The following is a 138,712-nucleotide window of genomic DNA, read 5'->3' as shown; positions in this document are numbered from 1 at the left end:
AAGCAGTGCTTGAAAGCAGATGGGCTTTCTTGTAGGATTATGAAAGGAACATTTCTCTTCCTAGTGATGAATACATCCCTGGATCAGTCCAAATAAAATCTGCAATTATAGATTGCTACAAATGGGAGTCCATAAAGAGCCTTCCTTAATTTCCTCCAGAATAGTAATGCTCTTATATTCTTTAAAGAATCATAGAATGCTTTGTGTTGGAAGAGACCTTTGAAGATCACCTAGTCAAACTCCACTGCCATGGGCAGGAATATCTTTCACTAGACACTGGAATAGGTTTCCCACAGAAGTTGTGGATGCCCCATCCCTGGAGGTGTTCAAGGCCAAATTGCAAGCAACCTGGTCTAGTAGAAGGTGGGAACTGGGGGATGGAACTGGATTATCTTTAAGGTCCCTACCAAACCAAACCATTCTGAGATTCTGTGAACAGGATATGTTCATATGCTCTACATACACTGTGGAAGAGGTTTCACTTTGGTTAATTTAAGGGTTATGAAACAAATGACGCCTAGATTGGCCCACCCATCTCTCATCTCCAAATGCAGCATTGTCAATAGAAAGGTTTTTGTTGGCCCCCTTCTTCTGTTTAATACATTTAAGTACTGCACTCTACATATGAAGAATAGTAATGTGACCAGAAAGCATTCAAAAACATATGTTTAAATGAAATGTGTTGACAACTGCTGAAGTAAAGTTTTTGTTAAGTCTCAAGAGTTTAGCCATGACAAGCAGTATTAACGAATTGAATTAATTAAAAAGCATTTCAAGATGAAACAGGGCCTATTCTATGTAAAATGCTCTATACATTAGACAAGCATTATGGAAATCACTGCTTTGTGCTACACTGTAATGCAGCCATTTATAAAAGCTTCTCAAGATCCATGGATAGCAGTAATTTGGGTTTAGCGTGCCTTTGAAATTCATTGAATACAGCATGTGCTATTTAAAAGCATGAAATCTGGATGGTTCCGCTGCTATCAATGTTCATTTGGCTTGGAGGGGGAAACAGGAGCTCAGTGTTACTGGAATGAGCGAGTGGGCCTGGGAACAGGGTGGGACGATGGAGGACCAGGGGAGCACTGGTGGAAGCTGGTGCTGACATCTTTAGGGAGCAGGCTGTCTGGCAGCAACTCAGGGTCCTGAGCTAGACAGAAATGGAAGTTGTGTAACTAAGAGTCATTTCTCATTTCTGCTGTTCCACTCCTCTCTGCTGTAAACTCCTCTCCTTCATGGACCAGGCTTGTTCTTCAACATATCTTCTCCTGTTCACGTTGGTTTTATGTCCTCTCCAGGAGTAATTCAATCAACTGTGACCAATGGCATTACAAAATACCTGTATTACACATCATGAATCACTACGACGGGCGGAATAGTCATTTGAGTGTGTGCGATACTGTTTGTTTGAGCATCTGGCCCTGGCCTGGCCATGAGAAACCAAGTGTGAGTAGGGTAGTGCAGGAGCAGAGAGATGGGTGGCAGCCTGGAGCAAAGAGAAATTCTGCCTCACCAGGCCCAAATCAATCATAAAATAAGATTCTTGGCAAGAAGCTTATCTCAGTGGGAAATGTCTATCTGTTTGCACACAAGGAGAATTCTTACTTGGGTTGAGTTAGGATTGTGACGTGGATTTGGATGAGTAGTGTAACAGCACCCACACACAACACATTAAAATAATATATCTTTAAAATATTATTAAGTATCTAACATATTCATAATAAAAATATGAAGGGTGAAACATGAGAAATTGTGGAAAATAATATGACTTCATACATGCATACTGAAGTTGGTTTCATTTTATGTGTCTTAAGTTTTGGATTTTAACAGATTATTTCCAGTAGATGCACCTTTAGCTATCTGTTTTATAATTCGTCTGGATCTTAATAAAGGCATTTACATCCTTCAAGGAGAACTAGCCAAAAAACTGTTGGTAGACTTGAAATGTTGTAATATATTAATACCATTCAATCAAGAATATGGTTACTCAGTAGAGAAGAAAAAAAAAGGTTAGGTTCCTCAAGCAATGTGGACAGATATTTAAAGGATGGTAAATTTTGCTACCTAGCTACTGAACATACATCTAAAAATTTGTTTGAGACATTGCTTGGAATATCAGTGAATCTGACAGGCAGCCTCATTGGTTAGCACAAGGGGTAATTCATTTGGCCCTTAGCGTGCTGGGAAAAGAGCTTCCAAAATTGCATCCCAAAGTGCTTTGGGAGATTCACCCCATAAGCAGGTAGGAATCTGCTCTGTAGAAAAAATAAGAGAACTTGTTCTACTACTTCACTATAACGTGCAATATGTTTCCACTTGTCACAGGTAACATTTGCATTTAGTATCTGCATATAGAGAACTTCTAAGCTTGCTTATACCTGCCAAACAGGCCCAGGTAGCATTTGTGCCTGACCAAAAGTAGTCTTTCCCCACTGGCTGGATGCTGTGCTGCCTGGAGAGCAGTATCTGCCAAAATGTGGTCATGTATTTTCTATTTCCCTTCAGTTTCTTCTTGCCAACTAGACTCCAAGAAGGACCACAAAGCCTTTTCTATGCAATCATGCTATTTTTAAGGGCTGAAGTAGCCTGGTTTTCTGTCTAGAGTGCCTGGCGCACTCTCTGTTGGGCAGGGTGGCCAGATGAAACCACGAGTATGCAGCACATGTGGAGTCATGGAAGTAAAGGTCTAGGATGCTGAGCAAAAGTTGACTGCTGCTGACTGATGGTTTACAGTGAAGTGTCCTATAGTGGTGGTGGTGTTGAAGACCTGTGTTTGGAAAAGCCATGCACTGTAAAACTGTCCATGGGACATATGGCTCAACTGAGCCTGGGATCGCAGAAGACACAGATGTCTTAACCAGCTGCTTGCATAGACAAATGGTCATCTCATGATGACCCTAGAAATTACTTGAAGATATAAAGCTCAAGACAAATGCTGACTCTTTCCATTACCAATAATATTTGTTAATTTTTAAATGATCAGTCTGCATAGAGATGCATATTCGTTCATTGTTGCTTTTCCCCTTATCAAACAGTTAGCTTTGACTGTGATTCAGCTCAGTTCTGTGCTGTTGGACCATCATGTGTAAGTCAAAATATCCAACTGTTTCCTAATCAAATTTTTACAGCATTTTACAGTAACTTGCTCTGTGCACAGGTGGGAAAGTAAATAAAATAGGTGAGGAAGACACTTGTGGGAGAAACAGCAGTAAAAAGGGCAGACTGGCATGGTGATAATGGAATAAGAAATACCTCTTCTAACCTTTCATTATAGAGAACAATAAACATCTCTAACCAAGACAAGATCAGCTGTAATCAGATAGAAGGGAAGAAAATTGGTGTTCAACTCTCTTTTTACTGCCAGAACCTCAGAATGGAATTGCAGAAGCCCTGAGACATTTAGTCAGACATGATGCCCTGTATTTCATTTACAGTTTTAAGAGTAGCAGAAGGAGTCTCGTGATTGGAAAATTATTTTCTCTGAATCTTGCAAAGGATGGCTGGCTTTGAAACAGTTTCTAAAGCACAAATTGGGGAACAATCTCATAATGCACTTCTTTTTTTCAGTTACAGTTGAGAATAGCATCTGTAGTGGTTAAATGAACATGAGTATTAATCAATTCAAATGATGTAACTTACCCAGACTATGTAACAATTACTATTTGAATTATGTTTTGCAAGTAGTGATATAGTTGGACTTCATCCCAAAATCCTGGCAGGAACCTGTATCTAATCCCAAGTGAAGTAATTTTGTATTCTCAGTTCAGCATGCAGTAGAATGGTAATCAGAATTGTGGTAGCATCACTGAACTGCTTATAAGGCACTGGAATTTAATGAGTGTTAAATAAAAACAAAATAAATCCTTGTAGTCTTCTCCAAGGAAAAATTACTCTATTTAATGAGGCAGAAGGTAGCACTTCAAAACCCAGGGAACCACCCAACTTTGCATGCTTGAGAGAGGGCAAGTGGGTCCTCTAGACAGACACAGCCTCTCTCACACACATCCTTGTGAGAAGAGGGAAGGCCAAGTGCTTGCTGAAATACAGGCAGGAAGGGTCTGCTCAGGGGCTTTTCTGATCTTTAACTTCATGATGCTACTGTATGCTTCTTCAAAGGAGCAAATAAGCAGCCTTGCCACACAAACTTGAAGGTAAAGCATAGCAGAGTTACCAGTTCTAAATAGTTTGCAATCTCACAATAATACAACAAAAGTCTAGTCAACAGCCCTCAAAACAGGATGAAGATATTCATCAAATATGATGAGGCGCCTATTAATTAGTGTTGTTAAGTGGTAGTTACACTTTTGTTACTATTACCATTTTGAGATTTAACTAACAAACCTAATGGGGCTACTTCTCTAAGATGTTAATTAGATATGGCAATTCCACTTACCCATACGGCCTGAGCACACAACCATCACACATCAATATTTAATTTAATTACTGATGTTGTGGTGCAAGTCACATCTGATTTAACAGATAAATATGCTTAATTAATAATGAGATAAAACACATACAGTATGTCACCTATTGTCATTTGAGCTTTGTTAGGTATAGTTAAAAAAGACACACACGAACATGTGAGAGGCCATGACATGGCGCTCTGTGTCTCTGCATGATCTTTGTCCTTCAAGTTACCTGAGCTCACACTGCTTTGTAAATACGACAAAGAAATCTGGAAGTTTCCAGGACACCAGTCTCCATAAAGACACACTTGTGTCTTGAGTAATTCATAATTTACTTCATTTATTGTTGCATAATTTAAAAAGTGAACATTCATCTTGGATTATACGTAGCATCTATAGAAATTCATTTTATCAGGTTTGATCACAGTATTCTAATTTGTGTTGATATGTCCTGATGCCGAGGCCAGGTGTGCAAGAAGTCATTCTACCGCAGCATGCTTTGGAAGCCAACCTTCTTCCCATTGGCACTGGACATCCTCTATTCAGAGCTTCCTACAAGAGGCTGTTAAGAACAGTGTACATGATTGTTGTACTACAAGGTAGAGTTCTAGAAAAATATATGCAGAAAGGTTGCTTACCACTTTGTAAAGCCTATGGGGAGAAAAGGACAGACAGCCAGGCCTTGTGGCTGGTTATGATGATTGACCATATTAAAGCAGCTTCCAGATGGGACAGATCCCTTTTTCGTAAGGGACTTTATAACCTGGACTGCCAGTCTTAGCACCAAAGACTTACAGTTAAATTCAAAACAAATGAATAAACAGGTACCACACAATGAGTCTACCAGATTTGCTGAAATAAAGGAAACTACTCCTGTTAACTTTTTATGGAAGATGAAAGCCTTAGAGGGTCCTCCTCTTGTTTGCAGTGCAGTTTGTAAGCCTGTGTTTCCAGGGGTTCACAAGCTAGCATTAGAAGTTTGTGTGGGTTGAAACTTGCTATGCAAGGTCTTTGCCTGGGGGCCATTTGGTTTGATGTGTTTGACAAAATTTTAAGAGCTCCTAAGTTAAGTGTGCCAAACAAATAGTTTCCTAGAGGCTGAGAAGGTTTTTGAAATTTCCTTCAGGGAAAATTCCCAGTTGGCAGAAAAACCTATGAAAGCAAAAGCAACTCGCAACATTTTTACCTACTGAAACACATATTGCTCTCAGATCCATCTGCGGTCTTATTTTCTATGTTGTATATAACTATTCTCGTATTAATGTTGAGAGTAATAGTACAATGGGAACCTATTGGGCCATCAGGAATGATTAATGAAGGAGATCATCTCAGGATGGTCTGAGAACTCCTTTCAGAAACACAAAGAGCCAACCAACAAATCAAGTCTAGGAAAGCCTTCAGCTGTCCAAGCCTGTCTTAAAACCCATTCATCCAGAAGAAAACACATGGGAGAATGAGAGGGGAAGACTAATGCACAAATCACCAGCGTGTTACTGCTAACAGGCAGAGAGAGTTGGAAGTGCCAATGCTTGCAAGTGAGGGAGACTCTTCTTCAAGGATTATAAAATAGGATTGCTGGTTTTTTCAGCTCCATAACCCAGTATTGTACGTGGTCACCATGGCTGGCACTGTGACCTATTGGTATGATGGATGTATTGCAGATTTTCCAAAGGGTGTGACTGAGATGTGGAATTCAGCTATGCTGAGCTCACACCTTGTGTGAGCTGCCAGAAGTGGGAGAGGCATTCTGGGACCTGTTCCCTTTAATTACACTCCCTGATCTTGACAAGCAAATGCATCCAGAATCAGAGAATGGGGGATGGAGAAATTTGTGGAACCCATAGCTCCACCAGCCAAGCCTAACACTGAGAAGCGTTGTGTTAGGAACACTTTCTTCATGAGACCAGCAGCCTGGATGAGTAGCCAAGAAATGTACGAGAGATGAGAACTAATCCTCTTTGAGAAGAACCTGTAATTTTCCCCCAGGAGAAAAATAGTGCTACAGCTGGAAGGACGGGTAAGAGCAGCACTGCCTCCAGCTCTGTCTGAGCATACTGCAAATCTACAGCTTGCGCGGGAATGCTGGGACCGAACATCACCATAACGTACAGGGCAGTGTGTGCTCATCTGGAGAGTGCAGGGATAACAGCATAACTCAAGGGATTGGCTTTCAGAGAACATGTAACACAGGTTATCCCAATATCGTGGGTATGCCCTGGACAGAGACAGGCTGTGGCAGTTGTTACCAGGATCAGTAGTTAAAATGGAGGTGTAGCATAAAATGAAGCTCTTTTAATGGAGTTGCACAGGTTGAGGCTTTAGCAGTTATATTGATATGTACTTAGCAGTTATATTCATATGTGAGGCACAGGAGTCCTGCTTCACCTTCCTTACAGGGTTTCTTTGGTAAATATTAATTTCTTCCAGTTTTATATTGTCATAAGGAAGTTTTCTAGGTTCTCCTGTGGCTGTGTGTGCCATGAAGTATACCCATGAGCTGAGTGGTTTAGAAAACTGGCTGCCCCTTCATTGAGCCAAAGTTATATAGGAAAGTTTTATTGTTTGTCTCTTCTTTCCTCTTCTTCCTTCCAAATTCAAACCTCTCCTCACTGGGGAACAGCTGAGCACTACTTGGCCCAGACTAATGATTCCAGTGAGCACATTTAATGCTTGTAGCACTTACATGAATGAAATTCCCCCGTCCCTCTTTCTGTGGAACACTCCTCCTGTGCAGGGCCTATGGCTGTCCTTATGGCACAGCAGCAGCAGCTACTTAGCACAGGCAGCTGAAATACTTCTCACCTGCCCATCCTGCCTGACTCTCCCAGGCTGGCTGTTGACTCTGGGAGATGAACGCAATCCTCCATCTTTCCTTGCCATTTGCATGCTTTCTAGAGGCTTGCTTTTGTATTAAAGTGACTGGATCCAGTCTCAGGATTCGGAAGGGCAGCATGTCACTAGTGGTTGCTAGAAGCAATTACTGCAAATTAAGATATACACTCAGATGACATCCAGCAAAATAGGCTGAAGCAGATTAAAGATTAAAACAGTCATTTGACAAGGAAATAATAGTCACCCTGTCCTTTCAGTACCTAACTGTTTTTGTCTGCTGCACTTTAGAGTACTGCCTGATATTCTCCCTGTTCTGATCATTTATACTTGGACATGTTTTTGAGAAGCCACAGCTTATTTAGTCCCCCTTTCCTGTGAATAAGTAGTTTAAAAATGTTTCTTCCAATGTTTGTTATTTTGCACTTGTCTATACTAGTTAGGTAATGGAGCTCTGTTGCAGAAGACTCACATCTGGATATGACAATCAGAACCAGATGTTCACACCCTAGGCCAGACACAGCTGTTTCTCTGGAGCTGGCAAGGGACGTAGAACAAGTAAATGCAGAGACAGCAAGCCTGAAAAAAATCTAAGGTAATCAGGCTGAATATGCCTGGAGTTTTAGGCCATCTGGAAGATTGCCAGAAGGCTATTTATTTTGATGTCTACACCTGCTGAATGGGAATGCTTTGTGTGAACTGAAAGCTCGAAGTAATACTGTCTCTCTCCCTTTTTCAGCACTCCACTCCCTCTAGGCAGTGTTGCTTGCTTGATAAATTGTGCTCTACAACTTAAGTTTGTTTTAAAAGAAAACACAAAAATAAAAACAAAGAAAACAAAACAAAAAAAAACCCAGCAAATCAAACCAAACCAACAAACAAAAACCCCAAAACAAACAAAACCAAATCTAAAATGTATTTCCTGGCTATCGATGAGGGTAGAAGAAAAGCTCTGCAGCACTGGAGAACAGAAAGGGAACACATATTGTTACAGACTGCCCCTTGGAGAGTTGTAGGCAGTGTAATGTGCTTAGATGTCTTGTGAACCACTGGAATGATTTTCCTTGCTCTATTTATAGCGAATTGGGAGAAAAATTCCCACAAGCTTTTTTCCCCTACTGTTATGTGCACACTTGCCTTTCTGTGGTCAGTGTAACAGGTTGATCCCATGATGCCCCATCTGGCTCAGCCCTGCTGGCTGCAATGCTCTCCTCACCTGCCTTTCTGTCAACATGAAAGCTGCTAGGGCTTCCATTCTACAAAAAGTTTTGGTGTTGATGGTGGTAGCACATTCCTACAGTTATGAACATTTGATTACGATAATTTCTCAGGTTCAGGAGAGGATTTTTGGACAAACAAACCCAAGAGGATCAGAGAGAGAAGGACCACTATCTTAAAGTTGATGACAGGGTAGAGATCTTTCATAAGATGCTGGCTTTCCCAAGCCTCTGTGCTGCTGTAAGGAAATGAGAACATCTCACAGGTGAGAAAGCAGTTACCTTAGGGAGTGATGTTTACTGCTGCAATAGTAAGCTTCTAAACACACAAAAATCTGTCTTCTCTTGTGTTTGGTTTTTACCAGTACTTTCCTGGTAATTGTACTGATGCATTCAGTATAATTCTCTGAGAAACCCTGTACTCTCACACTCTCCACAGCCATTAGCAACATAGATTTTGCCACCCTCCCCAGTGTGTGCTGAGCAGTAACCCTGCTGTAGCTGATGTGCAGTGTATGCAGCTGCACTGGTGATGATTGTGCCCACCGCTGTCAGTACCATTCTTGGTTCTCAGATGTGCAGCAGACAAGCATGTCCTTTTTTGCTCATGCATGTGGCAGTTCTTCAAATGTTATTACTGGTATGTAACAGGTTGGTGGGGATAGAGTTAATTTTCTTCACAGTAGCTCATATGGTGCTGCCTTTTGCACTGAGATGAAAATAGTGCTGATAACACACTGATGTTTTAGTTATTGCCAAACATTGCTTACACAGCAGCAAGGCCTTTTCTGCCTCTCAGACTGCTCCTTCTTCACGAGGAGGATGGGGGTGGGGGTGGATGAGAAGCTGAGAGGGGGACACAGAAGACTCCAGCTGACCAAAGAAATATTCCACAGCATATGACGTCATGCTCACAACAAAAGCTATGGGGAAGAAGGAAGAAGCAGGGGGGACATGCAGGGCAATGGTGTTTGTGTTCTCAATTCACTGTTAGGTGTGCCAGAGCCCTGCTGTCTTGGGGATCACAAACACCTACCTCACCCATGGGAAGTCAGGAATGAATTCCTTGTTTTGTTTGTACACACAGCTTTTGCTTTACCTCTTAAACTGTCTTTATCTCAATATATGAGTTTTCACACTTTTACTCTTCTGATTGTCTCCCCTATTTCGCTATAGGGAAGTGGGTGAGGGGCTGCGTGGTGCTGAGCTGCCTGTCAAGGCTGAACCATAGCTTGTCGCAAAGCCGGTGAGCAATTCAGTTGGCTGTCTGTAAATGCACAATAGTTCTCCCTCAATTTCCGCTTTGCAGAAGGATACAGTGGACATCCTAAAAGCCTTTCAGAATATTTGCTTCTTAACCTGACCCGATAACTCTTAGCACAGAATATTCTGAGTTAGAAGGGTCCCACAATGTGTTATGCTATGATGCTTTGCCAGAGGAAGAAGTTACAGTTTTTCTTTGATAATTTGTTTGGTTTCCATTAGCAGAGACGTGAACGTACAGAGAGTACTCGAGCTGATACCTTTGAAGGACATGATATTTTAAAACAAATAAAAGATCTACTATGTGTTATAAGCAATAATCAATAATTAAAAGCCTTGTTAAAACATTGCTGAAGAGTACTTCCGAAGAAAAGCAGTTATACTGCATTTCATGCTTAATTCAATGTCAATTAGCTGATTGTTAACTTCCCTCCAGCTAAATCTTGTTCAGCACAGAGAAGAGAAATCAAAAGCATTCTGGCTTTAACAAGCCTAGTGTTTCAATCATTCATCTCTGCCCGCAGGCTCAAAATCAATGTCAACAGACGTTTCATTGCAATGTTATCAGCCATTTCTGCATGTCACTGTTTTCTTGGCTGCCCTGGTTGTCCCTGAAAACCATCTGTGGGAATCAGAATTCATCTTGAGCAGAAAACCAAACAGACCACATTTGCTCTTACCTAAGTCCTGGTAGGTTCCCTTTCACCAAGATAACACAGTGGATGCTGTCCACCCGAACTTCCCAAACGGCTCAGAGCGCTCCTGTGCCCTGGAAGAGCAGCGGGGGTCGGGGTAGCCCTTCAGCACCGCAGACAGCACTGGGAGCAGCCCTGCCCTGCCCTGCCACGCCCTGCCCTGCCACGCCCTGCCCTGCCCTGCGGCTCCCTGCCCTGCCATGCCCTGCCTGGCACAGGGCCGGCTCTGCAAAGCAGTTCCCCTCCTCAGCCTTCCTCCTCCTCCTCAACCCTCCTAGGCCTCAGCCACCAGCCCAGTAGCCAACTTTGCATGCACTGGAACAGCTTTAAGGGTGTCAATGTCCTTTGAAATATGCAGAGATTGAGGGGCTTTCAGGCACAAAAGATTTTCTACTTACATACACTTGAATTGCCTCTAGAAATTTGTGTCAAAAAATAACAAGTCAACACCTAAAATTTATAAGGCATCACAGACATTCCCATTTGCTTCACAATGATGTCACTAATTGTGAAATTCACTTCTGTGAAAAGTGTCAAGAACAAGAGCTGGGATGAAGTCTGAATTTGAATGCTAGTGGTGTTTGGGTCTTGTCTAGCTTCTACAGAACTTGTATTGATAACAGGCTGCTTTCTACCTGAAACCAGGGTGTCTGATTGCTGCATTTACGCTGCAAGCAATGTAGTGTGGCATGTTACACTCAGAAACAACATGGGAGTGATATTTCATATTTCTTTGCTGTTTCCAGACCTGGTCCATGGTGCTTCAGGTTCACACTTTTGAAAGAACTGATTCACTTTTGGGGTCTGTGGCTTTCTGCCTACTTGCTTCAGGAACAGGGGGCACCAGTGCAGTGCCTGGTGAGAAAAGTGGACTCACCATCATTACCCTTAACAGACAAATTTGTTCTTCAGCTTGGACAAATGACTTTGTTAAATGATGTGATCTAAATGTCCTCACCAAGATTAAGAGAAACTTGGCATCTGTCCAGGCAGCATTTGGTCACTGTTGCTACCAAGGTAAATAGGAGCCAAGCCAACAAAATTAAGGTTATTTCCCCAGCTCAGAGGTATTTGCAAACACTGGCACAATGTCCACAGATCAGATAGAAGTTGTGGAAGTTCAATAACTTTAATAATGATGAGGAGGCCCATTCTATTGCTCTCAGTTATGTCATGTTGTTGTGGAAGCATCTACAGACAGGCAAAATAAAAAACAGGTTTAGACAAGCTCACACAGTTTACCACTTGTGTCTGAAGAGCTGATCTTCTAAAGGTTTCAAGCATATTTGCTTCAATGGCTAACACTGAATTTCTGATCCCATTTTCGCATTTTTGCTGCAGGTTTTATGACTACTTTTGTGATATTTCTTTTTCAACAGAAGTGGTTTTTCTCTTCATGAAACACTGATATTCAGTAGATCATTTTACAAACATTCCTTCTCTGGAATGGTGTGACACTTGATAGTTTTTCTCATATTTGTTTTCCAGTGCAGCATCTCAGTTCAAATTGTGACTGCATGTTCTTTGTCAGGAGCTGCTTCTGGTGTTAATAGAATTGTGCAGAGCCAAGCACAATTCCAAGGATGGGAAATGGATGCTGGGACTGACAAGTGTCACCAGAACATCAGCAATACTGATGAAGTTACACAAATTCAGTTGTCAGCATTCCATTTCTTCTTGATTGTGTCTCAGAAACAGCTAAAATCAGGGCTTTTTTCAAGAACTTGTGCTAAGAAAAAGTTTGAAGTGAACACCAAACTAGTCTAAAAATCAAAAATGTCTTGCTGTCATCAGTGCAGCCAGCAGTATGCTCTGAACTTGGTACTGCATGGGCACATATCTGTGGGCACACATCTCTGCCTTCATGCAGAGATATCAATATGAATATTTGTTTTTCTGGTATGAAAAAGACAGAACCAGTCCCTTGTGGAGAGGCATTCATGTGTTGCTGACAAGAGCCATCCTCTCTTTTCAGGTTCTAAGAAGTACTGCTTTCACAATGCAGGAAGGTGAGCCTTGGCTCCTAGGATCTTCTTCTCCTTTTTAACCTAAATTAGCTGAGAATAAAGAAAAAAAAACATTTTGGGAAAAATTCGGGGGGGGGGGGGGGGAAGAGGAGGAAAAAAATCATCTGAAAAAACACAAACTTTTAAAAATAAAATAATATTCTCCTATTTAGATTTTTCAATTTCAGAGACTTTTAGGCTACAAAAAAGTGTCCTTTCATATTAAGAAAATTGCCTTCACTTCCCTGCAATGAAGAAAGTTCTGTTCCTAATGATGGGAGAAGTTGAGTGTAGCTGCTGAGTAGCTGGAGTGGGGATCCGACTATCAGTGCGTCACCAGCTAAATGTGATTTGAGATGCAGTTTGCTTTTCTATATCTCAGATCTCAGGGCTAAACCACAAACTGTACATGACACAACTAAATTAATATTTAAAAATAATTACTTGCAGCCTGAAGGTAAACAGAAAAAGGGTAAATAATTGATAGCACTGGGACTGCCACACTGTAACTCTGCTGAGCGTTTATGATGTGCTGTGAAGGTTCAAAGGGATTGCTCATCTACTGCCTCTGAAGGAGGGTTTTTGCTAATCATTCCAGGGCTTGTTTTGTCAGCCAGCAATGTTTTCAGAGTTTGAAGCACCAGAATAGAATGCCAGCTTAATTTAGGTGAATCTGTAGTTTAATTTACTAACTTTCATTGCAAGATTTGCATTGTAAATGATAAGGTGATTTTCATATATATATTTATTTATTTATTATTTAGTTACTTATTTTTAAATCCCATGAACATCTAAAGGGAAATTTCATGTGGTCTGCTGCCAAGAACGTAGAATAACTTGCATTTAAGGAGTTCTTACATAACATGCCACCCTATGACAATACCTGTCTGCAAAGCCTGGTGATGCCTGAATAGTTGCTAGCTCTTCACTTTTCAGTTGCAAATATCCCTCCTTTTAGAGCCCAACATGGGAATAACCAGTGTTCAAAGTGACAGATGCCCATAAATAAAGGTGAGCAATTTCAAATTGATTAATTTTCCAAAACTTCTTGCACTGATTATTATTATATGTGCTGCCTCCACACAGGACTTCACTGTTTTCTGGTGTTAAAGCAAAGGATAAGCAAATACACAGGCAATATGTGTGAGGAGTCAATAGCTGCAGGTCTGCTGCATAGTTAAATACAGTGCCATACACCTCTGTGGGGAAGGGATCAAAACTTCAAAAAGAGAACAAAACTGTCTGTCAGCAATGCCAGCTGGACTGGGTGAGCCAACAACTCCCAAAGTGTTATTTGCAGTAGATATCTTTGTGCTGGGGATGAAATGTCTTTGTGCCCACTCAGACCTTCAGCAACTCCTCTAGCACTTTGTACTTCCTCACACTTTACTTTCATGGCTTGAAAATGCAATCTAATCTTTTGTTTAGATTTGGAAAAAAAAATCCATAGTAAGGTGTCCAAGCATGAGGGTCATTTAAAGGCACGCTAATTCTTATACTCCACTGAAGAGTAGCGAGGCTTTCAGTGAAATCTGGGAGAGTTTTTCCTGCTGATAGGCATCTGGAAGTGAACAGTAAGAATGACTAAATAGAAAACATGAAAACATGGAATCTTTGACACTGAAGATATGTCAAAAGAATGTTGTCTATTGTTCAAGAATACCTCAGTCCTGTCTCTCTTCCAGTCCTGTTAGTCCAGGTCTAAACAACTGAGAGACAAAGAAGTTGAGCATGGTGTCTCGAGCAGAACATGCAGGTCTGTGTATATTGCATCCAAGCTCAGTGTTTATAGGAGGAAAGTGAGGTTGCCAGTTTTCATACTTTAAAACTGCTATGGCAGCATTTGGATGTCCTAGCTCCACAGGTCCTCACTTACCTGAGAATCTCCATTCTCACTGATAAAAATAGTACTGTTTCTAGTCCTCATGGTTTCGGAAGAGGACCTAAAATTAGTGTGGCTGTCTACAGAAGATGACATATTGCTGATATGCTTTCATTCCATCACTGCAGGGACAGGGAACTCCTGCTTTTTCATCCTTGGGGTTCCAATGGAGGGAAAGGCAAAACAGAAAAAGAATAATAAAAAAATCCTACTCTGAACTCCATTCCAACATTCAGGTCACCACCCTTCTCCTTTCTTCCCCACACCCAAGACCACACACTTGCACTTGCACCTCCAGGCACACACGTCTGCCTGCCAATGCAGGAGGTTACAATCTCATTGCAGTTCTGGTTATCTTTCAAAGAAAAATGTCCTAAAAGAAACCCCAAAAGCTTGGTGGTGCAGCCCCACCCCCTGCCATGGAGCATGGCCACACTGGCTGCTCACAAGCTATGGAGAGAAGGGCTTTCTTCTCCTTGGGAAAGTGGCTAATGGCTTTTATAGGAAGCAGCAGCTGAAGGCAAGTCATTGCTGTTAAAGCATTTGATGCTCTAAGGGAATGGGAGGCATTGAGACAGACTGGGGCATTTCTAGCCAGTACAAAATCACTGGGGAATTTCAGGGTTTTTTCTCTGAAGTTATGTTACCTGCAGGAGTGTTTCATGATACCCAGGCCTTTGTTGTATTACCAGCTTGAGTAATAGGAAAACGGGTATTCTTTCTGGAACACTGATGTCTTCACTCCGTTTTGCAGGACTAGTAACATTATTTTAGTTTAAAAATCTCTGGGTATATCTGCTTGGCTGAACCCTGCACTGGTTTATCTTTCATAAGGGATAAACTGGCATTTCTACAAACAGTGGATGGTATTGCTAATGTGAATTTTGTTTGACTATGAGGTTTCTGCCAAGGTAGTAACTTGGTGTATTATGAGGTTAGACCTGTAGAAAGAACAATAGAGAAAATAACTACTGAGCACTGATTGAATCAAAAACTAAAAGTTTTCACATTAAAAGGAACTTGCCTTGGAAACATTTGGTCTTTAAGAGATGTGTGCCAGAAGTCCCAGTGAAGCTTCCCAGAGAATGCAGTAATACATGCAAAAAAGAGATTTTGCTAGTGAAATACCCCACTTGTGAACTGTTCATGGGTATAAAAAAAATGGATCTGAGGTCTTGCCACCTGAGTTCCCTTCCTCTCCCTCAGCAGGTTATCAGCACGAAAACAGGAAATGAATTGGACACCATTAATAAAACATGAAGCTTTCGTGTTCAAGTTCTGTGCTCTGTCATTCAAGTGTAGAAGACACTGTGTGAGAAGGAAACAGAAGAGTCACATCCACAAGTTCATTTACTCTTTTTAACTACACAGCAAACTTTGGCTTAGACTTGGAACTAAACCATTCTTTTCTCCCCCTGAATTTATGTAAAAGCTTTTAAACCCTCACACACAAATCCTGAGGGACTGTTACTGAACTGCGAGTAGTCTTTCAGAACATAAAACATTTTCCTAATAGATTTCAGCAATAATTGCATATTACCAATACTGGTGTTTTTGTTTTTTTTTTACTCAGAAGTGTCTTTCACTGTAATGTAACATTTTGGACCTTGTTTTCCTGCATTTTCTTTTGGAGCTGTTTGCATAGCACAAATTTTCTTCACTGGAATAGATGTGCTTTTTTGCCAGTCACTTATGTTTGTGATTTTAGCAACATCCCAACCCTTGCTTTCTTTTGGGGGTTCATTTGCTAGAGGAGAATTTATGATTCAACCGTCTCATAAAACTGTTGTTTTTCACCAAAGGAAAATTATTAGCCTCAAAGAACAGAGACCTGTATGATGTAGACTGAAAGACACCCCCACCCCTCTACCACCAGCACTGCCACCTTTTCTGTCTCTACTTTAAAATCATCTCATGAAAGCTTATGGTCCTAGCAGCAGTCCAAGGACAAGAGCTTACAAACTTGTTAGGAAAAAGTCATGGGAACAAAAGTAGAAGACCCGGTTCAGCCAGACAAAGAGGCCTTCTGCAGCTGTAATAAAGGCTTGGTTTGCTCTATGGGGGAGTTTAATTGCAAAATATTTAGCATAGGTGAATCATAAGAAGCCTAACTATAGGAAGAGGTTAACCACAGATGTAAGAAAGATTCATCTGAGGCTACAATAAACAAGTTTTTGGTGGGAAGGAACCAGAAGACTCTCCTCAGCTGTGGACAGACCCACTCCCGAAACTCAAAGGTCAAGTTGGGAGTCCAAAGCAGGAATTCTTCTCCTGGCCTTAGATAGTTCTTTTAGGAACTAACTAATTACAAAGTCAGGTGGAAAGATAAGATGTTTATTGCTAGCGGGAATTTTTATCAGGCTGCTGTGGCTGGGACCACCTGGTCATCTCCCATAGGAGGTAGTGCTTCACAGTAAGGCCTACCCCAACTATAAGTGTAACCTGGAGATTATTAGAACTTCCATATTTTTTAACAAACTACTATATTCTCACTGCTAAATAAATATGGAAACACTGCTTCCTAAGTCCTGTCAGGAACAAGAGGCTCTGGCCTCAGAGATTTTATGCCAGGTCCAAATTCCTTCATTTACTTCTGTGTAGTCTCCAAAATAACCTGTTTGCCAGATGTGCCTCTTGCTTAATTCCTGCAATGCAGAAGTAAGACCTCAAACTGGGGGGAGAAATCTGGGCAGTGAGACAATCCATAATCAGCAAACTTACAAATTCCGTGTTACAGTTCAACTAAACATTCAATTAAACATTTTTCTTGGCTGCCGTCTACAAGTTTGATGGTAGGAAATTGGATTTGACTCATTAAAATACAAAGGGGCAGCTTGGCACATTCTCAGCCAAAATCGTTAGTCCACTAACAGAGTAGAATTAGGTTTTCATTCAAGTTTTTGTTGCCATTTGGTTTACTTGCTTTTGTTGTCTGGCTCCATCCATAACAAGTGCAGCCAAGCTCTAATTCTAAACTGTTTGAAGTTATTCAGTCTCAGGAAAGATAGGCCAGGCACTTCATTGAAAAACATTCAAAGTATAAGTGAGACGACTCCTAATTGTGCAGAAGCTTCTTTAGTAACATTTCTATTTCATCACAAATTTTGTTACTTGGGGTTTAGGTCATACAATTTGTTTTTCTACATTATTTCATCCATCCTATTCAGGAACTACCTTCTGTTTGAAGTTTGAGGTCACTGGAAATAGACATTATAAACATCTGTGATCAGTGAAGAATAATGCAGCTGAAGGCTGGCTGTTTGGGATCAGCTGAGTGGAAGTCTGAGTGATCATGATCAATTGAGTGGAAGTCTAACTGGATGTGTTCATGGAGGGGTGCCTTGATATGATTGAGGGAATGTGAGACAACCCATGATTTATGGAGAGTAATCAGTACTGGATCTGGAACAGGAGTCACTTAGCTTAGATTAAAATACAACAGCACCTGATGCTTGCTGCATATACATTTTTTTCCTGGAAAAAATCAGTCACCCATCCAGAATGTTTTCTAAATAACACATCTCTTCTCTTTTTTAAATATTAGTATGTTAAATGTCCAAACGATTCTTCCTGAAAATAATGCCTTGATTACATGACCAGAGCCCACTCATTTTCCCAGTGGAGGCACTGAGTACCCACAGCTGTTTAGAAGCCACCAGCAGAGACTAACTAGGGAGGGCTGGGATGGACTGCTGGGTCCTGCCAGAGCCTCCGAGCAAGGCTCTTTGCTGCAGTCATTCATGGCAACTTGCATCTGACTTCCATGTAAGTATTTTCTGTGACTGCGTTTTTAGTCCTCTCCCATAAGAGTCTCAGTCATTTTTGATAGCTTTTTTTTTATCCTCGCATCTAGCCTAAACTTTCCCTTCTCTAGCTCCAGGTCAGTGCTTCTCATGCTGGTGTCTTGTACCGTTCCCTCTCCTCATCCTGCTGCACATTCACTTAACTGCAGGGTAATTAGGGATGGATCCTGTCCCTCAAGTCTTTGTTTCTCCAGACTGTAGCTTAAATTCTACCCTCCTGCAGCAAAAGCAACTGCGATATTCAGGTTTGGTCCTTCTGGGTCTACACTTGCTGTTGTATCTAGTTCTCAGCACAAAGTTCTTTGATATTAAAATGTTGTAATGGCAGGAGACCCTGGTTAAGCAAAACCAGAACCAGCCTTCCCTCCCTCCCTCAGGGGTTTCAGGTTATTAACAGAGCTTTGCTCAGCTGAGCAACAGGGTTCCATCAGGTCTCTTCCCGCATTCCTGTCTTGCAGCTTCACAATTCTCATACTATTTTAAAAAGCAGGAACAAAGCAGCTCATATGATCCCAGCAGATCCTCAACCTGTCACGGACACTGATCTTTTGACATTATAGGCTCAAAATATCCTGCTGTCCATCTCTGCCCCCCAAGAGGAACGTGTCTGTGAACTAGATCCTCTGTGGAGTCACTTTGCACCCCACTAGTGGCATGGCACTGTGACTGTGAGACTGGACCCTGCCTACCAGCCCCCCTTCTCTGTCTCTGGGACTTCTTTGCTCAAAGTTACCTGCTTTAAGCTCATTATGCAGCATTATATCAACTGTTTTATTGCAATAAAAATGAATTCTATCATCTGCAAAGTCAGTGTCTCAAGTGAAGACGTCTTTTGGACTTGTGAGGCATAACCTGCCTCTGTTACACGGTGGATGTTAGACCTTATTCCCAAGTGTTTCACACTGTTTACTCCACTGTGGCATGTGGAATTGATACCAGGGTGAATGGTTTGCAATCTCTTACTTCTCCCTTTCTTGGTCATTCTCACAAGGAATGAGGTTGCTTTATGTGCTCATTGCAAACCCTCCAAAACTTGTGCAGGAGTGTTCCTTGTGCTGGGAATCCTGCCAGAGCTTCATCCCTGTCTTGTGCTCTTCTTCTTGGTATGTGCACTGCTCAAGTTACGTCAACAAAAGGCACTAGATCTGTGACACATCTCAGCCCTGTAGCAGGGACGGGAAGTGGCATTAGAGCCAGACAAAGAGTTTGGTGCTTTAGAATTAGGTCTTGGTTTAAGATCTTTTCATTTGAAGGCCTCTGGCATTTTACAAGCCCTCCTCTGAGTTTTCCATCCTCTTTCAAGGTGCTGTAATAAACCTCCTTTTCAGCTGGCTCAGCTTGTAATCTGTGGTGGGTCTCTTGCACTGTGCACAGGTGTTCCCTGAGACATGGACTGAGTATCACCTGGCTTACCTGGTTCCCCTGGCAGAGGGGCTGCTGGCCTGTGCTGAGAGGATCTGGCAGCAGTGCCTGAAGGCCTGAAAATTTCATGTCCCAGATGCCACCTGCCACACACCCTGCTCTGCAGGAGTTGTGCAGCACCAAGCCTTTGTGCCCAGTAAGCCGACTGGGTGGCCAGGTTGAGGAGTGCATAGACTTGATGCAGTCCAAGACTTCCACAGCTGCAGCTGCAGCTGCAGTATAACCTAGAGAGGAAATCCAGGAGCCTGCATCTCCCTGCTCCACTTACAGCCTGGCCTGAGATGCCATCCTGGGGCCAGAGCCACGGGGTAACAGTGCCAGCACCAGGGAGAGGGCTGGGATCCGCTTTTTCTGTGTACCTCAGGAGTAGTTCACCACAGCCACGTATGTCCAGATCCTATTCAGTGGCATCTGGGCCCAGCACCAGTCTGTGCTGAGGATGGTCTCTGCTGGGTGGCTCTTCTTGCTGGGGGTACCAGGGGCTCAGCAGGGCCCCCAGTCCTCGGGCAGAGTCTGCAGAGTGAAGCAGTGATCAGAGCTCCTTAAAAATGTCTCCCTTGGAGAGCTTCTACCTGCTGCAACAAAGAAGGTGCCCAACCACAGGAGAAGATGTCATTGCTTGTGTCTTGGTTTACCATATCTAGGACAGTGGCCTGAAAGGTAGTTACTTGGGCATAATTTCTGACATGAACTTGAGATATCTGGAACTGAAGGTCAGACTTCAGCATCTTCCAGACAATCCCAGTGGCAGAAAGCATCTGAGGAATCCCGCACTCACACCCAATTTTCAAGGCTAGCATTTCTCCCAGCATACACAGCCCTGCCCAGGAGGCTAGCAGAGCTACATTATCTGGAGTTTGAATCTGGACATGAGGAGGCAGGTGCTGGGGAAAACAGGCAGGCACATGAGCAGTCAAAGGCAAGAGCAAGCATTTCAGGTCTGCACACTCAGCACACAGCACCCCATCCAAGCTGGGCTGGGAATGTTGAAGAAGGGAAACAGGGAACACCAAGAATTTGTTGCAGGGCTTCTGCCAGACTGAGCACAAGGCAACACCAGTGTCCATATTGGAGACAGGCATATGAGAGATGGGGAAGAGAACTTCTAACAGTGAGATTCAAGGATCGAGAGGAAAAATACAGGGAAAAAACAAAGCATATTGGGCTGCAATTCTTGAGGCTGTGATGAGAGACCCTCTACCCTCACAGTGGCAGACAAGGGAGCAGTACCCCATACAGGGTGTCCCTGTGGGTGGCTGGCTGCAGCCGGTGCCTGAAGAGCAGGACTGGGACTGGCACCCCCTGGGGCCTCTGCTTGTGTATGAGTATTCCTCTACCAGATGGAGACTCAGCAAGGAGAAAGCTGATGGAATTTAAGTGGAGGATCTAAGGGCTGACCTGTGCTGGAAAGGGGCTCAGGCCATGGCCAGGAAATGTCAGGTGCACAGCAGGGGAGGTGGTTACTGTGCTGGGAGGTACTGCCAGCACAAATCTCTTAATAGCCTTTCAGTCTCAGCAAGGCCTTAAAATCAATCAGAGGATTAAATAAGCAAAGCTCATTTTGTGATACATGATCCAGCTTTGTGCAATTGGATCTAACGTTTCTCAGGCTCTCCTGGGTGATGGGGCTCACTCGTGTGCCACCCACAGTCGTGGGTCCGTGAAGGAATGGCAGCAGCTGGTGGGGAGCAGGGGAGACCTGACCAGGGCAGCTGGAGTGGGGTCCCACCAGCATGGCATAACCTGCTCAGGAGCAGGGATGCCAGAGCATAGCAGCGCAGCAGGGCTTGTGCCAGCCCGTCACTTCCCTCCCACCAGTGTCTCCTTTTAACTCAGTATTCTCCCTGCAGAAGCTCTCCAGAGGCACCTTGAGCCACCATCTCCTTCTCATGAGCTACCTTCTTTGTATGGCTTCTGTGACACTTTTTTCTGTTGTGCTGTCCCTTTTCTCTTACTGTGGTGGCTCCCTGGCTTCAGGGCTGACCCTTCTCCTGCCATGTGCACTGGTAAGCATCATCCACAGTTTTTAAGCTGGCACCAGTGAGGGAAATGACAAGTCTCCCTTAAACACAAACTCCAGCTGCTGGCAGATCAATACTTTAATTCATTTGATGAAAACAGCGGCAATCCACCCAGCTGACACCTGGTAGCATCTGTTCCCAGCCAGGTGTAGGGCTGTTTGAACAGCTTCTGACAAAGCAGTTTCCTTTCTCTCAAGCTGAAAGTTACTGCTAGTAACAACGTGTGTGTGAGAGTTTGGCCAGGCCCAGACAGGGCCTGCATCCCCCAAACATACCGTGGCTGCACAGCACTAGCTGATCTGGATGTCGCAACTGTACTTGCTAAGCAGTCATAATGCCAAAGTGATGTGAGGAATCCTGAAATATCCCCTCCAGAACACGGCAGTCTTGGTCTTCTGGCAAAATTTTCCTCTGCCCTTTTTTTCCAGACATTTCTGCAATCTGTGGACAGGTTGGTTTGGTCTTGGTGCAACATAACGCGAAGTGATCCCTGGCTGCCAGGTTATCCTGCTCCCCATAACCGTGCTGACTGCAGAGCCTCACAGCTGCAGCCTGTCAGCCACTGGGAGCTCATCTATGCAAATCTGCTACAAGAAAATGAGGTCTATAAATAATGGACACCTTGGGCCAGCACATCGGTAGAGGTAATCTACTGCCTTGCCCGAAATGTATCCGGCTATATTTCATGCTTCCATGTGAAAGTTACAAGGAATGAAAAGTACCCAGGACAAAACCCAACCTGTACTCACCTTCTGACCTAAAAAAAAAGAGTGGAGGCAAAACGTTCCTTACCTGAAACTGGAACTAGTAAGCCAGGAAGCCATCCCTTGGACTCTGTGCCGAGGGGTGCTGCAAGAAACACCTCTGCTGCTTCTGCCTCCTTTGCAGCGCCTGCCCACCTCCCCACTTGGTTGTTCAGAAGAATGTGAGAAAGCTTATTGACACCATTTGCCCAGCAAAGGGCTAGTTTAGATCTTAACAAAACCCAAACTGTTCCTCAGTTTTACTACCTTTAAATCTTTCCAAATGGAATTCATTTGCCCCACAGCAGTCTCAACTCTTTGGAAGGCACTTCCATCCTGACTGCTGCTTTGGGTCGCCCAGTAGTCTTGTGAACACAGGCCACAGAAGTCCAGTTAAATTATTCAACTCTTTTTCTCTTCTAGTTGATGAAGAATTTATATACCTGGAAAATATTCAGAAATGTGAATCAAGGCTGATATGGGGTATCAAACAGCTTCTATAGGAGGCACAGGTCCGTAGACTGTGATTCCTCAGTGTGGGAAGATGTGACTGTGGGACAAAATGTGAGCAGTCTCTGGAATCATGAATAGCATGAAGAAGTCATCCAGACGTGACTTGTTCCCTGCTTCTGGTTCTTCAAACAGAAGAAGGTGGCTCTTTGGACAGTGTGCCATTTATCTGCATAAATCTTTGCTGCAGAATGTTGAGCGTGCTGCAGGTTTACACTAAAAAAAAAAAAATAACCTGGACAAAGTTGTAAAAGGGAAAAAAAAGCTAAAGGCTATTGAATAACAAACCTCACTTCTGTCATGGGAGATATCTCTCTGCAAACTGTCAGGCCCTGGGAAAGTGTTCTGTAGAGGCATTGGTGTGAGCTTTGGCTGTCCTGACAGTCCTCCCTATGCCTCTGCTGCTGGACAGGATATCTTTGCTCTCACCTCCTATAGGCATTTGATGTTATGTTCCTATGCCTCTCCTCCTCCATGATTTCTACCCACATCACCTTTTTCTAAAACTCACAGATTTAGTGTTACAATTAAATTCTGCACTGAATATATTTTTGCTTTGAAAAGTGTCCAGACAATTCTTTCTGTAAGTGCCTTCTGGCTACCCACAGAGCATTCTAAAAAGGATGAGCCTTTAGATAGGCTGACAAGTCATATAAATAGTAAATACGTGGTTCTGAGAATTGAATTTTTCCTGGGAAGCCTGAATCTCTATTTCTGTGATGGGTTGGTTATCAAATAGATTATTTACATCTTATTAGGTAGTTCCATCTGTTGATAGAAAAATGTTCTATTGCATAATGTTTCTTTTGCTCCTGCTTAATTTCTCACTATTGCCAGAAATACTTTTGGACCCCCAGAACAGTCTGTTTAAATAGTCAGCTCAGAGCCAGTGGCACTTTGGGGTGCTCAGTATGGTGGGTGAGCTTTGGTGGGTCCCTTGGCAGGAGCCTCTGCCCATGGGCCACTGTCAGCAGCACTGACTGCACACCTCAAGGACATCCTCTGTCGTAGAGCTCCTGCCTCTTCTGAGAGTGGTTTATTCCAAGCTTGGATGCAAATCTCAGCTCTTCTTTTTCAGTATATGTAGGTTTGTTCACTTTTTGTCAAGCTTGACCAAAGGACAAAATCTGCGTTCCTGCAGTTTCCTGAGGTTGCTTTGCAGTGCAGTTGCCTGCAGATGTTTGACCTTGCAGACACCAGAGGAAAAGGATGGTGTCTGCAAACCCAAGTGCACTCCCATCTTGCTCTTCCCATGTTCCACTTGTCCATCTGCACGTGAGCTGCTCTGCTTCTGGAGGGTGAACTGGAAAACAGCAGTGCCAATAGCAATCATTTGTTGATAGAATTTCACATCGCTAAAGAGCTCTGAGAACTTTAATTACTCGCAAGTACCCCAGGGTGCACTGTTGCTAGCAGTCACTGGGAATAGACTATCCTTACATCTACAACAGAGAACCTGGAAACTGTGTTCACAGGCAAGTAGAACAGATATCTGAATGTGCAAAATGAGGGGAGAGTGTTGACATGAATGAAAAGAGGAGGGAAATATTGCACTCACTGCCTGACTCTTAATCCTTAAACTGTCTTACTATAGTATTGTGAAAGCAAGGAGGAATAAACCTAATACCACAGCTTCTTGCCATCAAGAAGCTATGTATTAATACAGTACTGCTAACGTAATTAACCAAATCAGGCTTAGTCCAGTGCTGAAAGGGATTTCTTCCCCCCAGGGATAAGCAGATGTTTCAATCTAATTATACAAGTTATTTAATCAGAACCAGAGGTCGGGTATGTAATGAAAATAGTACCTAGCGTGGAGGGGAGCAGTTGCAGCTCTTGAAGCAGTGCAAGCAGAGGGGATTCCACACCAGTGCAATTTTTGATGTTCTGCCTTATTACTATACATAACTTTAGGATCTCAGGACAGGAATTTGAAAGAAAAAAATTACTTGTGAAAAGAACACATTCTAGCAAAAGTCTGTTTCACTGCCTAGTATGGAAAGGAAATTCTCCTATAAATGTCATGAGTGCGCCACCCACCCACAGTGCTGACACAGGAACAAACAGCTGTTTTGTCTGAGGTAGCTGATGGCTCTGTGTTACCGTTCTGTGAGCCTTGCCTCACCCAGATAAGAACTGTGACAGGTGCCTAAACCTGCCCATAGTCCAATGTAGCTGACAGTGGGAGTGCAGTTGTGAACTGGGCAGCCTTGCAGGAAGGTGCTCACTGTGTTCTCACGAACAGGCAGAGCCCCTGAACAGATGATTCTTAGGATATACAGGTGTCTAAAAAGCAAGTGGAGTATCATTCCCACTTGGGAAGCCTGTGTTGTTATCACCAGCACCGATGGAAAGCAAGTCTTCTGTGTTGCTGTAAAGAATTTTGTTGATAAGCTTGTAAGAAATATTGACCCAAAAAAAGTGGGACTGGGGAAGAAAGTGTTCAAAACAGTAGTCAGAGTGAAGAGATGACACATCATTGCACCACGACTGGAGAGAAAGACCAGATCCTGAGGGCCTGTTGACTGCAATGGGAGTTTGATGGCCCACAGTGCAGTTAAACAAAATACAAGAAATACAAGTTGTGGCACAGATCACAGCTCAGATGAGACAGTCCTGTAACCAGTCTGAGAAGTGCTGGGCCCTCGCCAATGAGCTATTTGCAACACACGGCAACAAAGCGAAATTTGACTTTGAACTCTGCTATCCTAAATCCAGAAGACCAGTTGCATTTTCATATGCTGTATAAATAATATCATTTCTTTTATCATCTTGTACATGTTCCACACCAAATACGCAAGCAATCTGCTTGTGAATAAAAAACTGCTGCTTGTGCAGAGTAGGGGGAATTATGGCCTCAGAACCCATGCAAAGGCATGTCTTCAGTGTCACACCAGGTGATGGCATTTAACTTGTTCTTGTAACAAAGCAGGACCCACTCCTGCCTTGTCAACTATGCAGTCTAGTGGGATACAGACAACCTGCATTCAGTCTTCTGATTCTCTGAAACACAAATAATTTATGTAAAGGAGATTGAGGAACAGTTCTTTTCTGAGACTTGCCTGCTTGCCAGCCTTGCGGAGCTGTGACAGTCTCTGCTTGTGAAGATTTCTCTTCTAGAAGAAAAACTGTAAGTGTGATACCTGTCATTTCAGACGTGACGATCTCTCTTCGAAAATTCAATTAACGAAAGTCCATTTAGCTTGAAAGGTGAATGGCTCAGGGTTTTCTTTACAGGGAGCAGCAGAATGAAAGTTTGGGATCAGACAAGGGAACAAGGATTTGATAGTAACTACAGAGTATGGCCACTGGGTGCATTGTTGCTGGGACCATCAGAAATCATTCTCTGACGACAATGCATCTCCCTAAGGCAGGTACTGATGGGGAAGATGAGCTGTGTTTGGAGGCCCCGCCCTCCTGTCAGTGGCACTGAGTGTGGCCAAGCTCCAGGTTGAAAGCAGACATGGAATTAATGTCTCCTCCCATCCAAGTCTGTGGAGAGCTTTTTACAGGCGTCAGTGGCAACAGGATCAGAGTAGAGTCTTAAGGCTCTTCCCCTGAAGCTTAGAGGAGTTTAATGGAAAAAAAAAAATCTAAGTTATAATTAATTGGCTTCTGCGTCTCCTGCAGGAAAGAGTTAATGAAGGCAAAGCTTGTCTGGCCAAGGGGCTGGTACGGCTCCAGTAGAGCTGTGACTCACAGATGGAACATCCTGCCAAAGCACTAAACAGGCTCCCCATCCTCAGTTCCTCCTGTCCCAACAGCAGTAGTGTGAATTGGTTCAGCTGGTCCCTGTCTAGAAAGGTTTCCCCCTACAGCACCTGCTCTTCCCACTCAGTTCAATGCTGTTTGTTGGCACAAGAAAACATTGTCTGCCAGGTATGACCTTACACATCCCGCTGTGTTATGGTGTTTCAATGGTGCGGACCCCTCATAAGTGCTCCTTATGAGACTGAAGGAAGTACAGGTTAATAGAACTATTTAAATGATTAAGGAAATTGCCAAAGAGAGGGCAGAAACCCAAAGGTTGCTGGGAAGCAACACACAAGGGGAAGTTAATGGGTGAGTTGGTCAAAGATGAGCCTCGAAACTGATCAAGTTTGATATTTTCATCACTGAGCTTGGCTCAAAAAGAGATGAAGAAATAAAAATTTTTGATGGCATTGTCATTACAAAGCAGCATATGGTTAGTGAGACGCTGTCCCAGGCACGATCCTCTACACCAGTTGCTCATGACTTCCCTTTCTCTGGAGAGAAAGGGATCAGCAGCATTACCTCTCTGCAGCTGAGTTCCAGGTCCCTGTTCCCGGTGTGAGAAGAGCCGGGCACATGGGGTACTCAGTGTGCTGGGGTGCAGGCAGGACAAGCAGAGTAGTCTGAAGGCTGGTGCCTGATTCCTGTTCTCCAGAAGCACATAATCACCTGAGAAGTGAATTTCATTAAAATGGATTTTTTCCTTCCTTCTGAACTCGCCCTGTGCCTCAGTTAACACAAAAGGACTGATGACATGTCACCAAAAGTGTAAGAATTATGACACAGTGGCAGTGCAGGCAGAAGATAGGAAGGACTCTTGGTTTTGATATTGAGCTGAATTATATCACTTTGAATTCATACTAGCAAAGCATAAATATATGGATTACCACTAGTATAGCAGATCAAAGCATGAGGTGGAAAGTTTAAACAAAGCATAATTTACAGTAACAATGAAATTACAGGGATTCATCCCTTCATCTCCCAACCCTTGCACTTTAGCCTTGCCACAAAGAAAATTTCTCCCTATTCTTCTGCATCTGTACATTTCTCAAAACATCCCAGTTTGAGAAACCTGGGAAGCATGGCCTGCCAATATGGAACGATCAGTTCTGTAACCGTGCATCATTAGACTAATCAAAGTGCAGTGGGGTGAATAAAGGAACACACGTCCTACACCAAATATGATTGGAAAATGTAAAAATGAACCATTCTTTGTGCAATTCCCCTTCCTCAGCAATCGCTCTGCTGGCAATCTGCAGAGCTGCTGCTCCCCAGCAGCGACTGAGAGGGACAAGCACGAGAGAGTTCCTGAGTCTGACCAGCTGTGGGTGTGGTGATTCCTGAGATCCCGTTACTGCACTCCAGTAAAATAACAGCTGCTTCCTTCTCCAGGTTTGAGATGATATTAGATTGACAAGATCAGGTGACACCACAGCCACAGAAACCTTTATCTGCCAAATGCATAATATTTCTTGCTGAACCCCAGCCAAACTCACCCCCAAGTCTTATCAGTTCTAAACTGAGTACTTATTCATGTAGTGGTTTTGTGTAAAATGTAAAGATCCTCATTAAATGGAAACCTTAACCCCAAAGTTTTATCATTAAGGTGGAACTGAGCTGGGAACACACAGAGTGAAATTACTGATCTTCTGTGTTATTTTGGGAAGAAATGTTCAACGGCTTGGGCAGCTGGTGCAGGCTGGGGCTCAGCCCTCCTGTTACCCCTGACCTCACTTGGGGAGTGAGTCTGGGTTTAAGGTGAGAAGTCTTTCTGCAAAGCGAGGAGAGAGTTCCCCGGGCTGAGGAGAACAAAGCTCTTTGGAGGGAGGTGGGAAGGGAGTGCCTCAGCCCCTGCCAGCAGAGGGAGAAGGGGACACTGGACCCTGCCCGACCCCTGCAATCCAGGGAAATCCCATTTCTGCACAGTGCCTGCAGCACCACTGCAGCTGGACGGCAACACGGAACCTTTGGGATACAATGAGTTTTGTGCACACGAAACTCCATAGAACTTGAATGTTGGCATTCACTGAGGGTGAATACCAACATTTCTGTACTTCTGTGTTCTCATTTATATTATAAATGCTAATCAAAAAGTTTGAAGCAAAAGACACACACAGAGAATTCAGAATGCATAGGCAGCAAAGCCATTTCTCTGAGGCTGGAAATGAATTCTTCAGTATTTTCCCTTTCTTACTTTACTGAATCCAACATATATTTTACCCAACCACCAGAACTGCAAAACTGGGGCTTCACTGTAGCATTTTCATATAATAATCAAATCATAGAATCAACCAGTTTGGAAAAGAGCTCTGAGATCATCAAGTCCAACCTTTTTGTTCCTAAACAAGGGGTCGTTGCAAAGACAGGGTAAAATTAAAGAAGGTAAGAAATCAGTATCCAAAATTTGCACTTCTGGATAATCAGCTTTTCAGAGACAGCTTGTTTTCCACAGTGAAAAACAACTATTTTTAATTCAAAACCTTCAGCAATATTAACATGCTTGTTGCAGATCCATACCATGTTGTACTTTGACAGCAAAATGCCACATCCATCACATGAGAATATCAGCAACTGTCCAGTCATCTTGAGTATGAATAAAATGCACAACCCACCGGTTCTGTGTTGGTTCACCTGCTTTCTAAAGCTGCTATGTACACCTCAAAGCATGAGTACAGACTGCTTGTTTCATTATGGTACTTACTGGACATACAGGATGAACCAATATTGTATTTGTGAAAAAAGGCCAAGAGAGCTGGGAGGGACATGATGCAGAGAGACCCTGCAGTACCACGCACGTGCTCAGAATCATGTGGAGTCACTTGTAGAGATGAGCATCTGCATGTGTTCATGTCTGTGCACATGCACAAACCCTGTTGGAGGTGGAGGAGGGTGAGGGGAGCTGGTGGGCTACCCCTGCTTCCTCCTGAGTGTGTTAATCCTAAAGGCTGTAGTGCGTGTTGGTGGATGTGTGTGTACATTTTACTTCCCTTTGTTTTGTTTGGTACTGTTAATCCCCTGGGGTGTATCTCTGCACTGAAGAACTTTAGAGCTGATATAGCTTTTTAAAGTGGGGATTATGTAAATGCATATTATGGGGCTTTCATAATAGGGATTATTTGTCAAATACATTTGAGTGCTTCCTTTGGAGCCATTAAGGTCTGTTGTGTAAACAGGAATTTAGTAACTGCCTAATCTAAATTTCATTGATTCAATAAAAGATCACAACAGCATTTTTTGATTCATTTTGGTCTTGTGAGAAGATCTTTCTTCACAATTTTCAAATAATTACAGGACTTTATATGACTAAAGCTAATCATAGTGAGCATATGTTGCACATCTGTATTTACTATTCTCCATGATTTATTCTCTAGTTCTCTTCCTCTCTAGTTTTATGGTTAAATTCACTGCTGTCCCAGCCACTAACTTGTTAACTGTCACTCACTAAATTAAGAGTTCTACAAGTTTAGATGAGCAAAGCAAAAATAAGATTTTGCCAAAAGGTATAGCCATCCAAAAAGTCGTAAAAATTCTGTGCTCTAGTCCTAGATGAAGGACATTTAGTCAAAATGAAAAAAATTCTGGGAAATGCTGCCTCTCCTCAGGGCAGCTTCACACTTACAGGCAAAGTCTACTCTGAGAAAAATTGATTCTTGGCCTCCCTTCAGCTGACAGGTAATGCTGGTGTCTCTCCTTGCTGCAGAAATGGTGCAGACCTCCTGATCCAATGTTTGATCCAGTTGTTTCAACTGGTGTCTGAGACAGGCCTGGACACAAGCAGAAGCTGGTTCACTCAGTGTAGGAGAACCCAGACGTGATGCAGTTTCTCCGTGACTGGATGTCCTGATATGGCATGGTCCAGAGTCACAGACCACTCCCAAGGAACAGCAAACTCCTGTTCCCTGGTCAGGGGAACAGCAGTAGAACAGCACTGCATTGCCAGTAGCCCCCTCACAGCAGCTCAGGCTCCACTCTTCCCCATGCCAAGCTTCCTCCTTATTCCAGTCCTCCCACCAGCCTCAGATCCAGCTGCATTAGGCAGGTTTTGATGCTGTCACAGTCACACAGAGAATGAATCATATTGAACATTGCCCATGGGGTTGTTTATTCCTTGAAGAGAGAATGGACCGCATGCCAATATCCCCGGTAAGGCATAATGAAGGAACTAGCTTTTGCTAGGAAACCCGGATGCCCTCCCTCAGGGATTTGCTGGATGACACAGCTTTGAAAAAGCTATGTAAAAATAAAAATACATACAATAAAAAAAAGGAAAGACACTTTCAATATACTGTAATCCTGGCAGGGTATTTCAAGCTGCACAACTCTTCAGTTCCAGACCTCAGCAGAGACAGGGACACCAGGAACACCAATATGCATATCCAGCTTGTGAAGTCAGTGCTTATACAGGCATCTTAATCCTTTCTGTCTTCTTCACTTAGGGTCAGCCCCCTCCTTTGCTTTTACCTCCTTCATGCTGTTTAATAAAAGAAAGAACTTTGCCACCTGGCTTTCACTTCTGGAGCTGAGAGTTGCAGAGGAAGGTGTTAAATGGGAATGTCTCATCTTCCTCTGCTGTTTGCTGTTCCCAGTCTTTAAATTCTACTTTTATTAAGCAGAACAAGCCCAGAGCACAATCTATACAAAATGCCTTGGTTTACAAAGATCATTTGATCAAGTATAAACCACACTACTGTGTAAATGGTCTGTGATGGAGACCTCAGTTATCACACACAATGTGTTTTCTCCTTCAGTGACTTCTGAAATACATAAAACAGATAAAAGTTTGAAACACAATCCAGTCTTCAACTTTTGGAAATTGTTCATTCTATTAATGATTTACTGATTTACACATAGGTTATTTTGCATAAAGTTTGAGCTGGACATATTTATTCATTGTGATTCCCTTAAAACGGATATAAATATCAAAAGCAATTGGCTACCAAAAATTTGAATATTATAGCACTGCATCATGGAGAGTTGACATGAGTGATTCTAGGTCAGAAAAAATATACAGAAAATGCTTAACCAAGTATGATATTTTACAGCATGTCACTGAATCATCTGAAAGGGTTATATTCATTACAAACGTATGCACTGTGTACAAATGATTGCTTAGGAAAAAAAGAAAGATAACATTATTCTCCTAATGAAATATGCTCCATGATCTATGGAAGCTACCTCTCCTGCGAAGTCCACCCTCTTTCTAGGGCTGTATACCTGAAAAGAGACACTGGGTTCAGTGAAAGGAACCAATTACACATCATTCCACAGTCAAAAATGCACATGTTCAATCCTAAACTTGCCCCCAAGGACAGCGTAAAGCCCAGCCTGCCAGCAGTAAGGTATATGGCTCTTGTAGCTGGTCTTTCTGTGATTCAGCAACACAAGATCCAGCAGCTCCCCAGGCCCTTGATGGGATGCTGAACCCTTGCCATGGGCCAGCACAGATCCTGCAGCTGATCTGGTTTGGGCCTCGGCTGCCGAAGAGCAGGAGTGGTTCCTGCTGGGCTGGGTGTTGCCACCCACCCACTTCAAGCCTGGAGGAGGAGATGAACTTTTCCAGCCCTGTGTGTTCCCACCCAACCAGCCACTCCAGGAGCTGGGTGAACCAGGAGAGGGGTCGGTGTACACCAAATCAGCAATCACAGAGTGGGTGTGGGCAGCACCTTCACCCCACAGCACCAGGGGCTTGATTCACCGGCACCTGGAGGGCAGTGCAGGTAGAGGTAGGCCCTGTGCTGCACACAAGCTAGTGTGGGGTGTTGCAGCATCCTGCTTGGTCCCCCTAAGTCCAGAATCCAACACTGGCTCTTCTGTCTGCTCTCCCCATGGTCCCAGCAGGGTTGAAGTCTCCTGAGTCCAAACTGGTGCTTTGGTGCACCGAAAGGACAAGTACCTCCAACACAGAGGGAAGGGATGGGACACACCTTCTCACAAAAAACCTTTCAGGAGGCTGCAGTTACTGTCCTTAACACCGCTGAGCCACTCTGCCCAGGCAGCAAGGGCGGAGGGTATCTGCATGTGGCCATTGACATGTTAGACTCGTACACATATTGATCTGATGGTTCATTGTTCACCCAAGACCTTGGCAAAGGTCACTGTCTCTGCTCCCATTTTACAAATGGAGCACAGAGAGGAAGATTAATTTTTAGAAGTGATTAATGTTCCTAGTGCCCACCCTGATTCACTTTGGGCTTCAAGCCCCAGACGAAATCTGGAGCTGGCTTAATTAAGGCATCCCTTGCCTCTCTCTCAGCACTGCCAGACACGTCTGTTGCTTGTTGTCATTGTCTTTTTCCATTAATTCCTCCACCCTTTATCCTATGCCAACCCCCAAACCAGCTCAGAGACTTGCCTCTGAGGCAACATCCAAGACCCACATTTCCCTTGATGCCCAAACAGTCTCAAACCCTCATTTCTTGGCCCTCGGTGCTCTACCCTAAGAAGCGTTTGAAGGAGCTCCCACCTTCCAAGGGTCTAAGTTTACCAGAAGGTTCAATCAGGGCTTTTAATGTCCCAAGTTGTTCTTGATTACTACTGCGTCGAGCGGTTAAGCACCCGTGACCTCCCCGCACACCGGCTGCGGAAGGGCCACGGCGCTCCCTCCTCGCATCACCCGGAGCCCCCCGGGCCGAGGGTCCCACGATCCCCCCCCCGGGCGAGGCGCTCGCGCGCGGCCCACGCGGCCGCTCGGCATGAATGAACCGCCCTCCGCCAATCGGCGGCCGCTGCGCCGCGGGGCTGCCCCGCCGAGCGCCCCCGCCGGCCGGTGCCGCCGGCCAATGGCGGCGCGGAGCGCGGGGCAGTGCCCAATGGCGACGCGGCGCGGGCCACCCGCGGCGGCAGGCGGGCCAATGGGGCAGCGGGGGCGGGGCCGGCGAGCGGCGGCCCCGCGCCCCGGCGCGCGGCTCTAAAGCGCGGCGGTAAAGCCGGCGGGTGCACTCGCTATGGCTGCCGCCGCACAGTACCTGCCGCGCTCTGCCGCGCTCATGCACCCCGACGGCGACCGCCTGCACCAGGGCACCACGTACCGCGAGGTGCAGAAGATGATGCACCACGAGTACCTGCAGGGGCTGGCCCCCGCCGCCGGGCACGCCGTCGGGCTGGCGCACCACCAGTGGCTGCCCAGCGCCGGCACGGATTGGGGCAGCGGTGGGGGCGGCGGGGGTGCGCACCTCCCGCCCGCCGAGCACGCCAAGGGTGGCCCGCCAGGGCCCCGAGAAGAGCTGTCCGCCGCCGCCTTCCACCACCGCCCGCATCTGGTGCCGCAGCCGGCGGCGGGCGGCGCGGCGGGCGGGTGGGCGCAGGGCGGCGCGCACCACCTGCCGCCTATGTCCCCGCCGTCGGGGCAGCCGCTGCTCTACGCGCAGCCCTACGCGGGTCTCAACGGGATGCTGGGCCCGCCGGCTCCCGCGCTGCACCACGGGCTGCGCGACCCTCTGGGCGCCGAGGAGGCCGGCGGGCACGAACTGGCGGCATCACCGCCGCCGCTGGGGCCGCCCGAACCGTCGGACGAGGACGCGCCCAGCTCCGACGACCTGGAGCAGTTCGCCAAGCAGTTCAAGCAGCGGCGGATCAAGCTGGGCTTCACGCAGGCCGACGTGGGGCTGGCGCTGGGCACCCTGTACGGGAACGTCTTCTCGCAGACGACGATCTGCCGGTTCGAGGCGCTGCAGCTGAGCTTCAAGAACATGTGCAAGCTGAAGCCGCTGCTCAACAAGTGGCTGGAGGAGACGGACTCCAGCACGGGCAGCCCCACCAACCTGGACAAGATCGCGGCGCAGGGCCGAAAGCGCAAGAAGCGGACGTCCATCGAGGTGGGCGTCAAGGGCGCCCTGGAGAACCACTTCCTCAAGTGCCCCAAGCCCTCGGCGCACGAGATCACCTCCCTGGCGGACTCCCTCCAGCTGGAGAAAGAGGTGGTGCGGGTCTGGTTCTGCAACCGGCGGCAGAAGGAGAAGCGGATGACGCCGGCCGGGGTCCCGCACCCCCCGATGGAGGACGTTTACGCACAGGCGGACACGTCGCCGCTGCACCACGCGCTGCCCGGTGCCGTGCAGTGACTGCCCGGGCCCCCGCGGCCCCGACGGCGGCTCGGCGGGCGGCGGGGGACGCGCTTTAATTTATTCTCAGACTGGCCCGGCCGCCCGCTCCGCGCTCTATTTATTCACCCGCCGGAGCCGCCGCGGCCGCCGCAGCAGTAGCCAAAGGTTTGCGATCTCTAATTTATTCCCCTCCTCGCGCGGCCAGGGGGACCCTTCGACACCATTTCCCGGCCCGTCTCTATTTATTTCTAACCGTGCGCGGAGCTCGCACCCTCCCGTTGGTGGGTTCGGTCCGGTCCCATCCCCTTGGGTTTCGGTTTTTGTTTGTATCTCTATTGCAAAACCAATGTAGACTGCGAGGGTACGTTTCTATTTATGTTATAGTAAATATTTTATTACTTACATAAACCATTTACCCAGGAACCGGTCTCGTGTCGTCTTTGCAGGCTGCGCGCCCGGCCGGGAGCGGGGCGGCCGCCGGGGCCGGTGGCGTTGCCTTCGCGGGGTCCCCCTGAGCCCCCCGTGCCGCCCGCCGAGCCCCGTTCCCGAGGTCCCCGGTGCCCCGGTTCACACCAGTGGCGCTCGGCGGGGTTTGCCCTCCCGGTAAAGGGCTTTGCGGAGCCGCTGCCCTGCGCGGATGCGCTGGTGCCCTGGTGCCCTGCCCCGCGCACCTTCCGCGGTGTTTTAGAGATCCGAACGTAACTTTCCACAATTTGAGCAGAAAACAGCCCGCAAGTAACTTTCGTCCTGCGTGTCGCAGAGGTAATACATGCACACCGGTGTTGCTAAGTAGATTCCACTCAAACCGCACTCTCGGCTTGTCTGATGTCAACAGCTTTCCCTTCCATGGTTTCATGCCCAAATATTTTGTGGTTATGCCAAGAAAGGCTGAAAATTTAGTTTTTACATTCTGAGTTCCTGGAAGAATGATCCTGCATCTCTACTTTAAACCTTCTCTTGCAGCATCAAGAAAAATTGCATATGTGGATTGTGTTTGACTTTGCAGGTTCCTGGATTCCTCCGATGTTGTGTCTGTTGGGAGAACTTTTGAAATATGGGCCCATACAGAGCTCTTGCACTGATGAAATACTTCATCGAAATCTGATAGTAAAGGACCTAATTCTTTCTTTTTAGTTGGCAGAGAATTTACCAATGTTCTCAGACACCTGGCACTTGATAGATTCCCCACTTAACTGAGTACAAAATATGTGCTGTGAAAACAGCAGCTTTTAAAGGGATTTTCTAGCAAAAGCACTGCATCCTGAATAACAATTCATGTATACTTTTTTAATAGATATAAAAATTTATAACATCTCAAATGTGACTTACTCTTAAAAATTTATACTTAAAAATTCTTGTCTTCATTGTGGTTTGATTTTCTTGCGTTTTGTGCCTCGGGTGAGTGTGAATCTTGTCTAAGCAATGATGCATTTGCCATTGATAATGTTATAACTTACTGCATTCTCAGTGTCTCTTAAAATGTAGGTATTCTACATCAGCTAATATAGGACTATCAAATTCTCATTCAAAATTTATAGTAAACTGATTTTTGAGATTTTAAAATAAAGTCACTTTAAGCACTTCTTTCATCAAGTACTCTGTAAAGGAATGTTTCACTTTATGGTACAAACAAGCTAGCAAATGCTGCAGGTTAGATGTTAATAACTTCCCTTGTCATGCAGAGCATAATAGGAAATCTCACTTAGAGGATTCAGTGTGTAGTGTGTGTTTTGTTAGCTTTTGTTCCAGACAGCTTCCTTTTTTGTAATGAGACTGGTTTTTGTAGAGGAGTACAGAATTTTAGGGTTGTTGTAGAGATCCTGAGTTCAAGAAGTTTTGCTGTTTTTACTGAATATTTGCTAATTTCCAAATAGCTGAGCAGATATAGTAGCTTAGATGATACATTGCAGTAAAAAAGTAAAGGAGGCTGATGATTCAAGGATTTGAGACAATGTATCATGACAGCATTTAAATTAATTTCCAACTCTGAAAATTTGTCTTTAGCTGTTCTGTTTTGTGTTCCCCACACATGTACCGTTGTGTTTAGTGTTTGGTCATGCTGTAACTGCAGCCTTTGCTTAAGAATTTCTGTGTGACAGCCAGGCTTTAAGGGAAGAAGAAACAAAATCATAAATTAACAACAGAGGGGTTTTTGTTTGGTTGTTTCTTAAAGAAAACAAACTCTTGTTTGCATTGAATGGTTAATTGTGCTGCTTTTCTATAGTAAGAGTCATTTCAGTAGCCTCTTCAGTCTGAACTAACCTGAATGGCAAACAGGATTTATATCGATACTCAGAAGGGAAGGGTCAGTTTTCACATTGTGTTCTCCTAATGGATGAGATGTGCTGTGAGTGCTGGGGAGGATGAGCACCCTTGGGTTGTTCGGTGTGTCAGATTGTATAAGGCACTGGCAGCCCCACTGCATTATCTCTTTCGTGCTGTTGAGCAGCAAAAATAAAATACCCTGTATATCTCATTTTTGCAGTGCCTCAGTGCTCAGCTGTTCTAAAAATCAAATGCCCCAAAGGTTTGCCTCTCTTAGAATAACTTGTTAGTTTTCCTGGTCAGGGATTAAATAGCAATTACTGGAGGGAGACTTTTTTTTTTCCCTAGTGATTGTTTCTCACTAAGGTGAAAGTGTGAGCTCATACTACTACATCAGTACTAAAGCACAGGGAAGGTAGGACTGTGGTGTTGGTACATGAAAGAAAAGCAGATGTACAAATACTTAACAGTGCTCAAACATAGTCAACAGTAAATATAGAAAATAGGAAGTGTAGATAAGGAAAAGGAGTTAAGTGTGTTGCCATTGTGAGAGGGGTTTAGCTCTGTGCTGATGGGAAATCCTTGCACTAATCCAGGAGCGCTCTGCTGCTGAGCAGTGCCTGGCCCCACCAGATGCTCTTCAGAGTAGCTTTTGCTCTTGCATTCAGGCTGTGCTTGGTCCCATAGTGGCACTGAGCTCTACCGATTGCGCTTGGGGCAGGTGCTCCACCAGTTGTCATCCATCAGCAGGAGCTGGAGTGACCTGCTTGCCTTGCCCACAGTCCAGAGGGGCTGGTGCCTGGCTGTTCACCCAGACCCCACATCTCAGGCTGGTGAGGAGAGCTGAGGTGATGAGCAAGGGGTCTCTGGCCAGGTGGGACAGTTGGCACCAGGCAAACGCATCCCTGGTGTGGGCTTAGCCCTTCTGAGCTCACAGGAGGGCATAAGCCGTGTTGTGCTACCCTTGCCTGGGCAAAGAGCCTGCCCGTGTGCCCAGGTGGGAGGGCAGCTGCACTTCCCAAATACTGTCATCTTATAAATTGGTTATTGGCAATTTTAGGACACTGCTGTTTTCTGTATGACAGACAATATTCAGCAGGGTACCACTTTTTCCCTTTTATTTTTAAAATGGTGGATGTTTGCTGCTCAGCTTTCCTACATGCTTAGGAGAAGATTGTGGTGTTCCCGTATCCAATTCTTTCCAAATTTCTTCTCTTAGACTATTATTGCTGCCACTTGCGAGGGCGAGGATTGCTTGCTGTATAACAACTGCAGAAGTTACTACAGCACAGCAGTTTGCCTGATGAAACAGTCACTCATAATTAGTGATGCCATGTTCATCTTACACTTTCCACTGAATTTGGTCTCTTCTGCCTGCTGCCCAGCCGGAGCCTGATCCCATCACAGTTCCACGATGTGACTGTCCCCTAATGAGCTAAAGCAGCAGCTGAAATGCTATGATCTCTCTACATGAAAATTTGGTGCATCAGTATTAACACCATGGAGTCTTGTTTCCAATTCTGCCTACCCCTGCTTGCACCCTCTCCCAGAAGGAGAGATTTCAGCTCTGTCTGGTTAAGCAAATCTTTTAATTCTATGCTAATGTTGTTTCATGTATTTTACTTTTATGCTAATTCTACCATTGGTCAGTCAGAGCTGGATGAGCCCCAGGACAGCTCAGAGCTACCATTTCACAGGTACTGGATGCAGGTTTGGATCCTGCCCCAGGGCAGAAGTCCACAACTCTGGAAGTGCTCCTCCTTAGCTGCCTTGTATTTTTCTTACAGTTGAGTTGTTTGAAATGAGGACGTCGTGGCTGGTGACTCGGAGCTGGTACTTGTGTGTGCTGAGGACAGGTGCGTGGCTCCCGTGGGCTGCTTCCCTGTGTCCGATGGGAGCAGATCAACCCCAGGCAGGGGCAGGAGCAAGCTGAGGTGGGGTGGGAGGTGTTCTGGTTTTAAAAGGCTACTAAATATCCACAAATGACAGTGTCTGGTCTCACTAAGATTAATATTGCTGCTCTAGGAGACCTGGCCCAACATACCTTCCTGAAATGGGAAGCTCCAGAGAAAGATTTTCTTCAGGCGTACACCAGCAAGTATAATGTCAGCTCTGAGCAGCAGCATCCCTGTTTTACATGTATGTGCCTATAGAGGAAACGCACAGAGAAGTAGCCTGTTAAAGTCTCTCATGTGAAACCCCACCGTGCATTGCTGAGCTGATTTATGGGTGTTCAGCTTCGCTCCCACTTGTGATTTGTTATGAGTGTAAGGTGTGCATGTGTGCACACACAGCACTAGAGATACGGCCAGCTGCACTTCCTCAGTATTCTCCTGTGTTCTTCAAGGAAGCTCTGCCCATGGAAGTTCCCCCCGTTTCAGTTTGAACTAACAAGACACAGCATCCATGCTGTGCATGGGCATTATGAGGTTGCAGAGGCAGCAGTGTCAAAACATATGATGCTATACACAAGATCTAATGTGCGTGTTAGATCAGACCTCGTGAATATTTCATGTTCCTTGATATCACATTATTTTTGGTGTTGGGCAGATCAGGTGTTATTTCTTGTAAGCCTCGCAAAGGTGTTCTGGTTGCATGGGTACCCTGGCTCATACACTGCTGAGAGTCCTTGCTGCAAAGAAGAGTGCTGTTCATGCCAAACTTTAAAAATATTTCTTTATTTTCCTCTTCCCCACCTTTCTTCTCGAGCATTCTGCCTGATCAAGGCGTCTGTGCAGCACCACCAGCACCCAGGACCCAGGCCCTGTTTCCTCCTGGACATTGGCTTCTCTCTGCTCCACAGGGGCAATCTGCTTTTTATCACTCTGCCAGATTCTCTAGGGCCAAAATGCTCAGCAGTCACTGCAGCCACAGAACAGTATTTCCTCCAGAATGTGTCCAAGCTGGCTCTTCTGTCAGCGTGTTTAAGGAAAGGGGATGGCTAACTGAAGCCACTCGGCTGTCTCAGGAGCTGCACTCCAAACAGCTGCGTCCTTCAAAGTAAGTGAATGAACAAGTGCACAAAAATCTTCTTGCAAATGTCACGTATATGCACAAGAGTTGCCAAGTCCTCTGTGGAAATGCCTGCTCTGCACTGGGGCATCTGTAGAAAATATGAAAGAGCCAATGGACAAATAGGCATCTTTTCGTTTCACTGTCGTTTGTTGGGTTTGTTCGGGGTTTTCTTTTCTTTGGAAATTTGTCCTGTGTTTTTCATTACCAGGATCTTGCTGTGTAGTAGTACCTATCACTCACACTAAAGGCTGTGCAACTTTGAGATTATGCTGGATTATAAATCTGTAGCGAGACAAAATGCTGGGAAACTAATTTACACATTTGCAGGACTGGTTCTAAAGAATCAGGCCATTACATCAGGTATTTACATCACATCTTTATGTTTTGGGGGATTTTTTTAGTATATAATAAGTTTTAAATTGGAGTTTTTTTCAGTCATGTTTAAAGCTAACCTAGTGACAGACAAAATAAAACAGCAGAAGGGTAGGCAGAGAAGGAGCTGCAGTACGTGAGGGCAATTATCAGATGCGCTACAATGGAGACTTTCCTCTAAAATGCTGTTGAAGCTTCTGGATTTTACTCCCAGGTCCCCTGTTTGTTTTCTTGAGGTCTGTGAGAAATGTTTTGGATTTTTTTCCCCCAGTGTTTTTACTTCTTTTGAAGTGATGTCATAAATCTTTCCTTAACTTACAAGGGTTAATTTATATGGATTGCTGAGGGACTTCATCAATAAGAGCTGCAGCAGTGTGAGATGCTGTTTGTGCACACAGTGAGGGATGAAGAGGGATTTCTCAGTGTCTCTGGTGAAAAGAGCATTCCCGTGTGCTGGACTCAGTGGTGTGGTGTGGGTAGACCTGTGCTGCAGGGACTGAGAGCTGCTTCCCTGCTCCCCCCTTTCACTGCTCTGTGTATGGGTATGTTCCTAGTCTGGGAAAAGAGCTCCTGACTCTGCTACCCAGGGCTGTTGAGAGCAGGAGAGGCTGCTCTATGTGTTGAGGATAGGTGCTGTGGAAGGGCATCACCCACTGCTGGAGCTCTCTCTGGGAGCCGTAGATCTCCGATGAGCGCAGACGAGCCATCTCTGCAGCTCCTGGCAGACTCGCAGCAGCATGGGATTATTTTTATGCACATGGCCTGTGGTGTGGATCTGGCAGAGCTGTCTGGAGGGAGCACTGACATGGTGAGATGGCTGGATATTGGCCCCTGCCCTCATCCCTACCAGATGGAGGTCCGGGTGCAACTCTGAATTTCTCTTCTTCAGGACCAAGGTCCATGTCCCTTATACCTTTGTGTCCTCTGCAGAGCTGGGAGTGCCAGGAGCTCGTGAATACTCAGCATTCAGTTTTCATCATATCTTTTCCAATGCCTTTATAGGGGCTCAGGTGTCAGAGCATTTGGGAGTAAATGTATGAAAATTGCTGCCAAACCTGACTTCACTCTTGCTTCTCTTGCCACCCCCCCACGGTGCTCCCATTGATGAGTCCGGGCCTGTGCTGTAGGGTCACAGGATGAGACAAGCAGTTGGGCTTAGGGAGTGACTTGGACCTGACAGCTAAAAACTGCCTGTCCAGAGCACCGTGCAGTTCTGCACCTTCTGCCTGGGGTGGGAGCTGGCTCTACTGCCAGAAGGGCTCTCTCCTTCCCCAACCCTGGCTCGAGGAGCAACCTTGCAGGCTAGCCCAGCCTTGCAGGTGTTGGGGACAGGAGCAGGTCAGTGTCATTAAGAGGGAGAGAATTGAATCGATACCTGGAGTGTTTGATATTCTGCCTAGTGGAACACTTGTTATGTCTTTAATTACTATTTCTAAAAGCACTATGGAATGGAAAGCAAAAGGCAGAAATAAATAGCAAGGGGTGACCAATTGGGCATGAAACCCTTGTTATTGATCACCTTTAACCCCTGCTTAAACTAATGACAGAGCTACCATTTAACCGTCCCCAGGCACAAAGTGCATCAGTTGTACAAGTGCCACATAAATCATGCTGGGCTGTGGTGCACCACGAATGGCCCCTGGGGACAGCTTGCCCATGGGGAGGGCAGGGTGCCCCTGCGGCTGCAGGGGGGCACCACCAGGACTGTGCTGTGCTGCTGGGGCATCCCCTGAAGGTGTGCTCAGGTGAGCTGCTGCTCCTTGAACTGGTGTTTCACACAAAAAGACTCCCAAGAGCAAAGCTGCATCACAGCTCTGAGGGCAGCACAGGACTGTACAAATTACAGTATTTCCCCTCCATGTCTCCTTCCCCATGGAGCTAAAAGGGGATTTATGCTATTAAAGGTTCCCTTGATGCCTGCTCCTGAGCTCCGAGTACCCCGGCTGAGGCAGTGCCACTGACATTGGGTGAGTTTGCAGAAGGGCAGACAGGACTGAACAACGAACAACGAACCCATCTCAGCAAGTGTTCGAAGCAGCAGGGATTAGGGAAGGAGTAACACAGGCACAGAAATGATCACCTTTTCCAATATGCCTTCAACAGGCTTCCTGACTCATCAGCCATGCTGAAATTGCCCATTCTGGTTGTTAATAGGGGTAAAAAAAAAATGTAAAAATCAAGATGTATAGTGGGCAGCAGAGTGATGTCAGCACAGCCTTTCGAGATAATAGCAATAATATTCATTAACATTCAATCTACAAATTATCCCTTGAAACCTCCCAGCCTGGAGATTTGCCAGTTTTGACACACAACGATGTTGTCTGATATGTTTCCAGCATGGCAGCATTTCCAGGGCTGTGCTGGACATATGGCATCACAGAGCCATCAGCTGTACGTCCTACCATGTGCAGGGCAAGGGTTGTGCCTGCCTTTTCATGGGAATGTTTGTTTATCTTTAAAACAGGATGCTGCTTCTGCAAATGCAGTTCCCCAAAGAATTAAGAAGTGATCTTTGTCTTGATGTTCCCTACTCTTCATTTTGGTGAAAGCAGAGGGCTTTTGGGGAAGCTTTCAAAAAGCTGTGTCCAGAGCTGTTTAGGAAATACTGAGCCCTGGGGAGGGAAGTGAGGGGAAAACCTCGGTGTTTTGGAGGAGTCTCACTGAGCAGTGTGTTTGTCTGTTTACTCCTCTTAGAGTGCTCTCAGGATCACTCCTGTGTCTGCAGGAACAAGGGAAAGGTCCCATCTCATCTGCTGGTAACCAGGCTGCATGATGCTGAGCACATACTCGGCCTGCACCTGGTATGGCTGTGCATGTCCCTGGAGGATTTTCTCAGGAGACCCTGAATTAATACACACTTTGCCTTTGTGCTGCCATTTGGAGGGTTTCTACTGAAACCTTAAAAATCATTTGGGTGTCCTCATCCATCAGCTATTGGAAACATTATTGATAACACAATCGTTCCTCCTCTGGTCATTCTGGGGTTTTTTCTGCAGATCCTGTAATTTGTTACTGCTGCTCTCCTGGAATGTTTAGAGATTATGGGAACCTCTCCGGGTGCAGCACAGGAGCATTGCAAAGGCAGCCAAGGGAGGGGAGTCCTCTGCATCCCTCACCACCCACACCTGCAGCTGCAGCATGTGCCCACAGCTGAGGGACAGTCTGACACAGCCCTTGGGAGACTGGGCAGGCTCGATGTCTCCTCAAGTTCTGATCAAGACTGGGGCTCTGGTCTGTGCCAGGGTGCCCCCACTCTGGAGTGTCACTATTTTGGGTCTCTGAAGCACCTTGTCCCCTCAGCTCTGGGTACTGCATGGAGACCTGAATGATATGGGGTACCCCAGGCATGTCTGCTGACCCTAGCGACAGGGCTGCTGTGGGAGAAGCATGAGCCAGCAGAACTCCAGCTGTCATTGCCCCCATGATCTCCAGGGATGAGGGCTCCATCTCTGCCCTGGGCAGCCTGTGCCAAGGCTTATATTGATACACGCAGTGATGCTGCTTCTCCATGAAGGAATAAGCCATAGGTGCCATTAGCTTTAGGGTGGTAGTTTGCTTCCACTCTCTAGGGGGTCCTAAGACCCGGGAATCTGAGAGCAGAGGGACAGTGAGTGCTGTTCCTCAGAACCCTCACTGGGCCCTGCTCCTGCCACAAAAGATTCACACGGACGCTTGTGGTGGCCACAGGGGACACCAGTGGCTGCTGGTCTGGCAGAGGGAGCATCTCAGTGTACAATAAAATCATCTTCCATGTCAATCCAGAGGGGCAAAGCTCCCCACTGACAGCAGCTGCACTAAGAGTTTGGCATGGATTTGCATAGATGAAATGATTTCTCCTGCCATTCATTCAGTCTTTCTGTCTGCCAGCTTCCCTGCTCCTCTCTGGAATCTGGGGTCCACACAGGGAGCATTCAGCCGACCGCAGCTCTTTACTGAGCTTTGCTTTGCACAGATGTCCCCAAGCAATTCCATGAATTGTTGCTCTATAGACACTAAGCTGTTTGGGAAAACATTTCAGATAACTGTCCTACGCATTGGGGCGACTGAATTAATGGCATTTGAATGGTCAAAAAGATAGTGTGAATTGGAAACAATGCTGTCCCTGTCACAGGCGGCAGGAGAATTCCAGCTGGTATTTTCATTGTTAATGAGCAAGCACAGGGTGCTGTATGGCCTGAATACCTTGGAAGGGGCTGGAGAAATGCACAAACCAGCCCATCATTTCCCCTTCTGGACTTCCCAAATGCCAGGAAAGGAATGTTTTTCAAATTGCATTTCAGAGCTCCTCAAGTGAGACACTGTACCTTGGCTGTGGGGAGGGAAGGAAAGGGACAGTGGGTGATAATTGCCCAGGTGTGTGTTGCCAGAGAACCATGACGTTCACCAAGTTCTTGCATGCCAAGGTAACACCTCTGCCTGAGAATGCCCCCAAAGGTGGGAGCAAGGAGCTGTTGAGTCCCATGCAGTGGCAGGCACTGCTTCAAGAGGTGCTTGGCAGTCAGGAGAGCTTTGCTGCATTTGGGCTTGGCAGAGCACAGCCATCCCAACCATACATCATCAAGAGGAATGGGCACTTGGGTAACACATTAGAATAATACATCATTAGAGCACCGTTGCTATGGTGATATATTAGGGCAATACATCATTAGATACCTTCCATTGATGATGCATTACTCCAAACATGGCTCCTGCCAACACCAGCACAAGGGCCACAGGGGAAGCCTTGTCCTTTTGCAGAAATTCTCCCCTTTCCCTAAGGAAAAACATCCCAGCATAATGGCTTCATTGAGGGGACACTGGGCAGGGGCTGGCCCCTCTCTCCTGAGGCCCTTTACTGTGACTTGCTCCATGCTGAGCCTCATGCTGTTTTCTGGGGACCTGTACCTGCATTTTAGTGCATGTGGGCAAAAGGACCTGCCAGTGCCTGGTCCCAGCCCTGCTGAGCTACAGGGGCTGAGGCATTCATGGGCGTCTCCTGTATGGAAGGCAAGACCCTTCGGCAAGGGGGCTGCTCTGAGTCTGTGCTGCACGTGCCCATCACACTGTGCTCTCACACAGGGACTGAGTCTGCATGGGGCTGAACCACACTCCAAGGAAACTTGTCCTTTCCTGGTACCCAGGCAGCCAAACATGCTGGTGTCAGGTGCTGGTGCCCAGGCTCATAGCAGAGGAGCCAGATGGACCCAAAATGGAGCCCAGGGCAAGGGTGACTGCTGCTGCTCACCTTCCCATGTGCCACATTGTGTGCTGTCAGCTGGGCTCAGTTCCCTTGGAACACTTTTCCCATGCTCGTCCCCTCAGCCCTGAGGGACCCTAGCCCCAGCCTGGAATGACACCAAAAAGTGGAGCCCAGGAGAGAGGTTCCAGCCAGCTGGGTCCTCAGCACCCCTGGGGTCTTTGCAGGGCTGCACTCTTTTCAGCTCAACGGGCCAAATAAATTGCTTCAGAGAGCAGATTGGTAAAGCAGGTTGCTTTCACTGCAAAGTATGCAGTGTGCATCAGATATAATTTGATTTTAATTAGTGGACAAGGAAGTAGCATAGTTAATAAAGTACGCACTGTCTTTTGCAGGGATGCCAGTGCTGAATGCCTGGAAAATGCAACTAAATCAGAAAGACAGCACAAGCTGAGCTAAGGCCGACTGCGCCTGGGTGGTGGCATTGTAAATAGAGTACAAGGAGAGATCCCCAACCCCTGTGATGTCCCATGGTCAGAATCATAGCAGAAAAGCAGTTTCTGGAGCTCATGCTCCAGAAACCATATTTGGTGTGGAGATGCCCCAGCAGCCTCAGTCAGTGTTGTGTGCCATCTGCACCTAGGGGCTTTTCAGCTGGCTACTGAGGAAGCACTGGCTCCCCTGCCTGCTCTGAGCTTGAGCACTGGGAAAGGTGCAGGTGCCCATTGCTTCGCCCCCTGTCTTTTTTCCGTGCCTTGAGGGGCCTCAGTGCCTGCACCCTTTCCTTCATAGGGGACAGCTGTGACAGGGTTGTTCCTGGACCTTCCCATCTCCAGCACTCCTTAGGGGATGCAGGTTCACAAGCAGCCTTGGATGCGGCTGCTCGTACACAGAAGCTTGTGTTTGCGTAGCAGGTCTTCTGGGCTCCGCTCCCAGCAATGTGGGCTCGTGGTTAGACCACTTAAGAGCCAGGCTACCCCCACATCACCCTGCAGATGCACACTTCCTTCCCCTGAAATCTCTGTGGGAGCAGAGTCTGCCCACTGAGGGCAGAGTGGCAAGAATAAGAGGTTGGTTGTGCAGACTTGAAGTATGATAAATAATATCCCCTGGAACTGCCCTGCTGCTGGTTCCCAGTCATCATAACAATGTGTGAGACAGTTTAGGAAAGCAAGCCTGTGTCTGCCCTTGATGCCAATGCTTTTAAGGGTTCAGTGTACTGCCCCACTCTCAGGCACCATCAGCAGTGCTCTAAGCCAGGGCTGCTTTTAGCTTCTCAATCAGTTGGATTCAATTAAGTAATAACGTGAGCCTATGGGTAGAGCAGTGATTGCTTATCCCTTAATCAGCAAATTCTCCCCAGGTAGGGCAGAGGGGTTTATATCCCCTGGATGGAAGTTGGGATGCAAGCCCCTGGTGAACCTTCTGCCACTGGGGTTCCTGGGAGAGAGAATGATCCGAGGTGGGGCTGCCCAGCATCTGCTCTGGCAGGAGCAGCTACCCCGGGAGGCCGAGAGACTGTTATTTAAAGCACTGTTTTCACTCTGTCCTCAGTGCCATGTTCCCACTGACACATCTGGGAGCAAGTGTTTCGGGGAGGCTGTGGGCATCTTAGAGAAGCAGAGCTGTCTCTGTCGCTCTCTCCCTGCTCCGTGGCCATGGGATGCATGGGGCACCTCAGCTCTCTGAGGCCAGACCTGGCTGTGAGGGATTTCAGACATCAATAAACATCACTGTCAAAAAGGACAGGAAAAGGTTATTTATCAGAAAACAGGCCAAAAAGTAGGATTGCAGCAGGGGTGACATGTGCTATGGCCATGCTGCCAGGGCTGCATCCCGTGGTGGCTCAGGGGGGTCAGAGCCAGCGCTGCAGCCCCACATCACTGATCACCACGACTTGTCTCGGCAGCCCCATGCTGCGCCTGGGGCCAGGCTGGTGCCACCAGCCATGACAGCAGCCCGATCTTTCTCTCGCTTTCCCTGGTGCAATTAGGACTCTGTAGGAGTGACAGTCTCCTCCAAGCAAGCGAGTCTTGGCGGGAGCTGAGGTTGCAGAGCGAGCGCAGCTGCCCTGTAGTGTTCCCCCAGTCGCTGGGCTCCCAGGCTCAGGGAGCTGCTGTCTCTGTGCAGAGACCTGGGGCTCTTTGGTCTCTGCTAGGACTGCAGGAAACTCTGTGTGTGCATGTGAGCATGTGTATGACATGGGGGGTGTTTGAGAACGGTGTTTTACAAAACAAGAACAGCCGAGGTTATTAATTTTCAAGATAACACCAACAAGAACACTGAGTAGCTGTTGAATTGTTGATTATTCTCTGGTGACTGTAGCAAAGATGTTCACATGCCATGTTCACCTGTGGCCTTGTGCTCTGCTGTCAAGGGTGATGCACAGGCATCCTTGGGGCTGTGTGTGGGACTGGCTGCAGCCTCGCTACTCTCAGCTGGACTGAGCCTGGCAGGCAGGGGGGCAGGATGCCCCAGTGCCACAGACCTGGGCTTGGGAGCAGCACAGGGGACAGGCACAGGATATCTGGTGGTACTTCTGATGTCGGGGTTGTTCCTGGAGGAGCACATAACCCACTAAGGCCTCAGGGATGCCCTCAGCACATCCCTGGCACAGCTGGGAGGTTTTGCATCCTTCAAACCTGTCCTGACGCTACAGTTCAAGCTTCAGCCCCAGTGCTCTACCCTCCTTCTCCCATCGTCTACCTCTGATTAGAGCCCTCAGAACAAACCTGCTAATGTCTTTCCCAAGCTCTCGCCCCCACACTTTTGCCATATAAATCACTATAATTAAAGCGTTTGGAAAATGCTTTGGGAGCCCAGACAAGCATCCCCACATGCTACACACCCAGCTCAGCAAGCCTGACTTCCTACTGCACCCACCCTGCTGCCCCGGGCACTGCATCCCTTCCCTCCCAAAACACCCAGCAGGACAGGAGAGAGGACCGTTCCCAGGCTGTGCTTGCCCCAGGCTGCCTTCGGATCAGCACCTGGCTGAGCAGAGCACCGAGCAGAGAAGGGCCAGAGAGATGGGACAAGGCCCCTACCAGCCCCTGGTACCACAAGGCAAGGCCTTCTGTGAGGGGAGACAAGGGTTCCTGGAGGAACCTGATGTTCACACCTCCCTGTCACCAGCTCAGAGAACCAGTGCTCTCCCCTGGCTGCTGACACCTGGGTGTAGAGAAATCCAGGGAGAAAGCCCTGTTGACAGGGCATGGAGGGCACGGAGGGCAGGGCACACTCCACCTGGCACCGACCCTTCTGCTAATCACAGGGGAATGAACCCCCAGGCCAATCCACAGCCCCCTTCTCGCCAATGCAGAGGAGGCAGTGGAGGTGGGCCCTGGTGGAGCAGGCATGGCTGGTGGAGCCTGGGCAGGAGGGCAGGGCTGCTCTGGGGACTGGCAAAGCCTGCCAGGATGGCCTGGGCACCATGATGTGGTCACAGCTTTCCCCCCAAGCACAGCTCCATCGGGTAGGAGCAGGTCCCATCCTGCCCTGAACTGAGGCATGAGGAGCCCAAGAGGTTTTGGCCCATCTGTTTAACTTGGAGGAGAACAGTCCTTCAGGAGCTGGTGCAAGCCAGCACCTGGGGAAGAAAGGCTGTATTTCAAGCTGTGGGCACCAACATCCATCAGAGAGCCCCTGGAGTGAAGATCAAAGCAATTACGTGAGGAGACAAAGGCAAAAGCAAAGGGAAGGAGCAGAGCAGCAGGCAAGGAGACCAGAGCTGTGTGGGAGTGGTGCAGGCATGCAGTGGCTCTCACAAGCCCCAGGGATGTGGCCAGGCAGACACAGTGGCCCAAGCAGAGCAGTTCCTGGCAAGGGGTAAGCTTCTCAGGACACTGATGTCCATGCACAGTGTGGTTCCTGATCTCACCATCCCTGGATCCACCATCATCTGGTGGCCTGGCCCCCTCCTAGTCTTCCTCCAGTGACCCCCCATGACCACTTTTGACAGCACCCCCAGGCCCTTCATCCCCACTCTTGAGCCCCATGGTTCTCTGCCTAATGTCCTCCAGCGGGTCCTCTGACCTGTTTGTCTACCTCTTTCCCACTGTGCTCAGCCGGTACCAGCTGTGCCCTGTGCCAGGAATATTTGAGTCACGCGGACTTTCCTGTTCTGTTCCCAAGAGCCCTGCTGCTCCCTGGTGCCAGCACTGCTGGCCCTGCTGTGGCAGCCCAGATGCTAGCCCACAGTGAGGGCATCTCCCGCCCAGCACCGTGGGTGCATTTCACAGGCTGACAGAGCCTTTCACCATGGGAAGGTCTGTGGTTTGCTGCCACGTTTCCTTCCCCAGCAGAGAGGGTTTGGCAGCCCTGTTCTCTGTGCAGACAGAGCTCAGCCCCACTCCCAGATCCTGCTCAGCATATATTTTTCACCTTTTAATGAAAGCAGCTGAACTGTCTGAAGTTGCCTCTCAACTCTTCTCTGGGGGTTGGATTGCCAAGAAATGATTGACGCGTTTAATAGAGGCAGTGGGTGCAGAGGAATTTGGCAGGAGCCCAGGCTCATGATACACTGCCGTTCCTGCTCAGGTTTTCTGAACTCCTGCTCTCTCAGAACACACTGTCCTATGCAAGGGTACTGCACTCTGGCATCTGTGAGCTCAAGACCCCTGGGAACAGGGCAGAGTCTGAGCCATGGGGATGGGGGCGAAAGGCTTGGGGTAGGGATCAGGTGTGCAGGGCCTGTGGCACATAGCCCTGAGCACAGGCCAGGGAAGCTGAGCCTCTCTCAGTGCCTTTTTGGGTTTTCTACTCCTTTGAGCTGCAAGGGGTTTGTCCCCACACTAGGGGTGAATATGTACAGCAGATACTTGCCTGGTTTTGCATATACATGCTCATGTGTGAATCTGCATGTGAAGGTTTTTTCTTACATTTCCTGGAGAGAAACCCCCTTGCCATGCATGGACTAGTTTGGGACCAGCCCATACAGATTTCATTCAGCACACATACCTGTGCATGCATGCTCCTAAACACACTTGCGTGCACACGTATGTGCTCACACACACCTGCAGGTGCTCACCCTGCTCCATGTCCCACATCTGAATGCTGGCACAGGTCTTGTGACACCCACATGCAATGCAGGTGTCAGTCAGAATGAACCCATCACTTGGCAGTAAGTAACAGTTGCTACAGCTTTTACTTTGCACAAGAACACTGTGTCAGCCAACTCCAAGGTTTAGGCCAGCACAGTCTGAAAGTTTTCCTCTCTGCAGCCTTCTGGGAGGTATCAGAGGGTGACCCTTGGCCATTTCCTAAGCTCAGGAGCAGTGTTAGGAACAAAGGAACAAAGCCAGCTGTCAGTGCCTGACCACGGGGTCTGACCTCAGTTTAGCTTTGTCCCATTGAAAGACACCATGAAGGCAGTGCTAATATTATTAATATCTCTCCCTTGGGTATTTTCAGAGGGACACCCATTCCAGATAGTGATTTCCAGGAGCATGCTAGATAATGGGTTTCTTGTGCATTCAGTGCGCACACTGTTCATCCCCTGGAGCTTCCCTTCTCCTGCAGATATAAAGGGCAATTTGTAGAGCTTACAAAGGCTTATGAAAATATCATTGTGAAAGGGTGACATAAGCACCTGAACAGAAAAGAATAGGAAATATTTGTCTCATTAAGCAGAATCTTGTTTCCTCTTCCATATGTCTTCCCATAGGAGGATAACAGTCATTTATTATCATGTGTGGAAAGAAAACCTCACTCCTTGGAGAATGTGCCGGTTTCTGCAAAGCCGGCTCTGCTCTGAGGCGGGCAGGCTGGGAGCGAGCATGCCTGGTGCTCAGAGGCCTGGCACATTCCTTCAAATAACACCAAAAGAGCAGCATTATCTGAAAGCAGCACAGCCTGAGCCCCATTTGTGTGGCCACAGCCAGTGTGGGCTGGAACACAGTGCAGGCTATTAGCATGTAATGAACACAACAATTACTCTGTAAGGGGGAGAAAGGGTTAGGGCCAGGCAGAGTTTTAAGAATGAAGGCTTGTTTGGGAGAATTATTCACTAGGTCCCTGCTGTAGGTGGACGGCAGCAGATTAGAAGGAAACATTATCTCTCAGGGCAAGTTCAGAAGGACAAATGAAGCCAAACTGGCATGGGATGAGAGTCTCAATACATTATTCTCATTGCTCTACAAATCTGTGAGAACAAAGTGCTCAGTGTAAATGCTCACCAGAGGCTTTTCTACCCCTGTAGGACCACAAAAGTTCAACATGAGACGAAGGGCCACGTGTTGGCTATTAGTCCACTACAAAGAGCATTTGAGTTTAGAATTTAGAGTCTCATAAAAAGATTATTGTCTGCATCCTGGACATTTGTTTGTTTGGGCAATATGGTCTGAAAAAATGTGCCCATCTGCACAGCTGTGTGCCTCATCAGCCTTACCATGGCTGGCCCACCTCAGGGGCTACCTCAGGCCAGCCAACCCCCAGCCTGGCCTCACTCTGAGGACAGTCCCTGAGCCTCAGCATCAGCACCAGTCCTGTCATGTCTGAAGGTGAAGAAGGATTGTTGCCCTAAAGAACATTTGACCTGATGGCTTTTGTTGTGGCAGGAGGTTGCACCTTGCCCAGGGGCCTCTGACCCAACATGGAGTGAGGCACAGGTGCCCTGAAACCTCCATCAACATTTCTGGCTCTGCTCTATTCACGTGTCTGTAGTTTATATGTTCTCCAGGTTTGAGGCAAGGAAGAAGTTTATGTCCAAGTGAAAATGCCAATGACCATAGAGGTCTTGACTTCCTCTGCCCCAGGGGCCACAATCTGTATCTCAGGAATACTCAGGAATCTTTCCCCTCAGCACTTCTCTGCCATCAGGAAGCCCTGGGCAGGGGGGAACCTCCTTCCTAAGGCTGCTGTGGCTCAGCCCCCCCAGGACTGACATGCCAAAACCCAGCTAGAGCTGCTGAACTTGGTCTCGGCTCTCTGAGTGAAGTGCAGTGGATGGCAGCATGCAGGCGATCAGAACACAGGATCTGACAGTCCCTCCTGGACTTGCAGCCTGGAATAAACAAAATCATGGACAAGCATTCATGAGTACATCTATGACACTTCTGGGTTGTAAGCTGCTTGCTGCCTTCCTGGTTTAGAAAAATTTTGACAAAAAGCATCCATATGATTTTGATATAGTTAAGCCCATGGCCAGGCTTTATAAGACACTTGGCAATCTGTGGGACAGTTTTTAGAAGCATTTTGTTTTGCATTAGGATTGTCTTCCAGATAACAAGATAATCAGCTTTGGAGTGAGTCAGTACTGGGAGGAAGGTTTTAAGGACTTTTGCAGCAGGACACAAGGGACTCGGTAGGGCAACCCCAGGTCTGCGGCTGCCCCAGGATGCTGCTAGGAGCTGCAGGCACAGACATGGTTTAGAACAATCTGCATCTCCCTCAGATCTGTTTGTCCTCCCAGCCCTCCAAGACAGCTGGCCACTGCTTCCTCCAACTGCACAAGGAGCATGTGCATTTAAGTCTAAAATAAAGTTGGAATATATTATCTATTCACAAAGTCATTGTAAATATTAAAGAGCTCATGAGGGGAAATGTGTCTGATGATGTCCTTTTAGGAGTGTGGGAGAAAAATCCATGCAAAGGCACTATTGAGGGATATGGTCAAAAGGCAAGCAATGCTTTGAACTTGTTCAAAGCCACAGGGTCAGCAGTCTTCCTGGGACTGCAGCAGGAAGCAGCTGCCCACCTCTCCTCAGAGTCAGCTAAAAGGTCATTTCAGCAAATCCACAATTTAAATAAAAGAAAGTAAATCCCAGAGAGAGCTATTTGAAAATGAAAGGCATCAAAGGTGTGATAGAGGTGCATGTCTGAGTGGCAGAGGGCCTGGAGAGCTCCAGCTTAGAGAGAGAGTCTCTGTGCAGTTCAGGGAGAGGACAGGGACTCCAGGTTCTTCTGAGAGGGGCACCACCAAGCACCTGCCCCAGCAGGGATGAAAAGGGAGCCCCATTTCCCTGCCCATGGGCCACATAGCAGCCTGGGCCCTGGGAACCCCTCCTGCCCTGCTCCACCAGTGCACCCAGGCTGGGGAACTGCATCCCTGCTGCCACGGCAGGTGTCACAGCCAAGCGAAGAAAGAGGCATCTCTGAAGAGGCTAAGACGTGGGAGAGAGTCATGGCTTTGGGGGACTCATCTCCTCTGCTCCCAGGCTGTCCCAGGAAAGGATAGCAGATCATTAAAAACTCTGAGGAGATACTTTTATTGGAAAGGCAAGCAAAGCAAAGCAGCCCATGGTGTTATGTAATGCAGCTCTGTTGAAAGAGTGCAGGAAAGTTGCCTTGTGCCAATAAATCAGGCAGCAGCCATGGAGGAGCAGATGTGAATCACACCTTGCTTCATATGCCCTGCAGTGTTTTCACTTATTGTTCCAGTTTTAAAGATTAATGGCACTCAGAGATGAGTATTATCTACACTTCCATTTTATACTCTTTATCAGAAAAGCCTCTTTCAGCATAATTAGCATGGATCAAATTTTCCAAGTGACGTGGCAGACATGCTGCTGTTCCTTGGCTGCTGAGGATGCCTGGAACATCCCACTGCCCCAGCTAGACACAGCACCCTGTAGCCTTTAAATATGGAGGGAGAAGGGGCCCTACTGAGATGGCAGTTGCTGCAATGTAGAAATGAGGATTCCCTGACCTGGACTGCCAGGAACCCCCCTGTTCTGCCACAACATCCCTGCAGAGCCCAAGGCTGTGAGGAGCTGACAGCCTCTCTGTTCCTGAATGGGAGGGGAGGAGTTTCTGACTGTGGAGGGTAAGCTGTGGGTAGGTGCTGGTCCTCACCAGCCCAGCCAGCAGCAGCCCTGAAGCCCCAGTGCTGGTGCACAGGCAGATCTCTGCTCTGGGCTGCTTCATGTTATCTGGGCACTGGTGCCCGGTGCTCAGCAGGAGATCAGGGCACGGAGTATTTGATGCCTTGAGGAGTAATGGAGGTGGGTTCCCTGTATCAGGAGCTCAGCCTGTCTGTGGGGCAGGAGGGCTGGGCAAGGGTGGAGGTGGAATGGGAGATCTTGAGGAGATGGTGGCTGGGGAAGGGAAACCTGCTGGCATCTTCCAGGGCTTATCCAGGGCTGCCAGTGTGTGCGTGTGGCTCATGCACATTGTCTGCGCTGTGCCCCTCACAGGACTCGGTGTGAGAGGTGCAATGGCCTGAGCTGGGGAGGGTTGTGTCTGCCTGCAGGGGGGCATTGGTGGGGAGTAGGTGGGCTGTGGATTCTTCTGTGAGGCTGCCACTGGTCTGGAGAAGCCCAGGGAGCACAGTGCTGAGCTCCCTTCTACATCCAATCAATCCATGATCATTTCTATCATGAAGATAAACTGGCCATTGTTGCCAAAAATAAATGTTAGTGTTCCAAATCCACACTTCAATAGCACCAGCTCATTAGAGATGCGTATCATTTGGCTCCAGTCCCACACCTTCCAGCTCGTTATAAATATGCAGTTGCTGCTGGCTCTACCCCAATCATCTCTGCAATCAGAGCTTTTAATTAGGTTAATTAAATTGTATCAAACCTCGCAGGGACGCAGTTCACTGATGCTGATGAGGCAGCCAAAACAGACCTTAACTCTAGCTCTAATGAAGGCCCTGCTGCAGCTAATGACAATGCATAATAAATTAGTGCTTCCCTAGAAAGGTGCATCAGGGCTTATGCTTTGGTGAATGATGATCTGTATGCACTATCTCACTATTGCAGTCTTTAGGTCTGCCAAGCCAGGGACATCCTGGGAATATGTTTCACTAAATAATGGGCTCCTGCCTGCTCAAAGCACTGCTGCTCACCTGGGTTCTCTCAAGGCACTAATGGCTTCAGGTGTAGAACTGTGAGGCAGCAAAGCAGATATTTACTTCTTTCACCTTGCCCAGCACTGGGTCCATGCTTGATGCCTGGCATCTTCTGAGGCAGCAGCAGGTATTTATTTATTTGAAACCTTCTGTAATGGAATTTGGGCAGGAACATTCTGTTTGAAGGGAACTGAATGGCTGTGTCTGAGCATCTGGCAGCAGGAATGGGGACGGTACTGTCTGCCCAGACTTCAGACTTTTACAGCTCTCACGCTGATCCTAATTGGGTGGAGGAAGGTCCAGGTGGCCAAGGAGCCCATGGAACAGAGAGGTTTAGGGCAACCATGCTGAGCATCAATTAGTCATTCCTGATTTACATCCTGCTCTTTCAACTCCCTGCTGTGAAGCTGCTCAGGCTTGAGTGGAGGAACTCCACCACCCTTTTCTCCTTGGTGCCCTTGGGCAAGACACCTCAGCTGAACCTGGCTGTAGGGTCCTAGTGACAGCAGGGCCCGGGCAGCCAGTCCTGCAGCTGGAGACCACCACCTCCTTGGTGACCCCGGAACAGCAGCATCTGGAGGGTGAGTGGGAGCTGCCGGGCTCTTGGTGAGCGGGACATTAACACACAGTGCAGCACCTGTGAGTGGTGGATGGGTGGGATTGGAGCCTCCTCTGTTGATAGAACCCCTGTTGGGGACCTCCAGAGACTCTGGGGGTCCTTCTGGCTGCCACAGCACATGGCCACTGATGCAGACCCTGCAGTGGCTGTCCTGGGGGGCTTCTGAGCCTTCCTAGGCACATCAGCTTCTGTTGCCATGCCCCAGGCATCCCACTGTGGTCTCCAGTCTAGTTCAGGTTCAGAACATGAGGCCTACAGGAAACCACCTGAGAAGCCTAAGGGCTGGTGATGGTTCTCCTGCTAGTAAAATATATTGTTGCAGCTGCCTAGAGATAATCCTGCAAGCATTTTAATGTAGTCTTCTATTAACTTTTATAGACAGTCATTATCAATTGAGTTCTTCAGCTTGAACAAGGAATTACATGAAATTATTATACAGCACAATATCATTCTGAGTCACCTGAAACCTAAACTGTGAATCTGTGGGGTATTTTGATATCTGTACGATATCTGTATCTTTCAAGCTGCAGGGAATCTCCTTGATAGAGAACCTGTTGGTTCAGCCTTTGATACTATAATCAACACAGACAAAAAATAGCTGTGGGCAGTTTCTCGTGGCCATCCCCATGAGGGCCCAGCTAGAGGATGGCAGAGCCCATCGATGTCTCACTTCCAATCCTGCACTGTGGCCAAGTGGGCTGGGTGTTTGATTCAGTTATAAGATATTGGCTCTTTCCAGACCCTTGCAGAAACATTTCAGTGGTTTAGGATGAGGAAACCAAGCTAAAGGTTTTGGGAGTCAAACCAAGAGCAAGGTCTTTGAGAAGGTGTGTTTTTTTCCTGGACACCATCGGGAGCTCTGGAAGGCAGCAGGTGTGAATCAGCTCTGTCTGCTAAGGCAGAAGTTCAGAGATCAGCACCCACCAAATCCTTCACCACTGCAGGCAGGAGTAGGTAAAACATGTTTGTGCATGAGAGCTGGCACCTCCTTTCAGTCTGTTGTGGCCACAAGGTGATAAACCACCCCACAGCCCATGGGATTTGTACCCAGGCTTTGGTGGTCAGGTTCCAGGAAGAAGCCTGCTCAATGTGACATCACAGACATAACAGTGCTCTGGTTTCCCTTTGTTAAGACATTCATGGCTTCCCAGGGAAAAGTGACTCAGAGCAGGCACCATTTTTCTCCCCAGTTCCCATACAGTGAACATGAGGCTGCGTATCCTGTTGGGAGCTCAGTGGACACCACTACCCCTACGATGAGAAGTGTGGCCCTTGACCAGTGACTGCTCAAAGCCTCACAGCTGCCCACTGCATCCCATAGAACCTCACTCCTTACTGGGAAGAGATGCCTCTCTTCCAGGGATTGGGCCACTTGCAGCCATCCCAGCACTCACTCTGAGTGGGACAGAGACTCACAAAGCACCGTTGGCAACAGACAAATCCTGGGCCTGGACAGACTGCTGCTTTTCGATCCCTACCACAGTGACTCCTTCAGGGTCTCCCAGAAGAACCGCTGCTTTTCTCTCCCTTCCTTTCCAGTAACGCTCTGGATACAGGTAAAATTACTCAAAGGCAATGATCAGATATTTCTCTGTTTAAATCTCAAAGATATTTCCCCTTCTCGGACAACAGCCGGTGCGGCGGGGACCCTGAGGTGCGCTTTAGAACGACTGAAAGGTGCCGAAACCCCGCGGAGGGTCGTGGGGTTTGGGGCGCAGCCCCGCTCCCCCCACCGCGAGCCCCCCTCCGTGTCCCGCCGCGGGGCGTTGGCGCCCCCTGCTGGCCGAGCCCGAGCAGCGACTCCCGCCGTTCCAGGCACTTTTCATTTTTCCCAGGAAAAAGGCTCCGCGGCGTTCGGCCCTTTGTGTGTACCTGTGAGGAAGGACGAGGCGAACCGTTCTCCCGCGCGGGTGTTTGTTTTCCCTCCCCGATCAGCCGGCGGTTTACAGCCGTTACAGAACCTGCACACTCTAGGTTCTGCAGACTCCCTGGCTGCTTCCCTGGGAAAATTTACCCCGAAGTTGTTGCCAACTTGTAAATCTTTGCAACGGCAGAAGCCGTTCAAGCTCAAAAATGGAGCTGCATTCAAGCCCGTATAAACTTCATATTTCATCGCTGAGAAGATGGGAAAGCTCCGAGGTGGGAAGAACCTAACAAGTGCATCTTCTTAACCCCTTCCAAACCACGTGCTTATTGCTGGCAATACAGCAGAAAGAGACAAAAAAAAGGAATGCTCACACCGAGGCTCTCTGGCCATGCCTGGGCCACTCCAGGATACTCAGGATGTGTCTGCACTTTCCCCCATCCCTGGCACTACAGCTGGCACAAGGGAAATGCAGGGGGCAAATCCCTGTCCCACACTTTGCTGCACTGTCTCTCCCTACACATTTTGGTATTTTTTTTTGAACTGAGGCAACTCTGGAGGCACAGCATAGGCACTGCCTGACTTCTGCACACAATGGAGTAGTGGGAGAACAGGAGGCATTGGAGGATGCTAGAGCAGTGACTACAGGGTGATTCACCTTTAACCTGCATGAAAAGACAGCTGAAAAAGCTGATCTGAACTCTCATGAGTTTGGACAGGTTGTGGTCACACCCAGAACTGATACTGACAATCCCAAAGCGCCTTCCCTGTCCCTGGGCTGTGCCCAACCCACCACCCCCGTGCTCCACTCCAACCTTGACTGGTCACAGATTGTTTATGGTGCATCTTACCAGGACACTCAGACAGCTCTAGTGGCTCACCACCATAAATACGAAGAGAACAAGCTCTGATTTATTAATCAGTTAGTTGGATACAACACATTACGGCTACCACAGGCCCACAGTAATTTGTTTGAACAAACTGCTGGGCTGCAGGGAAAAGCAGGCTGGCACCAGCCCTCCTGCAAGGGGAAAGCCTTCTCCTTTCTGACCGAAGACTGTAACAATTATTCGATGGAATGGCTAACGCTTCCGCTGAAACTTGAATTTGTAAATAGCTGGACCAGTTGTTGTCTCTTTCTTCACCTTTACTTTATGAGTTTTGTCCTGGAAAAAAGAACAAATATTTGCTGGCATGCAAGAAGGAAAAAACCCCACCCACTCCCATATTGATCAGTCCCTGTCTGGGTCTGACCATTAGTGAAAAATGGTCACTTTGCACTGTTTAGGAGGGAATTATAATTTCTTCTGCTCTTTTCCCCTTCAGGCTGTCAGGCACAGTCTGGTTTGCTCAAAAGCACCAGTGAACAGGAGACTCCCATTGAGACAAGTAATTTTTGTGGTCATTTGGATTTTTAAGAGTTTCTTGTAACCTACAAAAATGGTTCCCTGCCTCTGACTCCTGAAAGTATTCATTTAGTGCTTGAGAAATGACTTGTGAGCACAATTTCACAGTTGAGTCTTTGTCCTTGCTGACAAGGTGAGACTTGGAGTAGCAAATATCATTTACTGGAATGCTTCATCTTCTTGCTTTTTCCATACTAAAAGAGGATTACTTATCTTAAGGAGTTCTCTGGAAGTGTCAATATAAAACCAGAATGAAGAAATATATACAACACACATATATATACAGAACAACATATACTATACCAGCCCTAATGACCTTAAGAGAACAGATTTGCAGAACCAGAACCAAATCCCTCACCAGAAGATCTTTCCGTGTCTGAATTTTCTGTGAGATGACAAACATGGCCTTCTCCCTCTCAATGCGCTGCCTCAGGAGGTCATACTGGTTCTTCCTCTGCTGGGCTAATTTCTGTAGGGAAAAAAAAAAAAAAAAGTTGTTTTAAGACAGAGATAGTCTAAATCTTCTGAATTTCAATGTTGAGCACAAGAGAACGTTAAACTCCCTAATTAAAACCACTTTATCCAGAAGAGAGGGAAAAAAATAAGGTCAGACCAGAGATCAATTCCTGAAGTGCTTAGAGACTGCAGAGGCCCATCAAAATGCAACTTGTTGGGTCATGTTTGCCTAACGAGAGTGGATGGCTTTCCCAGCACAGAAATGGTATTACTGCAGGTGTGATTTAAGTAATTAAATTCAGGAGAACAGATCCCAACATGCTTAAAATACGACTCAGACATTTAGAAGAGAAAACTTGTCAGTCTATGACTTGTCCAACTGCTTTAGTGACAAGCCAAACTGAGACAGCTGGCAGGAGGAAAGGGACCACAGGGTGTTTGTTATCTGACATCTGAGTCAGAAAAAACAGCTTACAAATTTACCAGTTGCCAATTTTAAGACAACTATTTTTACCTTACACCAACTTAGAGACTGTCCAACGGATCTGAAACTAACTGAACAGTATCTACAGCCTTAAAGCTCTGTAGCTACTTCTAGGACAAAACTGCTGTGATACTAAAACATCAATAGCAAAGCTGACTGCATAAACAATTAATGCTGAAGAATCATGAAACAATTCAAATTAGGAAAAGGAGAAAGTGAGAATATAGCTCAAATTCCTTTAAGAAGGAAAGGGGGAAGGCAAATCTCAAGTCACTTTGGGCTCTGAACCAAACTGAAAAATACTGTAAGATCAGAAATCCAGCAATAGAAATATCTGTGTTTGAATAAGCTTCATCAAATACCTATTCAGGTGTACAAGGAGTTTTGTGGAGGTATGAGGGAAGACTTAACAGTGGATGCTAAAAAAAAATCCCACTTAAAACCGCCTCATCAGATCCACACCACTCTGTTCTGACCTGTACATCACAACTTGTGATATATAACCCACCATGGACTGGAATGCACTGACAGAGTTCTCCTTGTCAGTCCAGATTTGACTGCAGGCTCCAGGCACTTGGTGATTAAGTGACATCCACTTAATTGTGTCATCAATAAAAGTTCAAGACAACAGAACAATTTTGTTCTCCTCCACAACAGTGCAATGAATCCTCTTAAGTGCTTTTTATATAAGAGATGTAAAACATGAAGAGCTCTGTAATAGAAACAGTGTCAGTACCTTTAGGTGGGCAGGATCAGTAGCTCCCTTTAGTGTCTCTCTCTGCAGCGTTGCAATGGTTGGTCGGTTGTACACTCTGTCTATGAGCTCGGGAAGAGTGTCCAGCTGAGTGGCAATATCAAACTCCTGGACTATAAATAAAGGAAAAAAAATTTAAGAATATACTCCCATGGACTCCTTTGCTCAGCAAAACTTCCATACATATCGCTACAGTTAGCTACAGGAGCCCCAGCAACATGACTCCTGCAGAACTGACATCCCAGCCAGTAACTAAAAGGGATTTCTAGAGCACCTGAATTCTTATTCCTGGGAAAAAAAAATAAAGCCTCTTTTTATGACAGCACACAATAACACGTGACAGAACTAGTTCTCTGTCAGCCCATTCAAACCTCACCTTCGCGCTCAGTGTCCACGAAGAAAAGGTGCCGGGCCGGGGCGCTTCCCGCCGCGTCCAGCAGGTGGAGCTCTGCCTTCAGCCGCTCGATTTTCTGCGGAAAGCCCAAGTTTGGTCGAATTCGGAGCAAAGAAAATCACGTCTCCCCCGAGGACATTTCTGTCTGTTCCTAGAGGCTACAAACACCTGAACTCCTCCTTCCTTTTTCATCTTTGAAAACACATCTGATCTATATTTACGACATGTCTTCACGACCTTTCCAGGCAAAGGGTCACAGCGATTCCTGCTGTTACCCAGCCAAAATGCACACATCCACCTCCAGAATGGAGCATTCTATATGGCAAAGGGAACGATTGCCATGTGACCACCAGAAAAAGCACGAAGGCAAGTCCAAAGCTGGCTTGCTTTAATTTTTTATCTGCAGTGACAAGTTGATTTTGATTTGTACATCAACATCAGAGTACACAAGATTTTCAGAAGGGGACCATATTTCCATGGATTGCTTGCCTACCATATTCCAACAACCTACTTGAGATTATTCTCCTCAACTGGGAGACCTTCCCACCCTCTATAATTTGCTGACAGAAGGGTGGGGGTCAGTCACTTCTCTCAGGTAACAAGTGACAGGACAAGAGTAAATGGCCTCAAGCTATACCAGGGAGGTTCAGGTTGGGTATTTTCAGGAAAAATTTCTACCCTGAAAGGGTGTCAAGCAGTGTAACAGGTTGTCCAGGAAAATAGTGGAATCATCATCCCTGTAAGGGTTCAAAAATCATGTGGCTGTGGCACCTGGGGACACAGGTTAGGGGTGACCACAGCAGTGCTGGCTGAACAGTTGGACTTGATGATCTGAAAGGGCTTTTTCAACCTCAGCAATTCCATGATTTCCTTATGAACATGCAAAGCAAGGGTACATGTTTAATGTCTGAAATTTACATAAAAATCACCATGTTTTATAATAATTCAGGTGTCATATTTGATATTCATCACACCTTTAGGTTCTGTATCTAGCACTTCACTGACATTTCCATTGTCCTTTCCAGTATTGTACAAATTAGACTTCACTAAACAAACACAATAACCAGCAACAACAACTCTATAAAAAACAATTCTGAGGAAACTAGAAAACACCAAAAAAGTGAGGTATTACCTTGGCTTCTGCCACTCTTTTCATTTCTACATATTTAATATCCTGCGTCCTCATCAATTTCACCTGCTCCGGGGTTACTTCATCCTTTGGCTGCTTTATTACATGGACTCCATCCTACAACCAGACAAATACAGCACTTACCCACAGCCCATCCACCTGGAGTACACTGTGGGTCCTAATAATAACAGCAGAAGAACTTCTTTGTGCTTTGCCCCTCAATTTCTTCAAAGCCTTCCACAGGCACCGAACTAATGTTTTTAATTTACCTCCTAATTCATAAATTAAAATCAAAACAAGATAGGGGGAAAAACGTTAAGAGTAACAGAGCATTATCCTGCTTGAAGGCAGTAGAGCTTCTCACTTTGAGCTCTGCACGTATCATTTTGAAGTAGAACTCATCGGGGTTCTTGTCCAGAGCTTTCTTCTGCAGCGCCCTGAGAGCATTCTGCTTCTTGTGGTAGTCCCTGGGGAGAGAAAAAAAACAGCAATCAGGAGTTGTTCATCCGTTTCTCGGTGTTCACAGCTCCGATGAAGGGCCAAGTCCTTCCTAGCGATGGTCAGAGCTCGGGGCCCGGAGCGGCCGCACTTACTGCGCGCGGAGTCGGTAATCCTTTTTCTTCTCCAGCAAGCCGAGCTTCGTCCGAGAGGCGGGCTAGGAAGAGACGGGAGCGTGAGGGGAGCGGGGAGCGTGAGGGGAGCGGGGAGCGTGAGGGGAGCGGGGAGCGTGAGGGGGCCGGGAGCGCAGGCGGCCCGCGCGGGGCCCGGCCCGGCCCGGCGCACTGACCTGGGCCCGCTCGCGGTGCGGGCGCTGCCGCGCCTTGGCGGCTTTCCTGAAGGCGGCCGACATGGCTTGGGCGGCTCCGGGGGCCCGGCCCGGGGTCACTCCCGCTTCTCAGGGCCGCGCGGACACACGCGGGCCGCTCGCGCCGGAACGGGCGGGGCCCGGGCTCAGGGGACGGAGGCGGCGCGCGTAGCCCCGCCAGGCGGCGCTGTCTCCATGGCGACGGCGGGAGCGCGCGCGGCCCCGAGCCGATGGGACGGGCTCCAGAGGGCGGCGGGAGCGGGCGTCGCACTCCCTCGGAACTCCCGGTCCCATCCATTGGAGGTGCCTCGGGACGGGGCTCATCCCGCTGCCGAGTGGGCGGGACCACTCCGCTCGCCCCCGGTCAGGGCGGGGCAGCCCCTCCCACCGCCCCAGCGCTGTGCGGGGCGGGCGCCGGTTGGGCCGCCCCCGGCCCCGCCCCGGGCCGGGCTCCGCCCTCGGGGTTGGGCGGCATCGCTGAGTCGAGGCCAGCCGAGTCCAGCTTAGCCTGCCCATCGCCGGGGCGCAGAGAGCAGGACCGCGGTCCAGCGACAGCGACCAGGTGAGCTGGGACTGGAGCTGAGGCCGAGGCCGGGGCCTGGGGTGGGAGCCGCCGCCCAGTGTGGCTCCGGAGGCCCGAGGGAGTCAGGCGGGGGTGCTCCGGGGGGCTGAAGGAAAGGCGCCGTGTCCCCCGTGCCGCCTGGGGTCGCGGCATCCCCCGGGAACGGTAGTGGTACCGACAAGGAAAGCTCCGCTCCGGGCTGCCCCGCTCACACCGATTTCCGAAAGGGAAAAACCAAAGTCTTCGGGCCATGGCCCTTTCTCAGACTGAAGTTGAGAGCTTGAGGTGTATTTTATGAAGAGAGCGCTGAGACTTTACCCAACCAATAGACCCAGGAGTAAATTATAACCAAATACTCAAACGTAGCACAGGAAAATTTTCAACACATCCCTAGTGGTTGCTATTTTTCCAGAGAATCCCAGGGTAGCTATGGGAGAAGACTGCTTTGTGTGTGTGTGTGTGTGTGTGTTAGACAAAGACTCGGAAGTCACAGTTTGGGTCTGGCATTAAAAAATAGCTCAGGATCCTTTGAAAATAAATTTTTTTTTTAAAATTTTTTTTTTTTTTGCTCACACACAGTTGTGTTTCAGATTGTGTTTTCTTACAGGTAACGTTTTTAATGTTCTCTTTATCCATTTCCAGTTCTAAACCTCTAGTTACATTAATCACTTTGACTCCTTCATGAGAACTCATGGAAATGTTGGATACATATTCCAGTGTGCCTGGGCAAAGTGTGGTAGTAGGAATTTTTCTCCACAGACTCACAGCACAAATGGATGGCATATGCCGGGGTTATGTATCTTCACAGGGCAGGATTTGATACTGAGGTCTCTGTACTTTAATCTGAATTTGCTATGTTCACTGTTTCCGAGTTTTGAAAACCATGAAGAAATCTTTCCAAAGTGGAAAACCTATTCTAGGAGCAGAGGGAAGTGCAAAGCTCTGGTGGATGCAGCATCCTGCTGGCAGCACAGGTCTCTGGGAAAGAGTGCAGGGACAATCCTTTTGCTTTTCTGACTCCTCTACCAAGCATTAGGAATCTGTGGCTCTCTTAGCTACCCAGGTCCTGAAACTACCACATTTCCCTAATTTCTTTTGCCAACATGTGGTTTAACTTCCTGATAGGCAGGAAAGCAGGAAAGGGGAACTCTGATATTTCTGTCTTATTTTTGTGCCATCCTTTTTCCTTTTCTTAGGATGCAGACCATATGGTTTTCTTGCTTTTTTTGTTGTCCATTTCTTTAGAGGCACAGAGTTACATTCTTACCCAGGTGGGTCTCTAATTTTGAACACTTTTAAGAATGGTAGCATAGCACAGGAAACAAAAATATAGGCAATATGGTTAGTTGTGGTCACTAATTATAGTAGATGCTCTACAGGAAAAGGTATGTTTTGGAACAAGAACTCCTTAAACCTGTGTGTAGAGAGTTGTGGGACACACCGGAGGCAGGGTGGTGTTCAGAAATAGCCAGAATTCCCTAGCAGGAAGCCCTGTGAACTGTTCCATGATGCAGCCTTTGCTGGTCAATCAGTTTCCGAGGATTATGAGCTCAGTGGTGTTCTTTTCTTGTTTTGGACCTAGCAGCTTTAAGATAGAGGTGAACCCTTTACTGATGGAGCCAGAAAAAACTTCTCCATGGGCAGGTGACCAAAATTCCCAGTGCGCTGACTTTGGAAGCACTGGGTTCTGTTCACAGCCAGGACTTGCTCTGTTGCTTGCCAGGTGAGGTTGGATGCTTTCTCCTGTGTTCCTAATTGTGGCTGAGCTGGTGCTGTTACACAGCCGGCTGGTGTTTGAAATGCCAGCAGGAAGATGGAACAAATTGATTACTCTCAGTACTCAAAGTGATTCCCCCCCACCCTCCCTGAAAAACAACGTCTATGATAATTGCCGCACTGATGCCCAAGATTTTGTTAGTGGCTCACCAGGATCCTGGTCAATGTCTGTGGGATTTTTGCTGCCCATAAGTTGCATGAGGCCATGCTTGAAGGGCCCCATTTGCAGTAGTAGCCTCAGAACAGAGACAGGAGTTAAGCCTTGTTGCTCTACTTCACCTTTTGTGTGATAAAGAAGGGTTTACAGAAAACTGCAGGCTGACTGGTCTCAATAAAAACCAAACCTCTTAACTGGACAAACAGCTTCATCATTCCTTGTAATTGCTCAAGTAAGAAACTGTTCTCCTCCAGTGTTCAGTATTCAGTAGCCCTGGTTGGCACGGGCTGTTCTCAGAGTGCCCAGGTGCTATGGCAGGAAGGTGCTGTTTGCAGTTTTGCTCAGAGTACAGGCGGCTACACCTCATTCCTCAGGAGACTTTGGCAACTTTTGCTGACATAGGTGTCATTTCTATGGCCAACCTGGTAAACTTCAGAACTTGACAGTGTTTTGCCTCTGTGATGTCATCAAAATCAATTTAAATGTTTTACTTCATAAAAACAAAAACAAGGGGTGGACAGTTCTAACCCCAGATACCAGCTGTTTATAGGAAAGAGAGACTAGGTGTTGTGGGGCAGAGAAGCTTTACTAGTAGTATTTAATCTTCAGATTACTACCAAGAGTTTAGGGTTACTTTTAAAGTGAGTGTGCAGGCTGGGCAGTTGCAGGCGGAGGGGCCCAGCTGCACAGGCTGTGCTGTTTTCGTGGGTCCCACAGCTCTGGCTGCTCTCTGGAAACTGCTGCCACAGGCCCTGTCCTGCAGCCACTTGCCAGCGAGGAGGGGCCGCTTCCCACGAAGGCTGGGCTGTGGTTACTGAACTCTGTCCACTCAGAAGTGGTGGAAAGGAAAACGCTCCATTCTATGGAGATGTAGTAGCTGAGAAAAGTCCTTGGTCTTTGTTTCATCTCTTCCTTCCGTTTTGTTCTGGTTTTGGCCAGGTGTAAAATACAACTGTCAGCAATTTACAGGGAGGGGGGAGTGTCAGCTTTCCTGTTGAAGAAAATATCAAGGGTCTGATTGGGAAAGGAGAAGTTGAAGAATGCCATATGGCTTCTACCTTCCTGTATTTCACCCCAGAACTACCTCTGCTGAATGACCATGTTGTCTGTTGGCAGTTGCTAAATGGAGAACAGTTACAACAAATGATTCTGCCCTTACTCACAGGGGCCCACCAAGAGGATAGTATTACTATGTGAGGTATCAGAAAGACATGTCTATAAGGGCTAAATTAATAGTTAATCAAGAGTTATTTAGAAATGTCTTGATACAGAATCAAAATAGCAATGGAATAGAAATCCTGACATTTATGTTCTTCTAAGTGCAGTCTAACTTGGCTTGATTTGGCCTGTGGTCATCTAACTGTTAACATTAACTCATTTCATTTTTTACTTGCCTCTGAATATATTACTGTAGATTGTCCCAAACTTGCAAACTGCAGACTTCTCAAATAATAATAATAATAAAAAAATATTGTTAAATCAGCAACATGGATAAATATTAACTCTGGACCCCTCTGATTAGTGTAATTGCCCGAACAAGTATTTGTTGATGTTTATGCCCAACCTGCCCAGAGCCAGTTCTGTTCAGGAATATAAATTATCTTCCAGCACCAACCTGGTGCTGATGCCAAGGACATGATCTTGACTGCTTCCTAACTTAGCTTTGAATGTCTGAGCTGTGAGGAATGTGCTGTATCTAACCTGGAGCTCTTGGCAGCCACTAATGTCATTAATCCAGTGAGTGGAGAAGCCAGCGCAGGTGACTGGACAGCTGGAGCTGTTTTCTCTACACACAAGGGGCAAAGGAACCTCTGAATAGCTCAAGGAAATGCTCAGTGTTGTTGGAACAGTCACAGATCTGCTTCCCTAGTGCTTCCTTCAGCACATGTTACACTTGACCCTGCCAGTGCTACACACCAATAGGAGTCAAGTCATTGTCCCCAGTGGCAGATTAAACTGCTTGGCCATTGTTGAGAGTCCAAGATTTTTCCCTCTCACCCTGCTTGGATGTGCAGCCAAAGTAAACATGAGCTAATAAAAACTGTAGAGATAACAGATGCAGGCTAGTTATGGACTAACTGTAGCACAAAGATGTGCAAGTTTTGTTGGCAGCTTTTCTGCTTTAGTTTTGAAGCTCAATTACCTGAAAAAGAGGCGGTATAGATCAGGTATCACTTCCTCTCTGTTGCAATAGGGGAACTGTATTTATGTGTATCCTTGGAATGAGAAAGGCATCTGTTAGGCTGCTGAAGATCTAGTGCCTGCCTTGCAAGGTAATTCCTCACCTGGAAGCTGAAGGTGCTGTGGCAGTCCATGCAGCTTCAGAATATTCTCCTGTGTTTCCCTTCAGTCCATTTCCTTGTTGGCAATAAATGTTTTCAGTTGACTTTTTCACTTACTCAGCACATCACCTGTGAGGTAGCACTGAGATCCGCAGTCTGCTGGGGGAGTGGAAGGAGGTGAGATGTCTACATGGTTCTTGGGAGTGTCTCAGCTCATGGTAAAGGGAAGAATGAGATTGGGAGAGGGTCAAAAATCTTTCTGTTTGTGGAGCCATTCTGGAGTGACAGGGTTTGGATTGCCCCTGTATTCCTGTGGTGCAGTGCTGTTGGACACTTGTGTTACAAAAGGTGCTGCAGTGAATAGCTGGAGAAGTCTCTTAATTGTTTGGGAATAAAGCTACTTTAAAGTGCCTATATGTTGCCAGCGCACATAATTACTGTGTGTCTGGAGAGGGCTGACCCGCTGAAATCCTTCTGCAGTGGCTTTTGCTTCCCCTTTCCTGAGGCCTTTGGCTCTGGAGGGACAGTGCAGTTTTGCACCCTGTCCTTCAGCCCCTTCTGCAGTGGAATGGCCAGTGGTGACCAAAAGGTTAGAGAGGAACTGAGGGCTGAGAGTGTGATATGGCATTAAAGGATTAATGGCTGCTGGGCAATAACTACCATAAATGATGCAGACAAGTCCAGATCTAGGAACAGCTTTTCCTCTTTCATCCCAAGCCAGTCATGGCTCATGCTGACAGCACACCTGGAAATGAGGTAACTGAGTACTCTGCCCACATTGTTCAGATCTGGTGGGGCTTAGGCACAGACATAGGATGTGTTTTCCCTGCTCCTGGGCAACCTTTGTTCTCCTGCAGCCAGGAAGTCTCACTGATGAGATGAGACAAGACAGGGTGCTTCTGTTCCTTTCTCAAGAAGAACGCTGCTAATCCACCTGCAGTGTGACTTCCCTGAGAAATTTCCTTTCCAAATGCGGAGATCTTGCTGCTATTGAAGTATGAGATAGAAACACTTCCAGTGCTGCCCGAACATGTTATTTAGGTCAGTTGCAAGGAAGATGGCAACGTGAATCAGAGAAGGAGTTGAAAGAGAAGGAAAGTCATTAGACAGCACTTTGACATCCTCTGCCAATGCGGGGGTTTTCTGTGCCATGTTAGAACACATATTCATTGTCTTGTGTTCTCAGGACACTCCTGGGACTGAGGAGCTGGACTGGGAATGAACAATAGGGTTGCAAAGACAGACCTTGCCTTTCTCACTCTGTTAGCACCCAGTTCATGGTGTATGAGCTAATCTCACTTTCAGATAGAGAGAGCAAGCGAGAGAGAGCAATGTCTCCTCTTTATCCCTCTGGAAAACAAGATATATTGGGATCATGGCTCTGACTGCATTCATTTTGGGTGAATGAGTCTCCAGGAGATGCTTTCATGGAGACATAGTCATCGTGATGGGGGTGGAGCACTGACAGAGCAACTCCAGGGATGTTCCCCGGTGATTGGCACATCGTGCCTGGCATGGGGAACATAGCAGAGCCAATGGCCTGAGTGCCCTGGGCCAGCGTTGGGCTGAAGGGCTGTCAGCAATGGTGGGAAATCTCTGAAAATGTCCCCCTGGGTAGGGCCCTGCCCTGTACTGTTTCTCTTTGCAGAGGCAGCAGCCTGAATTTACCCGTTGCTCTGTAGAGACCTGTAGGCTAAAACAAATTATTTTTACACAGTAGAAAACATTGGGACCAACCTTAACTGATGAAGCAATTTGCCAACTTTTAGCTTCAAGGTCCCCAGTCCCTCAGGGCTTTCCAGTGTAATGGCTTGGGTCCATTTCCCAGAAAGATTCTCTTGGATGTGTGCTGTTGGCAATACTATAGCTCATTACTAGCCTTTTTATTTTTCCAAGCGCCAGCTCTTGTTAGCTTCGTTCTCACAGTATTGTTTTCTTTCTAGAAGAAGCTTTTGCTGGCTCTTCTAAACTATCGCATGGGAATTGCTTACTAGTTTAGATATTTTTTTGTTTGTTTTGACCCAAAGCTGCACTTTGCTCCCCTCTGTAACACTGCCAACATAATTTCCAGTCTCTTTTAAGCATATGTTTTGCAATAATGTCTAAACTCTTGGCTACAAGTAACTGCCTTACAAAGAGATTAGTATCTTCTAACGAAGGAATTGAGAAGCAAATAGTGAGAACAAAAGCAATATCTTCAGAGCCTGTAAGACTATCCTGACCTTTCCCAAAGGCCTCAGCCTGGCCCTCAGTGTTTAGGAGATGGCAGAAATCAGTGTGGACTTTGATTTGCAGAGGCTTCAGCCTCGCCACCGTGTTTGCGGGAAATGTGCTCAGCACATTGTGGCCATCTGGGCTTGACTGTACTATTCTGATAATCCCCAGGGAGCCTTCTCCAGCAAAGCTTATCCCTAATGGAAGTCCTCTTTGGCTGACCTTGCAGGAGGCTAGTATTAGCAGCATGGATTTTTGAGATTTGACAGCGGTATTCCTCATAGGAAGAAAATGGGCTTCGGAAGTGCTTTGTCCTGGGCGGGAAGGAAGGTGCCATTCACCAGATGTCCATCTGGGCACCCAGGTGGTATTACACAAGGAGGTCAGTGTTAGTGTTTTCTGAACTTCATGAGGAAGTGCTACAGGAATGCAAAGGCCATCAGAAAACCAATTGGAAAATTGCCTTTGCTTTAGATGGAAGAACCAGATGTAGCGGAGGTTGAACCTGGAGCCGAGTGACAAGCAGCTGCTTGCAGAGGAAGGCGAGAGTCAGGAAAGGGGGTCCTGACAGGAGCTGGAATCTTCATCTGGATCTAAATGAAGGTCTACTTTCAGAGGAACTGAGCTGGCTTTGCCAGAAATCAAAAGAATGGCTTGGTGCTCAACATCCCTGGAACTGAGAGGCCAAGATACAGGCTGCCAAATTCAGAAAAAAGGCAAGAACGAAACCAAACCCCCTCCCAGGCTCTGTTCTGGGGCTGTAACTGCTCTGCCTCAGATGTTCAGCATTTCAGGTGTGGAAGGGTGTATCCCAGTTTGAATGGCCAGTCCCATGGGCTGTGCTGTCCTTGAGTAGCAGGTTGTCTGCATTCCCCTTTGCACTGTGCATCTTCCAGTGTGTGTGCTTACAGTCCTGTTTTCGCTTCTCAATCACTCTGTGCTCTTGACCCACTCACATGAGCTGTTGAACCTGTGACATTCATTTGTCTTCTGCTCCCTCCTGCCAGTCCCTGGCCAGCCCTAATGAAAAGTCTCAGCTCTTTTCTTGGCCTTTTCCACTCTCCAGTTGTGCACTGGCTGGAGCTCACTCAAGGCTGCTTGTGAACCAAACTCCCAGGAGAGTTTGTGTGCTGGTGCCGCAGAGGCTTCTCTCCACATCTGTCGTGTTGCAGTTTGTCCCTGTGTTGCCCAGGCATAAGGGACTCTCCTGCCTCTCATGCCGTCCCATCTCTGCTGGCCAGCGCTTGTCAGCCATGCCCTTGAGAAATCTTAGTGGAGACTTAGACCTGGCAGATGGAGGCTGTTACCTCATTCCACAAAAATGCTTTGTTATTGAGAAAATGGAAACTGTCTGAGGTTTGGGAGCCGAATAGAGTCACTGGTGTCTGCTTTAACCGCAGCTTGGTGGTGACTGCTCAGAGTTCCTCTCTCTGAGCATTCGCTTTTCCTACACCCATAATCTTGAAGCCATCGGAGAGCTGCAATGACTTAACTCATTAGCTGAGCAAATGCTGAATGCTGTTGCATACTCTGCAGAAACTTTGCTAAACCCTAAGCATTTTCCAGCAAAAGAAAAATGATGAGCCAAGAAATAACCCTTTGCAAGCTGTTGGCCAGAGAAGTGATTCCTGTGGATACTAAGCCAAATTTAACCCTTTTTACAATCTCATCTGTGCCTCTTGTTTACTTGGCTTTGAAAAGCTGTATGAAGATTATGCAGGACCTTCTTGGAGAGAAAAGGCATACTTGGAGACTTATGCCTTGTAATTCTTAAACGCAGGTATCTGAACCCCAGTTCTGAAGAGAAACTTCTTTTCATCAGTGATTTTTAAAAGCAGTTTGCAATTTTCAGAATTGTGGATTTGGGAGTATAGAGAAAGACTAAAGATAGGGATGAAGTGTTTGCAAGCTCATTTTCATATTGCTGTGAATAATGACCTGGCTTAGTCCAGAAGAGCATTGACCTAAGTACAAGCCTTGTTTTAGTTAACAGATATTTGTGTGCATTTGTGAAACTGGCATCTGATACCTCCTGTTGAGAACACTGCATAAGCATTATTCACCAGCACCCTAACAGAGCTGAGAGCAGCAGTGCTAGCTTTTTGGAAATAAAAGGAACACTTTATTTATGTATTTTTAAGCTAATTAATCTTGGTGGGCCAAATAAATGTCTTCCAGCTGCTACAGATGGTTTTCACATGACTAAATATTTTGGTGCTTAGAAAAACCTAGAATACTGGAACCACAAGATATAAAGTATTTAATTATTACCCTGGAATGTAAATACGACCTTGATATTTTGAATTTGTTTGCCCAAATTTCAAGTGTTCTCTTAGAAATCCATCAAGTAACACAATTCCGATCTTGTTGTCTGTAAAGCAGAGCGACTACTCAGCATCTTCTCCAAGTTTATTTAAATATCAGAGTGGGTTTCAATAATAGGAATTTGCTGAACTGGAGAAATAACCCCAGCTGCTTAGGCAGAATCCAGAATTGGGGTTTGAGCTGTAATGGACTGGTTCCATTCTAGGTCCCTGTTTTCAGTGGGTTTACAGTGTAACCGTAAAAATCCTTTCCAGGCTGAGCTCTGCATCCTGAGGTATTTGGGAGATTTTTTAATATAAAATGTAAAAACAATTAACATTTGATTTTCAGACTCTATATTACCAGCTCAGAGCCCGTTCTGGCCATGTGTTGTTCCTGTTGCTGTAAAGCAACATTATTTCTTAAATTTCTGTTGTGGTCTGTACAGCTGTAGGTTGTACACAACCAGCATGTCTATTCAGTGCTACTTGTGAAAAATGTCTTTTTAAGGTTCTTCTAATGAAACGAAAGAAATTGAATCATGTAGGATGTGTATCTGAAAAGCCTAACCTTCAGCGTGGCTGAAAACAAAGATTTCTTTCTGAGATCCACACCTGATGGCACCATTCCTGGATATTGCTGAGATGGGAAGATGACAAAAAAAGAACAGCAACAAAAAACGTGGCTCCTGAACTGTCCCTGAGTGCAAGGATTGCTTTTGTCAGCATTGTGAGCCCAGGTGCCAGCCTAAACTGCTGACTTCTGTCTGGCTTTTGACATCACCTCACTACCCTCATTTAAGGAAAACATAGCTTTTTCTCTTCTTAAAAACTAACCCATTTTGAACTGGCATGTAACTCTGGTGCTGCCCTACTCCAGTTCCACCTGCCAGCTCAGCCTGCTCACTGCTAAGGCCCCAAGTTTAAATAGCAGGAGCAGCTACCAAAGGCATGGTGTGGGTCAAGAGATCCAGAGTCTGGATTAGCTGTACTTTTTAACCGTACAGCACTGTATCTGTCTGTTAGAGAGTTCAGAGGGACCTTAAAGACCATGTCTCTAGCTTCCTTCTTCCTCCCTTCTTCCCTGCTTCTCACAGAGTTTGGGTTGTGCAATCTCCAAACACGCATCTATAACACGCCTTAGTGGGGGTCACAGGCTCCACTGACAAGGATATGTGCTGCATCTTGGAAGGAGAAGAAAGATGGGACTTGGATCTTGGTTCCATTTTTAGTTCTGCAGGCCTTGCCTTGTGCCAGAACCCTCTTAGGTGTAAATCCCAGGAGAGAGATAACATTACTCCCTGTTCTTCAGGTATTATGACGGTAAATAATGTTTTTGCTTTTAGGGAACTGAGGAAGCCACAATCTGATGAGAGGTGCAGGATGTCAGCTCTGTGGAAACTAAACACTCTTGCATTGATGAAATAATGCTTTCAAGTCTATGATAGCTTTGAGTTTTAACTTTAGAAGACACAGACCAGAACTTTGAGTAAGAATGGAAGAAGGCAATGCAGAGATCTTGAATAACTGGGCCCCAAATAGATCACCCTGTTTGAGTCACGCTGACCCTTTCCCCCAGAAATCCACAGTTCTGCTGCTCACCTTGTTAGCACCTGACTTAGTAAGTCAGGCTAACAAGGACATTCATAAGCTTTTCACTTACTGCTAGGAGTGTTGCTTATTCCCTTCTTTTAATTTCTGTCACAATGACATTGAGCAATAGAAAGGGTTTGGAAGTGAAATATCTCTACACAAAATTGGAATTGGAATTCTTATGTCTCTTATGAAAATTTAAAGTAATTTGTATTGCAAGTGTCCGATTCCCAGTCACAAGTAGTGACATTTAAACCCCTGTAGGAAATGCAATCCCTGTGCTGATGTCACCCTCAGTTTATGACATGACTGCTTTTGTTCCTGGACAAGTACTTGACTCTTTTGCTAGTGAAATGATGATTTACTCTGGCTGGTGGCACCTGCTGTACCTGACCGTGGGGTGAAGGGTTGGGGAGGTCCCTGGGCAAAAGGCTGCTCCATTGCCTTCAGCAATGCAAGGTAACACAACTGCTTTAAACTTTTATCGGCGGGGGAGGGAGGGAGGGTTGCCAGTTTGGGACAAAGAGATTGTAAATGAAGCAGTTTTGTTATGATCAATTAGAGAACAGAGGGAGCCTTTTTGGGGCATTGGTGGTGTTTCCTTGAGGTGAAGCCCCTGATCCTCCGACTGCCTGAGCATGCAAACAGCTTTGGGCAGTCTTTCCCTCCAGTAAGAGTGCAGGTTGCTGCCTCTCCTGTCACTGAACCGAGTGGAGCATCTTCCCTGCATTGCCTCATATCTGCTGCTTCAGGGGCTGAGACAGCAGCTCTTCATGGTGTTTACCTGGAAGTCGCCAAGAGAGAAGCCTCTGTTAGTGAAAATTCTGGCTATTCAGTTCCTTTCCAACCTGTGAGAGATGTGTTTCATGTAGATTTCCTTGGAAATCTCAGACTGGAATGAGAGACTGATGCTCTGTAAGGGAGCCACAGACCTGGATCAGGGTCTCTGATACTGTTACTTCTTTTCTGTTCAGGTGGGGCTTTTTTTCTGTAAAGGAACAGTTTCTCCTCTCTTTCTGAGTTTTTAAGCACAGTCCATGTGTTTACCATGTGTGTCAGCAGCAGCTCTAGCTCCAAGACAGATATGTCTAGTGGGCAGGGGCATGGATGTTGAAAACTCCACATTAGCTGCGTGATATAAAGGCATTCATACGTTTTGTGACCACTTGTGCCTCTTAAAAAAGCTGTTTCCGCGTGATCTTTTGGAGGTGGTGCAGTTTTCCCTTTCATGAGTGCCACCAAAGACTGTCTCTGCACAGCACATCAGCGCATGTTGCATCTTGCAGTTTTCTTTTTAGTACTTGCAAGTAGTTATTTCTTAGAGATTTTATGTGAAATATGTGACAATTGCAGCTGATGACATCTATTATTTAAATTGTGCAGTACTTTAGTGTAATTTTGAAAGGTGCCAGAGTGACTGGTTTGAACATAACCAGCTCTGTATTGTGAAAGTAAATGACACCTTCAGTGCTGGCAAGGCAGTGGCTAGAAGAAGATGTTCCCTTCTCAATGATCCCATCTGTCCCCATTCTGCACTTTCCTGTCCTGTTGAGGGCTCGGCTGTGCTGCCCTTGAGAGAGGGCTGTCTTGTTTCATGAGGGTTGCAGCTGGCACACACAGCATCTCCCAGGCAACAAATGATCCTAGTTTTTGTTTCAGAGCACCTTCAAGCCGTTCCTGGGATGGTAACATGAGACAGTTTGTCTTTGCCAGGATTCAGTCCTTCCCCAAATTTAGAAGCTGCTCACATGCTGCGGGCTGTGGGCCTGGCATTGCCTCTGCTTGCAAGGGACACGGGCAGCTGTAAAAAGCATTTTATAGGGAGATTGTCCTTATTCCTTGGGCAAAGAGCCAGCGCAGGTGGAGAGGCCCACAGTTAGTGATTGGACTGTGGGAGAGAGTGTGTGCACTTGAGTATCACCGCAGAGTCTCCTGTCACCTTCCTGGCTTTCTTTTCCTTCTGCTTTCTGAGAGCCCCAAAAGGCACAAAGCTACCAGGGCTCTAATGCACGTTACCTCTCTCCATCAGTAGATCTGTTTATATGCAGGAAACCCAACTGCAAATGTTCATGTTTGGGAGGAAAAGAATCAAATCGGAAAAGGGAATATTTTGACCAAATTTGGTGAAAAAATTCACTTTGCCCTTTAAGTAATAGTCATGCATTAAATAAAGCATGTCTGGGTTATGTGTCTTTTCCTGCTACTGGAAGTCAAAGTTGCTTTGTTTATTGAAAAAAAAGCTGAAGCTGAGCAGAGCCTTAATAAGCAAAAGAGCTTTCAGGCTTGCTGGGGAGACAGGGAATAAGGCACTGGGCTCAGACCATGCAGGTTGGTTTTCAGCATGCGAGCACAAAACATGCTCACTGGCACTGCATCCACTGCTTGAGGCAGCCCCTTGATTGCTTTTGTGGGCAAAACAGAGGTATAATCTCATAAGTACCTTTTATTCAGAACTACAAAAAACTTTGTAAATGCTAAATTAAATTATGTATCTATCACCTCAGAAATAAGAATGGCTTCATCCTCAATTTAAAAAGCAGCTGCCTCAAAGGGAAGGAAAAGTGCAAACTGCAGCATAAGGCTTGAATTATGAGAGAACATTAGGGAAATAGAGTGGAATTACATTATTTTGCAGTGAGATGCACAGGCCCCAAAAACTGGCAACTAGAGCAGTCAGATTATGTTTTCTGCATATAGGCTGTGATGTCTGTTTGAATTGCAAGATTCTTGTGTACTGAGCAGATCCAAGATGAAGGTACATTGGCCTCAGTGTGCAGTTAGTCATTTCCTGTCATGCTTTCATGTTTGAACTCTGGTGTACTGGGTATGATCTTTATTTCATGGGGCTATTTTGAAATACTATTGCCAGAGTACTGGGTTTGTGCAGTTGGATAAGCAGTGAGGCATGGCTGTGGGTTACATGGGCATAAAGTAATTCAGCCCCAAATTAAACTTTAAGTGCTAGATTATAAATGCTCACAACATGCTTATTGAGCACAGTTGCACACCTGTTCCTTACTCCTTTTTAAGAACTAACAAGAGCAGCCCTCTCCCTGGACTTCAGCTCTTGCTCCTCTTATCACACTGAAGCTCCTGTGATCAGTCACATTGGGCTGGGGAGAAGTTTCTGATGTGTTCCTGTTTTGCGACTGCTCTTAGGCTTCCTTCGTCAGTTAATGGTGTGTTTGAATGTGATGGGTTCAAACTACCCAAATGGTTTCAGTCCCTGACTACCTGTTGAGTGCATAGAATTTGCTTACTTTGTACTCATTTTGAATAAGATTAACAGCTTATATCTTGAGCAAACATTCCACTTTAATGTTAGAAAACTGACACAGGCTGCCTGCTCTGAGTGCCTCCAGATAGCTCTGCTGCTGTTAGCTGCACCTCTGAAGGGCCAGGATTTTGTTCAGAACCTGAAATAGCTTATTAACTCTTACAGATGTTTAGTAATAAATTTTTAACTCTGAAACCATTCCCTCCTTTCTTCCTGGGCAGGGTTTTTAATTTTATGATTGTGTAGTAGGAACTCTTCAGCTTCTTTCTCTGACCCTGGTAGAATTAACTTTCCCTAAAGAAAGTAAGTCCAGAGCAAGGGCTGAATTGTCTCTTGGGTCTCTGCCTGCGCTGCCAGGACCTCAGGAGTCCAGCCTGGCTGTGGCTGTGCCCAGCACTGTGGCTGTTTGCCATTGCTCACCTTGGTCCGGGTGTGGTGTCTCTGTCACAGCTATGCAAACAGGGCAGGGCTTCCTGCAGGCACTTCCAGGCAGGCTGGGGGCTGGCAGCAGGGGAGAGTTCCTTGGTTTAATGGTAAAATCAGACATCTGTGGGACAGGTGTGCTTTTGGCACTTGCCCTTTATCTGTATGCAGAGCTATCAGGAGGAGTCTGTGATGTGGTTTTGCTTTTTGGATGGGGCACCTCAGAGATCTGAACAATGGGAAACCCTCATTTTGTCATTTTAAGACTATATTAAAATCATGCAACAATTTCGGTCTTGTGGTTTGTCAGATGCTTTAACAGATTCTGCTATTCCAAAATTGTGGGCATTTTCAGGAAGCTGCCTACTTAGCTGAGCAAGGGTGCCTCTAACAGCACTTATTTCATTTGGATGCATGGTGTTTCCTTACGGCAGTGCCAACCTTTTTTCTCAGTCTGCTGCAGAGCCCAGAGCAGCCTGTGACTGCTCTGGGCAGGAGGGTGTCCTACCCACACTTGGGGAAGTGCCTGTGGTGCTGCTTGCTCAGCAGAGCTTGGTGTATGCACATCTGTAAACTCAACACCCCAGTGGTGCAAGAGGAGGCTGTGGCCCCTACACTCATCTGATTCATTTATCTCCTGCCTTCAAGGCTGACTTTAAGAACCAAATTTCCCTGTGTGTCTGAGAAATGACCTGCAGCATCCTCTGGTTGTTCTGGTGATGGGAAAGCTGCCACGTGAGGCCTGTGGCTGTGCTTATGGTCCCTGCAAGGACTCTGCTCCTCACCACGCCAGAGCCCCCCTTCATACTTGAGATTTCAGAGCTGTCCCAGGGGAGGCTGAGGCTGGAAGGCAGCTTGGAGGTGAGAGCTGAGGGCAGGAAGTGACTCAGTGGTGCTTTGAGCAGGCGGGTGAAGGCTTGATGCAACACAGCTCCTGAGGGTGCCCCATGCAGGCTGGGTCTGGCTGGGTCACCCTGAAGAACACTGTGCAGCTCTGCCCAGATGCCTCTAGCTCTCCTCTAACATCACCGGAGCTGCTCTTCCACCTGCAGCAGATGTGGAACAGTGCTGGTGGGTTTGGGAGCAGAGCAACAGGGTGTACAGACAAGCAGAAGCATGAGGAGGTGCAGAGAGACCCCCACAGCACCCCAGAGAGCTGGCCCCCCACTCCCCAAGAGTGCCAGGACATGCAGTGACCCTGTGCAGAAGTGGTGTCAGGAAACACAGAATGAAAATGCTCTCAGCGTAATGGAGGGGCTGGAGCTGTTCCTCAGAACAAGCAGCTGGTTTCCCTTTTAGGGTCGGCAGCAGGCAGAAACAATTTCATGCAGATTCCAGGACCCATAAAGGTTCTGGAAAGGCAACAGGAATAAAAAGTGTTCTTCTCCTCTGCTGACCTTGGAGCGCTTTGAGGACTGTCTTCCAAAGCCATGTCCCTGAAGAGTTTCATCCTTACATGGGGAATACTCGCCTGCCCCAGCAAGGTTGTGCTTTTTCTTCTGCATGACTTTTTAGGTGTGAACTGCAACGGCTTGTAGCTGTGCTCAGGCAGCCCCAGGGAGGTGAGAATAGGCAGGGACCTGACAGACAGTCAGAAGCAGGTTTATTCCTGTGTCCTGGAAAGATTAAGTGTTTCCCTAGGAATAGCCTAGTGGGTTGTTCTAGGATGACTCTGTGGAGCAGATGGTTGCAACCTGACAACAAACAACAAACTGGTGTGAAGTTACACAAGGTTAGACATTCACCACACACACACACACGCGCGCGACTGTGCACTGAAGGAGTTGGTTGTATCAGGAACCATCTGAAAAGGCCAGTTAAGCTTTTCAGTGATTGTGTGGAGCAGAAAGCCAGGCCCTGGACTGTCTGTACTGCCTCCTTTACATAACAAATCCCTGGTTTACCAGCACTAAAATTAATGTAATGATCTCCTGGGGCTGTTGCTAAGCCTCAGCCATCGGCTACAGACTGGGGTGTCATTGGGTGCATGTCACTCTCTAATTAGAAAGTGGACTTTGCTGTGCGTCCTTGACAAATTGCTGACCTTTCCCATACATGAGGCTATTCTGAGCTCTGCTTCAGACTGATCAGATTTGCATCCGGGAGCATTTTGAATGTTGTTTGTGAGTGGAGCTCTTGTTCCCAAAGCTGTTTGTTCATAGGCACAGGAGAGGAACTGAACTTTCTTTGCTCCATGAGCACAACTATATCTGTCAGAGGGTAAGCGTAGGCAGCTGGCAGGCATATATCTGTGTTTATTTTTGCCCTCCGACAGCCAGTAAGACAGCTGAGCAATATCCCACATCCAGCTCCATCATCCCTGTGTACAAGGGACCTGCTTCAGCAGACCTCATTCCCCAGCACCAGAGCCATCTGGCAATGGCCAAACACTCTATTTGCAACTGCAAGCCCATCATTTTAGAGCAGCACCTTGGTTAGCATTTGAAGGCGTTCCTGACATCAGCCCAGCACACAGCTGATGTTTACAGGGTGGTGCAGGATGAGCACATGCTTTTTAGCACTACAGCAACAAGCCTGTATTGTACCTTCTACATCTGAGCCTCTGTTAAAAGGGTTTTTAATGCATTTTAAAACTCCACCTCTTTCCTTCACGTGTGGAAGCAATTTCCAGGTTCCTTATTACAATCACAGTAAGAATTGTGGGCTTTTGTACTATTTTTTTTCCTTCACTTCTTTTGTACCCCCTTCCTCTTCCCGGTGCGCTCAGTCTCGCAGTGCCACATCCGCAGGGGCAAAGATGCCGCGTTTGCTTTGGCGCTGCCCAGGGCTTTTACACCTCTGCCCAGCACTGCATGTGAGGCCAGAACGAAGGGAGCAAACAGCTTATCTAATACAAATAACCCTGAGCAAACTTCCTGGGCCTGTTCTTCTTCTGTGGAAAAGGCAGCGCAAAGTCTGCTCCCATGTGTACTCACCGCAGCCTTGGCCACATGAGGCTGCTGGGCCTGGCTTTGCTGCAGCCCGGGCATCTGCCAGTCTAGCCCTCTCCTGGGGCAGCCTGGGGAGCAGCACTCAGCTTGTAGCATGCAGCAGGCATTTGGAGACTTTGTGGAGAAACTACTCAGAGTGGAGGCAAGCCAAATCTACTGCTTCAGGGTCCTTTTCGTTCTCAGAGGGTTTATGTTTCTTCCTCTTCTGACAGTGTCAGGGTCAGGGCAGCAGTGCTCAGAAAGCTGAGTCCCTGGTAAAACCCCAGCTTTCTCCATTCAGGTTGCTTTTCCTTCCCTTGTGTTTTCTGATGTTCTCTGAGCCCGTATGACAGGACCACAGAGCTAAAGCACAGCCCATTGAGCAAACATGGAAGCTGCCTGCACTGGCAGTGCCACAGCTCCTAGGGCAGGAGTGGCCCTTTTATTCAAGACACACCTTGGAAAGTTTCCTTCACCGGGGCTGGGAGGAGGAGGAGGGTTGGGAATTTCATTTTGTTCTTTGCCAGAGACAAAGGTCCCAGGTGGCTTCAGGGAGCGAAGGCAAGTGGAATAGCAGAGGAGGCAGCAGTGGGTGAGAAGCAGCCAGGAGCTGTGTGGGGGATATGGGAGCTGCTGCCTCATTAGGGGAGCACCTCATGGGATGTCCCAGAGGGAAGGGACAGTGGGGGAGCCAGCCCAGGCTGGGAGCAGAGCTGGGGTAGCAGGTCCAGTTCAGCACCCTAGCTTTGCTGTGCAAACCACCCTGTGCCTGCCTCACCTCCAGTAACAGACTGGACATTGCCTTGTTCTGTGGGCAGCACATGGGGCTGCCAGTCAGGGCTCTGGGGAGGCTTTGTGGCCTCAGCCCATACTGCTCACAGGGACCCTCTGCAGAGCTGGTCCCACAGCCACGTGTGCAGGCCACGCTGGAGGGCACGGATCGGGCAGTGTCCGGGGCGGCAGCTGGGAACCAGTGTCTGAAAAGGGACTTTGTTCCCCCTCAGTTGGTCACGTAGCCATGTGGGAACAGTGGATTTATTCTCCAGCAGTCCTATCGGCACATACCAGAATTGACAACAGCTGGGAGCTGTGTGGCTTGACCAAGAATAGCCCTAGGGAGCTCAGGGCTGTGAGTCAGAGCTTTCTGGATCGGCTCCTGCCCTGGAGGCAGCCTCCCAACCTATGGCAAAGGAGCCTGTGGAGAGGGCGAACAGGGGCTGACAGGGAGCTCCCTGCCCCTTAAATGCTGAACTGGAGATGGAGCCATAATTGCTCTTTCTGAAGTGGGTGGGTTCATGAAGAACACTGCAGTGTGGGGTGCTCTGCAGCTGATGGCTCAGATGTAATTCCATGGGCTTGTCTACACTTGACAGCAATCTGGGTTAAAGAAGGCTGTGATTTTGCAAGTGGAAAACTCCATATTTAGGAATGACCAGGTTAAACTAAACAGGAGGAATGTATTCTTGTCCTGGAGTTAGTGCTCCAAAGAAAGTAAAACAATTCCACAAACCTGTTGTCTGTGAGGGAGACAAGGGGCAGGGAAAGATGTCTGGGCTCTTGCATGCAAAGCCCCAACAGCTCTATTGCTTGTGGAATATGCACCTGCCCTGACAGCTTCTCCCTGGGAAGTGTCTGTAGCTGGAGCAACATGTGCAGAACAGTTTGCTGGGATGAGGCTCTATAGCTAGGCAGTGTGGGGTACCCGATTCCTGCTTCCCTGCGGAGCAGCTGCTTTAAAGCTCTGGAGAAGTTCCAGGGTTTGAGCTGCTGGCAGGTCCTCAGGGAGAGCTTGCAGCCATTGGGAGGAATCCTGCCATGAGCCATGATGGGGAGGGAGCGTGGCTTTCCGAAGGGCAGCTGGGCAGACAGATCTCCCTCAGAGTGCGTGGCTCTCTGACGTGGCAGTGGACACGCACCCACTTGGCCTGTGTGTGGTCTTGGTTTTGATGCCTTTCAAAACTTTTCATGCAAAAAATTTCTCCCTTTTGGTCCTCATTTATACTTTGCTTCCCAGGATAACAGTCAGGAGCTCAGCTGCGTGCTGATGTGTCCAGGTTTTCTGAGTGGTGCTGAAGTGCTTCAGCTGTGAAGTGTAAACCTGAGACAAAGCTCATTGCAGGCCCTGATGTCTGCAGCTCTTTGGGAAGTTTATGCAGCCCCAGAGCAGCAGCACAGTGCAAGTCTGTGCCCTTTGGCTTAGTGCAGAGACTTGCGGTCCTTGCCCTCTGGAGGTGGCAGGGTGGCACAGGGACATCTCAGGCAGTGTGGCAGTGTAAGCTGATACTGACCCACACCTGCCCTGATCTCAGCAGGTGAAGGAGGCCCTCAGACTGGCACCATGACAGAGTGCTTTGACTGTGACAACTGCAAGGAGTCCTTGTATGGGCGCAAGTACATCCAGATGGACAACGGCCCATACTGCATCCCATGCTATGATGCCCACTTTGCCAACACCTGTGATGAATGCAAAGAGCTGATCGGCCACGACTGCAGGGTGAGTACAGGGCCCTCAGCCAAGTATGTCGGTTCCCAGGGCTATTGGTCCCCTCCTCATTCCACTGTGCTCCCAGGAGCTGTACTATGAGGATCGCCATTACCACGAGCATTGCTTCCGTTGCTTCCGCTGTGACCGCTCCCTGGCTGACGAGCCGTTCACCTGCCAGGGCGAGGAGCTGCTGTGCAATGACTGCTACTGCAGCGAGTTCTCCTCCAAATGCATTGCCTGCGAGAAGACTGTCATGCCAGGTAGGAGCAGGCAAACTCAAGCACTGCAGTCCATTCCCAGTCCCTTGGTGTCAGCTGGGGCTGCAGGTCCAGCGCAAGAGCAGCGAGGAAGAGAGCTAAATCTCTGCTCTCCTGCCCTCCTGTTACTGCACACAGAGGGCTGGGCCCTTTGCTTGTCCAGCAAGACAGCAGGATTCAAAGCTGCAGTCGCCACAGCAGTCCCATCTGTCTGCTACCCTTTTTCATGGGAAAGTGAATGGGGGAGGAGATAACAAATGGTTTCCAGGGCATTTTCTGCTGTGTGCTGACAAGAAGGAATGACTGAAGGTGCATGAGCGTCTCTGGAGATGGCCTGAAGCAAAGGCATGTGTCTTTGCTTGGCAATTCTGGCACCATCTTCAAATGTGGGTTACATCAGGCATTTCTGCCATGGCCTATGTGCAGGTGGGGGTGTTCCCACAGCCCTCCCTTGTGGCTGGGGTGTGGGCCAGGGACCCCCTTCTCCACCTGCCCGTGGTTCTGAACTGCCATGTCAAGGGCAGGCACAGAGCCAGATGTCCCAGACCACCTTTCATCCTGCCCAGCCCCCTGTGTCCCCACGTGTGTGTGTGTGCTGCTCCCTTCTGTCACTGCAGGGCTCTCTCTGCAGGGTCCCGTAAGCTGGAGTACAATGGACAGACCTGGCACGAGCATTGCTTCATATGCAGCAGCTGCCAGCAGCCCATTGGGTCACGGTCCTTCATCCCAGACAAGAAGGATTATTACTGTGTCCCCTGTTATGAGAGCAAGTTTGCTCCTCGTTGTACTCGTTGCAAAAAGGTACGTATAGCCTGACAACCTGGAGTCCTGAGTTCTGAGATAGGGAAGTCCCCACTCCTGCCTGAGCCCCACCAGAGGAGGGTTCAGGTGCCAGCACCCCAGCTGGACTGTTTCCCTTTGCCTGTGTGTCATCAACATGCACTCTCTTCCTGCAGACCCTGACAAAGGGAGGAGTGACCTACCGGGACGAGCCCTGGCACAAGGAGTGCTTTGTCTGCACAGGCTGCAAGACCCCCCTGGCTGGGCAGCAGTTCACCTCCCAGGATGACAACCCGTACTGCATCAAGTGCTTTGGGAACCTCTATGCCAAGAAGTGCAGTGCCTGCACAAAGCCCATCACAGGTGAGCAGAGCAGCTCTCCAAGGAACCCCATGAGGGGGGAGCTCTTTGTTGCAGTGCTCCTGGGGCCACTTGTCTGCCTTCGTCTGCATCTGTCCAAGTGGTGAGCCATGGGAGGAATTCCCTCTGCCCACAGGTAAAGGCTCCCAAAGTGATCCCTCAAAGCATTATCTCATGTCTCTAGCTTGCCTTGTTTGATATTGGTTGCCATGTCTTGTGGAAAGGTTGCTCACAGATCAGGAAAGCCTGGGACTTCCAGCCATATCTGGAGCAGCAGTGGGTGCAGGGGAGTCTGGACCTGCCATACCTGCCTAAGGCAGAGGAAGTAGAGGATCCTCTCCTGCAGAACCCCCTAAGAGAGTCTGGCCTCCTTCCTGCCCTCCCCCACTTGACCGTCCCCCTTGCAACTCCCATTCTCTTGCTGCTGGGAAGGCAGGAGAAGCCATGAATCAGCTGGTGACTCAAAGGATGATCTGGCTGTGGGCAGCTCCCAGGCACCCACTTCCCCTCTGGTCCTTATCAGTTTGTTGCAGTCCTGGGCAGAAGAGGGTCACAGCCCACCAGTCCAGCCACTGCCAGCAGAGGAGGGAAGCTCCTGCGGAGCCTCTGCAGGAGCCTTGGCCTGGGCTGGTGGCAGGAGGACTCTTTCCAGCTTTCCAATAGCACTGCCCTCCTGTGTCTACGGTGGTGGTGCAGCTCCACTCCCTGCTCCTCCCTGGTGATTCTGGTCCAAATATCTCAACCCTGTAAAGTCTGCTGTGAAATGATTTTGGTGTTCTTCCCCCCACCAAGAGTGGAGATTTGCATTTCAGATGTACTTGGTCCTGGGGGGTGTTTAGGTGCCATCACCAGCGTATGTGAAGACCTGACCCACAGATGAACAGAACAGGGCTCAGTCTGTGAGGAAAGCTCAGCCCAGTTTCCCCAGGGGCTCTGACACTGCTCCCTTTGTCCCTCCTGCAGGCTTCGGTGGTGGAAAATACGTCTCTTTTGAGGACCGTCACTGGCATCACAACTGCTTCAACTGTGCCCGCTGCAGCACTTCGCTGGTGGGAAAGGGCTTCATCCCTGACAATGATGAGATCCTGTGCCGCGACTGCAGCAGTGACCTATGAGTCTCCGAGGACACCGCGGGGCAGGGCTTCCTCTGTTCTTCAGGGCCTCTGTGCCAGATATCCCAGCAGCATTTCAGGGGCCAGGCACAAGGCAAAGGAGATGGGGGCTTGGCCCCAAACCGCGGTGTGTTCAGGGGGTTCCTGTGCCCCCTCCCTGAAGGCTAGAGTACGCTATGCTATGGCTCTGTGCAGAGTTGAAGCTAAATAAAATTGAAAAAGGAGCTTCAAGACCCCCATTATTTACTCTTTCTTTTTGCTTCCAGTCTGACCAGGCACGAGCTGAGCCCAGGGCCCCAGCTGAGTAAAGGGCAGCTTCAGCACTGGGCTGCATCTGCACGATGGCAGCATGTCTTTGCCCCCCCAAGCACGGCGCTGACTTCCCTCTTTTCCCCATGTGGTTCCCTCGCTCTGTGTGACACAAGGCAGTGGCTGTGCAGGGGGCATGCAGCTCATCTGTGCTGAGTTAGGGCTGTTACCATCACCACCACCGCCACCACCACCATACATGTGGCTGACCTGAGCATGAAGGGTCCTCTGCTCCATTTGGAAGGACTGGGGATGCCAGGCTGGAGTGTTGCCAGAAGAGCGTGTTTGCCCTGCCAGATCTCTGGAATTCTATAGCACCTCACTGTTTGCAGGCCAGACCCTTTGCTCAGTGCCTCTGTGAAGGTGCTCTCTCAGCTATGAATGAGGAGCTCAAGTTGCTCATAGGTACAGGGTGTTCTGCCCACCCCCACCTCCCTGCCTCTTTCCCATCCACCTGTGCCATGACCTCCCATGGCTGCAGTGGCTAAGGTGGAGCTGGGACTGTTGGCCCGCTGCTGCTCCCCTGAGATGTGCCTAACTGAGCCCCTGAGAAGGGTGTGCTGAAGGCTGAGAGCACTGAGGGCTTTATTCCTGCTCTGTCCCTTTCATGGGGATCCATGGCACAGGCACTGCTGTACAGAGCCCAGCTGCCTGTGGCACTGGGAACACCAGACACCTCTCTTAATTCAGGGAGGGGAGTGTTGCCCACAGGCCGTGTCTGTTCTTGGGAGCTGCTGGGAGTACTGGGAGGGAGGGTCTGTGGGAGCACAGAGCTCCAGCACAGAGGGCAGCGGGGTGCCCACAACCTGCTCCTACCAGGGCTGCCTGTGTCCTCCTGCGGTGAGCATCACCTGTGGAGGCTCCCCCCAGCCACACTCACTGTGTCCCAAATGAGAAGCAAAGCAAAGGTGGCATCTGAGGGGGAGGCTTTGCATAGCCCAGGTCCCTGTGCTGGCCCTAACTGTGCAAAATAGGATGTCTTGAGCCATCCTTGCCCAATGAGTGGCCCCACTCAGGCCCTTCAGCAGTAGGATGCCCATGCCTGCCTTGTCTCTACATCATTCTGCTTCTGTCTTGCTGGAGCACTTACGCTAACCCTGCTTTCCTGCTTATCAGCCATGTGCTTTTCTGAAAGCTTGTTCTTGTGGGTTTTTTTCCTTTTGTACTCATTTGTCATGATTATCTGTCATTTTGTACCAAACTACAGGATGAAGGGGCTAGCCCCCCACCTGGGCTTCACTTAGGAACAGAAAATGTTATGCATGTTGAAGTGTTATTAACTTTGTATTTAGATCCTTGCTGAACTCTTGTTTGGAAGCTTTAATGCCAGTAAATTGGAGTTTGTATGTTTGCTATTCTGAGGAGCTTGGAGCCGTCTCCAGAAGGAATTGCCTTAAACCTCACCCTCCTTTGTATTTCCTACAGCTTTATACAATAAACTGTTTTAGTGACGCTTACTCTCCTTTGTCTCTCAAACAGCAGGCACAGGGCAGAGCACTGTCTGAGTTGGTGCTGGGCTCTGCTCAGCCTTGTCTTGCCCCAAATCCCATCCTGGGGACAGTCAACCTCCACAGTGCTCATGCCTCTCTTCCCAAACCAGAGCCCAGCATCAGCTGCACCAGTGCCGTGGTTATGGTAGAGGAGAACAGCAGCTCCCTCCTCCCACTGTGGGGCTGCGGTGGGTTCCTGGGGCTGGAGCTGCCTGTCTGTCCGTGCCTGCTGTCTGTTCAGGCAGGCAGCTCTGCAAGACAGGCCCTAGCAGGACTTAGGCACTGCTCGATGCCTCAGTGCCCCCGGGCTGGATCTCTGCGGTGCCGGCCCATGTCCCATCGTGCAGAGGAGCCTCCCTGCCCTGTGGTGGGCATAGCCCAGGAATGTTGCTGGAGCCTTCAGCGAGGTGTCTGTGGTCCCTTTTGGCAGCCTTCCCTGAAATACTGTGTGCTCGTTACTCGTGTTTATCAGCCCAGGAACCATTTATTCCCTAACATATAAAACTATTTTCCACAGATTCCTGTACATTTACCAACAGCTGCCATGGCTTCCCCTGGGCTCGCCTGCCCTGTTCCCCAGCGCTCTGCTCAGATCCCCTGCGCGGGGGCAGGACAGGCACGGCCTGCAGGGCTCCGCTTGGGCCTGTGGCAGTGGCACATTCCTGACTGCCTCAAAGGCTCCCGCTCTGGCAGCTGGGTTTTTGTTGCTGTTCCTGCCCTGTGACCCATGCTGGGCTCTGGTGCTGCTGCGGGGCCTCAGAGGGTGAGTGAGCAGCCCCAGCCCCGAGGTTTCCGGCTGAGCTCTCCAGCAGCAGCACCACAGCCCAGGGTTCCTGCAGCACCCTTTCCAGGGATTAACCACAAAAGGTTTCTGTACAAAGGGCCCCTGGGCTCCTCTTTCAGTCATTCTCCAGAGCCTCACGTTTTTAACCAAAAAAGGAAATGACCCAGCTGCACATAGCGCTGGAACATCTGGATTTTATCCCTGTCATGAATGGGTCATGGCTGTGCACAGCCCAGCGCCTGATTTACAGAAGGGGAAGGGTGATGTCATGCACAAACATCCCCCAAGACTCCTGAGTGCACGTCTGAAACAGTTGTGGAAATTTTATTAAGCACAAGGAGCAGTGCGAGGGGGATCAGACTGGGGCTGCTGTTCTGGGGAGGGAGGAGTGGAGGAGCTGCTGGGGGTGCAGGGGCAGCACTGGGGGCACAGGGCAGTACTGGGGGCACAGGGCAGCACTGGGGGCACAGGGCAGCACTGGGGGCACAGGGGCAGCACTGGGGGCACAGGGCAGTACTGGGGTGCAGGGGCAGCACTGGGGGCACAGGGCAGCACTGGGGGTGCAGGGGCAGCACTGAGGGTGCAGAAAGAGGCCCCAGCATTCACCAAATGTGCCTGAGCTGTGCTCTCCTGCACCACCATTGCAGGTCAGCCCCGATGGGCAGAACCAGATCCAAACCACCACCTGGGGGTCCTTGTGCAGGGCCAGGAGTTGGACTTTGATGATCCTTGTGGGTCCCTTCCAGCTCAGGCTATTCTGTGATTCCATGTATTTCAGCTCCCAACCCCCGTGGTTGCCCCAGGATGGAATGGCACCTTCTGGACCAACCCTCTCCCACTTCCTCCCAGGTGTGCTGCCATTCGTGGGAGAGGAGGATGAGGATGAAGGCCACACGGGGGCTGGTCTTGTCCCACCTTGACTCTCTTGATGCCAGCAGCCCAAAATAAGGAGGCCACGTGGCTGGATGGGACATTGCTGGATTTCAACTCCTTCCCTTTCCAGGGATGAAGGTTCATGCAAAGGGAAATGGAAGAACACTAAGTTCAGAATCTTATCTCTGTTTTTTATTTTTTGACAGGCATTCAAGAGGAAGCAGTGACGTACTTTGGGGCAGCCTGTAGTGAAGGGGGGTAATTAAAGACAGTATTCTTACCCGCAACAACTTTGTCTGCCATTAATTAAGCCGAATTTTGTTGTTGTTGCTTTTGGCTTAAAGTAATTTATCGCACATGGCAGAAAAATATTAATAATGTATTGGCGAGTTAAAATTTAGTTACAGCTTTGCGTTTGGCGAAGTGTGCGATGCCGCGGAGAGGTTGCGGCCGACGGAGGCACCGGGGGCGGCCCGGCCGGAACCTCCGTGCGGGGTGCGCGCGGGGCCGGAGACTTCCGGCGGGCACACACGGGGCGCGCCAGGGCCTTCCGGCGGCGGCGGCGCGATGGAGACGATCCTGGAGCAGCAGCGGCGCTACCACGAGGAGCGGGAGCGGCTCATGGACGTCATGGTGAAGGAGATGCTCACCAAGAAGTCCACGGTGAGCCCGGCGGAGGCCCCGCGGGGGAGCGGGGGGGCGGTCGCCGCTCGGGGCCGCGCTCACCGCCCGCCTCTCCCCCGCTCACCGCCCCTCTCTCCCCGCAGCTCCGCGATCAGATCAACTCGGACCACCGGACGCGGGCCATGCAGGACGTGAGTGCAACGAGAGCGGGGGCGGGCCGGGCGCCCGGCACCGAGCGGGGCCCGCCTGGTTAACGGGCCCTGCGGCGCTCGGGGCTTTCCCTTTTGTCCCGCAGAGGTACATGGAGGTGAGCGGCAACCTGCGGGACCTGTACGACGACAAGGACGGGTGAGTGTGCCCGGGGGCCCTCGTGTGCCTGAGCGCGTCCTGCCGGTGAGGAAATTGGCCGTCCTTTAAGTCCATATAAACACCCGAGGAGTAACGCAGGTAGCGGGTTCCGGGGACTGAATGCAGGGCAGCCCCCGAGTGCACACGGGACAGTTTGTTACTCCCGTGTTTCGTGTCGTGGGGAGGCTGTGGCTGCCCCGGGGGGTTGTCAGGGGCTGCGGCAGGACAGGGGAATGTGGCCCTAAGCCTCTGAGCTGCGTGGGCTGGGAGGTCCCACGGGAGTCGGAAGTTTGCAGTCAGACACTGCAGCACAGACCTGGACCGAGGCTGTGCAAGTGTCACCTTGTTTTCCCTGCCCCTGGACTCGCAGCCTGCGGAAGGAAGAGCTCAGTGCCATTTCTGGGCCAAATGAATTTGCGGAGTTTTACAACAGACTGAAGCAAATTAAGGAATTTCACCGGAAGCACCCAAATGAGGTGAGTAATTACCTGCTCCGTAGGAACAGGTGGGTTGGGGTCTGTTGGGCCTCATCTCTGCAGGAAACAGACTTTTTGTTTTCTGCAGTTTAATTACCTAAACACACAGGTCCTGGGAACACCTAGCTGCCACCTGAGCTGCTCAGGGCCAGGCAGCGTGTGAGTGAGAGCAGTGCTGGTCACTCACAGTGTTCCCTGCTTGGGAGCATTCTGCAACTGGCCTGGAGTTGGGGCTCACTTTTCTCATGATGGATAAAGGCACACATTTGTGCAAGACAGCTGAAAAAGCGCTTTAGGTTCCTTTTCTGTTCGCAGTTTCATTGTTTGCCACCTCCTGTGGTTTTATATTGTTGTTCTGGTACAGATGCTGAAGTAAATCACTGTGTGACTTGTGTCTGCCCTTGCAGATCTGTGTTCCCATGTCAGTGGAGTTTGAGGAGCTGCTGAAAGCCAGAGACAACCCAAGTGAAGAAGCTCAGAGTAAGTGTATAGTTTGCTTGAGATTATCTAACTATCAACCCATTATCTAATGGGTTGTTTGATCTGTTTTGCACATTTCAGGGCCCCACCTCCCTTTTATGAAACGACTTCTGAAAATTGTTCTTCTGTCATTTAAATTCTTCTGAACTGCAGTCCCTGGAATGTTCCCCAGTGGTGCTGCTGCTCCTGAGGAATGTTCTGATGCTTGCACAGAGCAGCAATTGGGGCTGATCAATGAGTGTCCAGGGCGTTGTAATGCCTTCATTAAGCATAAATGAGTTCACAGCTAATCCTTTTCCAGTTCTAAGGCAGTTGCATAATAAGTAGGAAATATTGAGCTCATAATAAAGCTCTTAATGATCTTTCCTACAGATCTGGTGGAGTTCACGGATGAGGAAGGGTACGGACGATACTTGGATCTGCATGATTGTTATCTCAAGTACATTAACCTGAAATCATCAGAGGTGAGAGCCTGCTGTGTCTGGGCACCTCCAGTGCTTGGTGTGGCAGGGTCTAGAGATCCCCAGGCCCTGCACGGGCTGGGACTGCTGTGTTCTGGGACCTGGATGTTAATTTGGCTGTGTATGAACTCTGACTCAGCTTTTCTTTTCTTAGAAATTGGATTATATCACTTACTTATCCACATTCGACCAACTCTTTGATATTCCTAAGGAGAGAAAAAATGCTGAATATAAGAGGTAAGCCTGTTTACCTGCTTCCTTTATGGCAGTTGGTGAGAAGGAATTTGCTTCTGAAGTATTCAGCTGCTGAGATTGTGATTAACTCCCATAAATTGGGTCCCTGGGCTCAGTTGTGTGTCTGAGCCCCAAGCAAAGACATAGTGCAGCAGAGATGTGGAGAGCCACATTCTGCTCTGAGGAAGGGCCTGACTGTACCCTCGTAACTGCTGTGCCCAGAAATTCTGTGGGGAAAACTGTCCTGACCTCAGTCACCTCCCTCTGCAGCACTAGAGGGTAGTGACTGTCCAAAGATGTGGGTAGAGGATGATAGTGAATTACCTGTGCTTGTGCTTCCCCTGCCAGGTACCTTGAAATGCTCCTTGAGTACCTGCAGGATTACACAGATCGAGTGAAACCGTTACTGGACCAGAATGAACTTTTTGGGAAAATTCAGACGGAGTTTGAGAAAAAGTGGGAGAACGGCACATTCCCAGGCTGGCCGGTGAGCAGCCTGAGCCTGTGGGATGTTCTGTGTTTGAGGGGTTTCTATGAGTTATTTGTTTAAAGTCATTGCTGGGGGTGACCCTGACAGGGCTGCAACTCTGTGTCACCAGACTGCAGGGTAGTACTGACCTGAATTTGAAACCCAGTGCAACTGGTTTGAAATGAACCTTGTTTCAGGTTGGCATATATTGCATCTTTACTATTGTTCAATTTTCAGTTTAGTGAGGGGATTTTTCTCTCTGAAATGAACTGTTTCTCTGGAGGTTAAAATGTTCTATGGCCTGAAGCCTTGTGGGATGTCATGCAACTCTTGCATGTGGTTTTCTTGGCAGAAAGAGACCAGCAGTGCCCTCACCCACGCCGGCGCCCATTTGGACCTCTCGGCCTTCTCCTCCTGGGAGGTGTGTTTCCAGTGTTCTGCACTTACTACCACATTTGGAGCAGGGGGAAGCTCAGTCATTTGATTTCTTGGCATAATTTTAGTGCTTTCCTCCCTGGCTCTGTGCTTTCTGGGTAAAACTTCGATGATGCTAATGATTTAATTTCTCCAGCTGGGGGGATGTAGCTTGAAGGACCTGGTTAGATTTGTCACATTCCTCATTTTCCAGTGAGGAGGGGTGCACCCTTGACAGTCCTTTCTTGAATACTTTTCATCAGATTTTTTATTTCTTTAATGAGTTAAAAGTGGACTATATCCATATTTTATGTGTTGAACAGATCATCTCTTATAGTGGTTTATTTAATTGAACAGGAATTGGCCTCCTTGGGACTGGACAGGTTAAAATCAGCTTTGCTGGCCCTGGGGCTGAAGTGTGGTGGGTAAGGTGCAGTCTTTGTTGAGTTCCTTTCAGTTTTTGAGGTCTTCTGTCTCACATTCCTTTCTGGGATACTTATTTGGTCATCTCTGTGTACTAGTATTACCTTAGTGATGTTTGAAAGATAAAACATTAAGAACCAAGCGGCAGGTACTGAGATCTGCTGCTCTGACCAGATCCTCTACTGGAGTCTCTGGTACAGAAGACTTTGACTTGAGGAAGGAAGGCAAAGATAATAGGAATCTAATGATCTCATAAAAACTACATTTAGAATTTTGTTGCATGAATTCAAATAGTTCTCGGGAAATGTAAAACTATGGTCTGGACTGATCCTCTCCCTGCTTCTCTGTAGGACTCTGGAGGAGCGTGCTCAGAGGCTTTTTAGTACTAAAGGCAAATCCTTGGAAGCACTTGACCCTTCCTTGTTTGCTAAGAATCCAAAGACGAAAGGAAGCAAAAGGTGAGTTCTTAGAGATCATTCTGAGGCTGGTGATGTTCTCTCCTCTTGGATGAGGGGTGTTCTGTAATGGCCACTCTTGTGTAGTCGTTACAGAGAGATTAGAAGCTTTTCATGTCAGACCAAATAGTGCTGAACCAAATGGAAGATATCAGAGCTCAACTTGTGCATTTCATAAAGTTACTCTATCTATTTCTAGAGACACTGAAAGAAATAAAGATCTTGCATTCCTGGAAGCTCAGATTTATGAGTATGTAGAAGTTCTTGGGGTAAGGATTTTATTTTTTCTTTGAACTTTTTATTTCAGAGCTGTCAAATAGTGACTGGTCATCCACATCTTTACCCAGTGCTTTCATAGATAGCACCACATCTATTTTGTGCCTAAGTCACATGGTATTGCAAACCTTTACTTGTTCTGCCTTGCTGCTTGCCTTTGGTTTGGGGGGATTGTTTTCAGCAGAGTGGCTGCTGCTGTTACCTGTCACCATGGAAGTGCAAATGGTGGTACAAGGTTTTTGGTTTTGGCAAGTAGGAAACGTTAGGGTACTAAAAACTGAACTTGTTTGGCTGAGTAGGGTTGGAGTTCTGTGCTTTATACTGATCTTCCATTCCCTCCTTCTGTACATTGAGAAAGTTTCAACTTTGTTGTTGTCACAGTGTGTGAACAATGCCTTCTTTTCTCCAGGAACAGAGACACCTCACCCATGAGAATGTGCAGCGTAAGCAGGCGCGGACTGGGGAGGAAAGGGAGGAGGAGGAGGAAGAGCAGATCAGTGAGAGTGAGAGTGAAGATGAAGAAAATGAAATTATTTACAACCCTAAAAATCTGCCTCTTGGTTGGGATGGCAAGGTAACTGAGACTGTCAGGCCTGGAGAAGTGGGAGAGGTCACTCCACACTGCTCCCTTGCTTGAGCTACTTTGCCATGCAACCTAATCCTTGTGTATCCTCATCTTCTTGTCTCCTCGCTTGCAGCCCATCCCATACTGGTTGTATAAACTCCATGGTCTGAACATTAACTACAACTGTGAGATCTGTGGTAACTACACCTACCGAGGGCCCAAGGCATTCCAGCGGCACTTTGCAGTAAGTGATGTTCACTGCAGGAACAGCCCTGCTGTGTTCATACAGTCCTTGTAGAGAATCACTTGGGAGTCCCTGGGTAGCAATTCTGCCCCTTATGACAGGGGTCAGGGCCATGCAGTGGGACCCATAGGTTGTGTAGGGCACACCGAGATCTCTTCTGCTTATGCTGAACAGTCACTGTCTACAGTACAGGAAAAAAATACTTTCATAGAAGCTTTTAGGACTGGTAGCTTTGTACTTTGGTAGTATTCGTTGCACCCTGTTCAGGTGTTAATGTCATTGTGGTCTTTGGTGGTGTGGAGGACATGGCATTCCCTCTCATGCTGACCTCTCATCTCTTCCCCCGCAGGAGTGGCGACATGCCCATGGGATGCGGTGCCTGGGCATTCCCAACACGGCACACTTTGCCAACGTCACACAGATTGAGGATGCAGTCTCATGTAAGTAGTGATAGCAGAACAGGGAACATGTGAGAGAACATCACCTTTTCTGAAGGGGTGGGTTTGGACATTGGTCTCGTGTCCCATCCTGAACTATCACTTTAAAGCCTTGTTTGCTGCAGTTCTGTGCCTTTCAGTAATCACACAGGAATTATAACTTTGTAATGGATGTTAAGTACATTTCTGAACTGCTGAATTGTTTTAGAAGAAGGGGGGAAAAAAAGCTCATGTATGTATTTTACTGCATTAAAAACGAGTATCTCAAGGGAAATGGCATCAGATCCTGTTTGACTTTGTGTTTGCAGTGTGGGCAAAGCTGAAACAGCAGAAGGCTTCAGAGAGGTGGCAGCCCGATACAGAGGTGAGCAGTGAGAGGTGTTCAGTGCCTCCAGTCCCGTGTCCGTGGGACCCTCCCATTGCTGCGTGGGAGCAGTGTCCTCGCTTACACAAGTGCCTTTTCCTAAGCTTCTGTCCCAAGCTATTTTTCAACAGTGTGCAGGGCAACAGTGGGAAATACAGCCTGTAATGACTGGCTCTGGATCAGCTCTTTTTCCCAGGACCTGCTGGCAGATCTGTTGCCTGTCTTTCTGCACAGAGGTTCTGGCAGGGGTGCTCATGTGTAGTGGCTTCTGCTGCAGCTAAAATTTGAAGGCTGTTCCCAATGTCTCTAAACTGTTATGTTCCAGGAGGAATATGAAGATTCCAGCGGGAACGTGGTGAATAAAAAAACCTATGAAGACCTGAAGCGCCAAGGGCTGCTGTAGCTGTCCCCAGAAGAAGGATCCCACATCTGTGGAGTGAGTGGATGTGGCAGCAGCTCTGACTTCTTCAGTTTCTGGATTTTGTATGTGCATGAGTATAGATTACAAGGATACTTTATAGAGTCACTTTGTAGTAAGCCCCTTGTGAAAAGCAGACTTGTGACATTGTTTTATATTCTAAAGTATCTTGAAAAATAAACTCATTTTAATTTAGGAAGTGCCGAGAGACTTGTCTCCTTTCGTATGGTGGAAGGAAGAGGTTTGATTACAATGTGTTTGAAATGCTTTTTACACAGTTAGAGCTTTCAGAAACAATTCCTTCTTTCACTCCCACTCTGATGGAAATGTTTATGGTGAGGGTTGACTCTGAAGTACGTGGACTTGGACACTGTGTGCTGACAGGTAATGGTACTGTTCTAGATCTGGCTGTGAGCATGTGGTTTATTTTGGACTCCTTTGCAGAACAAACTCACCTGGCTTAAGGGCTGCTTTTACCTTGGATCTGTCTGCCTGGGGAGCTTTGGCCACTGTGTTTTTTCAGGGAATTACCAAATGAGCTGCGTCAGGTTGGGCTGTGGGGACAGTGTATGGTGATTTCTCTGGCACTGCTGGTGGCTTGAAGGACCTGGTAGGTTCTTGTGGTGCAGGAGGACGGAGATGGGAACAGATGATGCATTTAGAGGTGACTGCTGTGACTTCAGCACCCTTGGCCCCCGGTGCCGTGCTTGGAGTAGCCTGTATATACCCCACAGATTTGTGCTGCCTTGGGAATTGCAGGTCCATCGTGCAGAGGCCACGTGTGTCACATGTGACAGTGGCAGTCCTTGGGCCACCCAGCCCCTCTGGTGTAGTGGTTGCTCATGTGACATCTCCAGCCTTGCAAGCCCTTTCTCTGTTGCTGTGCACAGCCATTTGCGTCTCTGCTGCTGTGGAGCCGCAGGGGACACTTCCCCTGGGTGGTGGCTGGCAGGGGTGGAGCTGGGCTGCGGGACCAGTGCCACAGCACCTGCTCAGAGGTGCTCCAGTGCTGGCGGCGGCTGCAGGTGCAGGAGCAGACAGACAGGTGAGTGCCATGGGCTCTTCTCCTTCCCCCAGAGGGCAAGGTTGTTCTCCTGGGATGAGGCCACGTCAGATGGGTTCCTTGTTGGTACCTTGTCTGCCTTGGAGCTGGGCTGGAGTGGCACTGGGCTCAGTAGGGATGTCCACAGCTGGTCTGATTGGTGGCTGCCATGGTTTGGAAGGTGAGAGGCGCCAGTTGGCATTGTCTTGTCTTCTCTGTCACTGGTCTGCACAAGCTTTGGCCACTCCAGGTCCTAGGGGAATGGTGACTCCGCCTAGGTCATGAAAAGGAGGGGAGTGTTACAATTTTTGGAGAACTTGGCCTTGGAGCCTGTTTGGATTCAAATCTCCACTGTTTCCTTAGAGAAACAGGTAAAGATTTGAAATGAAAGTAGAGAGCCAGGCCACATCTTCACTTGCAGCAGCATGAGTAAACTGTTTTGTGGTGGCAGGTGTCACTGTGTCACCCTGCACCCTGCTTCTGCAGCTGCCTGCAGGGCTGTGCTGCCTGCGAGGCCCAGGGAGGGTTGTTGCCACACCAACAGCATGCGCAGCTCCCCAGGGCTCCTGTTCCCCGGCAGCGGCCTCAGTGAGTTTGGGGAGTCTCTCAGGAGGGAGCGACTGGTTGTCACTGGGGCTGAGTCCTGGAGGTAGAGCCCAGAGCTGTGCTGGGGTGTAGCAGAAACCCCATACTGGGGTGTCTGCCCTGCACCTCAGGGGGGCAACTCTGACTGTGTCCTCCTGCCAGGTCCGGTTGCAGCCGTGGTGGATGACGATGGCCCGTCGCCGATGGCTTGTCCCGCCCGTTCAAGGTAACAGGGGCTCTGGTGCAGCACCAAGAGTGTGTCCAGCCCCCATCCTGGGTCTGTCCCTGCCCCAGCTGTTGGGGCTGTGCCAGAGGCCTCCCTGGGATAAGGGGTAGCCACTGGCCCCCTGGGGCTATGGGAGGGTGGGGAGTATCTCTGCTCACTTGTTTCAAGGGTGAGCTGCCTTGCTGCTGGGGAGGCTGTTTGGGCTGTGGGTAAAGTGGGCAGCAGAGGTGGTGGTCTCAGCCATCCCCATTCAATTCCAGGCCTGCTGCTCTGTATCTTGGCTCTGCACATCCGTCTCCAGGACTCTCTTGCCCCAGCAGGTGAGCTCTGTACCCAAGGGAAATATGGGGGCCTGTGGGAAGTGTGGTGCAATGGGGACTTCGTGCCTCTCACCTCCAAACTGTGTTCTGTAGGACAGAGCTGCACTGAGGAACCTTTCCTTGAGCTTTTGCCCCTGGAAAAGTCTGTTCTTCCCAGGCAGCATGGCTGGAAGCGAGAGAGAGAGGCTGTTGTAACATCTCTCCATAGTGCTACTGCAGGGGGCTTCTGGCTCTGACCTGCTTCTTGGGCTGCCCAGTCAGTAGCTGCACACAGACTCTGTTTGGGACATCCTGTCACTGACTGCCATCCACCTCCCAGCCACAGTGGGACAGATGTTCCCACAGGTCCTGCTGGACCACGCTGTGGCTCAGAACAGAACACAGGGCTTGCTGAGTGTATTTTTCCTTGTTTCTTTCACCAAAGGGGAACTTTGTGTCTTTCAGAGCACAACACAGTTGCCAACAGCACGGTGGTGGCTGCCAAGAACACCTTGTTGGTTGCTGCGGCCACCAAGAACACCTTGGTGACCACCAAGAATGCCTCACTGGTGGCCACAGCTGTCAAGAACACCACCAAGGACGCCACAGTGGTGGCTGCCACCAAGAATGCCTCACTGGTGGCCACAGCCGTCAAGAACACCACCAAGGATGCCACAGTGGTGGCTGCCACCAAGAATGCCTCATTGGTGGCCACAGCCGTCAAGAACACCACCAAGGATGCCACAGTGGTGGCTGCCACCAAGGATGCCACAGTGGTGGCTGCCACCAAGGATGCCGCAGCAGTGGCCACCACCGAGGATGCTGCAGTGGTGGCCACCACCGAGGATGTCGCAGTGGTGGCTGCCACCAAGGATGCCGCAGCGGTGGCCACCACCAAGGATGCCGCAGCGGTGGCCACCACCAAGGATGCCACAGTGGTGGCTGCCACCAAGGATGCCGCAGTGGTGGCCACAGCTGTCAAGAACACCACCAAGGATGCCACAGTGGTGGCCACCAAGAATGCCAGAGAAGTGGCCGCTAAGGATGCTGCAGTGGTGGCTGCTAAGAATGCTACAATGGTGGCCACCACCAAGGATGCTTCAGTGGTGGCCACCAAGAATGCCAGAGAAGTGACTGCTAAGAATGCCGCAGTGGTGGCTGCCACCAAGGATGCCTTAGAGGTGGCCGCCAAGAATGCCTCAGTGGTGGCCACTGCCAGCAACACTTTGGTGGCTGCCACCAACACCTCGGTGGTGGCCACTGGCAATGCCTCAGTGGCCACCAACACCTCTGTGGATGGTGCACAAGAGACAATGGTAAGGAAAGTAATGGAAAGAGGGGCATTGCTGGGCCATTGCAGCCCTACAGGCAGTGTCTCTTCCCCAGCTGGTCTATCGTGAGAGCCAGAGTGCGACGGGAGCATCTCCTGGCGAGGAAGGGGAGCCCTGTGGGCAGAGGGGGGTGGTCCCTCCAGACAGTGAGGTTGTGGCTGGGGACAGCCCCGTGGTGCTGTGCAAGGTGGCTTTGCTACATGGTGACACCCTGGTGTGTTCTCCCTCCAGCTCACCTGCCAGAGTTTTCAGTGCTCCGGGGAGAGGTGTTACCAGGATGAAGCCCATTCCAACAGAACAGTCACCTGCCATAATAAGACTTATTGTGAGGTATGGCGATGCAGGGGGGCTGCAATAGGGAAACCTTTCTCCTTCTTTATCTGAGCAATCCACAGTGCTCTACTAAGTCTATGTCCATCTCCTGTTTACCTTCTTTCTCTGGCAGTCTGTCAGTTATTTCTGCTCCTTTGTAATGGCACCTCTTCACACTCATTTTATCCTTTGACTCTGCTGTTGCAGCTATATCGTTTCTCCAGTACAAACTACACAGCCAGGTGCAGCAGCAGGTGTGGTGTGGGGCTGTGCAGGACCAACAGCAGCGAGAGCAGGCAGCAATGTGCCCTGGAGTGCTGTGCCACTCCACTGTGTCTGCAGCTCAACGCCAGCGCCTACGGTAAGAGCCGAGCTTTGCTCTGTGGCACAGAAGGGGCACAGGTGGGCAGAGCCCATTACAGAGGGGCTGTGGCTGCATCACCGTGTCTCTTCTGCCTGGGGGCTTGCTCTGTCCTTGGAGCTGGGTGAGGGACAGGGTGGCCCCACCAGCTCCGGCTGCAGTATGAGCTGCGCTGGGGAATCTGTCCCTGTGTTGCTGTGGAGGGCCCTGTGTACCGGGTGCAGCCTCACAGGGCTCCTTGTGTGTCTGCAGGCGACCTGCCACCCACCACTGCTCCACCAACAACTGCCACCACCACCCACCGACCTCCCTCCCAAAACGTAGGTACCACCTGGGCAGAGGCTGCTGCAGCCATGGGGGCTCTCTGGGAGCTGCGGCTGCTGGGACAGCTGAGCTCCCACCTGAGCAGGAAACAGGGAAAGGTCCCTCCTGCATCTGCTTTATGAGGTCAAATCTGCCTCTGGAAGGGGAACAAATCCTAAATGGGTATTGGAAGTAAAAGATCAGTAAGGAGCCTGTCCATTGGGCCTTATCCCTAGCCCAGCACTTGCATCAGCTCAGGCAGTTTGACTTGACCGTGTAGCTGAGCCTTCCTGCAGCTGCAGGGAGGGTGCAGGATCCACTGAGCTCTAAGCCCTTTCCTGAGTCTAGTGGAGGGGAAGGTGCTTATCTTTGCAGAGCCCTGTTAAGAGGAAGAAAAAGGAGGCTTGAAACATGTTTGCTCCGCTGGTGTTTCAGTAGTTTCATTTGGTTTCAGATGGGCCACTGATAGTCTTTTTTCTCTGGATCTAAAATGCCTTCCTCTCCACATGCATGTCTGTCAACCCATCCCAACAGAGGGGGGTGGGAGAGGAGCCCTTAGGAGCGAAGGGCTGACTGAAATACAGTGAGAGTCTCATGGATATATGATGTTCTCCCCTGGTCCTCTCTCACAGGGAAAAGTGTGCACAGCATTCTCCTGTCATGGGGATGGGTGTTTCAAAGGCAGGAAGACCATCACTAGATGCATCTTGGGGCAGGACTTCTGTGAGGTAAGGCCTGGGGCTGCAGAGCAGGACAGCTCCAGATCTGCCATTGTGTTCCTGTAATGAAAATACCAAAGGCTTGGCATGACCCCTAGGCTGATGTGTCTCTTCCTTCCAGATGAAGAAGACGGGCTTGAATTACATGGCTGGATGTAGCAAAACCTGCAAGGCTGCCAAACCAGTCTGTGCCAGTGGGATGAAGGCTGCCTGTTACCAGGAATGCTGCCCAGCCATCCCAAAAGCCAGTTGTCTGAAACTGGATGGCAAAATTCATATCAATAGCTCTGGGCAGGTGATACTGGCCCCATTCTTGAAGGTCATGGCATGTGGGGTGGTCCTTGTCCTGAATTACAGGGCCTTCACTTCCCTCTGGGGGTAGGCAGTGGTCGGGACCCTCCACAGCCTGCCCTCCTGCAACAGAGCTCTGCAGCAGCGCTTGGTAGGATCCTGTTGCTCTCTGACTTCAGCCAAGGCCACTATCACACACTCTCTGTCACATCCCTGTCACACTCAGAAAGCTACAGCAAGGGATTCTGCCCTGCCCCGCCCAAATCCTGTAGGCCTGAGAGACCTGCAAACTAATTGCGAATCCTGAGAGCCATGCAGTGTGTGCCTCCGTGCTGCTGGAATGAGGGACCAGGAATGAGAAGGTGTTAGGCCTCCTTAAAAATCAGAAAATTCTGCCTTGACTGAAGGCACAGGGGCTTCTCTAGTCAATGACCTGCTTGTGGTACAGCCTCCCTGGACCCCCTGTGACCTGTATAGTTCTGAGCAGTTTAGTTCTGAACTGCTCTAGCAATGTAATGCCTCTTGCCTGGGTGAGTAAAATGTTTTGTCTCCAAATCCTAGGCAGGAAAATGGGATTACTCTAAAAGTATCTCATGTTTTAGATGATCCTGTTTCACATCTGTGGTTCTCTGTTGCTAGAAGCAGAGCCCAGATGTGAACCTGTGACGTAAACACCCCCAGTGCTCCTCGAGCCTGTTCTTGCAGCGCACAGAGCTGGTGCAGACCTGGTTGGGCAGTCAAGGTTCTGCCAGTTGTGCACATGCTCATGGCGCTGTCCCCTGCAACCGCTCTCCTCTGCCACTGCTGGCTCCTTAGAGAAAAGATTGCAAAATATTAAAGTCTGTGTTTCAGCCCTCTGGCCTGTGCTGGTGTTTTGAGTGTGGCTGAGCATGGTGTGACCTGCGGGAGGGCGAGAGGGCTGGGCTGGGCAGTTTGGGTCCCTGGGAGTCTTGTGTGCTCTTCCAGCAGGAAGGTTTTATGCTGCCAGCCCTCATAGAGCGCTCCCAGCCCCAATGGGCACTGCCAGCCTTGATGTGGTGTTGCTGCCTGAGCAGCGGTGGAAGCGGATGTGGGGCTGGATAGAAAACGCTGGAAAACAGCTGCCCCTTCCTACTTTATAGCCCCTGTTCTGGTGTGGCAAAACCACGGGGCGTGGTTTTAGTTCGTTTCAGGCCACAGAGTCAGTGTACCCATGGCAAGTGAAAACAGTCTGAAAACTAGGGTTCTTCTATGTCAAAAACATCCTCCAGCACCCTGTTTCTTGGAAGGCTTGGTGCTTACAGCAGGTAATTCAGACTGTTTTCTCCTCCATTATGGGCAGCTGCTGGAGGGGGGAGGTGGTGCAGACCTGTCACTGACAAAGACCACTCAGATTTTCTGTCTCTGGCCCTACGTCCCCTGTGTCTGTGCAAGGAGCTGATTTAGGCCAAACTCTGTTTTTACAGTACAAAAGACTGGTGACATTTTACAGCATCTGCTCCCACGCTCTGTACTAATTTATTTGCATAATAACCTGGCAGCTCAGAAGTTGGCTTCTGTGCTGGGCTGTCTTGAAATTCAACAAAAAATAATTCAAGCTGCTACTTAAAAAAGGACATCTCAGGATTTTCCTTGGAAATTAACTTTTTCCACATCTGCCAATCCCAGAGCTTCCTCCTCTCCCTCTCCCCTTCCTGCCGGGAGGGGCCAGCCGCAGGCCGTGCCTCTCCCGCCGCTCTCATCCCGCGGTGCAGCATCCGCTCGGCCGCCGTCCATCCGGCCGCGACCCCTCCCGCCCCGTTATTTCCGGCGGCTCCGAGCCCCGCCCGCGGCCGGTCCCGGTAACGGAGCGGCGCCGGTGCCGGCCCCGGCTGGGAGGAGTCTGGGGAGTCTGGGGACGCCGTGTCGCATCGTGTCGCATCGTGTCGCGACAGCCGCACTGAGCGCGCCGCCGCGGGAGCCGCCGGGTCCCGGCCCCGGGGAGCGTCACCGGCGCTGCCGGGGCGGAGATGGACCAGTCGGTCGCCATCCAGGAGAGCCTGGCGGAGGGCGAGACCTGCCGGATCGTATCCTTTGATGGGCCCCGGTGGCGCGGAGCCGTGCGAGGTGGCGGGGCCCCTCTCCGTGCTCCCTCCAGTTTGTCCCCGCCGCTCTCTGGCGGTGTCCCCGCTCCCTCCGGTTTGTCCCCGCCGCTCTCTGGCGGTGTCCCCGCTCCCTGCCGCTGTCCTGCCGTTCCTTGACCCGCGGCCGCAGGCGGTGCAGGGTCTCCTGGCCGCGGGGGAGAGCGTGGAGAGCCGGCTGCTGGGCCTGGTGGAGCACCGCGGGCAGCACGCGTGGGTAGCGGAGCGGGGCAGACAACATCTGAGAGACACGGGAGCTCTGCGGGTCCCTCACGAGCCTCGGGAGCCACCTGAGAACCTCCTCCCATCCCAAGGGCTTTTCACCCGGGGCAGTCTCGTAGGGCAGCAGTTTGAAGGCATGATGCCTTGATGTTAGGGGTGGTCACTAAGAAACCCCAGGCCCATGAGGTGCTCTGCTGTGCTCTGCCAGTAATGTGAACACGTTATTTAAGTGATGGGGTGAGCAGATAGGTGGGTACGTGGTTGAGAAGTTACTTTGGGGTTTGCATGAGGCTGCGCTAGCAGGTGCTGCTGGTGGGATGGGGTCTGTATGTGCCTGCAGATGTGCCAGAACTGAAGAGTCTTTGCCTCTGTGTCGGCTCTGTGCTTGCAGGATCTATGTGTACACTCACCGGCGGATGGCCATCACAGCTGAGGATGTCTGGCTGGAGAGAGTAATCCCCGTCACAGATGGGTTTTCAGTGGAAGAAGGTACTGACACACTGTGATGGCTCAGTGGCCACGTCCAAAGAAGAGGATGGAGGGGTTTGGAGTGCATACTTTGTTGTTCTGCTTCCTGAAGTTTGGAATCTATTCTGCCTTTTTTCTTTAGTTTGTAATCCCTGGTGACACTTGTGTGTCACATGGCATTCCTGGCAGGGCTGTTCGAGGTTTGGAGCACCTGTATCCCACCAGGCCCCAGCCACGGCCCCTGCCTGGCAGGTTTGCTCTCCTGGCTCTGTTCCTGAAAGGAGCATTTGGGGCTGGAGGAACTTGCTGAGCTCACTGACCTCAAAGTATCAGCACAGCCTGCAAATCTGTTGCTTAGCTTTCAACAGAACTTTGTTTTACTTTTGCAGTTGTACTTGACAGTGACCATCACGTCATTGGTGAGTTCTGTGCATGTTTTTAGTGCCTGTGTCACAGATGCTCTAGGCCCTGTGCCAGCTGCAAACAGTGAGGCAGGACTGGGGTCTCTTGTCCTGGGGGGGAGCTTGACAGGGCGGGGATTTGTGTCCTGCTGCTGTTGGGGCACTTGCCGTGCTGTTGGCCATGGTAACTTACTGCTAACAAGCATCATCAGCCCCATTCAACCAAGGCAATGATTTTTTCCAAACACTTTTAAACTGCTGCTGGAAAATTAATTATTGTCACTGAACAAGAAGAATAAAAATTATTATAAATGGTCATCTTTATATTTTTAAGTGGCATTCTCATGTAAAATGTTGGAAAGGAACATGATAAGGTATCATGGGGAGATGTTGCCAAGGGCTGCGTGCATGTGTGCGTCCACCTCTGTAGAGTGGAGAAACGCTCGGTTTCTGAAGGCTTGGCAGCATGACCCACAGGAGCTCTTTCTCCTGATGTTTCCAGGCTCTGACGTGACTGTCCAGATCAGCTCAGCAGACGACCGGCTGACCGTGCGGCTGCCCTTCGGCTCCCACACGCGCACGTTCCTGCAGGAGCTCAGCAGGTGCAGCTCAGGTACGAGCTCTGCGGGTGCAGCTGTGACGGGGGAGGGTCCGACGGTCCAGGAATGTTGGGTTTGCTCGTCTCTTCTGCGTGTGCAAGAACAGCTTTGGCCTGTGCTGAACCTCGCTCAGCACTCACCCTTCCCCCGTGACGATTCCCCATCGCCGGGCGGCTCGGCAGCGACAGTCGGTGTTTTTTTGAGGGCAGAGGCGTGTGCTCTGGGCCGAGCTGAACGGGCTCCCGGGGGCGGGCCGGGGCGGGCCAGAGCGGACGCCGGGGCAGGGCTGGGCCTGGGGGCCGGGCTGGGGCGGCCGGCGGCGCCGAGCTGCGGCGATGTCCGCGGGCGGGCGGCCCCGCCGAGGTGAGCGCGGGGACCCGCCGGGGCGGGCGTCTGTCCGGGGCGGCGTGGCCGGGGCCGGGGGCGGGAGGCGGAGGGGCAGCGCCGGGCTCGGCTCCCGCTGCCCCCGGGGCAGTTCCGCAGCGGGCGCGGAGCCGCCGCCGGGGTCCGGCGGATTTGCGACCCGGTTCCTGTGCCCAGCTCGGCTCCGCCGGTGGGCACGGGCTGCGCCGGCCCCGCCGCGCCCGGGGCCGTTTCCTGCTTTGCAGAGTGGACGTGTGAGAAGATTCCGAGCTAAAGCAACTCCTGGAAGTCAGTATGGGACTCTAAACCTGAATGTTGCCATGTCTGCTGTGTGCTGCTTTGTTTAGGCTGGGCACCTCTCACTGCATGAAGATTAATTTAATTCTCCCCTTTGGACACTACATATGGATCCTGCCTTATCCAGGAGATATGATATATTTTCTTGCTGTAAAGCAGTATAGTACAATGTCACTGCACATTCTTAACAGGAACGCCTTTATTACTGCTTAAATCTCATTTAACTGCAAATCCTGTCCAACTGAGACCTGCTGTAATCTCTGCACATAGCTCTTTATTTCTGTACTCAGTTCAATTATTGAACAAGGTTATTATTCCTTCAGAGTGCTACCCTCTGAAGATACCTCTAGCTACAGCAATCTGTGACTAGATACACATTTATTTAAAGGAAATAGCCCTTTTCCAGGGCTAATCTCTTTCTTAGGAGAATCCTATCTAAAGCTGATTTCCACCCATGAGGTTAGAATGCAAGGTATCACGTGTGACTGTGATCTTTGGATCACGTAGCAGCTATGTCAGCAGCAGGCTCACACGTCTTTCCATTCTGCACTAATACCTTCTGCATGCTGGTGAATGGCATCATCCCATGTGGGTAATAAAGCCTGGGATTCTGCTCGCTTCATGGCACAAAAGTAACCGTTGTCTACTGAGGTGAAAGTTCAGGTTGGTTCCTGTCACTCTTGAGGGACATTGCATGGTCGTTATGGGGAGAGCTTGCAGAGGTCCAGGGACTGAGCTCAAGGCCCATGGAGAAAATGCTGTGTCCCAGCTCTCCGGGCCCATGCTTCCCAGGGCATCTCTGTGTGCTCCTGGTCAGTGCTGCATGACTTGGGCTGTGTGATCTGCAGCGAGGTTTGAGTCATGTGCTCTTCTGCATCAAGCTCTGATAAATCCTCTTAGTCTATTCTCAGAGGGTTCTTGGGCAGAAGAGGTTTGTCAGGCTGAGAACTTGGTTACCTCTTGCCAGCTGGTTTGTATCCCGAGAGCCTGGGTGAAGTACTGCAAGTTCTATTTATGGTTTGCACTCTTGTCCTGCAGAATGTTCTGTGACAGCAATAACATCTTAAATTTTTCTGGGTTGTGCTTGAAGGAGAAGCTCAGCTGAATGCCTAGAATTTGACAACCTTAACAATTTCTACATCATTATTAGATTTGTGTGCTAAGGAGCATGATCTTAAGATTGCTGTTTGTGCATCTTAAACACAGAAACTCACTCCTAGAATCCTCTTTTTTAACTGTTATTTTGCCACTTGTAGGAGCAGAATGTTGTAACTGAAACAAAACACTGAAAGACTGGTCAAATTTTGCTAACGTAGTGTTATGTGGTTCGTGTCACACCTGTGGTGAGTTAGATTTGTGTGGTAGCAGCCCCGTTACTGTTTTAGGAGTGCAGTTTGCATTAAGGCAGATGTTTCTGCTGAGGTTCAGTGGGTCCATGGGATGACTGTACTGCCCAGCCTCAAGGGGGAGACAGCTGTGCCTTGCTGGGTATTTGCAGATAGGTAGAAACCCATTAAATGGTACTGCGATGTTTGTTTGTTTCCCCTTTTTCTTCCTTACTTTGTACTTCCTGTCTTGCTTCAGAAAGGAGAAATCTGTTATTAACATACATTTTTCAGATTCTCAGGGTAAAACCCTGGATTTTGTGCTGCTAAATCCTGCTTTGGCTTAGCTGTGTAAGGGACAGCCAGCAACAAGCACTCCCGCAGCAGGCAGCAATGGGTTCTGTGAGTTCTTCCTCTGCAAGGGAAGCTGCATCATCACAGAACAGCTGGGCCAAAGTGAGCTAAAACTCTCAGATAACTGAAAGAGAAAATGCAGGGCACTTTGTTTTTCCACACAAATCTAAATTATATTCTGCCCACAGATTTTTGCCAGTGTTTGTATAATCGTGTTGATAAAACGAAGAACACTTTGTGTTTAAAGTGAAACTTTGTGGGTTTTTTTTCCAGAAGTGGTTGGCTCTGAAGGTATCAAACAGAATGGAAAAAGAGCTGCATTCAGTGAGAGCTGCAGCCACAACACCACCGACAGAAGCTCTCCCAGGTACGAGGTCTTGGGCGGTGTGCAGCTGAAGGGAGCTGTGCACATCAGCTCTTCGTGCAGAATGGAGTGAGGAGTGACAGTGGTGGCAACATTTCTGTGCCGGTTTGGCTGTGCCTCCCTCCTCAGAGGGTCTCTGTATAGGGCCAGCAGGTGACCTCTGCACCCCCACATTGCAATTGTGTAGCTGTGTTACCAGTTCCATCAGTGGTGGGTCAGTGCACAGAGGAGGGGAGTCTAGAGCAGAAGTTGGCAACTTTTTGAGATGAGAATCTGCAGATTCGAGTTAAGAGATAAAAAGTTCAGCATAAGCATGCTATCAAAACGTTAGTGGAAATTTCATCCCAGTCCCTCAGAGACAGCCCTGCTAGTCCCCTACTTGGGTATACTTTGGCTGTTTAGTGGGACAGGACCTGCTAGCATTGCTTGTTTTGAATTTAGAGAACTTTGGCTTAGGGCCACTGCGTCTCATAGATACAGTCTTAGTTACAGTTTCATTTTCCCAGGACTTTGTGGACCCTGCTGCATATCCTTCAGAGTCTGTCTGTGTGCTGTCCTTGGCATTGGTGTGCAGGTCCTGACCTTAAATTCATACCATCCACTTGCTGGTGGGAACTCCCAAGCTGTGGCATTATTGTTGTTGCAAAAGGAGTTTCAGAGCCAGGAGACACAAAGTAAAATCATCTCTACCTCCACCCACTCTGGGCAGAGCTGGAAGTTTTCCACAGAAGGCTTTTTAAACAAACACAGTTCTTCATTCTCCTGCTGAGGTCAGAAGGGCTGAGTGAGGCACCAGGAAATGAGATTTCCATCTCCTTGCTACAATAAGCAGGGAAAGTGTACAGGTTTTGTATCAATATCCAGGTGTGAGTACGGTCTGCTCTGCATTGACAGACTCCACCAGAATAGGGAAAACCATTTGTTATTTCAGTTAGTTAAATTGGTTTTGTCTTGAGATCTGAACCTTGCTAAGAAATGCTCATTTCAATCTTCTTGGCTTATCCCAGACATTATTTGTCTTTAGTGAATAGAAAGAAAAACGTGAGTCAAGGATTCGGTGGCAGAAATAAGTTAGTTAGGCTGTGTGGATAGCCTGGGATTCATCTGCAGTTTTGCTTTCATTTGCAGGCAAAACAAACTCAAGCCTGAAGTAAGAACTGAACAAGTCCAGCCTTCCCACATCATGGCTTCGAACAAAGCCTCGATCTTATCAGAACCAAAGTTTGGACTAAGAGATACGATTGTTAAATCTCAGCTTGCACAAATGGAGGATTCTTACACGCACATCCAGAATTACAGGTAATGATCATTCCTGAGAATTTATTTTTGTGGATTTTAAGTTAGCATAGTCTGTCAGAATAACTCCTGTCCGTTATTTCATCCCGTGTCCCCGCAAACAGGAAACTCTGTACAAAAGTATGATCCATAGTTTCCAGAACAGTTTTCTTTCCTCATTTAGGCAGTAGCAGAACAGAATTTCATTCATGTCTCTGTCAAGGCTTGCCTCATGTTTTTGTGGAGAAAATGGCCTTCTTGAAATCACTTTTTTCTGTGTTTATTTTAGACAGTGTCCAGAAATGCATCAGCTCTGTGCACTCCAGCCTTCTCCCTCTCACTTCTGTCCACTACTTATGCATGTAGTTGTTCCAATAAGCTCATAAGAAAGAGCTTGGATAAAATATATACATAGGACCAAAACTTTACTGTGTTTGAAATAGTTTTATGCCTCTCATTCTGTTAATTTATCATTTCAAACTGCTACTGCACAGCTCCAGTCTTATTTTTTTTTATTATTATTAATACTGTGTATCTGTGTATACAATGTCCTTCTGTAAAACGTGTCTGTAAAGATGCTGCTGTTAAATCATTTTAGGGATTTAAACTTTCTTACATTTTCTTAATTTCCCCTGGAAATATGTTAGTTATTTGTACCAATAAGTCCTTGGCTAATAGCAGTGGTATTTCCTGCGCTCTGGAGTTTACAGCTGTGGGATTCAGTCACCGTCTTTGCAGGGTTTTTGTCGGGACGTACAATGTGAATGGTCAGTCGCCCACGGAGAGCCTCCAGCCCTGGCTGAGCTGTGATGCTGAGCCTCCAGATATTTACTGTGTGGGGTGAGTGTCTGTCCCTGGCCCATTCTTCAAAACCTGGGCTGTGCTGGTGGATCTGTCACAGAGAGGAGTTCTGCCAGGACACCACAGGGAGGTTGGCACTGCTGTAGTGCATTGCACAGCTCAGGATGGGTGTGCGCACAGCCAGAAAGGGCTGTTGGTTTGGTAGGGTTTGGCCTCTCAGTGTTACAAAACCCTTAATGCTATTTGATGTAATATGACAGTAATTAAGCTTTACATTTAACATACCTCTACAATCAACGTAACTGAACTGAAGTTTTCAGTTATAAATTGAGTATGAATTGATTTAGTTCTTTCCCAGAGGAAAGTGCTGGAGAGTTATAAAAAAGTGCATGCATCCATGGGTTCCTTCCTCTAACAGTTTCCAGGAGCTTGATCTGACTAAAGAAGCCTTCTTTTTCAATGACACACCGAAGGAAGAAGAATGGTTTAAAGCTGTAACTGATAGTCTTCACCCAGATGCCAAATATGCAAAGGTAAATGTGGCTTTTGGGGAGGTTTGAGTGTGGAATCATTTTCCACTTGGGCCTCTTTTCCCTTTGCTTTCTCTCGTTCTCAATGGCTGTGTCTTCCAGAGGCTCATGGTCTGCAGGCTCTGCAGGTGCCATAGGTAGTGTTGCTGGGCAGGTGCTGAGGTAGGGGCAGGACACGAACCAGAGTCAGGCTTCCCCACATAAAGGGAGCTCCTGCTCTCTTGGGGGAGTAGAATAGGCAATTCCATAGCTTCTTCCATGTCTGTCTCCACAATGCATGGTGGAACGAGTTGTGAAAGTATTTTGGTAGGAATACTGCTCCTGCTCTTTAGATCTGCTTCATGTCTTGTCTTCATTGTTGAAGGGAAGCTCCTTTCATGGGCTTGTCCTTGTGCTGAGACTCCTGCTTTGGGCTTGAACTTCCTGTACTGGGATATTGCTCCTGGGCTGTGCTGCTGGGGGCCTGTCCTGTGAGCCCAGCTGGTGCATCGGATGAACCTGGAACTCTCTTCTTGGTGACCCATGTTCTGTATGGGGGGCAGTGTGCCTTCTCTCAGCAAACCTCTTCCATTCCAGCATTTAATGGACTAGGGTCTGTTTTTCAGGTGAAGCTTGTGCGGCTGGTGGGAATTATGCTCCTCTTGTACGTGAAGGCAGACCTTGCTTTGAACATCTCTGAGGTGGAAATTGAGACTGTGGGAACTGGAATCATGGGAAGGATGGTAAGGATGGCAACTGTGCACAAGAAGGGGTGAGATTTGGAAGAGTCCCTTTCCTTGGATGCCATGGTTGTACCTCCAGCTAAGGACTGTGGCTGCCTTTAGAAGCAGATAGCCCTATCCCTGTGCCAGCTCAGGGCACTGTGAGAGGGAATTGCCATGTGCTTGCCAATGCTCAAAGCAGTAATCACTGATTGGCATTTTCAGCCTTTTCCTTCCTCTGGAATTAAACAGCCTGACTCAAAGTCTTCTGGCCTGTGCACTGACAGTAACTCGTTTGTGGATTCATCTGCAGTGTAGAAGCTTCTGACCACTGTGTTTGTCTTTCAGGGTAACAAAGGTGGTGTTGCCATCAGGTTTAAATTCCATAACACCAGCGTGTGCATTGTGAATTCTCACCTCGCAGCTCACACGGAGGAATATGAGCGGAGGAACCAGGACTTCAAAGACATCTGCTCTCGGATGCAGTTCTGCCAGTCGGACCCAAATCTGCCCCCTCTCACTATTGGCAAACACGAGTATGCTTCCCATCTGGCTTTGGGAATCATGGCACGTGGCAAGGGAATACCTTGTGAACATGCTGTGGTTGAGGAGGGGTCCCCAGTGACCTAAATGTCAGCTGAAAGGGCCAGAAATGCTTTACCTGGTCTGGAGAGTGCTCACCTGCATGGTTCTGACAGGCTGCTTGTTGCCTTATGCTTTCCAGGCCTTGTTTTATTCTCAAGCATGGAGTGGGAATGGGGCAGTAATCAGCACTGATTTCCCCAACTGTGGAATAGTAACAGCCCCAGTCATTAAGGGGTAGTGACAAATATGCAGAACGGTGATTAAAAATGGCGAAGGTAGAAAATGTAGCTTCTCTTTGAAGTGTTCAGTCTTGTCTCTGGTGAGAGCAGCCCCAGCACGCACGGGGTTGTGATGGGGAGAGCCCCAATGTCTGGTGGAGCTTCCACCCATGGCCAGGCTCCAGGGGAGCCTCAGGTCTCTCTGCACATTCTGGGATACGTTTCTCTCTCAGTGTGATCCTGTGGCTGGGGGACCTCAACTATCGGCTGGAGGAACTGGATGTGGCACAAGTGAAGCATCTCATAGAGGAGAAAGCATTTCCAGAGCTTTGCCAGTATGACCAGGTACTGATGTCTCACCTGCCTGCACGTGGTGCTGAGGGTGCTCAGTACAAACTGCACGACTCCTTGGCCTCCCTTTTAGCTCATATGGGAATTGTGCTTGAGCTTACCTAAAATGAAACTTTTTGTCTTTTCTTCTTTCATAGCTGAAGAGGCAAATGAAGGCAAATGCAGCCTTTGAAGGCTTCACAGAGGGAGAGATCTCTTTCCAGCCAACATACAAGTATGATGCTGGCTGTGATGACTGGGACACAAGGTACAGTCTTTGCCTCAGATGTGATGCCACCAGTGGCTGGTGTTAGCTCTGAAGGAATTAAAAACAAGGCTAGAAAAAATTGCAGGTCTAATGGTTGTAAGTAGGAACAGTTCTGAGATTATTGCTGGTTCCCTCCCCTGGCTGCAAAATCCATCTCCAGTTTACAGCTATTTATGTTGCTTTTTTCCCATTGCTATTGTCAGATACTCCTAATATTTTTTTCCCAGGAATAATGCTAAGAATAATCCTGCTGGGTTTCCTCTTAGTTAGAGGTGTTCAAAATTAAGGAATCCTTTTAGCTAGTTTGATTCTTTTTGTCTGCTCTGTTGTTTCTTTTCCCAAGCAAAAATTTTAGGATCTCTTACTTGCTTATCTCTGCTGTACCTGCTCGGTTGAGACCAGCCAAGGTTGACATGGAGTATTTGTGCTGTTCTCTAAAAGCATGTGAGAACCATAGTTCCTGTAATGCTCTATGCACAGAGCAGCTCACCTGCTGCTAACAAACCAGGAACTTCAGCTGCAAGTGCAGGAATGAAATCTGTGCAGCAGTCAGTGAAAAAAATAAAAGCAAACTTTAAACATAGAGCCCAAATTCTTATTTTTCATGGCTCTTATGGTCAAAAATATCTGAGTATTGCTTTGTGTGTTAATTGTATTTTGCACTTTTGAAGAAGGAGGAAGTAAAGCATGAGCTAGAGATACCTCATAGTAGACAAGCAAAGTTCTTATATCTATTCAAAGAAACTGTTAAAAATACCACTTTGATAGAGAATGAGCTCCAGGCCGTGGCAGGAAACCCTGAGTCTCTGGGAGGGCAGTGTTACTGCACCTGAACTGTGCCTGGAAACTGTGATCTTCCCCTCTGTTTTAGTGAGAAGTGTCGTGTTCCAGCGTGGTGTGATCGGATACTCTGGAAAGGGCAGAACATTGCCCAGTTGAGCTATCGCAGCCACATGACTCTGAAGCTCAGTGACCACAAGCCAGTTAGCTCCATGTTTGATATTGGGGTAAGTATGTCAGTGCTGAAGGAAATAACTCTGCTGACCTTGTCCTCTGTGTGGGGAGAGAGGTTCTTCTGCTGATTTCCCTCTCCTGCTCTTATGGCATCCCCAGAGAACAATGGCTTGAAAGGTGGGCTGGATCAGATACAGAGATAGGACTGTTGGTCACAGTAAGCAAGGGCTGTGTAACTGATACCCAGGTTAAGCCAGGCAATGCTTGAATATCTGAAGGTGTTCTTTGGGAACACAGTAGTGTGTTGTCAAACCTTTTTTTTTTTTTCTGAGAATTAGAAAAAGGCTGATCTGATACTGACTGAGTGGCTCTGGTTAATTATGGCAAGGTCCTTTACTGTTGGATCCTGAGAAGATCTTGGGGCATTACTGCTCCAAGTGGCTCTGCCCATTATGTGGGTTTTATACTTTATTGTACTGCTAGAATCAAATCACTTCCCATGTTTCCTGCTGTGTCCCAGCTGTCCTGCAGAGGCACAGCAGATGCCAGCTGCTGCGGTGTGTGTCCTTTTCAGGTGAAGGTTGTGAATGAGGAGCTCTATCGAAAAGCCTTTGAGGAAATAGTCCGCTCCCTGGATAAGCTGGAGAATGCCAACATTCCCTCGGTGACGCTGTCCCGCAGAGAGGTGGGGCATGGTCATGTGCCAGCACTCCCTGAAGGAACTGAGCAACCCCAGACCCCAGCAGTAGAAGATGGATTCTAGAGCCCGGGGTCTGGTTCCAAAAACTAGAATATTTTGACTTCCAGCTTCTCTCTGTTTACAAGCCCTAGGAGTCTTTGTTCCTGTTTAGATGCTGGTAAATTCCAATCACAGCCCAAGGCTGAAAGGCAGGGTGTGTCACTCCAGAGGTGGGGAGAGAGAAAGTAAAAGGGTGGTTTGTGACCTTTGCTCTGACTTGTTCTTTGAAACATAAAATGTAAAATCTGACGGATTTGGAGGTCAAAGACCAGAATTTGCTTTGTGTATTGGGGACTATAAAGATGAGCCCACGATACATTTGAGGCTACAGCTACCTCACTCTCAATTTCATATTTCAGGGGAGCATTTGTTTTAAAGGACCCACTGATGCAAAGGACTTTGGCATTCAGAGTAAGCAAGTGTGATCCTCTGGAGTCCTAGAAGAGATGGGATGTGGGAGCAAAGGGTTAATCTGGGTGTCTTGCTGCTTAATGATTAAACCATGGGACAAGAATTGCTGCTGGAGCTCGCCAAGGTGAAATGGCTGATGTTGACTGACATTTGTTTCTAGATCCATTTTGAGGATGTTAAATACATGCAGCTGCAGGTAGAGAGGTTTACAATTCGCAATGGCCAAGTGCCCTGCCAGTTCGAATTCATCAGCAAACCAGATGAGGAAACCTACTGCAAGGAGTGGCTGATTGCTAATCCCAGTAAGGGCTTCCTGCTTTCAGGTGAGCTCTTTGTTTCCTCCTGTTAATGATACTGTCCACTTCTGGCTTAGTTCTCTCTTCTCCTCTGAGAGTGCTGTGCCTGTTAACAGGCTGCTGGTTTAATATCGGTTGTAACTGAGTCTGGGTTTTTTATCATCTTCTGGCAGATGCTGAAATCACAGTTGAGCTGGAAGTGTTTGTTAATAAATCAACGGCTACTTGCTTAAACTCTGGAGAGGAAAAACTTGAAGATATCTTGGTCTTGCATCTTAACAGGGGGAAGGATTATTTTCTGTCTGTAACAGGCAATTATTTGCCAAGTTGCTTTGGGTCTCCCATCCATACTCTGTGTTACATGAGGGAACCAATCCAGGACATGTCAGCAGAATCCATTCGGAGACTTGTGAGTTAAAGACAAGATTCCTTTCCAAACCCACAAGAGCCATTGAAACTGAGGCCTGTTTATTGTTATTAACAAGTTTCAATGCTCAGGTATAAGCTTTGTGAAGTATTTTTACTGAGCTGAATAAGAACTTCTCTAGCTGTTTGTCTCTCCTCCCCACAATGCTTTCCCTTAGACTCTGATGCCACTAGAGAAGAGTGATGACCCTGATCCTGCTCAAGCTGAAAAGCCTATGGACATCCCAAAAGAGCTGTGGATGATGGTGGATCACTTGTATCGCAATGCTTCCCAACAGGTTGGCAGTGTTTGTACTGGAAACACAAAATGAGCTGCTTGGGTTTTTTGAGTTTTGAAGAAGATACTGGTAATAGCAATCACTGTGAGCTGGGGGTGTTTGGCCAAAGGCCTTTGGAGATAAGTGATGTTGGTGCCCTGGGTTGCACTGTTTGGTGCTGGTGCCTGTGCTCTGTGTGTGCAGGTATCAGCAGAGTCCTCCTACACTGCTTTCACTGCAGTACCACAGCCTTACTAGAGCTGCTCTTGGTGAGTCTTGTGTGGTAACCACCAATTTGGAGAGATTTTCCAGGCAGATTATAAGGACGTTGCTCTATTTACCCAAAAGCCTTCTGTTTTCCTTGGACTGACCAAAGGTTGTCTTTGCAGGAGGACCTGTTTCAGCAGCCAGGCCTCAGATCTGAGTTTGAGCAGATTCGAGACTGTTTGGACAAGGGAATGCACGATACCTTCTGTATCCTTTTAGGTGATGCCCAGGCAGGCTCATCGTGTTGCAGGGGTCAAAGCTGAGAAAGGTTTTTAAATTGCTGTATCTCCCCTGGGGTAGCTGAGCTCTGCAGTTCCTGTGGCTCCAAAAGCCTCTGCCAGGTCCTTATGATGCTGATGAATTTCACAAGGATCCAACTGCCAACAGCAGCACCTCCCCCTGTGGAGTCCAGGGCATTAACCCAAAGCTGTGAGCAGTAGGAGGAGGTTGGGGAGACCTAAGCAAAGGTTCATGTGTCAGCAGAAATAGAACCAGCCTAGATCCTGCTGTGCTTGCCTCTTCCTTAACCATGTTTGGATCAGTGGGCAGCAACCACTCAGTGGCAGAAGCCCTGCTGCTGTTCCTTGAGAGCCTCCCTGAGCCAGTAATCTGCTCCAGGTTCTACAGCACCTGCCTGGAGAGTGCCAGCAGCTACTGGCTAAGCAGCCAGGTATGACCAGCTTCCCTTAGGGACTGGCTCAGGGAGGGGAGGTAAAACTGGTCTTTGTCACACCATTCTCAGGGTTTTGGTCTCAGTAACTCAGTCATTTGGTCATAGAAAGGATCTGGAACTGGTGCTTCTGGGTTATGAAGAGCTGTTGGCACTTGCAGAGGGGAGTGTTGGGAGCAGGTAAAGCTGGAAGCCATTGCTGTATCTGCAATATAAATGTTGGGGTTTTCCCTCCTCAGATTATCTCTAGCCTGCCAGTGTGCCATAAAAATGTATTTGAATATCTGATGGCATTTCTACGAGAACTACTGAAAAATTCAGGGAAAAACCACCTGGATGTGAATATTCTTGGTAAGGCAGTCACAATAACCCCTCTCTTCAGAAGGGTGACAGAACACTTCCCACCTGAGTGCAGTCATGGTCTGCACTGCCTTGAAGGTTCGAATAGTCCATAGAAAAAAGCAGGAACCTGGGAAAGCGGGGAAGTGACCCCGAGGTGTGGGGGGCCGTAAGGTTTGCCCCAGCCCGGGCACTGTGCCCTGGGGTTGGTGGGATGGCCCCTGGTGTCCTGCTGCTCTCACTCTGTCTCTGTGTGCTTTTGCCCTGCAGCCAGTGTGTTTGGGGGCCTGTTACTGCGCCCTCCCCCGGACATCCCACGCCTGACATAGCCGAGAAGAGGAAAGCCCAGCAGTTCATCCGCCAGTTCCTCAAGAGAGAAGGCAATTCACCATGAATTTCAGATGCACCAATCTGGATTTTTAGATATCAAATTACTGTAAAAATATTTTTTGTACATTATACCAGCTTTTTGGTTTTTTGGATATGACAGTATTTTATACAATCTGTTGCTTTTGGAGTCAGAGGTCAGGCAGTTTGACACCTGATTATGCTGTAAAGTATATAAAATTTCTAAATAAGCTGTATCTAGACAAGCAAAAAATATAAAAGCTGATATTTACACTGTATTTTATTTAACTTGTTTGAAAAGTCGGGGTTTTTAAGCCCTCGCTATTTAAATAAAACGCTCTGGAGCCGTTTCGCGTTGTGGGCCGTGACTCGTGTCCCGCCGCCAGGGGGCGCCGCGCCGTGCCCGCCACCTTCCCATGAGCCCTCGCGGCGGGCGCGGCGCTCCCGGTGGGCGGTGCGCGGGCGGAAGCGGAAGTGAGCGGCGCGATCATGGTGCCGCTGGGGCGGGGAGGGAGCGGCTGCCGGCGCCCGGTGAGCGGGGGGGACCGGGGGGAACCGAGCCGGCCGGGGCGCAGGGGCCCGGGCGGGGCACGGGAGCGGCTCTGCGCGCGGCCGGACAGCGCGGGGACAGCGCCGCGCTTGGGGCGGGCCCGCGGCGCTCGGGCCGAGCCGGCCCCGCTGCCACCGCCCGCCCCGGGGCTGCGCCCGCGAGTGGAGCTGGGCCTGGGCCGGTGGAGGCGCCTGACCCCTCGCCCGTCCTTGCGTTGCAGATGAGTCGTTGTGGCCGGAGCTCCCGGTAGCGCGGAGAGAGGCGCGGAGCCATGGGCGAGAACAGCCCCGAGGGCAACGTCATCTACTATGAGGTGGAGGAGGACGACCTGGCCCAGGATGACAATATGATGAGGTTTGCTGACAAAAATGGGCTGGTGTCCTCCTCCTCCGGGACGGTCTATGACAGGACAACTGTGCTCATCGAGCAGGACCACAGCGTGCTGGAGGAGGAGGAGGATGAAGGACAGTGTGGTGAACACTTGCCTTTTTTACCAGAGGGTCATGAAGAAGGATTTCATTTAATAGCAGATCATGAAGGAATGTCCCAGGGTTATGTGCAACACATTATTTCTCCAGATCAGATTCATCTAACAATAAATCCTGGTTCAACTCCCATGCCCAGGAACATCGAAGGAGCAACGCTCACTCTGCAATCTGAGTGCCCAGAAACCAAGCTCAAGGAAGTGAGTAGCTAAGTGTGATCTTGGATTTGTGCTTCTTGTCAGTGGTTTTCACCTGGTGACCTGAAGGGTTTGAAAAGTTGTTTTTCCAGAGCTGTTTGCCTGGAGTTAGCAGGAGTTCTGCTTGTTCTCCAAGGTTTTTGTGTAGTGGAGTGAATTGCCGTCCACTAAATCTGCTCTGTGTACTGGTCAGAACAATGTCCCAGCAGAGCTGCCAAGGCTGTTTCTTTTTCCTCTGACTCCACCTGGGAACCTGCCTGGAGGCACCGTGACACTGGATGGCAGGAGGGTGTGGCACTGACAGAAGTCAGTGGTGTGAGTTTAGTGATCTTCTGGTTTTCTTCTGGTTGGGTCATGTGTTTTCTGAGTTCAGAGGTAACTGAAATATTCTGAGCTCTCTTACTCTGGGGTTGGCCATGTTCTCTAGAGAAGCACATCCAGGTCACAGTTAAGGGCCAGGCCGTTGGTGGGAGCTGGAGTACCATACTTGAGATGCCAAACTGTAAATTGCTTGTAGTTTTATTGTGTCACTCACCATGAAACTGAGAGAGGAGAATAAGGGAAGCTCTAAGCTGCCATCTGTTGTTTTTTGAAAGTTCAGGTCAGCCTACACAGTTAAAATGGAGTTTACTCTTAGTTCTGTTTTACTGATGAATTTTCTCTGCACGCATAGTGGTGAGGGCTTCTCCTGGAGTTCTTGCAAAGCAAAGTTGACTGACACCAGCATAGGGACAGCTTTGTACTCCTTCTGTGGCCCTTCTGAATTAGGCAGTGGCTGATGCGTCCGAGTATTTATGCCAGCGTCAGTGGTAGCAGCACTGTGTAACCACAGTGAGAGTGAGAGAGCCGCAGCACCGAGCCCTGCCTGTGCCCCTGAGCCCTGCCTGTGCCCCTGAGCCCTGCCTGTGCCCCTGAGCCCTGCCTGTGCCCCTGAGCCCTGCCTGTGCCCACTGAGTGATTCCCATCAGCCCGGAGCTGCCGTTACCATGGTGAGGAAATGGGGCTGGCCGGGGTCAGCTCTGCAGCTGGGGAACTTGTGGTCCGAGGCATGTTCAGCAAGCCCATTTGAGTCTCCTTTTGTCAGTTACCCGTGTCAGCAGCTGCTGCAGCTGCTCGAGTGTTTCCCTTTCTCTGTCAGTCATGTCACTACTTTCTCTCCTCTCTGTGGGACCCAGAGCAGGGGGTGGCAGCTAAACAGGGTCAATGGCTGCATGTGCAATTAAATTGACTTTATTTTTTCACCCTTCCTTTGTAAAGAAGGCTTGTAAGACCTGGAATTTCCTGATGAAATCCTTTATCTGAATTTATTTTTCCATTTCTGGAATTAATTTCCCAGAGCAGGGGACATTGACCCCATAATGTGAGGGCAGTGGCAGTGAGCCCTGAGCATGTGTGTCACTTACATCTTATGAAAGGCCTTTTTGACCTGCTGTTTCAAAGGCCTGATAAGTTGTCTGGAGATGGGGAAGGGAAAGCTCTAAACCCTCCGAACATCTGGCTTATCTTTGAAAGCCAGCAGCACAGTTCTTCTGTATTTCCAAAACGTCTGCGACAGTTCTAACACTTGAGATAACTATTTTAAAGTCTTAAATCTTCATGTCAGTCTTAGACGTTCAAGAAGCCAAAGGGTGTTTTACGCTTTAGTTACTTTTAACTTCTTTTTGTTTTATTGTGCATCTATCACTGTAATTCTGTTGCTAAGAACTGATGTGATTACAGTTTTGTATTTCAAATTCATTAATTTTTTTCAATGATGACACAGAAAAATCAGCCATTTAGGGGCAATGTTGTAAACTCGGGAGGAGTTAAAGGCAAACTGAACAGTTAATGTAGACTTTGGTCGAGGGTGTCAGGTTCCCCTAGTCCTTTTGGGTATTGCACAAGTTCCTGTTTCTGAGTTAAATGCTGGATTATAGCTCTTCAGCGTCCCCTGTGCCCCTGGCAGAGGCAGCAGCTCACTGTCCCTGGCCAAAAGCCACAGCCTTTGGCCTTGAAGCACCTGGTCCCTGTCTTGCTGTCCAGGACTTGGCCTGTGCTGCCTTGCTTGTTTTCTGTTTTACCTGTGTGCTGAGACAGCCTGGAGCTCTTGCTGCTGCATCTGCGAGGCTTTCAAACCAATCTCTGATGATTTTGGATGCATAATAAGTGCTTACTTGATGTGCTACTGTGAAAAGAGAATGAAATGCTTCACATGCTTCACAGAAAGGTTTGTTTTGCTCGGAATGTGGTGGTGCTGTTGCTGCTGCCTGCGGTGTGCTCGGATGGGTTTGTGAAATGAAGATTTGGCCCTTGAGGGAGGGGGAGCACTGCAAGGCCTTTGTCAGAGTTCAGGTCATGAAACTGTCTTCCTGTACATATGAGCAGTGACAGCTGGGAACCAAACCCTTAATCTGTAACTAATAATCGTTATTTCCTTCTAGACCTAACTGTAAACACCTAGAAAGCTTAGCAGACTCCTCTGATTTTCAGTTCCTGCCTTTGTCAGATCCCTTGTGTACCATGGCAAGTACTGTGGAGAATGTCCTGTAAAGTGTTCATTTCCAGCTGCCTTAAAGCTCTAACGGAACATTTACATCAGCACTGATACAGAAATTGTACTGGATCTGGCGATCCCTGGGGAGAATAATGTACCCCTCCTCATCCAACACAACATGTTTTCTGACCTTGGTGTGTTACTGGTCGGGGCTCCCGTGCTGTGGCTGAGTCAGCACAACCAAACTTCCTAATTGTCTTGTAATTGTGCTGTAGTGCTTGGGCATTTATGGGTAACTTCTTCCTGATTTAAACTATAAATTAAGGGCCAGTTGCTTTACAATGAAATTATTGTTTCCTTCTCTGTATGGTGCATCTAAGAATGCCGAGTGACCAGATAAAAATGCAAAGGGATGAATTCCCCACTTCCCCTGGCAGGCAGGAGCTCAGCCATGCCTAGGACAGCAGGGCTCTGGCATGTCTAACAGAGACTCAGGAGCACAAAATGTCCTCTGTTCCTTCTCATTCCCCAGCTCCATGTACTGAGCGTGACATCACGTGGTCTGGAATATTCCTGGATCAGTTTGGGTCAGCTGTCCCAGCTGTGTCCCCTCCTCACTCTCTGTGGACCCCTAGCCCCTTGCTGGCAGGGCAGAATGAGAAGCACTAAAAAAAAAATCCATCTCTATGTTATCAACCCTCTGTTCAGCACAAATCCAGAACATGCCCCCTACTGTGAAGAAAATTAACTCTACCCCAGCCAAACACAGCACATTACAATATTTCTGTGCTTTGTGTAATGGTCCTTTGTATGTCCCACCTGCTTTAATAAAATTCTCCAAATATGAAGGTTTTGTTGAGGGAAGGTTAAGGTGGATGCCAGCCTGTTGAAGGAGCAACAAGAGACCACAGATTGAGATACAGGAAAGATCACTCAGCATTTATAGAATTTTTTAAAGGGGTCTTGCTGGCAGTTTTGTCCCCTACAAAACAGATTGGAAGTAACTGGGAAACTATTCCTCTTTGGTTTTGGAGAGTTGACTAGAACCCAAATTATGCCTGGTGTGACTTGCTAAGTCCTTTCTTGGGCTCCTCAGTCACTTTTAGATGTTGAGGTTTCTGAACTGCAACAGTCAAACGAAAGCCGTTGGACTGATAAGTCAATGATGAGGATAAATTTATTCAGGCAGATCAGGTGACATATTCCTTCCGCTTCACAAGAGAGGATGAGGTTTCATTAGGTGTTACCACTTTCACGCTGGAAGCTTCTACATGATCCCTTGTGCCTGTTGCAGAAGGCGGGAAGGTACCAAATCTAGTTTGATATGAAACTGTCCTGGGAATCCCAATGGCTGGCTGGGAAATCTGTGACACCAGTCCTTGGGTGAAAAGCACCTGGTTTGATCTGTTACACTTTGGTCACTCGCAGTTTCAGTGACCACAGAAAGGAAGAGCATAGTTCAATGAGGTCTGTTTTTGGCATAAGTTGAAATAATAAATGAACTAGTGGTTAGACCATGAGAAATGGTGAAAACTGTGTTTCTCATTCAGGGTGCTGATGGGAATCCACACACAGGGCAATGGTTTTGATGGTTGTGACAGTGCCTCTTCCCTTGTCTCCATTCTCCACAAATAAGTAGCTCTGCTAGGAACACCTGAGTGAAATTGCAGGGGCTACACGTGGGGGTAATGGGCAGGTTTCAATGGCCCCTGAATGTCCTTTCCAACTATTTTATCAGATTTTTAGCTAGAAACCTTTTGAATTCTGTTTTTCCTTTTCCCCCTTCTGTTGGATTCCTGTTCTGCAGGGCCAGCTGCTTTCCTGTGTGCCACTCCTTCCTCACGGAGCGCAGCAGAAGTGTTGTTATCTGGGAATTAAATAGCAATAAATTTTTTTTCCTGGGCTTTGGGGTCAAAATCTGTTGCATTGCCTTTGATGTCTGACGGCAGTTCTACCCTCTCTGGGTTCGAGAAATGATTAAAAATTATTAAACAATGCAGCATTTTGTCCTTAGGTGAAGCGCTACCAGTGCACCTTTGAGGGCTGTCCCCGCACCTACAGCACTGCTGGCAACCTGCGCACGCACCAGAAAACCCACCGCGGGGAGTACACCTTCGTGTGCAACCAGGAGGGCTGTGGCAAGGCCTTCCTCACCTCCTACAGCCTCAAGATCCACGTTCGAGTGCACACCAAGGAGAAGCCATTCGAGTGTGACGTGCAGGGCTGTGAGAAGGCATTCAACACACTGTACAGGTGAGAGGGTGTTCAACACACTGTACAGGTGAGAGGGTGTTCAACACATGGTATGGGTGGGAAGACTCTGGCGAGTTCTCTCATAGGTGTGGCTGCTGCTATTCCGCAAGTTGCATCCGCTTTGTGTCTGAATACAATTGTTTTACTTCTTCCAGGTACAGGTATGAATATAAACCCTTCAAATAAAGCAATGTTGTCCCAAGAGTAGGATGGCAGAACTGTGGTCGCATGCTTAGCTTCTTTATATTCCAGTAGCATTGAACATGGTGCACGAGCACAAGGGATTCTCAGACTTGCTGGAGGACTTTGTAACTGACAGCAGTCACTTTCATGAACTTGTTACCTTCCACTCAGGATATGTTAAGCCTTTGATCCTGTCCTGTACATTTGAAGGAATGGCTTGGTTGCCTGAGGCCAGGACTGTCTCATCCTAGCAGTCCTAAGAGGGATTTTTTTGGCCTGTTTTTTAGGTTGAAAGCACATCAAAGGCTTCACACAGGGAAAACATTTAACTGTGAATCAGAAGGCTGCAGCAAATACTTCACAACGCACAGTGACCTGAGGAAGCACATTCGAACACACACAGGAGAAAAGCCATTTCGGTGAGTTGCTGGGTAGCAGTTCTGGTTTCTTTGGGTCTCAGATAACGGGGCATCTGTGCCAAAAGGCAGCTGTTACTTCTCTGAATGGAAAGGTGTTCTCATGAGACATGAGTGAGGGTGGCTGGCTGGCATTGGAGCATGTTTGTTCTCGAACTCCCACAGCTGCCTGTGGGTGCAGAGACTGTCCTAAAAGATGAGAATAGTCAAGGTATTTTTTTAAACGTAAAATACTGTGTGCCACAATGAGCATCTTTTAAAACACATTGCTGCTTTCTGCTGCGATGCAATGTGTGTGTATTCTGTGAAGAGGCCTCCCAAATTCTGACTTCATACTTGGATTTTAAAGTCCTGCTGAGAGCCCTGCTATGGTCTGTGTGGCATGCAAAGCAGCTGCTGGGAGGTACTTGGTTACTAACACAACTTAGCTTTGGGCCTGCTTTTCAGAGTCCTGGGACTATGCAAAGCATGATCTAAGGTTATAGCTAATGCATCAAAGCAGGCTGATGCTGACTCTCCTGTGATGCCTCATTCAGGTGTGAGCATGATGGCTGTGGGAAGGCTTTTGCTGCAAGCCACCACCTCAAAACACATGTTAGGACACATACTGGTAAGTCCTAAGGGTTTTATTTATTTTCTTTAATTGAGCTCATTCAGTTTATACTAACACTCTGAATTCCTAATATGAATTTGTAGTTACATTTAATATGGGGATGACAATCATGTGACATGGATAAAGGCAGGAGGGGATGGCATCCAGGGGGACCTTTGCAGGCTGGAGGAGTGTGCCCATGTGAACCTCACGAGTTTAAGAAGGCCAAGTACAAACTCCTGCACCTGCGTCAGGCCGATCCCAATATTCAGTTTATGCAGTTATATTTATGCTTGACAGGTCTTGAGTTTAATGAACGTGTTTCACAAACGCGTCAGTAATGATGCATAACAAATGTGTTGTGTGTCTGTTCTCATGGTGAAATGGAAGCCTTCACCTCCAGAAATGCTGAATGCATGAAGGGGCATTAAACATCTTGTTTGTGTGAAATATTATTGCTCTTTTGGGTACTTTAAAAGTGTGTGTCTGATAGGATGTTTGTAAGTCTGTTAAATGTGTTTTGCGCTGCCTGTAGGGGAGAAACCCTTCTTCTGTCCCAGCAATGGTTGTGAGAAGACTTTCAGTACCCAATACAGTCTCAAGAGTCACATGAAAGGTCATGAGAAGGGACATACCTATAATGCACTTCCCAATAACAACGTGTCTGAGGTTAGTAGCACTTCTGCCTAGTGCTTCTCTGTTAGGTGGATATAACCCATATCTTGGGAAGACATCATTTGGTCTGCAGCTTGTTCCAAAGTTATAACATTTAAGAGGGAGGTTTTCAAAGGGAGTTGTAAGTACTCACTTTGCCATGTGTACCCACGGTCAGTTGTATCTATCAGCTTGCTTCTCTTTGTGTGTGCTTTGGTTGGAATCAGTACCTTGGAATAAGCGTGTGAAGTAGAACAGATACTAACTGTGAAGGTTTAATTTTTTTATTTCCTATAGGCTGATTTGTTCCTGTGTTAATTTAAAATTCTAGGTTATATAACTTTTTGGAAGTAATGTGACAGAGATGTTTAGAATCCTTGACAGCTACTACATATTGTTTGCTTAGAAATCTTGCTCCTTTGGTTTTAGAACTGAGTCCTGGTTTCCCATATACGTAAAAAAATTCTATGTAGGCAGAGTTGTATGAACTCCAAAAAATAATTTTAAACATTTCTGACATTATTCTTTTAATGTGTAACTCAAATCGTTTTTTTCTTTTTTTACAGGATACGAGCCACTCACTTTGTCTGAGTGATTTAAGCCTCATATCAACAGATTCAGAACTGCGGGAGAACTCTAATCCAGTGAGTTACTGTCCTGGAGTTGCCTCATCCTCATCTGAGTTTTGCTTTTTAACTCCAGCATGTGCAGTGCTTAGTTCAACCTGCTGTTGAAGGCTCTGCTTTTTTTTTTTTCCCCCCAGCATAATAATGTTCTTGGTTCTTGATAAATGTTCACTGGGCTTAAGTTTTACATAGGGGAAAATTAAATGCAGAGGAGACAGTGTCATTTTGTGGAAGCAGGGTGCAGCTCTTGTATATGATCATCGAGCAGTGTGGGTGACTAGAAATGCATAGTCCACAATGGAATCTAAGTTCAGCTACTTTTTTCCTGCTCCAGGAAAGGTTCTGCAAGCAGCCAAGAACGAATTAATGTCTGTTTCTGTTTCTGACTGAGTACTACATGAAATAAGGGTTAAACTAAGTGTGGATACAGAGGGATATATTTTACTTTTGAAGGAGTTAATTTATTTTTGTAAGGATTTGTTCATTAAGTTGGTAAATTTGATTATGGGTAATAAAAACTAGGTGTCATTTTACAGCAGGTAAGTAAAATAGGTTGCCTTACCTGAAGTGACTGGTTCATTGGAAAAGTGTTTCTGACATGCACACTGCTTGACTGGGGTTTTTGCAGAGTTTATGGAGACCTGAGATATAACATGGTCTGATGTCTTCCTCTTGGTGTTCTATTTGGCAGACACATGGACAGGACCTCAGCACAATCTCACCAGCAAGCATCTTTGAGTCTATGTTTCAGAGCCCAGACCACACTGCAAATCACGACGACTCTCAGCAGACAGGTACCAGTTGTATCCGCACTGCTGTAAGAGAAAAATTTTTGACACCTCTGCATGCATGTACTGAATTCAGCATTTCAGACTGAAGCTTAGTGTAACTCTAAGAAGCACAAAGAACTTTAACTTCAATATTGAAATTTGTTGGGATGCACAGTGTGCACAGACCACGTGGCAGTCAGTGATAGGGGAGGTGACCCAGCATGTTGTCCTGCAGTGCTGGCATTGGAGCTCTCAAACTGCCACACCAGCCTGTTTTTAAGGTTCTCTCTTGATGTCACTTCACAACCAGGCTGATACAAAGCTTCTCAGAGAGAGCTGATGAGGCTATCAGGCTGTGTGTAGGGCTCACTGGTACCAGTCTCTTGAACTGACACATACTTTTAGCTTTCACTGTCTGGGGTTGGTTTTGAGCACTAGTCTGAAGATGGGAACATGGTAATGCATTATTTGGCAAAAATCCATCAGTTAGCTGATAAGTTCATTGAAAAAGCTGTTTATTCAGACCTTATGAGAACTGATGTATTTGTATTTTTTCTGGTGCTTTCTTGGCAGCCTCCTTGATTGAAGGGTTTAACGGCGACACGGACTCGGTTGCTGCGGTCCCGCCCCCGGCAGGAGACGCTGCATCGTTGTCCCTCCCCCTGGTCCTGCAGCTTGGCCTCTCCGAGCCCGCGCAGTCAGCACTGCAAGCCTCAGCAGCACCTGCTGCTCCCTCCTCCATAGCACCCAGCTCACAGCCTGTGTTTGGGAATCCTGCAACTGTTTTACAATCCCCAGAAGTGCCTGTTCCTCACAGCACACAGTTTGCAGCCAGTCACCAAGACTTCCTGCAGCACACCCAGCCGCCGCCGCAGCCCATCGTACAGGGACTGTCAGTGGTTGCTGGGGCTCCTGCCCCAACAGCCCCGAGTGCCGCTGAGCCCCTGCCAGCTGTGGTTCAGACTGTGCCTGTGGGTGCCAACCCCGTTCTGACCAGTAACCCCACTATAACCATTACTCCTTCTCCGAGCACCGCCATTCTGCAGTCCAGTATTGTCATGGGAGAGCAGAACTTACAATGGATCCTGAATGGTGCCACTGGTTCCTCACAAAGCCAAGAACAAATGGTCAGTACATCCAGCACAGCTTTGGAACAGCTGGAACTATGCCTCCTAGCAGCCTGGCTTTAGAAAAGGGAGGAGGTCAAACCTTTAACTCTAAGATAAACCCCAGGATGCACTGCTGTGTAATGCTTGTCATGTTACCATGTAGAAACATGTCACCAGTGCAGCTCCTGGAACAGACAGAGAAACAAATAGAGCATAGAGAAATCCAGGGTGCAGAAAAATCTTCCTTGCTTCTTTCCCCCAGTGTTGGGCTTCTGCTGGCAGGTATCAGCTTGGTTTATCCAGGACAGGGCACCACCCAGCCTGAGGACGTATGTGGGGCTTAATCTGTTACTTTTGACACATAAAAACACAAAAGACTCTGTAAAGGTTGTGTTTAGGCATTTTATAATTTCTGTCTATGCCTAATTTACCCTGATAAAGATAATGAAAATAATTTTTTTGAAAAGAGAATGTTTCTGGTTCTCCAGTAAATCTGGATAGCCGAGACTTCAAGAGTTTCGTCTTTGACAGTACTGGTGTCACTTCAGGCTCTCAGCTGCAGGTGCACTTGAGTGGCTGCAAGTACAGCAGTGTTTTAAGAATTCAGTCAGTCAGTTGTAAAAACCTACAAGCTGAGTTAGCAAGCACACAGTGCAGGGGATGTTACTCCCCAACTTTAGGATCACTGAAACAGTACTTTTGGATAGCCAGAACCTAGCCCAGTTCTCCTGCGTGTTCTCTTTGGAATATGTGTATAGCTGTTTAGGATTTGGTCAATAGGAATTTGATTTGATTTGATTCACAGATTTTTCTTGTTTTTCTTTTTTTTCCCTTAAAGCCACAAGTTCCAAAAGTAGTAGAAAAGGTTTTTTTTACCACTGCATTACCAGTAGCTGGCAACACAGGTAAGCATGACACTGAGCTAATTTAACAAAGTCTCCCTGCTGTGAAAGTATGTAGTTCCATTGTGTTTTGTCTTTGTTTCACCTTCAGGAAACCCTGTTCAGCAGATTGGTCTCAGCGTTCCTGTCATTATAATAAAGCAGGAGGAGGCCTGCCAGTGCCAGTGTGCCTGCCGAGACTCTGCCAAGGACAAAGCCACTGCCACTGTTAAGAAGGAATGTTCCTCACCTGATTCGAAAGCTTTGGAGCAGCCAGCACCCCAGCTGCAGCCTCAGACCTTTCCTTCCTCCTCTGCTCCTCCTTCCTGTGGGCAGAGCAGTCAGATAGTTAACCCTTCAGACTCCCAGACTGAAACATTAAGTGCCATGGATGTATCGGACTTCCTGTCCCTCCAAAGCCCTGAAACCCCATCTAATATAATTCCAATTGAAGCACTACTGCAGGGTGAGGAAGAAATTGGTTTGAATAGCAGCTTCTCTAAGTGAAGATGTTCCAGAGTTTCCTTTGCACCTGGAGGATAAAACCCTTCTCCTTAGAAGCAGAAACTGAAGGATTGATTCCTATTCCTTCCTCGTTGGAAGTTTTGTGGCTTATTTCTGCTTCACAGGTGGCATCTTAGTCACATCCCAGGTACATCCACCTTTGAGATTCTATCTAAAAAAAAAAAGGTAAAAAAAAAGAAAAAAAAGAAAAATCTAAGTTATATATGAACTGTTTTGGCTGCACTGTCTGTCACTTTTGCTTGTCATATGTGAACACAGAAGTTAAGGTTACTCATGTGCAAAAAGATTTTTAAAAGGAAAAGGGGGGTTAGTTTGTCTCCAATTGCACATCACTTATGTTTGGGATTAAGGTACTGGCAGCAAGTGGGTCTTTGTTACAACCTCTTGGGTCTATAATTTTCTCCTGTCTCTCATGTCTATACTAACCATGCACTAAAGGGGAGCCCAGGAAAGGAGGCTGCTGGGGGAGGAAATGGCATTGCTGTGGAAGAGGATTTATCTGCAATGTGATTGGAATGCAATTGTCACACCCCTGATGGGGAGCTGGTGCCTGGGTTGACTGTACTAATGCTGTTACTAAAGCCTGCAGGAACTTTGGGGGAGTTTATTTTGGCAGGGCACAAGTACCTTGTTCCCCTGTTAGATCTGTTCATTTAATTCCATTAGGACTCAAGTGTGTTGCAGACATTGTGTCACAACACGGAAGCGCAGTCGGAGCTGCTGCCGGCTCCGGCTCCAGAGTCTGTTTTCTGTGCCTCTCTTCGAAGGGTGCAGTGAGTCCCAGGTGTGGTCAGGTTGGTGCCTGCTGCTCTTTTGATTTCTTTGGCTCTGTTCAGCAACAAGTCATCATCCTAACCCCAGGACTGTTGAATCAGAAGCACGGTGCCTTTGCTGGTTACTCTCATATTTTGTGAAGAACAACTCTAGGAAAATGTTCAGAAAGATTCAACATAAATTAATTTTTAATTCAGTGAGTCTGTCCTCCAGCTGTCCATAAATGCTTCCTTTTTTTCCGGTGAGCTATATAATTTCTGCCTGACTCTGTCTCCAGCCTACTGCAATGCCAGTTTTTTCTGCAACGGGGCTATTTCTTGACTAAAAGATGTTACGCAACAGAGTAGTTTTTCATATCGAACTGAGAGTCTATATTCTAACCTACTCAGGGTAAATCAAATCCAATCCCCCCCTTCCACCAAAAAGCCTGTAATGTTGCAATAAATGCAGTCTCATTCTAAATGGTTTATTTATGCTGCATTATTTTAAAAGATGTAATTTTATAGTGTTTCATCCATCTTTCTGGCTTTGGCTGTCAGTCGTCTTGTGTTAAAGGAAAGAATATGAAATAGTCTTTATTCAGTTTACAGTGTTGTTGTTAGTGAGATACAAAGATAATGACTGTAAGCCAATTAGTGGGGAGTGTCCCTGCACTCAACTTAGGAATGCAAACTGTAGTGGATAGAGATGTTTCACTCTTTGTGTTTGATCAGAGCTGCTCTCTGTACCTGTGTGGGAGAACCCTGTGAGTGCTGCTGGGTAATCAGCAGGTGTTTAACTCCTCTGTGTAGCCTGAGGACACCACTGTCACTCTGAGGTGGGATAGTGGCTTCAGCGACCTCACGGTGCCATTCCTTTGGGAATGTGCTGCCCCAGCGTGGGTGGAAGGGGGCTGAAGGGAACTTTCCCCTCTTGGACAACTTGCTTCCAGTCCAGTGCAGAAGGGTAATGCCATGTCCCGTGAGGGTGAGCAGCTGTGCCAGGAGTGCTTCGTGGCCAGGACGTGCCATGTGGCTGTGTCAAGGCAGAGAGCTCGGTGTTGGCAATCGCGGGGACAAACTCGGGGGTACCCAACACACTGGTGGTGTTTCCTCTGGAGGTGTGGCAGCGCTCCGCAGGGCTCTCGCTCTGGGTGCTGCAGCAACAAGGGTTTTATGCATGAAACACAGATTAACAAAGCATTTTGTGTTTTGTTCATGTAATGGTAATCCCTGGAGGGCTGCAAGGTGTAGGCCCCTTTGCTTTTCTCCTTCATTTTGTGCTGCAGTTGGGTTGCAGGTAGCAAGAACTGCTTTGAACACACAAAAAAATAGTCCCAAGCCAGCATGGCTGGGACTTTCCTCGCAGGGATGAGTCTCCTACCAGCTCTCGTGCACAGAGCTCCACTTGGGAGGGGGGCAAGGAGCGCCTGAAGCTGTGTCGGGGTCCTTCTTGTGCCCCTCACTGTGGCCTCATGCCTTTCCTTTGGCATAGTGCAGCAGTGGTGTTCGAGGATGATTGGGTATGGGGGTGTGCCTGTGGGAGACTGCTGATGTGGGAGTGTGGAGATTCCCCTGGAGTTGTGGGGTTTTCTCTGATGGGAGCAAGTGTCCCAGATGTGGCCTGCACTGTGACAACCAGGGGATTTAGCAACCTCTTCTGAGCTTTTGCAGCCTTCAGGGAGGTGTTTTTACTTTTGCTACTTGTGACTTAGTCCACCTAAAACACTCTTGGTTGGACCAGAGAGCATCATCAGGAACTCCTTTGTGACAGAAATGAGTAGAAGAAACTACCAAAGTCTCTGAACTAGGAAGCTCAATGTGGAGCTGCAGCGATGGGCAGCAGTGTCTGGGGTCGGTGTCTGCTGTTTGTCTTCACAGCTACTGTTTTCTTTTGGCATGTTCCAGGAAAAGCACTGTGTCCTGCTGACTCTTTGGTGTATTGGGTTTGGCACTGCCCTCTTTTACGTGCGTCAGGCAGGCTGTAATTCAGGTGGAACTGGTTAGAGATTGCACTGAGGCAGGAATGTGTGATTCTGTGAGTGCAAGGGCTGTGCACCCGCCCAGCTGTGTTGTACAGGTGTGTGTTTATGTTGTTTCTCATTGGTTTGCTTTCCAGAGTGTTGGTGCTGTGTGTGTCTGAGATATTTTCACATTTGCATTATCCCCAGTGCTGTGTGATCAGACGTTATGCTCCGGGGCAGTTGGTGTTGTGCTGGGACGGGAGGAGATCCAAGGGCAGCTGCAGCAAAGCCCTGAGATTCTGCAAGGCCAGAAAATTTCATGTCTTCCCCTTGCTGCCCCAGCATGTAGCATATTCATAATAACATGGTTAATAAAGGGGAGAGTTTCTGCCTTTGCAGATTTGGTGAGACGTTGGATTCCAAGAAAGGGGCACGTCCCCTTAATAAGCCAGAGCCTCCCGGAACAGCATGCCCACCTCTGCAAAATCTGCATGAACCCCTCAATTATCAGTCAGAGAGTAAAACTGCACTGCTCTGGGTCACCTGTGTTAAAGGTTTTTGCTGGTTTGTGCTAGTGGGGATTTACTTGGTCACACACAATTTCCAGGTGGGTGCAGAAGCCTAAACACGTAGGGGGAGTCAAGTTACCAGCGTTGGTAGCTCTGATCGCCAAGCAGGAACTTGAGTGAGCAGACTTGGTGTGCAGCTGAAAGCTGGAGAAGTTGCTTTTCATGCTTTTAGGGGGTGGTGGAGAGATGGAAAATCAGCACTGATTGAATGCTGGTACCGAATTACATGGAACAAAGTACGAGTTGGGCACTTGTGTAAGGCTGAGTGTGCCCAGGAAGACTAGTTCGCAGAACCTCATACTGGTATCTAAAATGCACTTTAGGTTATTTTATCTTTAACCCAATTGCTGCAATTTCTTTTGTATATACTTTCACAAAGTTTATTTTTGGTCTGAGTAAAAGTTAACAGGGGTGTGCAAAGATGAGCACTTAACTTGGTGCAATACCTGTAGCTAAAGATTCTTTTCCCGTTTGGTCTGTGTGTGTCTGTCTGACAGAACAGGTATGGTTGGTGCCGTGCTGCTCTTCCCCCATGCCCCAGACAAATTATGCATCGTTAGTAAACGTCCAATCTATGCAAAAACCCCACTGAGAGCACTGTGCTTCATCAGCCTTTTCTCTCACACTTTCTGGGGGCTGCTTGTTGCTCCTCTTGGACACACTGTGTCCCTCGGTGTGTGTCCTTCCTCCCCTGTCCTCGGTTTGCCACTCATGTGGGAACACAAGTGACAAGCTACTCTCAAACAGGCATGTTGCACCTTTGAAATTTGTCTTCAAGATGGTTTCTGATGTCCTGTTACTGCCTTATTTCCTGGGGGTGGCATGGCCACAGCCATACACAACATTGTCCTTGACCTGCAGCAATGCTGTGAGCTGTTTACAGCACTCCTGCTCCAGGATAACCCGGGCTGGGAGCCAGAGCCAGTGACCAGCCCGCTGGTGTGGAGCTGCGGGGGAAGCTGAGCTGAGGGTGGTTGTCCTTGAAGGTGACTGGGGATGAGCAGCTGTCCCTGGCTTGGTTCCTGAGCTGAGGCAGCCAGGGCAGTGGGGCAGACCAGACAGGACCTGGTGTCACGTTCTCGCCTCTGCTTCTGGCCGGGAGACACCAGGCAAGGCATGGAACCTCCCTGTGACATGAGGACAGGGAGTTGTCTCTGTGAAATGATTTGAGATCTGTGGGTGAAAACTTCTGGGCATGAGTGATCTGAGCTAGCTGGGCAGAACTGCTGGAGTCAGTTTGGACTGTAAGACAAAAAAGAAGAGCATGTCTTTAATAAACCCTATAAATTTCTGACTGCAGAGTTTTTAATTGTACACTACTTTTGCCATAACATATTTTGGAAGTAATGTCAAGGTTTTATAAATGTTATCTGTAGTCGATACTCATGGACAGGGCTGAACTTTTAACTTTTTTGTGTCTTGTCTTGGATTCTATCACACGTTCTAGAAGTTGGATTCTGTGTCTGCACTGAGAAATGCAAATTAAACTGGATATTTATGTAGTAGTGTACATAGTCTTGAGTGTGTGTGTTCTTGGAACTAGGTGAAAACCCCACCCCATGCTGTGGTGGTGTGCAAGCTGGCCAAAATTTGGTTCATTATGCAGTGTACACTTTCTCAAATAAATGCAGTTTCTACTTTTTCTGAAAATTTTGATTTTTTTTCACATAACTTTTTTCAGCAGACTCGAGGGTGTGTTTGCCGTGCTGTAGTTGGCAGTTGCTGGTGTTCCTGGTTTGTGACTCTTGTCCTCCCACTGCTCAGGCTGACCCTGCTCTGTTCTGCCTCCCCTGACCCAGCGCTGGCAAAACCCAGCCTGGTTCCACCCCGGGGCCTTGGAGGTGGCTGAACTAAACCCCAGTTTCTCAAGAATGTGTGTATTGTAATAAAGGAATTTATTTAACTCTGAAACATGGGAACAAATGTGCTTACATTGAGCAATGTGAAGATGTTAGTTACAGGTACAGTACTTCCAAAGGAAGAGCATCTCCAAAACCCAAAAAAGAGTAAATATGAATTTGTATTTTTTGAAGAATGTGAAATAATGGTGTTTGCTTAATTGCTCATTTTGTATGAAGTTAATATTGTACTTTGAAATATCTGCAAAGAAGTGGAAATTAACCTTTTTGGAATTGAAAGCAATATTAATACTAATGGAATCCTAATTAAATGCTTATTTAAATATTGTGTTATAATAGTTTTTCCTGAGCGTATTCTGTGGGAGATGAGCGTCCTGCCCTTGCCCCCTTTGGAAGGCATTGGGGACGTGGAATTCCAACCCTAAAAGGCAGCGTTTGCCTTTGCAGCCTCCTCCCTCTCCAGCGCTGGCCTTCACCAGCTTCCCACCCTCTGGTGCCCTGCGGTGCGGGTGGGAGTTGGGTCCCACCCATCTCTCCAGCCTGGTCCCCGGAACTGGTTCTTCCTCAGGTCCTGCTTCTCTCTCCAGGATGCTGCTGTCGGCAGGGACTGAACAGCTGCCCCAGAGCAGCACAAGGTTTGTGTCTCTGCAGCCCCTCGAGCGTGGGCTTAGGCAGGTCCCGATCGCGGCCACGCGGGGTGATACAGACCAGGCCCGTCCCGCCTTATTTCAAAGCGTACATTTAATGCGATAAGGCACCAGCAAAGCGACACCGACCGAGCTCCAAGGCTGCGGCGGTGCTGCCTTTACCAGTCCCTGAACTCCCCTGGCAACGCCCGGGCCCTGCCGGAGCCTCGGCCTCCCTCGGCAAGGCCTCGATCTTCCAGGGCTCTTCAGGGCCCTGCGGCCCCCGGGCCGGTGCCGGGGCCCAGCGCCGCCCGCAGCGCGGTCATCGCCGCTGTCAGCTCCTCGCAGGCGGCGATGCGGGACCGCAGCTGCCGCTGCCGCAGCTCCAGCAGCTCCCGCAGCCTCCGCGGCCCCTCCGGAACCTGCGGGGGGAACACGGCGGGGGACGGCGGTCACGGCACTCGCGGTCCCCTCGCTCTGCACCGCTCCCTCCCGCGCTCCTCCGTTACCCCCCGTCCCCTCCGCACCCGCCGCTCTCCCGCCGCCTCCGTCCCGCCCGCGCACGGCTCGGGGTGGCCGCCGCTGGCCATGTGAGCGCCGGGCCCGCCCCGCCCCGCCCCGGCTGTTGCGTTGTCTCCCGGCGCCGCGCTCGGAAGTGCCCGCATGGCGCGGGCGGCGCGGGCGCTGGCGCGGGCTGTGGAAAGAGCGGCGGGGCCGGGGCTGGACCGGGCTCGCCTGGTGCCGCTGCCGCCCGGCGGCGCGGCCGGGCCCGACCCGCACGGTGCGCGCGGGGAATCGGCCGAGGGGGCGGTTGGGCCGGCGGGGAGTGGGGGATGCGGGGGAGGCCCCGGGCCGGGCCAGACTCGGGGCGGGGACGCCCCGCGCGGTGGCGGCGGGTGCCGGGTGGCCCCGCTGACCCCCCCGGTGTCGCGCAGGCTGGCGAGAGGCGGTGGCGGCCGCGGCCGGCGCGCTGCAGGCGGGCGGGATGGTGGCGGTGCCCACGGACACGGTGTACGGCGTGGCCTGCCTGGCTCAGGACTCGGCCGCCGTGCGCAGCATCTACAGCCTGAAGGGGCGGAACGGCGCGAAGCCCCTCGCCATCTGCCTCGGGGACGTGGAGCGGCTCTACAGGTGCGCGGGGCTCCGGAGCGCGGGATGGGCCGCCCCGAGAGCCCGGCGGGGAGCGGCCGCGTCTGTCCGCGGAGCGCCATGGAAGGGAGGGAGGGGCCGTGCCGGAGCTGCCCCAGCCCCGCTGTGGCCGCCCTGACCCCGCTGCCTCTGGGCCTGCAGGTACTGCCACGTGAACGTGCCGGACGAGCTGCTGCGGGACCTGCTTCCAGGACCGGTGACGCTGGTCCTGCAGCGTTCAGAAGAACTGAATAAAGACCTGAATCCTTTCACATCGGTAGGTCTTGGCTACAGGATGGATCTCGAGGCTTGGGGGCAGTGGGCTGGTTTTGTTCTGCCTGCTTGTACTGCTGTTCTGTTTGTCCTTACCGGGTCCCTGTGCTGGTTCCATTTCCCAGGTCTTAGGTAGGCACGGCATAACCCAGCATTAGGGCCTGACTTAGGTCTTGTGTTATTGCTGGTTCAGCAGGTCTAAAAGTATCAGTTCTCTAGAGCATCAGCTTTAAGCCAAGAGGGCTTAAGGCAATACAAAATTAAAACCAATTTCTATGTGTAAAACCCTTGTCTCCCTCCCTGCAGCTGGTTGGTGTTCGTATTCCAAACCACTCCTTTATGAGGGACCTGGCACGTGCCTGCTCGGGACCACTGGCTTTGACAAGCGCCAACATCAGCTCCAAGGGCAGCACCCTGACCGTGTCGGTGAGGCTCCTCTGCCCCTTGGGGCGTCACTGGGGCACTTTGACAGAGCCCCAAGCTCTCCCACAGTTGAACTCAGCTTTAGCAATAAAGCAAAGGTTGAACTGTTGCTATATATTTTTCTTTTTAAAATGATACTCACAAAGCACTGTCAGGACTGTTACCTACAGCACTCTTGCAGGAATTTCAGGACCTGTGGCCTCAGTTGTCCTTGATCGTCGATGGAGGCCCCATAGGGGACATCTGGAGCCCAGAGTGTCGCTTGGGGTCGACTGTGGTTGACTTATCTGTGTCAGGGAAGTTCTCCATCATCCGTCCTGGCTGGTGAGCACTGCTGGGCCTTTCTCTGTGCTTCAAATGAAATAAAGCTTTCGGGTCATGCTTTGCTTTGTTTCCCACAGCAGTTCCACCTTCCTGTTAATGTTTAACTTAATTACCAGCACACTCAGAAATCCTAAAGAGCTCTCCAAATTCCCCTTTCTCACAGCTTCTGTGTGAAACTCCAGTAGTTTCTGGAGTTCATGTTCTGTTTGATTTTAAGTGCAGTCCTACGTCTCACTGATCTTCCCCAAAAATGCGGTTTAATCCTCCAGATCTTTTGTTTTGACAGTTCTCGTTCTCCCCACAGTGCACTGACACCCACAGTTGAAATCCTGAGGCAGAAGTATGGCTTGGTACCGGAGTCTTCCTAACCCTTGGGATTGGGAGCTGCTGGAGCTGGGCACCATGTGCCTGTGCACTCAGAAGTGGGTGTTTGTGGCCTTGTTTAATAAGGTCGATGGGTTATGTCAAGGTGAATAAATAAAAGATTAAAAAAATTAATTAAAAAGTCCTTTTGAGCTCTCTGTGCTGCTGTACCATTCCCAAATGTCTGTTCTGTTATCCTGATTAGGCCTTGTGAATATAATGCTTGGAATGTTGGACTGATGAGGTGGGGAAGGCCCTGTCTGCCCCACCCTCCCCAAGCGCTGATTCCATGTTTGTAGTCATTGCATCTGCACTGTAAGGAAAGCAAAAACGGAATAGAGGGGTTTGGGGCTTTCAGGGTGTTACAGCTGTAATGTTCTCTGGTTATGTTCAAATTCATGGAGTGATGGTTGAAACAAACAACACCAGGCCAGGCTGCCTGGGCCAGGGCTGGTACCAGAGGTGAAGCTGCTCAGTGTGTGACCCTTTCTGACCCTGGTGAAGCCATGGGGATTCTGCTGTCTGAAGAGTCCCCAGACAGGGACAGGTTTTCCTCCGTCACTGCAAACAGAGATCTGTGAGGCCACTGCTAGCCCTCGTTCTGCTTCCCACTACAACAGAAAACAGACTTGGGCTAATTAAGCTGGAAACACAACATTGCAATTTGCAGCTGATTAAATCTTTCAAACAATATTTATGTTAATCTCCTTCTGATTTATTTTCTTGTAATGCCTTGACTAGGAGATGGTCCACTGCCTGGGGAAATGCTTCCATATGGAGCCCAGCCCGCCCTGCCAGATGCTGGGAGCTCAGAGTGATGGTTTTCACTCATCGTGTTTACAGCCAGGAGAGATGATCTTGTCTGTCTGGGCTGGGTCTGTACCCAGAGTGGGATGCTGAGCTGTAGTTCTTGATTTTGCTGCAGGAGTGGATCTGTCTGTGGCAGGAGAGGGCTGTGAAACACCACATGGGAAGGGGCATCCTCGGACAGCTCTTGGCTGGGGTGGTTCTGTCTCTGCTGCACCTCCCCACCAGGGCTTTTCTGTCACACGAGGAGGCTGCTGTGAAATGCTTCTTTGAGTTTATCCCTGGAAATTAGAGACCTATTGCAAAAACCCTGTTTCCTTCTGCATGCATACCCACTTACACTATCCTCCAGACCTTCTTCCAACTCCAGAGTTGGCAGAATGCCTGGCAAATTTCCACAGGATGCTGATTTAAGGAATTAGTCTGTTGAAGTGTAGATGTTAGAGACAGAAGGGACCCTGAGGCCATCTGGAGAGTCTGCTTCCCCAGACAGCATCCCCTCTCCCATGTCACCCCAGGCACATTTGTCAGATTTGCTCTCAGCTCCCTTTTCTGAAGGAAATTCTGCCTGGTTGCTCTGTATCTTCTCCCCATTTTCCAGTTCCTTAAAAAAATATTTATTTGGACTGGAATATTTCAGGGGCTTAGAGGCAACATGGTCTGTGTACACCCACATCTTCTCTGTTTTTTCCCTTTTTCAGAAAGGCTGGGGTTTACCCTCCCCCCTCTTGACACCTTGCAGGTGGCTTCAG

The 138,712-nt window shown here is 48.4% G+C and overlaps 8 protein-coding genes across 9 annotated transcripts; 7 read left to right on the top strand and 1 right to left on the bottom strand.

The window, feature by feature from the left end:
- The first annotated feature begins 33,497 nt into the window (after positions 1-33,497).
- On the top strand, positions 33,498-34,729 carry POU3F1 (POU class 3 homeobox 1). The gene has a single exon (XM_050326338.1). It carries the CDS (start codon positions 33,498-33,500, stop codon positions 34,611-34,613), a length of 1,116 nt encoding a protein of 371 aa, XP_050182295.1. The 3' UTR covers positions 34,614-34,729.
- Positions 34,730-58,589: 23,860 nt separating this feature from the next.
- On the bottom strand, positions 58,590-63,270 carry UTP11 (UTP11 small subunit processome component). Its single transcript, XM_050326581.1, has 8 exons — positions 63,110-63,270; positions 62,916-62,977; positions 62,687-62,789; positions 62,326-62,439; positions 61,176-61,269; positions 60,782-60,912; positions 59,464-59,574; positions 58,590-58,865 (listed from the first exon to the last, which is right to left on the bottom strand). The coding sequence occupies exons 1-8, from the start codon at positions 63,170-63,172 to the stop codon at positions 58,782-58,784; spliced, it is 762 nt and encodes a 253-aa protein (XP_050182538.1). The 5' UTR covers positions 63,173-63,270; the 3' UTR covers positions 58,590-58,781.
- A 292-nt stretch (positions 63,271-63,562) lies between these two features.
- Positions 63,563-87,399, top strand: FHL3 (four and a half LIM domains 3). Of its 2 annotated transcripts, none has more exons than XM_050326505.1 (6): positions 63,563-63,689; positions 82,954-83,138; positions 83,215-83,389; positions 84,018-84,187; positions 84,343-84,529; positions 85,490-87,399. In XM_050326505.1, the coding sequence occupies exons 2-6, from the start codon at positions 82,983-82,985 to the stop codon at positions 85,639-85,641; spliced, it is 840 nt and encodes a 279-aa protein (XP_050182462.1). In that variant the 5' UTR covers positions 63,563-63,689; positions 82,954-82,982; the 3' UTR covers positions 85,642-87,399. The 2 variants fall into 2 exon arrangements, with proteins under 2 accessions (XP_050182462.1, XP_050182463.1); XM_050326506.1 differs by having other exon boundaries at positions 63,584-63,689; positions 82,957-83,138.
- A 2,202-nt stretch (positions 87,400-89,601) lies between these two features.
- Positions 89,602-95,981, top strand: SF3A3 (splicing factor 3a subunit 3). The gene is made up of 17 exons (XM_050326439.1): positions 89,602-89,757; positions 89,862-89,909; positions 90,014-90,066; positions 90,437-90,542; positions 90,950-91,022; positions 91,395-91,486; positions 91,638-91,720; positions 92,066-92,204; positions 92,539-92,607; positions 92,958-93,025; positions 93,374-93,481; positions 93,678-93,747; positions 94,164-94,328; positions 94,453-94,563; positions 94,913-95,003; positions 95,309-95,364; positions 95,690-95,981. The coding sequence occupies exons 1-17, from the start codon at positions 89,662-89,664 to the stop codon at positions 95,765-95,767; spliced, it is 1,506 nt and encodes a 501-aa protein (XP_050182396.1). The 5' UTR covers positions 89,602-89,661; the 3' UTR covers positions 95,768-95,981.
- Positions 95,982-96,117: 136 nt separating this feature from the next.
- Positions 96,118-102,110, top strand: LOC126645568 (uncharacterized). Its single transcript, XM_050326108.1, has 9 exons — positions 96,118-97,005; positions 97,572-97,635; positions 97,896-97,955; positions 98,400-99,250; positions 99,497-99,595; positions 99,785-99,938; positions 100,191-100,258; positions 100,874-100,969; positions 101,082-102,110. Exons 1-9 carry the CDS (start codon positions 96,994-96,996, stop codon positions 101,340-101,342), a joined length of 1,665 nt encoding a protein of 554 aa, XP_050182065.1. The 5' UTR covers positions 96,118-96,993; the 3' UTR covers positions 101,343-102,110.
- A 932-nt stretch (positions 102,111-103,042) lies between these two features.
- On the top strand, positions 103,043-117,507 carry INPP5B (inositol polyphosphate-5-phosphatase B). The gene is given in 23 exon segments (XM_050326321.1): positions 103,043-103,296; positions 103,484-103,563; positions 103,964-104,061; positions 104,430-104,459; positions 104,944-105,054; positions 107,653-107,746; positions 108,872-109,042; positions 109,757-109,858; positions 110,238-110,352; positions 110,955-111,071; positions 111,399-111,586; positions 112,087-112,198; positions 112,342-112,451; positions 113,323-113,458; positions 113,980-114,090; positions 114,716-114,878; positions 115,025-115,260; positions 115,436-115,555; positions 115,924-116,008; positions 116,344-116,471; positions 116,711-116,822; positions 117,081-117,113; positions 117,116-117,507. Coding segments are annotated over 23 exon segments (2,598 nt in total). The 5' UTR covers positions 103,043-103,239; the 3' UTR covers positions 117,205-117,507.
- A 122-nt stretch (positions 117,508-117,629) lies between these two features.
- MTF1 (metal regulatory transcription factor 1) lies at positions 117,630-130,108 on the top strand. Its single transcript, XM_050326314.1, has 11 exons — positions 117,630-117,689; positions 117,929-118,393; positions 122,878-123,116; positions 123,587-123,718; positions 124,252-124,325; positions 124,843-124,976; positions 125,528-125,605; positions 126,279-126,381; positions 126,931-127,484; positions 128,305-128,371; positions 128,460-130,108. The coding sequence occupies exons 2-11, from the start codon at positions 117,980-117,982 to the stop codon at positions 128,852-128,854; spliced, it is 2,190 nt and encodes a 729-aa protein (XP_050182271.1). The 5' UTR covers positions 117,630-117,689; positions 117,929-117,979; the 3' UTR covers positions 128,855-130,108.
- A 5,183-nt stretch (positions 130,109-135,291) lies between these two features.
- Positions 135,292-137,846, top strand: YRDC (yrdC N6-threonylcarbamoyltransferase domain containing). The gene is made up of 6 exons (XM_050326315.1): positions 135,292-135,423; positions 135,578-135,773; positions 135,933-136,047; positions 136,350-136,469; positions 136,648-136,790; positions 137,095-137,846. Exons 1-6 carry the CDS (start codon positions 135,306-135,308, stop codon positions 137,156-137,158), a joined length of 756 nt encoding a protein of 251 aa, XP_050182272.1. The 5' UTR covers positions 135,292-135,305; the 3' UTR covers positions 137,159-137,846.
- The last annotated feature ends 866 nt before the right edge of the window (positions 137,847-138,712 follow it).

Source organism: Myiozetetes cayanensis, unplaced genomic scaffold (assembly GCF_022539395.1).
Source record: "Myiozetetes cayanensis isolate MyiCay16 unplaced genomic scaffold, myiCay2020 scf31, whole genome shotgun sequence".
NCBI lineage: Eukaryota > Metazoa > Chordata > Aves > Passeriformes > Tyrannidae > Myiozetetes > Myiozetetes cayanensis.
Note: the sequence above shows the minus strand (reverse complement) of the source record. Positions and strands in the feature narration are given on the sequence as shown.

Excerpts from the sequence above, each read along its gene's own strand:
- POU3F1 (XM_050326338.1), top strand. The coding sequence starts at position 33,498 with ATGGCTGCCGCCGCACAGTACCTGCCGCGCTCTGCCGCGCTCATGCAC.
- UTP11 (XM_050326581.1), bottom strand. The coding sequence starts at position 63,172 with ATGTCGGCCGCCTTCAGGAAAGCCGCCAAGGCGCGGCAGCGCCCGCAC. Across the intron at positions 62,440-62,686 it reads TGATACGTGCAGAGCTCAAA|GATGGAGTCCATGTAATAAA; the intron begins GTGAGAAGCTCT and ends GTCTGGTTGTAG. Across the intron at positions 61,270-62,325 it reads AAAGAGTGGCAGAAGCCAAG|AAAATCGAGCGGCTGAAGGC; the intron begins GTAATACCTCAC and ends GGCTTTCCGCAG.
- FHL3 (XM_050326505.1), top strand. The coding sequence starts at position 82,983 with ATGACAGAGTGCTTTGACTGTGACAACTGCAAGGAGTCCTTGTATGGG. Across the intron at positions 83,390-84,017 it reads CGAGAAGACTGTCATGCCAG|GGTCCCGTAAGCTGGAGTAC; the intron begins GTAGGAGCAGGC and ends CTCTCTCTGCAG. Across the intron at positions 84,188-84,342 it reads GTTGTACTCGTTGCAAAAAG|ACCCTGACAAAGGGAGGAGT; the intron begins GTACGTATAGCC and ends CTCTTCCTGCAG.
- SF3A3 (XM_050326439.1), top strand. The coding sequence starts at position 89,662 with ATGGAGACGATCCTGGAGCAGCAGCGGCGCTACCACGAGGAGCGGGAG. Across the intron at positions 94,564-94,912 it reads CATTCCAGCGGCACTTTGCA|GAGTGGCGACATGCCCATGG; the intron begins GTAAGTGATGTT and ends CTTCCCCCGCAG. Across the intron at positions 95,365-95,689 it reads GGTGGCAGCCCGATACAGAG|GAGGAATATGAAGATTCCAG; the intron begins GTGAGCAGTGAG and ends GTTATGTTCCAG.
- LOC126645568 (XM_050326108.1), top strand. Across the intron at positions 99,251-99,496 it reads ATGGTGCACAAGAGACAATG|CTCACCTGCCAGAGTTTTCA; the intron begins GTAAGGAAAGTA and ends TTCTCCCTCCAG. Across the intron at positions 99,939-100,190 it reads GCTCAACGCCAGCGCCTACG|GCGACCTGCCACCCACCACT; the intron begins GTAAGAGCCGAG and ends GTGTGTCTGCAG.
- MTF1 (XM_050326314.1), top strand. The coding sequence starts at position 117,980 with ATGGGCGAGAACAGCCCCGAGGGCAACGTCATCTACTATGAGGTGGAG. Across the intron at positions 123,117-123,586 it reads GCATTCAACACACTGTACAG|GTTGAAAGCACATCAAAGGC; the intron begins GTGAGAGGGTGT and ends CCTGTTTTTTAG. Across the intron at positions 126,382-126,930 it reads CGACGACTCTCAGCAGACAG|CCTCCTTGATTGAAGGGTTT; the intron begins GTACCAGTTGTA and ends CTTTCTTGGCAG.
- YRDC (XM_050326315.1), top strand. The coding sequence starts at position 135,306 with ATGGCGCGGGCGGCGCGGGCGCTGGCGCGGGCTGTGGAAAGAGCGGCG. Across the intron at positions 136,048-136,349 it reads ACCTGAATCCTTTCACATCG|CTGGTTGGTGTTCGTATTCC; the intron begins GTAGGTCTTGGC and ends CCCTCCCTGCAG. Across the intron at positions 136,470-136,647 it reads GCAGCACCCTGACCGTGTCG|GAATTTCAGGACCTGTGGCC; the intron begins GTGAGGCTCCTC and ends GCACTCTTGCAG.